General features: G+C 38.6%; 2 protein-coding genes across 9 annotated transcripts; one reads left to right on the forward strand and one right to left on the reverse strand.

Moving 5' to 3' along the window:
- Window positions 1–663: 663 nt before the first annotated feature.
- On the reverse strand, window positions 664–46,035 carry TOR1AIP2 (torsin 1A interacting protein 2). Of its 5 annotated transcripts, XM_049868418.1 has the most exons (8): window positions 45,871–46,019; window positions 44,398–44,458; window positions 35,989–36,165; window positions 25,337–25,516; window positions 22,888–23,397; window positions 9,678–10,187; window positions 7,262–7,360; window positions 664–6,651 (listed from the first exon to the last, which is right to left on the reverse strand). In XM_049868418.1, exons 4-8 carry the CDS (start codon window positions 25,368–25,370, stop codon window positions 5,879–5,881), a joined length of 1,926 nt encoding a protein of 641 aa, XP_049724375.1. In that variant the 5' UTR covers window positions 25,371–25,516; window positions 35,989–36,165; window positions 44,398–44,458; window positions 45,871–46,019; the 3' UTR covers window positions 664–5,878. The 5 variants fall into 5 exon arrangements, with proteins under 5 accessions (XP_049724375.1, XP_049724372.1, XP_049724373.1 ...); XM_049868415.1 differs by lacking the exon at window positions 44,398–44,458; XM_049868416.1 differs by lacking the exon at window positions 44,398–44,458 and having other exon boundaries at window positions 35,751–36,165.
- A 3,875-nt stretch (window positions 46,036–49,910) lies between these two features.
- On the forward strand, window positions 49,911–92,629 carry TOR1AIP1 (torsin 1A interacting protein 1). 4 transcript variants are annotated; one of them, XM_049868421.1, is made up of 12 exons: window positions 49,911–50,389; window positions 55,745–55,819; window positions 58,369–58,428; window positions 59,334–59,378; window positions 66,477–66,518; window positions 67,352–67,438; window positions 76,841–76,897; window positions 81,025–81,069; window positions 81,560–81,628; window positions 84,077–84,121; window positions 84,489–84,551; window positions 90,335–92,628. In XM_049868421.1, the coding sequence occupies exons 1-12, from the start codon at window positions 49,912–49,914 to the stop codon at window positions 91,114–91,116; spliced, it is 1,848 nt and encodes a 615-aa protein (XP_049724378.1). In that variant the 5' UTR covers window position 49,911; the 3' UTR covers window positions 91,117–92,628. The 4 variants fall into 4 exon arrangements, with proteins under 4 accessions (XP_049724378.1, XP_049724380.1, XP_049724379.1 ...); XM_049868423.1 differs by lacking the exon at window positions 84,077–84,121 and having other exon boundaries at window positions 90,335–92,629; XM_049868422.1 differs by lacking the exon at window positions 59,334–59,378 and having other exon boundaries at window positions 90,335–92,629.
- The last annotated feature ends 35,324 nt before the right edge of the window (window positions 92,630–127,953 follow it).

Here is a 127,953-nt window from a genome sequence, read left to right on the forward strand (position 1 = left end):
CAGGGTATATATAGTAGGAACAGAAAGCTGGAAGAAGGGTGGACGAGGGGTTGAAATGGGTGTTCAGGGGCTTCTGCTCTAATTCTGTAAATTCTTACCCTCTCCCCTCCCAACACACAGATGGACAATGTCTACACTTAGAGACACATTCCCAATCAGCACACTCTGAGTTAGGAGCAATTCCCAGAGCTCTACTTACTACCCTCAAGGAATGCTGGTGGTGCAGTTTTTAAAGTGATTGACTGCTAAGCCAAAGCCTGATGGTCAAACCCACCAGCCGCTCCACAGGTGAAAGATGTAGCCGCTTGCTTCCATAAAGATTACAGTCGTTCTACTCAGACCTGTCCTATAGGGTTGCTAAGAGTCAAAATCAACTGGACGGCAACAGGTACCTACTACCACATTCTTTCTCCCCTACTCAAGAAAGCCTCTTTAAATACATGCAGTGCATGAAAGAGGTTAAAAGAGAACTGCAGTAATTCTAGATCCAGTGTCCTCACACACCACTTCACTGATGGCCATGAGTGCCACCTGACCCTCACAGGGTTCTTTGGCTATACAGCTTATTGCCACAAGATGGCCATTTCCTTTCCCACCATTAATAATCAAGTGCCCATTCTATAAACTTGCTATGTTGGGAACTTTAATCAAGAATCAGTCAACTGAGAAAAATTAAGATTTATTTTTGGTAATAACCAGACAACTAATTTGAGTAAGGCACATTCTTCAACATACTTAAGGAACAAATGCAAAAGGAAATCACGGTTACATAAAGGGGAATTCCAAGGACTCTGACATTCACACTGACAAAGCCCATTTCCTTTTTAAGTACAAAAAAGCAAAGTGCAGTTGAATTTGAAACTCAACGTGCTGTCTATTTCTTTTATTACAGGGTTAGCAAATAGCTTTAAATCTCACGCAATCTCTGATCAACTGGGAGCAGTTGCTGGAGCTTTGTAAAGAGAGTGTTGAGGCCAAGTCTGGGCACAGAGAGAAGGCAGGCTGCAACTGCTGTGGGCCAGTGGTGGCATGCACACCACCTTCTTGCCAACTCTGCTCTATGGCGATGTTACTCGGTCTGCTGCTTCCCAAGTCCAAAATGTTCTTTTGGTTCATATAAGTGCTCTTAGGCAAGGGCAAAGTTAGTTTATAAGCCTCAGTGAGGAAGAGTAAGAGGACATTTCCCAATACAGGAGTCAATGTATGGATTTATAAGACATTAAAACAAACTGAAATAGGCACTGCAGGTAATACTGGAAGGAAAGGTACTGAAGAGGAAAGGATTCACGTCTGTACAGAATATAGATTAGGGAATACTGGTTGTGTTCTCAGAATCCCTGGGTGGTGCACACGGTTAATGGGCTTGGCTACTAACAAAAGATTAGAGATTCAAGTCCACCCAGAGGCACCTGGGAAGAAAGGTCTTGTGATCTACTTCTGAAAAGTTGGCCATTTGAAAATCCTATGGAGCACAGTTCTACTCTGACTCACTTCTGAGTCAGCGTCAACTCAACAGCAATTGGGTCGGTGCTTGTGTTCTCAGGCCATTTGGCTCAGGCTAGTGCTCATCACTCATTTGCATATACATATAATTTTTCTTTTTTTCAAGAGGTTGAAAAGAAATGCTGTATAGATACATAAGTTATAGGGCCATATATTAGTTGGAAATGAGTTTAACAGCCCAGCCTCAATCTGAATCAGGCAAATTTACGCCCACATCAGTTACTTCACAACCTAACACATAAAACTTAAATAAATACGAATAAAAAATATTTTAAAGTCATCCAGAGAAATGATTTTACATGGGTATTTTAACTTTATTTAGTTCTCTCTAGGATTGGTAATGTCTTTTTTGCAAATATATTATTATTCACAACAAACATCTCCTAATCTTTGTGACTCACAAACCTCAGTATTATATAACCTCATAGATGCCTCTAGAAACATCTAAAAATAATTATTTCATCACATGGGTTATGATAATGAAGTGATTCATAATAATTAATAATATTCGTAATACATAAGAACATCAACTTTCCCAAGAACAAGCAATACAGTGTTCAAGGTATTTTAATTTTGCAAAAAAGCAAAACCAACCGTGACTTTTCAACATACAAATTTTAAAATACATTATGCTCAGATTGGTGAACAAAGCATGAAATGAAGATTGAAATTTAACTATATGTTCAACTTGAAAAACAGATAAATTATAGAATGATTATAAAATTATAAGACATTATAAAATGATATGTTGAGCGAGGGCTTTACGAAGATAAACTGGCTTATTTTTACAATTGTTATGTTTTATTTTCAAATAGCAAATATTCTGTGTTGCTATTAGAAAGTACTTCTCCACAAATAAACTGTGTATGGACAGAGGCTTTATTCCCACTCAGTGAAAATCCTAACTGGATATAATAATTGTATTTTTTATTTACCATTAGTTTTGGAAGTGCTAGAGACCTTTATAGGCTACATAAGAATTGTGGTCAGATACATGCAATTTAAAAGTACTGGTGAAGATCATCTTGCTGAATTAGCATCACTTTCATATGTTGTATTTGTTACATTTCAACATCAATGCTCATTATGCTTCTGTCTTTAACAGATAAAAATATATCTCAAACAATGTGAAACTGTGTAAAAGGTCAAGATCAGCTCAGTGGCTAGCGCTGTTCAACTGAGTGATTAACAGAGAATAATGACTCATAGGCATGTTGAGCCTCCTAACCACCCTGCATAAGTTTGGAGGCTCTCAAATTATTTATTTGTTCAAAAAACAGAAATAAAAACAAATAGCATTACTACTGGTAGTGATATGAACCCCCTGGAATACCTCTGCCAACCCCTGGAAAATAAATGAGAAACTTAAAATTTACCCTTAGGGAATAAAAATCTCCAGTCTAGAGGCTGTTTTTTATTCTACCAGTTGTTTCTACAACTCTGATATTATTCAAGAAGTGATTTATATTAATATATTATGTAAAGAAAGTTGTTCCGTAATAATTAAAATTTTTATTTTTTAATTAAAAGGTAATGTTTAGGTATCATGTGGGTATCATATGCCCACGAACTACTTTTCTAAGGCAAGTAAGCAAATTGTCTATTGTAGTAATGAAAGATATACACAAGGAAATTTGAAAACTTGAAAATGTAGAAAGTATAAATAAGCAAACAGAAAATAACCTAAGGAAGTACACCAGATAATAGATTTTAATTATTTGTACATTTAAAAAATATATTGTTTTGTGCTTTAAAAGTAATCATTTTATTCATGAGAAGACCCAGAGTGCTCTAATATATTGCTTCTTCTAAAAATGATTTTTGAAACAGTGGACAACTAGTTGATCGCACTTATACATGGAAGGAAAAATGTTATTAACAAACGGTACATAAAAAAAGTGACTTTTGGGGGTTTCTTTTTCTAAATTACATTGAAAGGAAATAATGAAAGCTATATTCAACTGAGTGAAGAAACAAGAACCTTTATATCAACTGTAATCTGAGTTGCTGACAGAGGTTAGATATGTACCCTTCACACTCGTTCCTTTGTAGATCTGAGGTAGCACAGGTCAGTAGGCCATCTTTTCAGTCCTATAAGGCACCACTGGTTTTGTGTGACATAATTCTAGTACCTATGATCTAGAAATACAGGAAAAATAATTTTTGAATATGGTATATAGATTTTTCTTCCATTTTCTCCGATCTTGTTTTGAATTGACATTAATATTATATTTGCTACCTTTTAACCTTTGTTTAGGGCTTTTCTCAACTCTATCTGAAGATCCCTTTACAAAATTCCAAATGCAAATTGTTCCTTTAGATATGCCCTCATGCTCAAATGAGCACAACTTAAGGCGTTGGTTAGATTTATGTGTTCTTCCTGTGGCAGGTATTTCCAGTAAGATTCTTCCCCCACGTCTTTGTGATCTCTTTTTTAGGTATCAATAAAGATCCCTGCGTCTTCTTAGTGTTTCCTAAAACCCTTCCATACTTTAATGACTTTGCATGGGTTCTTAAATATATATCTATTTTTTGTTATTGTTGCGTGCTGTCCAGTCGATTTTGACTCATAGCAACTCTAGGTCTGGTGATCTACTCCTGAAAAGTCAGCCATTTGAAAACCTTACGGGGCACAGTTCTACTCTGACTTACACAGGAGTCAGAGTCGACTTGATAGCAACTGTTTCCGAGTAGAGCTGCCCCATAGAGTTTCCTAGGCTGTAATCTTTAAGGAAGCAGACCGCCACATCTTTTTCCCATGGAGCAGCTGGTGGGTTAGCATACATATATATACATACACACACATTCTCTCATATAAGCAGAAGAGGCCAAAGCCCAGTGGAAACATTCCAGGATCTAGGAAAGTTCCTTAAAATGCTACATAACGGAATAGAACATTAGGTGAGGATCAGTCACTATGCTAGACTCCTGCTTTCAGAGCTCAAATGCAAATCAACTGCTGTCTCTATAAATCCTGTTTTCAATCTTTCTTACAATCACAGGATATGGCCCAACCATTAATATTGGCCACTAATACCTCAGAGAATCTACCTACCATTCTGTTTCCTCTCAGTGCATATAACATCTCTTGTATTTCTTTAATTCTTAACCTAGTAGTAGTACTGGCCAAGAAATGAGCCGCATTATACAATGTTCCATCACTGCAGAGCAAATAAGGTTTTGTAAAGTTATGCCAATGTGCCCATATAAAATAGAAGACCTAGTATTAGATTGGTTATTAAAATACATTCTGCTTAAAGGGCACTCAAACTCTCATCCTAGACAACTATAAAATTCCATTCAGGGAGACAGAGACGGTGATTAAGAGAAATTAACGATAGCGTCAGAGACCTGCTAGTAAACACGAGTCTGCGCATTCTGCCGTTCATTTGTAGTGCTTTCAGAAGCAGTGCTTCTACATAACAAATCTACTCCACCCTCACTGTTCCTACTCTAAGTCTAAATGCATTCGTTTCTACCTGTTTCCTAATCTTCTAAGATGCTTTTTGCACTTAATCAGTGGTTTTCAAACCTCAATATCAGTGGAACTCTTTGTTACAATTAAATCTTATGGAGGACCCAATATATAAAATAATCAAAAGCTGAACTGTTCTCATTCAAAGGGGAGCGGGTGCAGGTGGTCTGAAATCACAGGTCTGAATCACTCAAGAAAGCTGAGGTAAAGATAGAGCCAATTGGAATTTCCTCATTTCCAATGATCATAAACAGTTTCCCCATTTAAAAAAACACTTCTTGAGTATAGCTGCTTTTACTTCAGCTCGTTAACGGATTAAAGGCATAGTGTCTGACAGGAAGTATTTAGGTAAGTAATAGATGGTTTGATTCATATATTCTTTTTTCATACTACTCAAAAGTGCTAGTCTACAATGTAATCCCATAACGAGGTTATTAAAGTGAGTTTTTTAAAAATATTCAACATGTGATAATTTTTTTTCTAAATATTATCATTGCTTAAGAACTGTAATTGCTTTATTCACGGTCCAAACACTATCAAAAAGGTTCATTACAGTCTCATTCAAGAAAATAAAAATCACTCTGTAGTTACTCTGGGAAGCAAGAATATCTTCCTGTGCAAATACTTGGTTGCTGTATTTCGGGATTAAAAAAAAAAAACCCTCAATTATGTATGCCATGCTGAAAGGGAGGGAAAAAATCAGGTCAATTTTTAGCTTTGACACACTTTGATTACAAAAATCTTATGAAAAGTTAAAAAATGAAGTTTTTTTTTCTAAAATAAGCTCACTTGTGTTTTTCTGGCTATTTCCTAGCATTTATCAACCACTGTCCACATAAATGGGAAGGACTTGAAACTGACTTTTTCAAAAATCTATGCCTTCTATAATCAACTCTGTGCTTAGCTTTCTAAAAGGCACCCCTGTTCTTCTATGCTCCTCACTGGCTGGACAGGCAGTACCAGGTGTGAAATACGGCTCCACAGCCCACTCAATTTGTCTGAGTCCATGTGGTTGAAGGAGTTGGGAGCGTCAGAGTTGGTAAACCTGGCCCAGAGCAAATCTCTCACTTTTTCTTCAGTTTCCCTTGGGCCCACACTTGCTTCCAATGTTTCTTCCTCTAGTAGGACGGTCAGGACCAGGGCCACATCTTTAAAGGCTGCATTCTCATGGTCACAATACTTGTAGAAGATCAAGGTAGAGCCAGCAGGAAGGGATTCAAAGCGGTGCACCACAGCAGCCTTCCGGCCATTCTCAAATCCAGAGCTCAGCTCCACGTCGACCCACAGCTTGACCGTGTCACTGTCCTGTGAGGATCTTGTAGCCCCATCGATCTGAATGGCAGAGACTTTCCGGGAAGAGGTGTAGGCATCTGCAATGTGGTAGCTCAGGCACTTCAGGGTCTCTCTTCCCTCTCGAGCGGCTGTAAACATGATGGTGGCTGGCTCTGTGGGGTTAGAAACATTGAGGTGCTTTTGCAGAAACTTACGTCCTCTCTGCCACAGGAAGGGACTCTGGCCTGGAAATTTATCCTTCAACTGGGTGAACTCAGCCAGGAAGGCCTCCAAAGCTGGATTTTTGGGCACTTGCTGGGCTTGAGAAAAATAGTCGCGAGTAATAGGACGTAGCAAAAAAATACACAGACCTATGGCCAGGAGGGCAAAAATGATGTATCCTGTCAGAGAATGGGAAAATTAGAGCAAATATGAGTAGAAACAAAGCCTGTGGTGAACTGAAATGAACATTTTACTGGTAGTGGTGGGTTTCTTTTTCCTAACTCCTTTAAACTTTCTGCTATTAAAGTCTATCAGAAATATCTTTTCATTAATTTCTTCACAGATTAAATTACTGAAGACACAATATCTTTGTTAAAAGGTAAAAGCTGAGTTTATGTATTTGTTGCAGTAATTCATAATGTGATTCAAAATGAGCTATTAGGATAGTCTTCCATCTTCCTCAAAATGCCTACTGCCTGTAACTATTCTTTTTCTAAGGGCCAGAACTTAAAAATGCCACTTGAGAAGCTAACAGTCTCAAATTGAAAAGGTGGTTTTAGTTTTTTTATATGAAAAGCCCTTCCTATTGGGATAATTTGTATTTTATTAAGCACAGAAAGATTCCTAAAACTTTATTGCTCTATTTTATTATTAATATCAAACACCTCTAAAAAAAAAAAAAGGCTAGTTCAAAGTTAAAACTGTTTAAATCGGCCAGTTTTCTAGGCATCATTCACTGGGATGTCTGAATGTCAATCAACACTGCAGTGAAACCAGGTTTGTTCTCACCGTGGAGCCCCAAATAGCTTAGTATCTTTCTTCTGCTGTCCTGTGCCTTCTCTTTGTTTCCTTTCAATTTTTGTGCTTCTTGCAGATGACTTCCAGCCTCTGGGGGGGGGGGGGGGGGGGAAGGACAATATTATTTTTAAACACTGCACTGGAGAGCATATATATACCTTTCTATCATTCTCTCTCATCAAACCAAAGAATTGACTGATAAGATTTCTATACTTTGTAAAATTTTCTTTTTTACAAAGCTAACTTTTTCCCTTGAGGCTCTAAGTTGTTTTTATTCTACTTAGAAGAATAAAAGGAAGTGCTGTGAAATTCATCTAAGGTCACTTTTGCTACATTCACAATTCCCCACTGGCCCTTATAACAAGGTCAAAGAAACAAGCATTCCAACATTGCAGCCAAACCCATCTAAAACGTGATTCACCAAAATGTACAAAATTAAGAAGGGACTTGAAAATGTTAGTTGTTTTCAAGATTCAACATCAGAACGTAATGATGCTCTAATTCCAGTGTTCAGGTCTCACATAGCTCCTCAAGACTCTCAAGTATACAAACAACAGAGGCATTAAAGTCAGAGGCAGGAGAGATTACCCTAGAGTTACAAAGTAGCTTACAAACAAAGTCTGAAACTCATAGTGAAGGAAGTGTACAAAGCAAGGAATACAAGGTTAATAAAATTTATGAACTATGTAAAAACCAAGGTTGATTAAAAAATGTCCGGGAGAAAACAAAAGCATTATTTTGTAGCACTCTAAACTAAACACCCAGTGTCTACACCTGTGCTTCACTCCAGCCAGGAATCTCAAAACGTTGAAAGCTGAGCACGCCTCATAACTCTTACTGGAAAAACAACTCAACGAACATACCCTAATGACATAGAGAAGGAGACACATCTCTACCTATAAAGGATAGTTCATTTAATCATACTGCACCAAAAATGTTTTTAAAATATCATTTCACAGAATTTAAGGATGAAAAGACCTTTAAACAGGAAAAGACAAAGAAAAGAAAAGATCTTTAATAATCACCTGCTCCAACCCCCCTACACTTTTCCTATCAGATAAAATATCCAGGAATGTTAAGGGCCTTGCCCAAGGTCACATAAAGAGATGTGGCTGAGTGAGGTTAGAATGAGGTTTCTTAGCTCCTTGTTTTTGTTGTTAGGTGCTGTCTAGTCAGTTCTGACTCATAAGGACCCTATGTACAACAGAACAAAACACTGCCCGGTCCTGCTCTGTCCTCACAATCCTTATGCTGAGCCCACTGTGTCCCCAGTCATATTTTGAGTGCCTTCTAACCTGAAGGGTTCCACTGCTATTCATAAGGTTTTCGCTAGCTAATTATTTTCAGAAGTAGACCGCTGGATCCTTCCTGCTATTTTGCCTTAGTCTGGAAAGACTTTTTTTTTTAATTGACTTTAGTTTTAGAGCAGTTTGAGGTTTGCTAAAAAAAATGTGCAGGACGCAGAGTTCCCATATACACCGTCCCCACCATACACAGTTCCTCCTATTATTAACATTGTGCATTAACATGGTATATTTGTTACAACTGATGAACCAATACGGATACATTATCATCGACCAAAGTCTATGGTTTACAACAGGGTTCACTGTGTTGTACAGTCCTATGGGTTTTGATAAACAAATAATATCATGAGGCCATCATTGCTAACCTGAATTTTTAAAACAATCTTTTATTTTCCTACTCACAGTGAATACATAATGGAGACCTTTTGATGACAGATTATGGTTTATAAAAGTCACATGCATTCACTGAGACATGAAAGGAATGGGTGGAAGGAGGAAGGAGAGATATTTGGGGGATAGGGCAGGGTAGAATAAAAAAGGTGGGTCATTGTGGAGAGCCTTCCAGACAGCAAGAGGGCAGGAGGCAGGGAGCACAGGGGGCAAAGAGAAAAGGAGCAGGGGCAGTACTTATGCCGGCACGGCATTCACAGAGCATTCCCTTCAGCATTCTCTCTAGGGCTCAACCCTCCACAGACCAAGAGTCCCCAGCTGGAGCAGTAAGGGAACCCAAAACCCTGAAGACCACACTTCCTTACAGCAGGCAGATACCAGCAAATGCATGGTGAAAAAATCTACGGCAGGTTTCTAGGGTTGGGCTTAAGACTACCTGTGTGCAGGAACAAAGACTGCTTTTAGCTACATTTTCCAGCGCATGCAAGCATCCTACATATTAGCAGGAACCATGCAGGGCCAAAGAATGCTAAGGTTCCCCGCATCTCTATAGAAAAAAAAAAAAAGACAACTCTTTTTTAAGTTCTATTTTTCCTTAGTCCCTTGAAAGAAAGGCAAAAGTTCTCTGAAAAGAAAGAAGGGCCTTGACTGATGCTGTGTGCTCAATAGCACAGCAATACAAAGCAAGACAGTCATTCAATGGGTTCTCTCACCTCGAGTCCCCAGCCGCCTCCTCAGTGTGTCCTGACTCTCCAGCCCCGTGATGAAATGACCCGGACTCTGGGCATTCTGGAAGTCTGGGGCAGGTGGCTCCTGGGAAGCTGTGGTTCTGACTCTCAGTTCCTCAGGGCAGGCTGCAGAGTGGCTCCTGAAGTGTGCATCTGCCCTTTCTCCCCTGTCACTTGGAGAACGGTCAGGATCTGGATCCGAGGCTTCTGCACTCACACTTCCTGGATGGAAGTGATGCCCTTCTTCTCCATCCTGAGAACCCCGGCTGCTCTTATGTTCTGTTTCTTCCTTTGGATATTTCTGACCAGTTGTTTCATCTGGACTTTCTGGTTCATCGCCCGTATCTGCACTTCCTGGACCTATTACCTCTACCCTTTGGTTAAGACCAGACGCAGAGTTCGGGGTCTGAGCTTCTCTGGTGCCCCTTGCTGTGACTGTGGTCTCCTGTGCCTGAGAACTCACTGATGGGACATTTTCCAAATCCTCTTGAGAATCTGTTGAGATAAAAAGTTATAATTTTTATTGAAAAAAATTCTCTGTATTTTTATGTTTTAACAAGGCTCCTAATTAATAGCACTATTTATACAGATTTTTATATACTCTTCCTAAGGATCTTCCTCTTGACTCTCACTAATGGTGATTAAACAAACAAATTTCATTATCATCTTAACAAATCTAACAAATAACATTAATGCAAAACAATTTTGAATGCCAGAACTAACTTTTGGTTATATTAAATATATCCTCTTCCCTAATGAAATAACGGATTGAGACAATGACCATCAATGGCAGCTAAAATCATTAGGCTGAGGGGGAATTTTATAATGGATGAAGCAGACTGGCAACATGTGAACTCACTGGTAAATCTTAATATCACAAAAAAAAGAGGGAAAGCCAGATACCTCTTTATATGATGTCATAGGAAATACACTACTCCAGAAGTATTCGTGCCAAAAACTGAGCCTAAATCTGATCAAGCATCTAGATCTAACTACCAGTTTCCAAGAAATACAAGGATAACGGAATATATTAAATTATGCCTCAGAAATGGAATCAGCAAAACGCAGAGTGTGGGAAATTCAAAAGGACAAAGAATTTGTTTTTTAAATAATAGTGAGAAAGAAAAATAAATAGAAATAAAAGAGAAAAACAAAGAGGTTTAACCTATAGATTAAAAGAGACTTAAGAGGCTTATCAATCAAATGCAATGCGTGGAACTTATTTAGATCCAGTTTCAAATGAATCAATCGTTAAAAACATATTTATGAGATAATTACAAAAATTTGAATACTGGATATTTGATGATACCAAGGAATCATTGTTCATCTTCTCAAGTGTGATTAATGTATTGTGATTATTTTTTTTTTATCTTTATCTTCTAGAGATACATATTCAAGTTTTTATGACGTCCAGAATTTGCTTCAATTTTATGACATGGGGGGAGGGAGAAATAAGGGGTTATAAATGAAACAATATTAGCCATATCTTGACAGTAGTTGAAGTTGGTCAATGGGTATATGGGAGAGTTCATTTTACATTTCTCTATACTTTCATATGTCTACACAAAAATTAAAAAAAAAAAAAAAAGAATAACCCAAGAGATCTATCAACCAAATACTAAGGGGCCCTTGTTTAGATCCTGATTTAAACAAACTCAATTATAAAAAAAAAAAAAAAATAGAAAATTAGAGAAATCTCAGTATTCACTGGCTATGTGATAATATCAAGGAATAGCTGTCAACTGATTTTTTAGATGTGATAATATTTTGGTTATTTTTAAAAAGGAGTATCTTTAAGAGATATAAACTAAAGTATTTAACAGATAATATAATGTCCGGGATTTGTGTTAAATAATTGAGGGCAGGCAATAAGATGGGCCTTATGTTGATAACAGTAGAAGGTGCATGTTGAATAATGGTGAAATTTTGATGGCAGATCATGGTTCATACAAGTCACTTTCATTCATTCATTTGATAATATTCATAAAGTTTCTACTATGTTCCTGGTGCCAAAGATACACAACAAAGGAGACACAGTCCTAGCCTTTGCTAAAGTTACAGGCTATTCTAGGATGAAAGAACAAAACATACATTTGAAATCTGTCATTGATTTGCAGCTCCTGGTGAACATAATGACTTATATTTCATATTCCTTTGCACTGACAAATGGGCATTTCAGACAGCTCTTCAAAGTACTCACAAAAAACAAATCCACACAGTCACAGAAGGTGATAGCTGAAAAAGACCTTGGTGCTCGTCTTGTCCAACTTCATTTCACAAATAGGAAACTGAAGTACCAGAAGTTTAGGAGACTTGCTCAAGGTCACCCAACTTAGCCAGTGGGGGGGCCACGACCAGAATCCAAGCTTCTTAATGCCAGTTAACGATTCATCACATGGCAGCTCTACCTTCCTAAGGGAAGATATGGTGCTTGTTCTCCTTAATACACAAGTGGAGGAAATCAGGGATAAGGAAATTAACTGATCCAGTCAAGGCCCTATACAACTGAAATATAATTTAAGGATAATCTACTTTAAATATAACGATACACTTCAAATATACTCATCTCTTTATTTGTATAACATTTAGGTTTCAGAGAAGTAAAAGATTTAAAAATTTTTTAATCAAAATATGCGTGTAAGGAATAAAGAAAAAGCCAGAGATGAATTTTTAAAAAGTCATATTCTTTTTTTTACTATACCGCATTAACATAAACAGGAAATAAAGTTTATAGGAAAAAAGACTAGGTACAAATGCTTGTTCATGAAACAAAAAAAAAGTCACCACAAAAGTATTAGTCTCCACTGGCAAAAATCATATACACATATACAGTGTTTGTCAAGGCTGGTGATGTTCCAAATTTAGCCCTGCAGCTTGAAGACACTGCCACCCATAGGTCTGACTGCACTTTTACGAAGTGATGAATGCTTCATATGCCACAGGAAGATGAGCTCTGTGAGCGAATCTACTTTTTCTGGTATGTTCACTGCTCCATCTCTAGTACTCAGAACAAATACCTGGCATATACCAAATAATAAGCACTGAATTATTGGACTAATTAGTTAATAGGAATGGTTGAAAACAGATGTCTTTTAGTTTTCATTATGACTTCAATAGTGATAAGCTTTCTCTGCTTCCTCATGTAAGAGTCTTCCCTGAAATATTAACTGGCATCTTCTATTTTGTGATTTTACCTGGCAGTTATTGAAAAAGAAAGACACTCAAACCAGAAGAACTACATTGTGCCTGTCTATAATTGATGACTGCCCTGACCAGGAACACAATAGAAAACCCCTGTGGGAGCAGGAGAGCAGTGTGATGCAGACCCCAAGTTCTTGTAAAAAGACTAGACTTAATGGCCTGACTGAGACTAGAAGGACCCCAGAGGTCCTGGTCCCCAGACCTTCTGTTAGCCCAAGACAGGAATCATTCCCAAAGCCAACTCTCCAGACAGGGATTGGACTGGACTATGGGATAGAAAATGATACTGGTAAAGAGTAAGCTCCTTAGATCAAGTAGACACATGAGACTATGTGGGCAGCTCCTGTCTGGAGAATAGATGAGAGGGAAGGGGGGGCAGAAGCTGGCCAAATGGATACAAAAATAGAGAATGGAGGGAAGGAGTATGCTGTCTCATCAGAGGGAGAGCAACTAGGAGCATATAGCAAGGTGTATATAAGTTTTTGTATGAGAGACTGACTTGGTTTAAACTTTCACTTAAAGCACAATTAAAAAAAAAAAAAAAAAAGGAAGGGAAAGACACTCAAGAGACATTCTAGATCCCAGGCCGGACACCACCCTGTGGTGAATCTTCCTTGGCCACCCAGCAACATTCCTGCAAAGTACAGTCAGCCTGAGACCTAAAATGCTTTAGAAAGAAGTTGAAACTATGCTTTTCTGAAAACAAATAATTTTTAAAAGTGGGTCGTTTTTCACTGTGTTAATTCACTGTATATGAATTAACTACATGTAAATAGAGAGATGATAAAATTGTTTAAATACTTAATCTTGGCTTTCTAAATAGGCTGTGAACTTAAGGATACAGACTGGATTTTAACACTTTTTAAAGGCATGCAGTTGGTATCTATTTAAATATTTATTACATGGACCCACTGAATACAAGTTTCCTTGGAAAGGTAAAGCTAACTTCAGTCTTACATTCCTTAAAAGGGCTGATGAAAAGGTATTTTCTGAATCATAGTCTCAAGGTAATTACAAAGTTTTTCACAGTCTGAAGGGCTATTTTCAGCAGAAAAAGGGATAGAATATGGTAGTCAAAGAGCTGAGATTTTGACTAGGAACAATTAACTCAAACAGAAAAGCAACACAATAGTCTATTTTTTTAAGTTAAGAATGAGCACCCTGCTACATGAGCAGCAAATGCTGAAGCCTGACCATATGTGAACAGGATTCATAGTGAAAACTAAAGGAAATTTCAATAAGTTAATACGACACATATTACTAGCATATAAATTTCTTGAAAAAGGGACTATGTGTTATTCACATCTGTGTCCCTAGAATCTATACTTGGCATAAAGCAAGCATTCAACAAATGAATGTTTAACGATATATAAAATTGTATTGTGTGACAAAGAAATCAGGCATAAGAAGGAAGCAGAATTTTCATAGATGACAGTAGTTCATCTTACTTTCAAAGATCTAAACTAAGTGTCCAGGGGTCCCTTGGCCTGATCTTAGGGAGGCAGAGTAAGAAGGGTCTGCGGTCTCCACTCCAATCCACTGTCCTCTCTTCTGGTAGAGGAAACAGCTGAGTTGGCGTGGTATTTAGGCTCTCCTGGCAGGAATTGAAAAGAAAGATGCCCAGGTGGTTCCTTAACAGAGCTCTTAAGGGTTTACTCCTTGGGTCATTAAAGAAATTCAGAACGTAGCATAGCTAGTCTAATAACATCGATAACAAAGAGCTTCCAGAGTTAGTTACAAAGCAGTAAGCTGTGTTCTGCCATGACAGTAAAAAGAATTCACTTCTACTCTCTGATGATTTCAGGTAACAAGTTGAGGCTTCAGGAAAAAGCATTCAGCCCTTCAAGAAGGAGAAAGAAAGGATAGGTACCCCCAGAAACTAGCTGTAGAGGTCATACAGAAACAAAGGGGACTGAGGAGGTCATCTTCTGATTAGTCAAGCAGCCAAAGAAAAGCCCACCAGCCTGTGGACCCAATGCAACCGGCGAAGAGAGGGAGAGGGGTGGTATGGAGGATGGGTAACAAAAATGATATTTTCATTTCAGCAATTTTTTTTTTTTTTTTTTGGTGAAAACACACACAGCAAAACATACACCAATTGAACAGTTTCTACATATACGATTCAGTGACATTGGTTACATTCTTCAAGTTGTGCCACCATTCTCACTATACTTTTCCAAATTATTTCCCCACCATTAACTTAAACTCAAAGAGCTTTGGTGGCACAGTGGTTAAGGGCTCAGTTGCAAACTGAAAGGTCAGCAATTTGAACCCACCAGCCACTCCAGGGGAGAAAGGTCTGGCAATTTGCTTCAGTAGAAGTTCTAATCTGTCCTTCAGAGTCACCATGAGTCAGAATCAGGTTTGGTTTATCTTAAACTCACTGCCTCCTAAGCCCTTTATCTAACTTTTCCAGTAGCTGTTGTCAATGTGATCATCTACAGATAATTCTTTAGAAGAGCACAATGCTCAAGGGAAATGTTCTTTATTAATTAAGCTAAACTACTGTTTGGTTTAAAAATGACTTCAGAGGAGAGTTTAAGCTAGGTTTAAAGATTACCTCAGGGCAATAGTTGGGTGGGGTGGGGGGATGAGTGGGGACTATCTAGCCACAAAGGCTCCAGAAAGTCTACATTCCATGAGAATTTAAAATTCTATTCTACACTTCCCATTTTTTATCAGCACTCTTACAGAATCTTGATCAAAATGTTCAGTAATGGTAGCCAGCACTATCCACTTCTTCTGGTCTCATGGAAAAGGAGGCACTTGTTCATGAAACAAAGTCACTACAATGTTCAATACAGTAACAGCATTAGTCTCCACTGGCAAAAATCATATACACATAAACAATGTTTGTCAAGGCTGGTGATGCTCCAAATTCAGCCCTGGAACTTGAAGACACTGCCACCCACAGGTCTGCCTGCAATTTCACAAGGTGATAAATGCTTCATAAGCCACAGGAAGCTGAGCCCTATGAGGGCAGCTACTTCTTCTCGTACGTTCATTGTTCCAACTCCAGCACCCAGAACAATACCTGGCACATACCAGATAATAAATAAGCACCGAACTGAATTATTGGATTAATGGAGTAATTAGTTAATAGGAATGGTTGAAAACAGATGCCTTTTCATTTCCATTATGACTTCAATGGTGATAAGCTTTCTCTGCTTCCTCACCTAAGAGTCTTCCCTGAAATATTAAGTGGCTTCTTCTATTTTGTGACTTTACTTGGCAGTCACTAAAAAAAGAAAGAAAGGCACTCAAGAAGCACTTTAGATCCCAGGCTGGGCGCTACCCTGTGGTGGATCTTGCCTGGCCACCCAGCAGCATCCTGCAAAGTACAGTCAGCCGGAGACCTACAATACTTTAGAAAGAAGTTGAAACTGTGCTTTTTTCTGAAAACAAATCATTTATAAAAGGGGGTTGTTTCTTCACTGCTTTAAATTCCAAAGTGTATAAATTAACTACATGTAAATCGAGAGATGATATAATTGTTAAAATAATCCTGTCTTCCTAAATAGGTTGTGAACTTGAGGATATGGGCTGGATTTTAACACTTTTTAAAGGCACATAGTTGGTGTTTTTTAAATATTTAGTGTATGAACGCACTGAATACAAGTTTCCTTGGAAAGGTAAAGCCAACTCGAGTCTTCCACTCTTTAAAAGGGCTGATTAAAAGGTATTTTCTGAATCACAGTCTCCAAGTATTACTGAGGCAGGCAGCCTCAGAGCCCAGCCCTTCTAAGAGACCCCCACTCTGACCTATCCTCCTAAACACGGAGCAAAATAAACTGCCCTTTCTTCTGAAATTGTCGTTGACGAGATAACCACAAAACAGGCTGTAGATGGCCTCAACCCACCTCTGGGTGGAGACTTAACATCCTGATGGAGAAAAATTCATCCCTTCCTACATCCTGGGGGATCAAACCCTTGTCTAATGAAAATGCATAGTCATCCCCAAGCTCTGAGCGCCTTCATAAAGGTCAATCCTGAATATTCATGATGAATTTGCATTTCCTTGTCTGCTCTCTGTAAAAGCCCACCTCCCCAAGCAGGCTATGTGCAGTCTTGGAGGCAGCAGCCCTGACTGCCCCTTTCCTTGTACAGCGAAATAAAGGTGACTGTCTGATCTCCCACCCTGGGCCCTTGTTTATTGGCTGTAACAAGTCACGCTGAGCAAAACCTCAGGTTTTCACCCGGCAACATTACAAAGTTTTTCACAGTCTGAAGGACTGTTTTCGGCAGAAAAAGGGAGAGGAGTGCCTGCCAGCACAGCTGGGAAGAGGGTATCCTGATGGAAGAACAGTATCCTGAGTGTTCCTGAGCCTGAATTTTAACCGTTACTTCCCTAATAAACCCCATAATTGTGAGTGTGGTCTGTGAGTTCTGTGTGGCCATTGCAATGAATAACTGAACCCAGCAAAAGAAGCAGAGAGTGCTGTGGGAGGGATGGTTGGTGTTAGAATTCGTAAAGATGGTGGAGAGAGGAGGCATGCCAAGTGACGGGAATCAGCCTCGGGTGGTTCATCTTGATTCTCCTTCCCCTTTGTGGGGTTGGAGGACTTCAGACAATGCCCCCATGCCATTTCTACAGTTGTCCTCAGAGGCAAGATTCTTTGCAAGGCTCCAGAGTCCTGAGAGCATGCAACCTTGTAAGAGAAAGAACAAAGGGGCTTAGGAAGTGAAACTTTTGCTTCTTAGATGGTTACTTTGTTACTTGTAATGGCTTAAAATCCTCACCTGGAGTGAAAAAAACTGGGGCAAAAGCCAGGCCAGACAAGCAAGATGATTGATAGAGGGCCAAGGTTTACGGGTTCCACCCAGTCAGAGGCCCAAGGCCATATGCATATGAATGGGAAGATAGTTAAGGTGTAGAGAAGACTAAAGCGGAATGTTTTAAAAGGGTTGTTTATCTGTACCGATACTAAATGTTCCTGCTACCCAGTGTTGTAAAGCAGACCTAAGTGTATGCGAGAAATGAATATTGGGTATTACAGAGTGTGGCTACTTCACTGGATACCGGATTGAATATGCTAAAGGAGGAACTAGGATTTGCCCAGGAGAAAGAAAGGGTTTTTGTTTCAAGCCAGTAGCCCTGTGTATAGTATGGTGGTTTAGGTGGAAAACCTGACCCTCGCCCAGATTTCCATTTGAAAAGTCATGCAGAACCACCCAGATCTGCTGAGAGAATGCAAGATTTGCATTTGAAAGAATTTACAGAAAAAAAGTGGCTGTTTTGGTTTTTGAATTTCACAAGTGGTTTGCCGTTGGATGCATGAAGGCAGGAAATATCAATGCCCACTGGAAGGAACCCTCTTCCAGGATAGGAAATTAAAGGGAGCTGACTTTTGAGTGGAAACCCAGGTGGCGCAATGGTTAACTGCAACAATGGCTGCCAACCTGAAGGTCAGCAGTTCGAATCCACCAGGCGCTCCTTGGAAACTCTATGGGGCGGTCCTACTCAGGGTCGCTATGAGTTGCAATCAGCTTGACAGCACTGGGTTTGGTTTGGTTTTGGCTGGAATTCTGAGTAGACAGCTTGCTGTGCTTGCTTGTGGTGACCACCTGGGCCCACCATGAGTGGAGGTGGGGGAAGTGCAGCAATGAAGAGACGGGCTGAATTTAGACACGTTCCACTGGCACTCGTTGACCTAGCCCCCAGCTGCTAGGGATGAGAGTGAGAAGAAAGGCTGGCTGATCAGAAGTAAAGGAAGTTGTGTGTGGACTGACCTAGCCCAAGGGGCTAGGGATGACAATGTATGAAGGGGCCTTCTGAAGTGTCAGGAGGCATGTGTGAAATCTCGAGCCTGAGGCCGCGAACCATTGTGACCTAGCTTGGGTGGCAAGGGATGAGCTGACCAGAACCTGACTGAATGAAGAGAAAGATGTTTGATACTGTGAGCTGGTGCAGAATGCTGCAATTTGATGGCTTGCTCTGGGCTGGACTTTGCTTATGGATGCAGATGCTCAAAGTCCCAACCGGGAAAGAAGATTCTTCAAGATCAAGGAACGTGCTAGTCTCCTCAGTGTGCTGGTCTGATCCGCCACTAATGATAATAGCGGTGGACAATTTAAACACTGGCTATCTAAAACAGTGGGAGATAAAGGCATGAAGTGCCTGGCTTACATGCTTTCCTGGGTGTGTTTACATTCAATATGAGGGGGACAAAGGAGGATCTCCCCTGAATAGATTGCTGGTTTCCTGATGTGTCTGAGGAAGAGAGGGTGGGGGAAGATGCTGATAGAATTATATGATTCAACTGTGAGTGCTAACTGTTAAAAAGGTCAATTGTGATCATAAAAACTGTAATTGCAGGAGCTGTAAGTATAAAAGAGTGGACTAAGGGGGAGCCACTACTGGACTGGAGTACAGTGGCCGAAAACACATTCCCTTAAAGGCTTTGCTGTGCTGAAACCTTGTGAGTAAAGGAGTAATCTTCTCTCAGCTGAATTCTGTCAGAGGCCAGAAAGGGTGAAGATGACTTTTGGAGAACCTGACCAGATCAGATGGAAACCTGCAGCAGACCTGAATGGCTGGTACCTGAGTAAAATCACCCTTTGGACTCTTTGCCCTATTGAAGGGCTAATTGTTAATGACAATTTTGGACTGGTAAAAGGATGGGAAGGGGGAAGTTATCTGCTAAATATGAAAGAACCATGGCTAGACAAGCCAGGGGGTGGCCTGAGGTGCCATTAATTACTTTTGTGTGTAGCCCTTCTAGCCATGGTCTTGTAACTTCCACCCAGGTGACTGGGCAGGACTGCATGATAGGGTAATTGTGGCCTACCAAGGGGATTGTTCAGCTTTGCCTTAAAAGAGAGCCAATTCCAGAGCAGAGTGGTGGAGCCCACCACCACCAAGGAAGGAGAGACCAGTATGGGAGACCTGGCAGCAGAAGACGGCACAGTGGGCTTCCAGTCCATGGACAGAGAAAGCTGATTGCCTTTGAACAGAGACGGATGGCCAGGGAAAGGTGTGCCTTTGAGCACACCTGGGAAAAGGCTATTTTGATAGAAGAACTGTATCCTGAGTGTTCCTGAGCCTGAATTTTAATTGTTACTTCCCTAATAAACCCCATAATTGTGAGTGTGGTCTGTGAGTTCTGTGTGGCCATTGCAATGAATAATCGAACCCAGCAAAGAATTAGAGAGTGTTGTGTGAAGGGTGGTTGGTGTCAGAATTGGTAAAGATGGTGGAGAGAAAAGGCATGTCTGACCTCCAACTGATGGGAATCAGCCTTGGGCTGTTCATCTTGATTCTCCTTCCCCTTGTGGGGCTGGAGGATGTCACATATTGTCCCCATACCATTTTTACAGATGCCCAAGTGCTTCCCTGACTGAACCTCTTGTCATGTATTGAATTGTGTCCCCCCAAAATATCTGCCAACTTGGCTGGGCCATGATTCCCAATATTGTGTGACTGTCCACCATTTTGTCATTTGATTTTCCTATGTGTTGTAAATCCTATCTCTGTGACATTGATGAGACGGGATTAGCGGCAGTTATGTTAATGAGGCATGACTCAATCTAGAAGATTGGATTGTGTCTTGAGCCAATCTCTCTTGAGATGTAAAAGAGAGAAGGGAGCAGAGAGATGGGTGGACCTCATACCAACGAGGGGGAGTAGTCCCAGGAGAAGAGCACATCCTTTGGACCCAGAGTCCCTGTACTGAGAAGCTCCTAGTCCAGGGAAAGATTGATGACAAGAATATCCTCCAGGACCAACAGCGAAAGAAAGCCTACCCCTGAAGCTGGTGCCCTGAATTTGGACTTCTAGCCTACTAGACTGTGAGAGAATAAACTTGTTTGTTAAAGCCATCCACTTGTGGTATTTCTGTTATAGCAGCACTAGATAACTAAGATAGCTCCTAACGGCTTACTCCTAGAGTCATTAAGGAAATTCAGAATGTAGCATAACTAGTCTAATAACATCATGAATAACAAAGAGCTTCCAGAGTTAGTTCCAAAGCAGTAAGCTGTGTTCTACCACAACAGTAAAAAGAAGAATTCACTTCTACTCTGAAGATTTCAGGTAACAAGTTGAGGCTTCAGGAAAAAGCATTCGGCCCTCCAAGAAGAAGAAAGAAAGGATAGGTACCCCCAGAAACTAGCTGTAGAGGTCATTGAGAAACAAAGGGGACTGAGGAGGTCGTCTTCTGATTAGTCAAGGAGCCAAAGAAATGCCCACCAGCCTATGGACCAAAAGCAACTGGTGGAGAGGGGGAAAAAGGGTGGCATGGAGGATGGGTAACAAAAATGATACATTTTCAGTTCAGCATTTTTTTTTTTTTTGGTGACAATATACACAGCAAAACATATACCAATTCAACAATTTCTACACGTACAATTCAGTGACATTGGTTACATTCTTCAAGTTGTGCCACCATTCTAACTAGTTTTCCAAATTATTTCCCCACCATTAACTGAAACTCAAAGAGCCTTGGTGGTACAGTGTTACATGCTCAGTAGCTAACTGAAAGGTCAGTATTTGAATCTACCAGCTACTCCACAGGAGAAAGATGTGGCAATCTGCTCCCATAAAGATTATAGCCTTGGAAACCCTATGGGGCAGTTCTAATCTGTCCTTCAGGGTCACTATGGGTCAGAATCAGGTTTGGTTTATCTTAAATGCACTGTCCCCTAAGCTTCTCAACTTTTTGAGTAGCTGCTGTCAATCTGATCACCTACAGAAAATTTGCAGATCACAATGCTCAAGGCAAACATTCTTTATTAATTAAGCTAAACTACTGTTTGGTTTAAAAATGACTTCAGAGGAGAGTTTAGGTTAGGTTTAAAGATTACCTCAGGGCAATAGTTGGGGGACGGGGTGAGGGGGCAAGTGGGGACTATCTAGCCACAATGGCTCCAGAAAGTCTGCATTCCAGGAGAATTTAAAATTCTGTTCTATACTTTCCATTTTTTGACCAGGACTCTTACAGAATCTAAATCAAAATGTCCAGTAATGGCAGCCAGCACCATCCACTTCTTCTGGTCTCATGGAAAAGGATGCATTTGTTCATGGAGGCAATCAGACATGTATTCTAGTACCTCCTCAGATTCCTGACTCTTCTTCCTCTGCTTCTCCAGGCAAAGAGAGACCAATTGTACTTGTATGGCATCTAGCAAGTTTTTTAGGACCCCAGGTACTACACAGCAATCAGTTCAGCACGTTTAAAAAAGTAATTACATAATGTGTTTATATATTTAAGATACAAATATAAAAGTTAACCAATAAAACCTCACCTTGATTTTAACTCACTTTACTCAACTTGCATGTTATCACAATTTCTGTTAAAGGAACTGAGACTTGAGAGGAGTGGGTGGGACGTAGGAAGAAGAGATAATTTGTAGGATAGGGCGATGTAGAAGAAAAAAGGTGGGTCCTTCTGGAGAGCCTTCCAGACAGCAAGAGGGCAGGAGGCAGGAAGCACAGGAGGCAAAGACAAAAGGAGCAGGGGCAGTACTTATGCTGGGACTTACAGAGCACCCCCTTCAGCAATTCTCTCTGGGGATCACCCCTCCACAGATCAAGAGTCCCCAGCCCTCCCTGCTCCTTGTCCTGCTGGAAAGGAGGTGGGGGGCTGGCACCCGCTGGCACAGTTAGGGAACCATAAACCCTAAACACCACATTTCCTTACAGCAGGTAGATGCCAGTGAATGCATGGTGAAAAAAATCTATAGCAGGTTTCTAGGATTGGGTTTAAGACTACCTGTGTGCAGCAACAAAGACTGCTTTCAGCTACATTTTCCAGCGCATGCAAGCATCCTACATATTAGCAGGAACCATGCAGGGCCAAAGAATGCTAAGGCTCCCTGCATCTCTATAGAAAAAAAAAAAACAACTCTTTTTTAAGATTTTTTTTTTTTTTTTTTTCCTTAGTCCCTTGAAAGAAAGGCAAAAGTTCTCTGAAAAGAAAGAAGGGCCTTGACTGATGCTGTGTGCTCAGTAGCACAGCAATATAAAACAGGACAGTCATTCAATGGGTTCTCTCACCTGGTGCCCCCAGCCGCCTCCTCAGTGTGTCCTGACTCTCCAGCCCCGTGATGAAATGACCCGGACTCTGGGCATTCTGGAAGTCTGGGGCAGGTGGCTCCTGGGAAGCTGTGGTTCTGACTCTCGGTTCCTCAGGGGGGCCTGCAGAGTGGCTCCTGAAGTGTGCATCTACCCTTTCCCCCCTGTCACTTGGAGAACAGTCAGGATCTGGATCCGAGGCTTCTGCACTCACATTTCCTGGATGGAAGTGATGCCCTTCTTCTCCATCCTGAGAACTCCGGTTGCTCTCATGTTCTGTTTCATCCTTTGGATATTTCTGACCAGTTGTTTCATCTGGACTTTCTGGTTCATCGCCCGTATCTGCACTTCCTGGACCTATTACCTCTACCCTTTGGTTAAGACCAGAGGCAGAGTGTGGGGTCTGAGCTTCTCTGGTGCCCCTTGCTGTGACTGTGGTCTCCTGTGCCTGAGAACTCACTGATGGGACATTTTCCAAATCCTTTTGAGAATCTATTGAGATAAAAAGTTATAATTTTTTTTTGAAAAAAAATCCCTGCATTTTTATATTTTAACAAGGCTCTTAATTAATAGCAATATTTATAGATTTTTATATATTCTTCCTGTGTCTTTCTCTTGACTCTCACTAATGGTGATTAAAGCAAAATTATCATCTTAACAAATCTAACAAATAACATTAATGCAAAACAATTTTGAATGCCAGAACTAACTTTTGGTTATATTAAATATATCCTCTTCCCTAATGAAGTAACGGATTGAGACAATGACCATTAATGGCAGCTGAAAAGGTTTCATAATGGATGAAGCCGACTGACAACATGTGAGCCCACTGATCAATCTCAACATCACAAAAACGAGGGAAAGCCAGATGCCTCCCTATGGGGCATCATAGGGAGTACACTACACCATCTGTGAAGTATTCATGCCAAAAACTGAACCTAAATCTGATCAAGCCTCTAAATCTAACTACCAGTTTCCAAGAAACATAGGGAGTATATTTCAGAACGTGGGAAACTCCAAGCAACAAAGACTTTGTTTCTTTCATAATAACAAGAAACAAAAAAAATAGCAGGAAAGAGAGAGAAAGAAAAAAAAAAAAGAGGTTTAACCTGTAGATTAAAATGATTTAAGAGACCTATCAACCAAATGCGGTATGTGGACCTTGTTTAGATCCAGTTTCAAACAAATCAATTGTTAAAAAAAATTTGTGAGATAATTAGAAATATCTGAATAACGGATATTTGATGATACTAAGAAATTATTTTACATCTTTTTAGGTTTTTTTTTTAGGTGTGATTAAGGTATTGTGATTAATTAAAAAAAAAAACAATCTCTTTTAGAGATACATAGCCAAGTTTCTACGATTTTCAGAATTTGCTTCAATTTAGTGATATGGGGAAAGGAGAAATGAGGGGGTATAGATGAAACAATATTAGCCATATCTTGACTATACTTGAAGCTGGTTGATGGATACATAGGAGAGTTCATCTCACATTTCTCTCTGCTTTTATATATATGTTCGAAATTTCCTACAGTAAAATTAAAAAAAAAGAGCAACCCAAAACATATATCAACCAAATGCAGAGGGGGCCCTTGTTTAGATCCTGATTCAAACAAACCCAACTGTTAAAAAAAAAAAAAAAAAAAGAGACAATTGGGGAAATCTGAATACTGACTAGATATGTGGTAATATTAAGGAATAACTGTCAATTTATTTTTTAGGTGTGATGATATTTGGTTATATTTTTTAAAAAGGATCTTTAAGAGATGTAAATTATTTACAGATAATATAATGTCTGGGCTTTACATTAAAGTAATTCAGGGCAAGCAACAAGATAGGTCTTATGTTTATAACGGTTGAAGTGGGATGCTGGGTACATTGGGGGTTCATTATACTGTTCTAAACCCATTGCCTTTAAGTCTATTTGGACTCACAGCAAAGTACACTGTTCTACTTTTGTATACTTAAAAACTTCTATAATAAAAGATTTAAAGTAAATATATCCTCTTTCTCTTCTGAAAAACCTATTTCACATAAGTACAGAATAGTTTAAAATTTATCCCCTATAATCTAAAGATCCCCTCTAAATATAGCACACCATACTTTTCTTAATATCATAAATACAGTTCTAAAGATCTGTCTACCATCTTTTTTAAAGACGCACTGTATTTTTCAAAACTATAGGCCCCTGCTATTGGAGTTTCTAAAACATTTACATTCATTATATTATGATTAGGGTCTGATATTATGGTAAAATTCAATAAAAATAAAAACAAAAGAATAGTCATAACAAATTAATCCAAATTATATTAATCGAATTAGTTTCTTTTTTACTTCAAAACTTCTAAGTTTCAGTCATTGGAGCTGTTCTCTCATCATAGCCCTGGTTTCCTACAGCACACATCTCAGTGCTGTATAAACTAGTCTTACCCTCTTGAGGATCACTAAGTCCAATGTCGGTCATGTTTGTGTTCTAGCTCCTTCAAAGCTTGGGACACTTTTCGTTAGTATCTGGTGTTCCTTGTGAAGATGTCTTGCTTCCTTCTTGTCCCAGGTACCAGTAGGTTCATGCTTCCAGTGGACCCAGGAAATAAGTCATGTATACAGTGACTAAAATAAAAAGCAAAAAATTAAATGACTTTTTATACATTTAAGGTAAAAATGTCAATTTCAGCTTTATTAGATGTTTAGTTTTGAGTAATATTTTCCTCTCTGTAATTTTTCTAGCGAAGAAACAATGCTATCATGAGATCATGTTCCAAATCCCAGACTACAAACAGAAGAAACCTCCAGGCTATTAGCCTTACATAGATGCCATAACCTAATATATTCTAGAGTGGTTGAAAAGTGTAAAATAAGACCAAGTGACCAAAATCTTAAGGAGAACACCTCTGAAATTGAAATGAAAAATAATTCTAAGAGTAGAAATGTAAGTCATTGCTGAAGTAATACCTGTGTAGATTTCCCTTGTCTTCAATTTCTGTCCCATGTTATTTTCTCATAGTCTGCCTATCAGAAACTTTCATTTATCATTAACCACTAACAACACAGAGCTGCTACCTATAAACTAAGATGGCTGCCTTGAAGTATTAGGAAAAGAATGAGTTTTAAATACACATCTAGAGTTATGTCACTGCCTTCTTAGTGTTTTTCTCACAGCATTCTTTTTAAAATACAGAGACAATTATCTCTTATGCAATGCTTTTTTATGCAATACCCAAAGAAGACTGATGTAAAAATTATCATTAACTAAACAAATGGAATAAAAATCAGAGACAACATATAAACCATAAAAAAATTAATCATACCCGCACTGACAACAGCAACTTGAAAGGATAGATAAGCTTAGGGGCAGTGAGTTTATGTTAATGAAGGAGGAACAATTTGGAAAAGGAGGGTGAGAATGGTTGCACAACTTAAAGAATGTAACCAGTGTCACTGAATTGTACATGTAGAAACTGCTGAATTGAGGTATGTTCTACCATGTATATTTTCAACAAAAAAAATAAATTTGAAAAATCAAATTATTGTATGGTCAAATCTTATTGTCGAAAGCAATACTACCCAAATTTATCAGTAAATTATATAACCTTCGTTATTTGTAAAAATGAGATTAAGGATTGTTGTGAGGATGAAATACTAAAATATATGTGAAAGAACTTTGTAAAAGTTTATTACATTTTTTGATAGTCTAGTGAGAGGCTATCTACTAACTTTCTCAGTGCTTTTTTCACAGCATTATTTTGTAAAATTTAACTTTACAAGTTAAAAATTTTAATTCCAAATGCCTAGCACAGTGCCCAGTGTACAGTAAAAGTTCTATATTTTAACTTAAAAAGTATATGAATAAATGAATGCATATATGAATGAAGAGTGACGCCACACATAAACTAGGATGGAGGAGAAGAGTTAGGGCCAGGCTGTCCTCCTGCTAGGAACATGTCCCAGACTTGGAGGATTCCTTGTTGCCCCTTTTATCTTCTTCAAGCTCCTGGGATCGGGATTCCAGCTTTTGATTTCATTGTGATCATATCCTATCTTGGCTCATCACAAAAAACAGTCTCCAACTCATTTCAGGCTTCTTAAATTTTTTGCCTGCCAGTCAAAAACAACGGGTAAAATGTTTCCTAAGCACCAGTGACAACAATTTTAGAAAGCAAAGAGGCTAGTCACACTAGCAATAAAGTACTTGGTAATAAAAACTATAAGGTACCTAAGAGATAAGCAAGAGAGGTGAATTTTATGTTATATAAATACCCCAATAAAGCTGTTTAAAAAAGAACTTTAGAGAGATAAGTATAAAACTTTATGGAAGGACATAAAAAGAGACCTAAATACACCTAATTCTCACTTATTGACTATCTCGTTATCTGGTATTTTACATTTATGACAATAGTAAAAAATCTATTATCCAACTATCTTGTGCATTAACGGTGTACATCTGGCAGCAACCAGTGCTGAGGTGCGAGGCAAAAGTAACGCTGGCTGTGAAGATTAAGGCTATGTATCAACTTGGCTGGGCCATGATTCTCAGTGGTTTGGCAGTTAAGTAATGATGTAATTTGGCAGATATGTAATAATTTGGCAGTTATGTAATGATGCAGTCATCTTCATTTTGTGATCTGATGTGGTTATCCTCCATTTTCAGATAATACTGATTTTTGCCTAACGACCTGGTCTTTGGAACCTAACCATATTGATAGACGAGGGCTTGGTGTAGAGCTATATCATGGTCACACAAAGTAAGATGCAAAACCATTAAAGGGCAATACTTTGCAAATAAACCTATAAATTCAATGCAGTTTGAAAGAAAATTCAAGACAGTTTTATTGTTGTTTGTTTTTTATGGAATGGACAAGTTGATCCTAAATTCACAATAAAGAACAAAGGGCCAAGCACAGTCAAGATACTTCTGAAGAGGGAGGAGATCTAACTTTACCAGATATTAAGACTTAACACAAACTTATAGTAATAAAAACAATGGGGTATTAGTATAGGAATAAACACATATACAGAATAGGGAACCAAAAAATATAGCCATACATACGTAAAGGAAATTGTTAAGTGACAAAAGGAAAAGAATGGACTACTAAATATACAGTTCTGGGACAACTGACAATCCAAATTGGGGAAAAAATAGATTTCTAACTCCCACCTCACACAAGTCAATTTGATTAAAGACCTAAATGTAAAGGCAAAACATTAAAACTTTCAATAGAAAATATATATTTATAACCTTCAGGGTTTCTTACAAAAGATATGAAATGCACAAAACATAAAGGAAAATTTGATGGCACTGAAATTTAAAAATTTCTACACAAGTTATCAAAATCAAAGTTAAAAGAGAAGTCACTGACTAAAAAATATCTGCAGTACATATAACCAGCAAGGAATTAGTATCAAGAATATCCAGAATACATAAAGAACCCCCATAAATTAGTAAAAGACAAAGGATCCTATGAAAAAGTAGGCAAAAGAGATGAACAAGTAGTTCAACAAAGTCTAACGAATATGTGAGACGAGTTGGCAGAGAAATGCAAATTAAAATAATGATAAGATACTTCTTCTCTACCATCAGTTTGGCAAAAATTTAAAAGTCAGGGATTACCAAATGTTGGTGAGGATTTGGAGAAAGACTCGCAAACTCTACTGGCAATGAGGTAAACTGCTGCTACAGTTTTGGACAGCAATATCTAGTAAAGTTGACGATACACATATTGTACAAATCAGCAATTCCATTTTTAGATCTATATCCTAGAGAAACTTTTGCTCATGTGCCTAAGGAGACATGTGTAAGGATGTCTGCTGCATTGTTTAAAATGAGAATAAATTAGAAAATAGTTAAACGTCCATCAATAAGGAAGTACATTTTTAAAAAAGGGGGGGGGCATATTCTTAGAAAATGAAGTATTATATGTAGCAATTAAAATGAACAAATTAGATATGTATGTACCAATATTGCTAAATCTCAACAAGAATTCGTAAAAGTACACTATTATAGCATTTATATGAAAATTTAAGAATAATACATATGGAGTAATTCAAAAAGAATTGAAGAATGTAATAAAAATGAACCAACTACTGATATAGGCCACAACATGAATGAATCTAAAATGAGTGAAAGAAGCCAGACACAAGAGTATATGCCAAATTATTTCATTTATAAGAAGTCCTAGAACCAGCAAAACTAACTTCTGGTGATAGAACACAGATCAGAGGCTACTGGGGGAAATGGGTACTGACTGCAAAAGGGCATGAGGAAACCCTTTTGGGTTAAGGAAAATGTTTTGTCTACGTATCTTCATTGAGGTAGTGATTTACTCGTGTCATCAAACTGAAAATCTGTACATTTCATTTCCTCATTTATTTTTATTTATTCAATAAAATTTATTTCAAAAATAACTGAACATTTTCAAAAATGTATTATGTTGCAGGTTGCAGCCAAAAAATAATCACCAAAAAACCATCACAGATATTTCTATAATCTTACAAATGTTCAATTTGTACTTTTCCTGTTCATATGGCACACGTTAATCCTGTAGCTCATTTCATTCAGATCTTTGTAATATGTGTAACTGTTCATAGTTGAAATGGCATTTCTTCAAGAAGTCACATGGTAGGGTGTCTGGGAGATCTGGAGGCCACTGTTCCAGAAGCAGGACAATCTTTTGAACAGTGTGTGTCCAACCCACATTAGGAAATGTATTTATCAGGAACCTCTGGACTGTGTGACAGAAGTGAAAACAGAGCCTCATCTTGATTGAAAATGGGGTTGTTGGGAGGCTTTTTATAGCTGTAAGAAAAATCATTCATTAGCATGTCCAAGAAATGGTACCACCTATGGTATTTTTTGCAAGAAGGAACTAATGAAGACATCTGTGCTTCATTTAACACAAAAGGCAATTACTTTTAGTGAATTCCTTGCAAGTTCAATTGTGAAATATTGGTTTTCGGTGCCATCCTATGTGGATGTTATGGTGGTTCATTTTTCTGCTTAAATAAAATGTGGTCTCACGACTGGCAGTCACTTCTTCTCTGTGACCCTGAAAACAGCAGCAAAATGTATATTGCTTTAACTGTCTTCATCAGAGCTTGAAACAAGTTAATATTGTAAGGTTTTATTCTCCATTTATGGAACATGTACCAGATGGTAGGTGGAGTGATGTCTTGCTCAATTTCAACTTCCTGAGACTTCTCTAAAGAGGACGATAAATTTGCCCTTGCTGCCTCCTCTGCACAGGTAGCTATCCTGTGCTCTGTCTTTCAAGATGTACCCTTTCTGCTCCATCTCACTGTACTGATGGTGAACTCTTCTACAACCTAGTTGATGTTCATTCAGGACACCAAATGGTCTTTGACTGCAAGTCACACAATCTGACTCCAATACACAAACTTGAGAAATGTACAGGCAACTCTACAAATCGATGTATGTTACATGTTTATGCATGTTTGTGTGTGTTACTGAGTAAGACATTTTTCAAAGTGTTCACTTTATCACCTAGTACATTGTTTACATATATATATACACAATAGAAAATACATTTATGGAAAGGATACACATCAATTTCCATTTAGCGCTTACCTCTGGGGAGGGAGAGAAAAGAATAGGATGAGAAGGAGCAAGAATGGGCTTCAACTGTATCTATAAAGTTTCTTTAAAAAAAAAAAAAGAACTGAGATAAACATGGCCAAATGTTAATGTATTTTAGATCTGAGTATATATGTATTTGTTATACTATTCTCTGCAATTTTCTGAATGTTTGATGTCGTTCAACATACTACATCTTTAGGAAAGATGTAGCTTCCTCAGGAAAAAAAGTATCAAAAGGAAAAGACCTACAATGGTGGCTCTTTCAGCTTACACACAATGGACTTATATAACAGAGGCATACTTCGGCCAACGGGGAGGAGTTAGGACAAGGAAAAGCTGACTGTGAGAACAAAATTGGGGCTGGGAGAGCAATAGGAGTCCATCCACCCTCCACATCATCCCGAAAACCTCTAGTCTTGCTCTGGGGATCAAGGAGAACAAAGTGGGTGGGGGAAGAGAGAAGGCGCAGGTGTCAGGAAGCACTAGGGTCTATAACACTAAGAATTAAAAAAAAAAGGAAGAGACGAAATTAGAAGTTTAGCACCTAAGAAGGACAAGAGAATCAATCGTTCCAGGATGGTAGTTTAGATATAAAATAGCCAACATGATAAATGTATGGTAGTCAGGGTTCAACAAGCCAAGTTTGTCTTTTTTTTAAACAATCTTTTATTTTAGTAAATGATGCCATTTTAGGCTCTAGGGATAAGAAGAAGAAATCGTAGGCCTTAAATGATTTGCAAGAATGCTTTGGAGACAAAAAACACATAAAACATACATACACAACAATAAAAAATTTATTGAGTGCCTTCTCTGGGCCAAGCAGCATTCAAAGCACTTTATGTATTAACTCATTGAATTCTCACAACAAACTTATGAAGTATGGACTATTAATAGTCCTACTGTTTTATAGATGAAGAAACAGATATAGAGATTTTATACCTGCAATATTTGAAAACCAAGAACACAAAACTAGTAAGTGGCAGAGTCAGGATCTGAACACAGGCAGCCTAGCCTGGCTATTTAACTGTGATGCTTTTAGTTTACAATAAACATACTATAAAGCCCCTAAATCTGGAGTGCTTGAATCTAGGCTTGAATTGTGACCCTAACACCTATGACCTGGGTGTATGCACAGATCCTTCAACTTGTCTGAACGTGTCAACTTGTCTGAATCTGCCTATTTCAGTTTTGTGGAAATTCTCAGGTGATGTAATAGATATAATTGTTTTATGATTATAAATGAGCACAAAAATGTGACAAGGATCTGCCTTGCATCATCCATCCCTCCAGATCTCTCAATTTTTATATCTAAGACCACCTGACTAGCAACTACAGGCTCAACCCCAGTCCCCAAACCACTCCTGGCCTTCATCGGAAGGATTTAAGAAGTTTTCGGTAATTCAGCAATTGGCTTTAATCCTTGTTCTAAAACTTATTCCCTAGTTCTAGTTCTGCTTTGTTCCCCTGTACTGTTCCCAGTCCTAAAGAGTATGAGGTAGGTATTATTATACTACCTATTTCACAAATGAAGAAACTGATACAGAGAGGTTAAAATGCCTAAGGTCATTTAATAGTGTCAGAACTAGGATACAAACCTACATCAGCTGACTCTAAGGCCATTATTTTCCCTCTATAACAAGCAGTTTTCGAGCTGCGTTCCCAAGATTCCATGCAGACTAAAGGGCTGCCAAGGAGACAGGAGAGACGGAAGGGTTATGGCTCACCTCACTTTTACAGATAGTTATAACGTAATGATTGGCACACACTCTTTGGATGTCCTGTACTTCTTTTTTTGTCTGCCTGCCTGCTTTCCTGGGCTTCCTTCTCCTATAACTGAATCTGAATCCAGTCACATCCCATGACAGCCACCTCTTTGGTGTATATATTTTCTTCCCAGTTTGCCCCAGCATGGTTCCACTAATCCTTTCACTCCCAGCCCTCCCCAAAAATAACAGGTATTAGTCATAGGTCATTTTAGAAATGGCCACACTATGGAAGTAGAGACTAATATGGCTCAGACAATCTAAAGTGCTAGATAATCCCCCAAATCATTTGCCATTAAATTTAACTTTAGCAAAATACTCATATTTCAATAAAATTCATTATTCATACCAACTATGAAGTACACTATTCTAGAATAATCTGCAATATTTTAAACCAAGTGAAGTCATACTAAAAAGGCCTAAGCTGAAAAGCTACAAAGCTCCCTAAATTTTCTTCCTTGCTGAGTTTTATGAGTTCTACCACATGATGCTGATTTCTGAAAGGTGACAGTATAATAGGTATGTGATAATGTAATCCCGTCTGAAAGCGAAGTACCCTTGTAAATATTAAAACTAGTATTTTTTAATTTATTTATCACACCCATATACTCACATAGCTTATGATGACACCAAACAGAATGGTTTGTGAGGATGGCTATAAAACAGTCCTGTTTATTTCAATTAATGAAAAAAAAAAAAAAAAAAGTTACTGAGTCATAACCTGAAATATCAACAGTGCCCTTCAGTATGATACTCTGAATCTTCTTCATGTCATTAGCAAGGTAAAGTACAATAAATATTACTACCTTGCAGTACTATGAATACTCAGCACACATCCTTTTTGAAGCTAGATAATTAAACACCCTGGATGTGCTGCTATTGTGTTTCTCAAAATACAGTCCATAGACCACTTCCCAGAAAACTCTTCAGGGGTGTTATTTACACAATGATTTCTGGGCCCCATGAGCAGCCTGAGGAATCAAAACTTCTATGGTAGACCAAGAAATTTACATTTTTAACAAGCTCTCCCAGGTATTTCTTAGGTATGTTAAAATTGGTGTAGATCCTTCCTAATTTGTCTTTATAATTTAAAAGAGAGAATAGTTAAAACAAAAAACCTTTCATTAATTTTGCTGATATTTAAAATTTCACACACATAAAGTATTTCTTAGTATAATGTGTCCCTGTAGGACAAGCATTCTTTAATAACTGAGAATTCTAAGGGGACAATATTGTTTATAATACCACCCTCAAAAGCATTATGTGAAAGTAAATTTTCACCTTTTAGGAAGAGTTTTAGGATGCTGAAGGAGTTCTTAACCAAGGGTCAATGATAAACTAACTAGTCTTCACTCAATTTAGCAGTCCACACAGTTTATTCAGCAATATAACAAGAAAGAACCTCCACCATCATAGACAAAGTAGATATAGGAAGGACCTATGGGGTACATTCTTCATACAGACTAACAGATAATTTAGGTTTCACAACATGTACCAGGCATGATTTGTCACATAACAAAAGCCATTCATTCCCCACTTCTATCTTCCTGGTTTTATTACCAGAGGCAATATGCCCTGCGCAGGCAATGTCAACCCTGTCCCCTTCTGCCAGGCTTTCCCAGGCTCCCTTGTAAACCAGTACTGACTAATGAGATGTAAGAAGAAATCTTCTGGGGATTTTGAGATTTTCTTCCCAAATAAAGGGACAAAAGGCTTAAAAGAAGAAAGTCTTTTGCCCCCTAATCCCAGCCTTTCATTGGGATTGAAATGTCTGAAGCAGCAACAAGCCATATTATTATACTCATGAGAAAAACAAACATGAGGACAAAACGCCAACATAAGGATCCCAGAGAGGAAGAATAGAAAGAACCTGGGTCCTTGATAACATTGTTGAGCTGTTACCTAACCATTTACTTTTTAAATCATTCAGTGACCTCAGAGATGTTTTCAATAGCCTTTTCTAATTTGCTTAACCCCAATTCTAGTTCCACGATTCTTATGAACAAGTGAAGGCCAGAAAGTGGCCAAAGTCCAGCAAGACCCTCTGAATTCTAAGACAGATGGTTCCCCGAGACTGTTCATGACATATATGTAGATAGGGCTGATGACTCTTCCTGTGACATACCTTAGAGTACAGGGACTTTCCCCCTTCCATGGTTAGGACAATGTAAGTCTACTCACCACCAAGACAGGACAGTCCTTGCTTATGAAGAGTCTTGCTGCATGTTTTTGTGTAAACTGTGTAGGTGTTGCCTGATAGAATATGACTTCTCTTACAATGACCAATAATGTCACAGCCACACTGAAGATGGGTCAAACAGAGCCAATGATGAATTCATGGAATATATGAATATATGGTTGTGTGTGTGTGTACATATATCATCATCATTACTGATCAATATATAAGATGTCGAATTTATAACAACATAGCTTCTTATTAAAGTGTAAAATGTCTAGTTGTTTTAAATAATCTAGGATCCAGCTACAGTGAGGATGCTCTTCCATAAACGTTATCACTAGAAGTATCATTATGGAGTCTCCTCTCTAGGACTAACTTGTCATATGTCAATAATTAGGCTGTGGAACCTTTAGGAGGGGGTATGCTAGTCCCAAAACATCATTTATAGGGAGCAGGATTAGTTTGGTTCTAGATGAACAGTCTGGGTGGAATACTGACTTAATTCATGCTGAACAAAATATGCCCAGGCCACGGAAGCAGATCCAAAGTAGTGACAGCGTGGGTCATATCCAGAAATGACTTATTTTTCATCTCTCTTGCGGTACTAACATAAAAGCTTCTAGAGTCTCCATGACTTTGACTGTTTATAAACAGTTACTTACTTTGGCCAAGTTTTTTGTTTAAGGTTTTGTCTGTGCTGGTCAAGACTAATTGTAATGCAGGGTTAAAACCAGCTACTCTGGATTCATGTATCCTTCTTCTAACCAGGGGTGGACCCAGAAGAAATGGGTGGCAAGCTTTTTCAAAGGTCCACCTGGTGAGATTTTGGGGTGCCCACTCAAGTGGGAAAGACCAAGGAAGAACAACGCTTCTACTTGTAGGATTATCTGGGTAACACTCAGGGCAATAATCAGCTCTGTTAATACGGTCTAAGAAGACTTGGTAACATTCATTTGCAACAAGTTCGGTTTGGTACAACCAATGGCCTAGTTCTAAACTAGGGAACCACTGCTGTCCACAGTCAGGGCAATGTGAATTATCTGAGAACATTTGGGCCTCGAAAGACAACACGGAGGAAGCAATGTAACAGCAAGAGGCAACAATGGCAAAGAGAGACACCCAAATAACCAGTCCTATTACAGGTTTGGTTTAGCAATTTCTCAGTCCAATCTACATTAACTTGGGAGAGAATTAAATTTGGCTTGCACCTCCGTGCAACTCTTCAATTTCGTCGTCTATTTTTCACTCAATTGTAACTCAGTCTCTGAACTCAGGGACCCGATGCAGTCTATAATGTTGTGAGTCACTTACTAGCAGCACAGATCTCAGAGTATCTCCTTCAAATCTCAGCTTCTCAAGAAAAGACAGGGCTCTAGTATGAATTAGTTTTTGTTGCACGTTATCAGTTGGTGGTGGTGTCACACAGAGGCACTTGGCTTACTCTGCTTTGTCGGTAAGGTTAATATATCTACTTGGTGAAACAGAGGAACTGACAGGTCCAATGGGTCTTTTGTTGGTGCTGGCACTCCTGCCGTTGTAATACACGTACCCAAATCTCAAGGTGCTGGCACTTTAGCAATGTAGGCAGGTCAGGAAAACCTGGTAGAGAGAGTCCTCTTGAGCGTGGATCCAATGACGTTTTTCTTGAGAGGACCTTAATCAGGACCCAGTCACAGGAAGTAGCTGATGGTGAGTTGGCTGGAGAGTCTGGGTATGCTTCACACACCTGTAAATGATAAAACTTCAGAGGACTCATATGGGCTTTGTAGTTGCTCACAGTATTATTATTAGAAACATGCATTTGGCATTTATTTGGATAAGTCAAGGTGGATGAGAATTGTCTTAAGGGTTCCCTCATGACAATTTAATATGGGTTCAAATCAATATATCTGTTGGGAGTTATGCTTATTTGGCACTAATAAGAGTTTTCGTTTATTTAAGATTTGTACTAGCACTAGCTTAATTTTCTTTAGGACAATATTCCTTTTTTTTTTTTTTTACTGCTTTTTACACTTTGGGAATAGTAAAAAAAAAAAGGTCTGTGTAAATCAAGTTTAATCTGGTAAAACTTTGGTATTTCTTATATACCTCTTCTGTGAAATGGGTACCATATGTAGCATTCCCAGTGTGGGACAATAGCATATGTTTATCTTAATGATGGTGACAGTTAGGCTTTCAAAAATAAGCTCAATCTGCCCAGGTAAAAAAGCTTACAAAATTATTAGATAATATTCTTAATAGCTAACCAAAGGAAGTCCTTTTGAAGGATGAAGAAGAAACCAAGTAGGGCAGGTCTCATTGCCTCATGATTGAAAGTTTGAGAAGGCAAGTAGAACAAACAGTCCTGAGCTACTCTAGTAAATCAGTTGGAATTTGTAGATGCTATCATCATCTCTGTACTCCTCCATGACACTGAATGTAACATGTAAGTAAGGTGGGATAATACGCTGTATGGAATACTAGATGGCTGCCTAGGGAGCGCCACAGATAATCAGAATGCACCGTATACCCTTTCTCCAGTATTCTTTTTGTGAATTCAGGGCTTGATCCTACGAGAGTACTAAGGAACATCGGAGAGGGCATGGGTGTTATCAAAACAACAACAACAGAGATTTAGCCTGAAAAGCAGAGAGAGTTATAGCCTTAGTTGTGGTCAGCCAAAGCACTTTCTATATAGGCTAGTTCTATGATTCCAAGATTTTAAAATGAAAAGTTTAAGAGGCAACTAAGAGCCTCTGACAGTGCTGAATATGCGGCCCATAATTTGATGGGAGCCTCAGATGAGGTAAAATAGAGTGTCACTGTAGATACTGATGGTAATAATGCATGGATGAAGGCCACCAATTCAGCTCCTTAAGCAGAGCGGACAGAAGGTAGAGTTCCTGGCTCGATGATTTCATACTTGGTGATGGCATAGGCTATAACAGATTCCCCTGAGGCTCTTGTTGTCAACAACCATCAGGGTAAAGGTTTCAGTTGTTGAATTGGGAAACCTTTAGTGTCTAGTCATGGTACAGACAGGCAGTGAATAAAACCCATACAATCTTGGAGCTCGTAAAACAAAGAAATTAGGGGTAAAATTGTGAGACTAAGTCTGACATTAAAAATATAAAGAATTTTGGAATTTGAAGGTGATACCCAGGAAATGCAATTAAAAGCACAACTAGATTAACATTTTACATCCACCAGACTCGCAAAAATGAACAAATCTGACAAATGGGTGCTGCTGCACATGCTCTAGGCAAACACACCCCTCCCAGGTCTCATCTCCATTGACAGAAGTCAAGAGGAAGCCCCAAAGCTCCAAGAACTCAGAATAAGTTCACACTTTCCCCAACCTTCACTCCTTCAACATCAAGAGTCAAGCAAGCACCAGAGCTCCAAGTGTTCCTGAAATCAAGAGATTTGTTCCATACATTCCAGACAAGACCATCCCTCCTCTACTCCTCCACACCACCACGGGCAGGAGTCAAGAAGAGGTCTCAGAGACTAAGTGCTCATAATACTACCAATCATTACCATCTTCCTCCCTCATTCCTTAGCCTCAATGCTACTGAGGGGGCCCCAGAAATGCTCCTGAGAAAATTCCCAATCCTGCTCCTTCCAAAATTCACAGCTTCACTACTATTCTCTGCTTGACAGCACGGGGACTAGTATCATCATACTGTGTATTTATGTCAATCACCACACGAAGCATAGGACTTCCTGGTCATCCCTTACTCCTCCATTCCCTCAGGTCTAATCCCCATATGGCTTTAAGAGCAGTGAGATAACACCCCCTCCCCTTGTTTTATTTTTCTATAAAACATGTACCACCATTTGATACATATATTTAGCTAATTGTCTAAAATCACTCCCTAAAACAGCAGGGATTTAGTTACTGCTGTTAAGTGCTCAACAAATATTTGTTCAATGACTAGATGGCAAAAATAAAGAGCAACTTGAATCTTTACATTGTCATGATAGGAGTGGAAATTAGTACAACCACTTTTGAATTAATGTGGCATTATCTTGAAAAGCTGAAAATGTGTAACTCCTAAAACTCAACAGTTCTTCTCTTCTCTAGACAAGCTTGCACAAGTGCATCTAAAAATATGAATAAAAATATTTGTGGTAGCACTGTATATAATAATAACAAGAAAAAAAAAGTCAAAATGTGTGAACATAATGGATATATAAACTGTAGTATAGAGATACAATGCGGTACTATACATAAAAACACAGATGAAACTCAAGAATATGACGTTGAGCCCCCAACCCCCCAAAAAAGTAGAAGAATATAGACATATGCTCTTACATAAGGTTTCAAAAGCTTGTAAAGTTAAATAATATAGTCTTTAGGGATAAATATGAAACAAAACTAAAAGGAAAAGGACAAGCACAAAAAACAGGAAAATTATTACCTTTGATGGGAGAGGGAAAGGGATGGGATCAGGAAGGACATACAGGATACGTCAATGATCATCTTAATTATTTTCTCTTTAACTGGACGGAGGTAAAAGAATGTTCACTGCATCATATATCCTAATAGGTTACATAACCTCTAGTCAATACTTTATAATTTAAAAAAACATTGAAGACTGTTGACACGGCAAATGTTTTGTTACCTATATACTTACCACAATAGAAATAACTAAATAATGAGAAAAAAAAAAAGAAGTAGAGCGGAAACAGTCCTGGGGATACAGAAAGAGATTAAGGCAAAACCAAATTTTAACAATGCAGCCCAGAAGAGCAGCAGCAGTTACTTTGCTCAGAGGCAAAGATGACGACTGATGTAATGGGATAAAAAAGAGCCCTATAAAAGGATACGGAACTTGGCTTTTCTCATGAAATTGTAAGCAGCCACCTGTTCCATAAAAATAAGAGAGGCCTACCTAATGCTGGTATGGAAAAGAAAGTTTATCTTGGAAAAGAGAAGGCAGCCTCCCATTCCTCTTACTCAGAGAAGTGAGAATAGGATGATTAGTTAAATTTAGTAGGTGCTTTTCTAATGAAGTAGAACCAACAATTCACTGGGAGTAATAACCAGCCACGGTTAGGAAGGAATGCATCTGTGTGCAGGAACGTTGCTGTTTCATACGGTAACTCTGCGGAAATTAGAAAAAGGCACCCTTCTCCCAGGCAAATTGCAGCCCAGAGAACCTCACTTCATCAAGTCTTCAACAGCACACAGCGACCCTTTGTCTCTAACAGCATTGTAATGACAATAGTTAACATTTACTGAGTGCCACTTTCTAAGTACTTCACATGTATTAACTCATTTAAATCTTAAAAAAAAAGTCAAGAGGCATTATTGTCCCCATTTTATGGTTAAGGAAACAGGTTACGCAATTTGCCTGAGGCCACACAGGTAGCTGTAGGGGAGCCAGGATTTGAATCCAGACAGACTGGTTCCACAGCCTGAACTCTTGTAAGATACTGCCTTTCTGAAGCAGTAATTGTTAGTTAAGCTTTAGAAAATGCATTGCACAAGGTGTTTGACAAGCTCCAAGAGGCTCTACAACTGTGTGTACGTATATATTGGGGTAGGAAAAATCACCCCTTATAATTTTCCACTTCTACACAAAAAGATCTAGGATAGGTTTCAGGGAGTCCTGAATCATCTTAAATATTAAAAAAAATTTTTTCTTTCAACCTGTAAATATCTATTTTACATTTTGGGTTGTGCTCTAATACTATGTTGTTTATTTTATTGCTCAAATTATTCCATGACCATTGGGAAGTCTTTCAGGTTGGCTCCTGTATCCCTGTACTATGCTCCCATCATTTTGTTTTTCTGAGCACTTGCTTTCTGACACTACTATGTGCTCTAGACTCATCATGTATTTTCTCTGCTCCAGCCCTAGAATCAGCCTTTTCCCCAAAGGGCTCTGGTTTCTTTTATTGGAGAATGATATTTAGAAACCAAGATCTAGGTGCTAGTTGTGCTTGTTGAGGGGGTGGGGGGCGAGGGAGACCATAAAGGAGGACAACTGGCTCAGAAATTTATTGGTACAGTTTGATCTACCTTGCCCTAATGGATCAAACGTCCATGGTTCAAATTCTGTCTACAGTTTCAATTTAAAACATGAGCAGCCGAACCTTCAAGGTTAATATGCAGCTTTCAACAGTGCCGCCTGGTGCTAAGCTTAGGTATTTCTATACTTGTAATAGCTATTTTTTGTGTATTTAAATCCAAATTTTGCCATTCCTGTACCCCATATCCATTGGCATAATATCCCAGTATTATTATTTTAACAATCTTTTCATCCATTTCTCAGTATTTTCACTAACTAGTAATTTATTCCAGATTTCAGAATGGGAGGAAGTTCGAAAAAAGACGAAACTAGAAACAAAAATCACTCCAATCAATTCCTTATGAAACTTTTTTTTACCTAGGAACTGAACGCCTAGAGTAGTTCACATACTGTACATATTTTCTGAGTACAGAAAGTCTTCCTTTTCCTACCTACCCTTCTCCTTACCCCTTCCAACAGTGCCCCTGGTTTAGACTGACCACGTAAAGGCAAAAGCAATGCACAAAGAATCTGAGTCTTGATAAGATTTCTGATAAGTGGGTGGGATAACTGACTTTTAGCTACTCCCCTAACTACTTCTGGCATCTACATCAAACGAACACATTTTCATCAAGCTTTTTATTTTAAGCTAATTTTAGACTTAGAAAAAAGCTGCAGAATCAGTGCAGCGTCCCCTTATATCCTTTGTCCAGCTTCCTCTAAAGTCAACATCTTATATAACTAACGCACAATGATCAAAACCAGGAAATTAACATTTGTACAATTCAATAACTAAACTACAGACATACTGACATTTAACCAGTTTTTCCACTAATGTCTTTTTTCTGTTCCAGGATCCAATCCAGGATCTCATATTTCATTTAGTTAATATTGCTCCTGAATCTCCTCCAATCGGTGACAGTACCTTAGTCTCTCCTTGTCTTTTGTGACCTTGACGCTTTCAAACAATACCCCTGAATTTGGGTGTGTCTAATACTTTCTCATGATTAAAAGAGGTTATGCATTTTTTATGAGGATAATATCACAAAAATGGTGTTGTATCTTCATTGCCTCATATCCTGGGGTTTGCGATACCCCTCTATCTTATTACTGGTAATATCAACCTTAATCACTGGTTAACGTGGTTATCTCCACGGCCAAGTTACTATTTTGCCTTGTAGTTAATAATTACCTTGGCACAGATACTTTGAGACTATGCAAATACCCTGTTTTTCCTCAAAGTTTTACCCACTGGCACCATTGGTGAATTTTATCTGTAATGATTACTACTGTGCTGTTTGCCTAACGGTGATTTTCTATTTTCCTCTTGGTTTATTAACTGCACTTCTATAAGGAAGAGTTGTTCCTTCTACCCCATTTGTTTATTTATTCAATTACATCAGTATGGGCTTATGGATATTTATTTTACCCTACAAGTTAAAATTCAATACTATCACTAGTCATTTTGTTTCTCAAAGGTTCATCTTGTATTTTCCCTGCCCCAGCCCTGGAATCAACTACCTCCCTAAGAATTCCTGGTTCTCTTATCAGAGGATAATGTTTAAAAACCAAGATCTGGGTGCTCACTGCTACTGGGGTATCATTAATAAGCCAACAATCTGGACAATAACTGCTAATATTTGTTTCCTTACTAAATTCATTAGCCAGGAATCATACCCATGACCTGGGAGGCTGGTGGAAATTAAAATTCTTGGGCACCACCCCAGACTTACTACACCAGAAGTTCTGAGGGTCTGGCACGGAATTTGTGTTTCGACAGGTTCACCGGTGGTTCTGACACTCACTATAAAGTTTGAGAAACACTGCATTAAAAAAGGAAAACTATTTTTCCTTCACTATAAACCCTATGTTCAATTTACTTTTCAAATGATGAACCTCTAATTAAAAAAAGGAAAGTTTAGTCATAATAACTTACCTTGTGCATAAATTGTATTTTTATTGCCACAACTAATAAAACTATAGGCAAATGCCTCATCTATTAAGGCACTAAACACTTTGCTATTCTACATTATTTTCTTGTAAAAATATTGTTCAAAGGTGGTGGTCAAACAAGTTATAAAGTAAAAATACTGCTACTTTTATACAAAGAAGTTGTAAGTCAGCCCTCAGGACCAACTACTGCTTACATATATGACCTAACATCAATATAGTGAATCTGAAAATATAGAACTCAGTACAGCACTGTCCTCTAAAGTCCCACCGCCTAGGTTTGAGTGATCGCTCTGGCACCTGACTTGGTGAATTCTCTCTGTATGCTTTGGGTTTCTTAACTACAAAACGGAAAGGTTAACACTACCTAGATGAAAGAAGTGTTGTGAGGGATAAGTGAGATAATGCACAACACTTAGCACTACGGGGCAGAGAGGAAGCCCTCGAAAACTGTTAATGATTATTATTTGAATTATTAAATAAAAGCACTAAAGGTTTTGCTTTTTGGAATGGGGAAAGCCAAGTGGGAACTGTACGAAAGGGAAGTTCTACAGCTTCTTCCCTAGATCAGAATAAAGGCAGAACCAGAAAGTTCTGTTTACGTGGGTGAAACAAAACCCTCAGAAGTTAACAAACCAATGTTTTAAATTTGACTTTTTGCACAAAGGTAACTACATTTTTACATTATGTATACCTACGGTGAAAGTCTGAAGGAGAATATATAAAAATGAAAACAATTTGATTTGTTGCGGTAGCAGAGTTATAGGTGAATTCTCTTCCTTTCTGTTTCAACCACCAAAATCATGTGCCAACTCCTTTTATAGTAATGAAGAGAAAAGTAGCCCAAAGAGCAATAACTATTTCCGTTTACTGAGTCCTTAAACTATCCCATTTAATATTCCAAATTACCCTATGAATCTTCACTTTGTAAGTGAAGAAATGAGCTTGAAGTCACACTGACACAACAGGAATTCAAACCCAACCCTGACTCCAAAGTTTATGCTCATAACCAACGCTGGGGACATCCTTCCTTATTCCCAAATGCTTGATTTTCTGTTTAAAGTTTATGATAAAATATAATCACCGTATTGAATTCTCTCTTGTAGCAAGCAGTTTAATGAGTAGTTTGAAAGGTACAGAAATATTAATAAGATTTTAATACAACTAAAATCTTAAGTTCAAAAACAAAAAGAGGCCATTTTTAGTTGTTATTTTTTTTGGAGCTTGTAGAATCCCTTTATGTGCTTTTACATTTGGAATCCTTCCCTTTAAAAGAGGTTTGTTTAGTGTAGCTATTCTGAGCAAACCTTCCTTCAGCAAACTCAGGTGGCACTTTACAGAAACATACATTTTTGTAGAATATAATTTGAAATGATTTTTTAGGCAAAATAAATTATATATGAGACAAAATAAATTATTAAAATATCCAATAATTCTCAAACAATTAGCTAAATTCTGAAGTCGGTTTATTTGTGAATTATAGAAGCTCTTTAGGCTAATACTGTCACCTCTACATTAGATAGGAAACTAGGAAAAATAGAGCTTAAATGAGTCACCCAAGGTTATGTGATAAACCAGCAGCAAAACCGGTAATCAAGTTGTGGAGTCTATACTCAACATAATAAACATTCCTGAGGGCTGTCACTTTTTCACAGCGAATATCAGTTTTTCAAACTCTTCTGATCCACACAAAGGCTTCCAAGGACATTTTTAGTTCCTCTACCATGAAATTCCTTTTCCTATTTAATGATTTTCCACTGGCCATTTATATACTGGAGTCCCAGGATGGCATAAACAGTTAAACACGTGACCATAAATCCTCACCTACTAACCAAAAAGTTGGCAGTTCGACCCGCACCCAGAGGTGCCATGGGAGACAGGCCTGGCAACGTGCTTCCAAAAGGTCACAACCTTGAAAACCCTATGGAGCAAAGTTCTACTCTGCCATACTTGGGGTCGCCGTGGGTCAGGGTGGGCTCTATAGCAACTGGTTTGGTTTTGTGGCTTACCATGAAGTTCCTTTTTCTATTAAATTGATTTTCCACTGGCCGTTTATATACTAATCACGTGCTATAAAATAAAATAAAACAGATAAATATGGATAATTGCCATGTTTCTAATTCTTAAAAAACAGACAAGGAAAACATCTCTCATATAGACCCAAAATAACTGCTCTTAAACCTAAGGATAGATAAAAGTGAAACAAAGCCAGTATGTTCAATCAGAGTGAACTCATATCCATGTGAGTGTAACAGTATAAAGTCTAACAAGTACTGCTGACAAAGTAGATAGTGCCAAAGTATGGAGGACTACAGGCTTGGTTGAAAGAAGAAAAAGGTGTAAACTTTTTCATTGGGTATGAAATACAATAGAAAGTAGGGTTCATATATAAAAAATGGGAGCCCTGGTGGCACAGTAGTTAAGTGCTCCGCTGCTAACCGAAAGGTCAGCGGTTGGAATCCGGGAGTGGATCCGAGGGAGAAAGGCGTGGCAGTCTGCTCCAGTAAAGATTACAGCCTTGGAAACGCTATGTGGCAGTTCTAGTCTAACCCACTGGATCGCTATTGAGTCAGAATTGATTCCATAACAATTTTTTTTTTTTTAAATATGTAGTACGTAAGTAAATGAGCCCTGGTGGAGCAGCGGTGAAGAGCTACAGGTCGACAGTTCAAAACTACCAGCTGCTTCTTGGAAACCCTATGGGGCAGTTCTACTCTGTCCTATAGGGTGGCTATTGGTCAGAATGGGCTCGCCGGCAATGCATTTGGTTTTTTGGTTTTAAGGAAAAAGTCAGTTGTAGGGTCTTCCAAAAACTTCAAACTTTGTGCTTCTTAGCACCATTAAGGCTTTAAAAGGAGTCCCTGGATGGTAAAAAGAGGTAAGCCGTCAACTACTAATAGAAAGCATAGCGGTTTGAACCCACCCAGAGGCCTCAGAAGACAGGCCTGTTATCTACTTCTGAAAGGTCATAACCTTGAAAGCCATATGGAGTACAACTCTACACATACAGGGTTGCCATGAGTTAGAATCAACTCAATGTCAACCAGTTTGCTTCTTTTGGTTTTTTTCTTTAAAGGCTTTAAAAACAAAAAAAAGTTAACTATTTTAAAAGGATTAAGATGAACGATGGGATCTTGTGAGGTACATGTCACTTTTTTCAAGGAGGTAAAGATTACTCACTACCTGCACTAGTATTCGTATTTCCCATTTACTCTTTGAACCTTATAAGAATTCTGCTCCTCATTTTACTCTCCAAAAAAAAGAAAAATACACTCACCTTATCCTATTTAGTACTTTTAAAATTCTGTTTATCCTTTTTTACTATAAAACAAAAATATACCCCCATCCTACCCCGTTTAATGTTTTTGCGGTAGGGTGGTGGGGGTGGGGAGGGATCGTTTCTCAAAGAGCGTTTGAAAGGAGAAGGTATCCGTTCAAATATTAAAACATAGAAAAGTTGAATATGCATTTTGTTTACTTACAAATTCCAGGTGTTTTAAACCGTCGACTGTCAAATGTGCGGGGAGCCTTCGAGTGTTCTTCCTGCTCCACAACACTGGGCTACACCCCACGGCCGCAGCCGCTAAATACCGTTCCTGTCCCCTGTCCCCTGCTCACGTGACGGCGACCTCCGCCGGGAGGCGCCCACGGCATGCTGGGACTAGTAGTCTCCCGGTCTCTCCCCTCCCTTCTCTTTCCCCCTCTCTTCCCCTCCACACCCTAAACCCCAGCAGCCAGCGGGGCGCTGGAACTAAAGACTTGGTAAATGCGCACAACAGAACCGCAGACATCCCAAGATTCTTATGCTGATTGGTACCTGACCAGAAGCCAGGCATCTCTACAAGACGTCTGACGCCCCTGACCCCTTAAGGATCTGAAATTCATAGGCTGGAAAAACCCACAGAACCATGACAGTGAGAGGCGGTACCAAATGATAACGACAAGCACCAGTCAGACTTGGCTTAGAATCCGGCCTCTGCCATTACTAGGTGTGTCTTTTCAAGTTGCTTAACCTAAGCCTCAGTCTGCTCGTGCATCAAGTGGGGCCAATACTACCTGACTAATACGGTTGCTGTGAGTAAATGAGATGACGTAGAGAGCGATAGCTGCTAAATGATATTAGTGAATGATCAATAAAAAGGAGGTATTATTTTGACCTATTAATTTTATAAATGTGAAAACTGGAGGAAGGGAAGTGATTTGCCCAAGAACATATGATTGGTTAGGGGCAAAGTAAATTAAGTCTAAAATTCAGGTTTTCCAGTTTCTGAACATCAGTGCAAGACAAAACAGAAGATATCTACTCACTTCTCCAAGTAAATAGCCTCCTTTGCCATGACACTTATGACCAACACACTATTTTTGATTTTTGTCTGACTCCTCCCTTAGAGGAAACCCTGGTGGCGTAGTGGTTAAGTGCTAAGGCTGTAACCAAAAGGTCGGCAGTTCAAATCCACCAGGCGCTTCTTGGAAACTCTAGGGGGCAGTTCTACTCTGTCCTATAGGGTCACTATGAGTCGGAATCGACTCGACAGCAGTGGGTTTGTTTTTTTTGTTTTGGTTTCCTCCCTTAGAATATAAACTTCAAGAAGTCAGAAAGGGATTTTTGTTAGTCTTTTGGTCTATTTTGTTTACTGCTGTATCCACAGGACCTAGAAAGGCAGGGACTGGCCAGTACATAGCAGAAGTGCAAATATTCACTGAATAACCCCTATAGTATTTGATTTTTAGTGCCTTCACCTCTCTGATATCTTCTTTTAGCAGAAGTCACAGGATTGGGAACACCCTTAGATTCTATTCATTGACTAATTTCTAACTGAACAAAGAATATGGAGAATATGTATTATATTCCATTCACCTCATTAAGTTTTCTTAATTTCAGCATAACATTTCCAGCAGATGTTTTCACTTATCTTAAGAGTCCTTAAAATGTTTTTCTAACACTTGTGAGAATGGGGGGGGTGGAGCCAGTTACTATATCCTTAAAATTTACTTCCTCTTATTTAATATTTTATTCACCTTTCCTTATTAAAATTAACATTATCCTTTTCTAAGATAGAACCCCAAAGGTATTTCCCTGTACGACCAGAAACGTTGCGAATATTATAGATGTTTACTTGGTAAATAACTGGATTCCTACTTTTTGTTAGGTGCCATCAAGTTGATTTTAGCTCTTAGCGACCCCGTGTGACAGAATTGTTCCATAATGCTTTCTAGGCTGTAATCTTTACAGGAACAGATCCCCAGGTGTTTCTCCTGCTAAGTAGCTGGGCGGGTTCAAAACCGCCAAGCTTTAAGTTAGCCACTAAGTGCTTAACCACTGCACCACCAGGGCTCCTTAGAATTTGTTTACCCTAAACAAAAAACTCATGTACAAAAACAATTTTATCTGTAAAGTTACTAGGTGTGGGAGGCAGTTACAGAAAAGCTGGGATTATGTATCCTTATTACGTAAACAGAGGGAAAATCCTAAGTGAATGTGACTCCACTTTTAAGATTCTCATGATTCATTTATTCTGAAAGCTGTTTTTAAGCATTTAAAAGCATTTTAAGTTACAAATTAATATATGTGATTATTCAATAATATATAAAAGCTCTCATCATTCTCTCTTGTAATATCTCCTCCAAACCTAAGTTTTATAAACCTGTATCCACATTTCTATATAGTCACCTTCCTGGTAAATGTTTCAAAGAGGCTCTTAATGTTTTAATAATCATAATATGAACTTTGTGTATTAATAAAGTTTTATATCTTTTAATAATACCTATTAACAAACATTTACTGTTATGTGTTAATAATGAGTAATATACTAACCATGCTATAGAGAAGGCATTACTTAAATAAAATGTAACCAATGTGGCTGAATAGTACTATACAAATTGTTAAATGGGAACCTAATTTGCAGTGTAAATTTTCACCAAAGATACAATACGTATTTTTTAATTAAAAGAACCATAAATAAAAGCCAATTGTTACCAAGTATTATTACTTTTCTGCATTGTGTCCTGCAAATTTTCCACATGTACCACCTAACCCAGGCTAACAAGGGACAATACCTGTTTCAATTTCCCTTAAAAGATTAAAAAAGGAGGAGGAAAACTCCCTCTCTTTACTTTTCCTCCAGCTTATAATAAACGAAGCTAAAATAAGCTAAGCTCTTAACGGGCTAAGAGACTCTCTAAAGCATGTAATTCCTTGTATCTGTAACCAAATTTAGACTATTAGTGAAAGCATAATACACCTAAAAAAAAAAAGACTTAATTAAATTGAAATTTGGCCCAATTTTGAGCAAATGAGTATAATAAACATTCTAAGGTGATTAAGTAAAATACTTGAAAGAAACCTGTTAGCACCTTCAATTTTTTCATAATTATTCATTGTAATTGGTATCCAAATTACGAATTTTTTTCATCTGCTTACTACAATCAACCATAAAGCCCTCCAAGCAGACAAGAGTGTATATAATACAGCTTTCTTTCAATAATTATTCAGACTTAATCGATTTTCCCTCAGCTTACTAAATTTGGTTAATTTGCTGATTATCCAAATCTCTAAGCGTGGTGGGGAAACAAATGGCTTTTATCGTGTTTTTTTTACTCAGTAAACACAGGAACTCTAAACCAAATGCACTATATCAAGCCACGCCCAGGATCAAAATGAAAATAATGGGTCACAACTTAAAATACAGCACTGCCTTTAATAAAAAGTATTTATTTCTCACTGTGCATAACGCAGTACTACGAACCTGCTGTTGGAATAGAGCTTATATTCGAACGTATGCTATGCACGCATCTCTAAAACGGAGATCCACCGAGTTCGACAGTAGATACGACTTTGTACACTCTTAACGGGTGACTTAAAACTGGGTGACAGCCTTCATAAGAAACTTGAAATTTTAAGTTTCGCCGTGAAAAGAAGACATGTGCCAAAGACGTAAGCGTCACTCTTGCCAGGGACACTTGAAAGGGTATGGCCACGGTAGCGGTCGATCAAAAGACATCCCAGGAAAACTGCGCAACAGCCTGAAGTCGAGGACTGAAACAAGTCTTCACCCTCGTCCCACTGGCTTTTCCCAGACGCTCGGTCCAGGGGGCCATGACAGGCGTCTCCTGCGCGCAGCCAACACCTGCCGGCAGCGCCGGGCTTAGGACAGGCAATTTGCGCAGCCACTTGTCCCTTTTTGTTGCCCCTTCCCCTCCCTCCCTCAAGGCCGAGGACAGCAACGTCCTCCTCCTCCTTCTCCTCCTCTTTGGTGCCTCCAGCCAGGAGGCGGGAGTGACCCACAGCAGCTGACCCAAACCAGGCACTGCCTCTCCCACAGCCCACAGGAGCCACCATGGGCCCAGAGGCGGGTTTGCAGCACTGCAGCGACGACGCAGGTGGCGGCCCCGGCGACTCTCAGCTACCTCCCTGACCACCGCAACCACTGCCCAACACCCCGAGAAGCCATCGCCACCACCGGCAGGAGGATCTAAGCGCCCCAAAGGCACCTTCGCAATCGGCTGAAGATACGTCAACAACTATGGCGGGCGACGGGCGGTGGGTGGAGCCGGTGCGGGAAGGATGGGGGGTGTACGTCACGCCCAGGGCCCCCCTTAGGGAGGGAAGGCGCCGGCTTGCTCCTCAAAATGGCAGCGGCAGTGACGCGTCGGCGTACGGAAGTTCTTTTCCATCGCGCCACGGCCGGCGGGAAGTGAGGTTCTCAGAGGAACCGCCAGAAGTGTACGGCGACTTCGAGCCCCGGGTGCCCAAAGGAAGGCCTCCGCTAGGAAGACGAACCTCGCCAGAAAAGTTCCGGCCTGACTCCGCGAAAGAGGAACTAAAAGAAAGCTCCTACTACCTTCGGTCTCGGCAGCGGAGGCAGCCGCAACCCCAGGAAGCCACGGAAATGAAGGCACGAAGGGCTATCCGCTTACAGCAACAGCTCTCGGAGCAGTCTCTGCCACAGCCGTCTCCGGTTATGACCAGGAGAGGGTTACGGAATTCTTATTCCTCCGAAGGTGAGAACGATGGAGGTAACGTTTTAGCCGCTAGCCGGGGAGCGGGAGAACTCGCTGTGCGCGCTCGCGGCGGCTGTGCGCCTCCGCGGGGCTCGTCCTGGCGAGGAGACTCGTAGCTCCTCGGGCCCGGCTAGATGTGCGCCCCCGCCCAGGGTCCGCCCCAATCCGCGGGCGGAAGGGGAAGCGAGCTGGGGGAGAGGGGCGCTGGCAAGAGGGCGGGAAACGAGGTCACAGGGGACTACTGAGGCAGAACCGAGGAGCTGCTGTCCACCCCTGGGCATCACCTCAGGGGAGTCAGGGTTGCCCCTGTCTGCACGTCTCCACAAGGGGGTGGCGAGTTAGGCGGCAGTCGGGACCCCGAATCATTCCGGTGGTCTCAGTTTTCATTTCCATCCCCTTTGCCCTGAGTATGTTTCTACCAAAGTCACTACTATTTTTTTCTTTAACTCTCAAAGGCCACAAGTCCCCAGCCCAGGATCATGGTTGTAATCAAACTTTACAGTCTTTTTCCATCCTCATCCTGGTGAGGGGGGAGAGGGGAAATTTTGAGAGCGTGGGTGTTGCTAGGGATAACGGAGTTGGTGAATTAACTTGAGACCCCACCCAAATCCATACACCTAGATGAGGTCAGTTATCCTGAACTGAAACTCTCCAATGCCTGATAAACTTGTGCGCAAGTATCCTGGTGTCTGCCAAAATTTGCCACCTTAAGAGGCCCTCCGTCTAGCCTCAGTGGTAGCAAGAGTGTTAATTAGGAAGTTTTCTTCTAAATGGGCCAACAGGATGCTGGCAGTGTGAGTATATTGCCGTCGAGTCAATTCTGACTCATAGCGACCGTATAGGACAGAGTAGAAATGTCCCCATAGAGTTTCCAAGGAGCAGCTGGTGGAATTGAACTGCCTACCTTTTGCTTAGCACCCGAGGTCCTTCTAAATGGGCCAAAAGGATGCTGGCAGTGTGTGTAGTTTAGGTAAGTCACAGGTGAATCAACTCCTTAACCCATCCTCTCCCATCCTGACTGTGGGGATTTAACAGAGTCACAGGTGAAGTTTCATCTTAGCCCTTTGTAAGGCACCCGTGAAACAAATCGCGGCGGTGGGGGGCGGGGGAGTGAGGTTTCAGTCACAATGGGATGACATAGTGTAGACCATTGTTGGCTATGAAGAGGCAGTGATTTTCAGCATAGAGCTGTTATAGGCTATAGACACGTGAAGTGTTTACACATTTGAAGGCTTGTCGATTTTGGAAGGTTCGTGTTAAAGATATGTAAGTTAGTAGAGCCTGTATGTATCTATATATATGGAAACCCTGGTAGCATAATGGTTAAGAGCTATGGGTGCTAACCAAAAGGTCGGCAGTTTGAATTCACCAGGCGCTCCTTGGAAAGCCTACGGGCCATTCTCCTCTGTCCTTGCAGGTCACTAAGAGCCAGAATTGACTCGATGCAATGGGTTCGGTTTTTATATGTGTGTGTATATATATATCTGTTTTAAGATTATAAACTTACTTAAGACAAAGATCCTAACACATGTATTTGAAGGATCATGTTATACTTCAGTCTTTATGCTAATTCTGTATCTCCTTCAGTACCCTGATGGCACAGTGGGTAAGCCTTTGGCTGCTAACTAAAAGGTCAGCAGTTGGAATCCGCAGTTGCTCCTTGAAACCCTATGGGGCAGTTCTCCTGTGTCCCATGGGGTTGCTGTGAGTTGAAATGTCTTGAAGGTACAGTACAGTACTTAGGAGAATGCTTTGTGCATGGTAAACAATAAATACATGTTACAGTGTACTGACTCGTAACCCAAGTGCTTAGGCTAAATTTTTTTTCCCTTTTTTTGACTAGTAAGGAATTTACTTCAGTAAATCTATAAGAATCTAAACATTTTTCACTCTTCCGCTTTCTGCCGTGTAATTTTTGATGATTCTAGCCTATGGTTTTAAATTTTCTGAATATATTTTTGTTATAAAGCGCCAGTGGTGAATAGTTTATTTTTATATTCTGATGAATTCATTTTTTTTTTTAATATTGTGATTTTGGAGAAAGTTTACATAGCAAATTAGGCTCTCATTTAACAATTTCTATACATATTTATTCGGAGCCCTGGCAGCATAGTGGTTAAGAGCTCAGCTGCTAACCAAAAGGCCGGCAGTTCAGATTCACCTTGGAAACCCTACAGAGCAGCTCTGCCCAGTCCTTTAGGGTTGCTATGAGTTGGAATCGACTCGATGGCATCGGGTTTGGTTTTTATACATATTATTCAGCGACATTGGTTATACTTTTCACAATGTATTGGCATTCTTATTATTTCCATTGTGATTGTTCTGTTTCCATTAATCTAGCATCCTTGTCCCCCTTACCTTCTCATCTTTGGTCTAGGGTAAATGTTGACCGTTAGGTCTCATTTAGATTGTTTAGAGGAGCACAGCACTTACGGGTTATATTATTTATCTTATGAGCCACTCTGTCTTTTGGCTGGTAAGTGTTCTCTGGGAGTGGTTTGAAGGGTATCCCAGGGCGATAGTCTCAGGAGTTCCTCTAGTCTCTACAGGTCAGTAAGTGGCCTTATTTTAGGAATTTGAGTTTTGTTTTACATTTTTTCCCCCATTCTGTCCAGGACCATCTTTTGAGCTCCTGATCAGATTAGTCGATAGTGGTAATTAGTGGCACTGTTTAGTTTTTCTGGTCTCAAGGTAGGTGTTACTGTGGTTGGTGTAGACTGTTAGTTCTGTAGACTAGTTTCTTCTTTGAGTCTTTGGTTTCCTTCTTTCTCTTTTGCTCTAGATGTGTAGAGACCAATAGTTGTATCATAGATGGCTGCTGGCAAGCTTTTAAGATTCCAGATGCCACTAAGAAAACTAGGATGTAGAACATTGTGAGCTATGTTATGCCAATTGACCAAGTTGTCCTCTGGGACTATGGCCCTGAGCCCTCAAGCTCAGTAACCCAATCCCATGAGGCGTTTGGTTATGTCTAGGAAGTATCCATAGCTGTGCCCCCGTGTGCTTTATTTTATGTATGAATATATATGCACCACACAGAAACATGTATATACATTTGCCTACAGAAACATCTGTACGTGTGTACCTGTATGTTCGTATATGCTTTAAAACCATAGGGTTTCCAAGGCTGTAAATCTTTACAGAAGCAGATTGCCACATCCTTTTCCTGGGGAGCAGCTAGTAAGTTCGAGCGGCCAAGCACTTTAACCACTGTGCCACCAGGGCTCCTTTATATGTGCTTTCCTATACATTTGTAAGTATACATATCTATCTCTGTAACCACACATATTTTCTGTTGTTATTACTGTTGTTGCAAAATTGTATATATTTTGGCTTTTGTGAAAATCATCCCTTAATCTTGTATACTTTTTAGTGTCATTTTTTACTTTGGTCGAGTTTACTGACTTCACCCTTATTTGACATTGCCTAACCCATCACCAAAACTAACAAGTGTCTGCTATCTACAAAATGATTTCCCCTTCAATCCCAATCCCAGGTAACCACCAAAGAATGTGCTTTCTCTATGTGTATGTATACCTATTCTTGTCTTTTTGTAGTAGTGAGGTCATACAGTATTTGTCCTTTCACGGTTTAGTTATTTCACTCAGCACAATGACCTCCAGATTCATCCACGTTACAGTGTATTTTGAGAACTCATCATTATTTTTTATGGCTTCATAGTTTTCCTTTGTGTATATGTACCACAGTTCATCCATTCTTCTGTTGATGAGCAGTTAGGTTGTTTCCATCTTTTTGATTTTGTGAATAATGCAGCAGTGAATATAGGTGTGCATTTATCTGTTCATGTCAATAGTTTTAATTCTCTATGGTCTATACCTATGAGTGGGATTGCTAAATCATAGGGTATTTCTATTTCCAGCTCTTTGAGGAAGTGCCATGCCACTTTCCATAGTGGTTGAATCAATTTACAATCCTGCCAGCAGTGGAGTGGGGTTCCAGTCCCCTTGGGCAACCTCACCAGCATTTGTTTTGTTTTGTTGATGGTTGCCATTGTAGTTTTGATTTGCATCTTTGGTGGCTAATGATGTGAGCATCTTTTCATGTTTGTTGGCTGCTTGAATGTCCTGTGAAGTGTTTCTTCATGTCCTTTGCCCATTTTTTAAATGGGTTGTCTTTTTGTTGTTGAGTTGTTGAAGTTTTCTACGTATTTTAGAGATTAGGCACTTATCAGATATATCATTTCCAAATGTATTTTCCCAGTCTGTAGGTTCTTTTTTCATTCTTTTGATGAATTTTTTTTTTTTATTGTAGTTTAGATGAAGGTTTACAAGGCAAACTAGTTTCTCACTGAATGATTAATACACATACTGCTTTGTGACATTGGTTGCCAACCCCTTGACATGTCAACAACCTCCCATTATTGACCTTGGGATCCCCGTTACCAGCTTTTCGGTCCCCTCCTGCCTTTTCGCCTTTGCCCCTAGGCCGGTGTGTCCATTTAGTCTCGTTTTATTTTATGGGCCTGTCTAATCTTTGGCTGAAGGATGAACCTCAGGAGTGACTTTATTACTGAACTGTAAGGGTTTCCGGGGGCCATATTCTTGGAGTTTTTCCAATCTCTGTCAGACCAGTAAGTCTTGTCTATCCAGGACCCTCTATGGTGATCCCTGTCAGAGCAGTCGGTGGTGGTAGCCAGGCACCATCTAGTTGTGCAGGACTCAGTTGTGCTGGACCAGAGTCTGGTGGAGGCTCTGGTAGTTGTGGCCTATTAGTCCTTTGGACTACACTTTCCCTTGTGTCTTGGTTTTCTTCATTCTCCCTTGTTCTCAATGGGATGAGACCAGTGGAGTATCTTAGATGGCCACTCGTAAACTTTTAAGACCCCAGGCACTACTCACCAAAGTAGAACTTTTTTTTTTTTATATAAATCATGTTATATCAGTTGAGCTAGATGTTCCCCAAGACCATGGTCCCCACAGCCCTCAGCCCAGTAATTTGGTCCCTCAGGGAGTTTGGATATGTCAGTGGAGCTTCCATGACCTTGCCTTGGACAGGTTGTGCTGGCTTCCCCAGTATTGTGATAAAGTTTTCTGATGAGCGTAAGTATTTAATTTTTAGGAGGTCCCCGTTATCTAACTTGTCTTCTGTTGCTTGTGTATTTGTAGTTGTGTTTGGTGATCTGTTATTGAAAAAAATTAAGTGAAATAGTTTATTTTTATGTTCTGTTTTAAGAGTGGCTCTAATTAGATCCCAGAGTTTTAGTAAACCTAATTACACATTTCTAAAGAAGTTAATTACTTGGCATTTCTCCTGATGTGCTGCTGTTAATATGCATAACCTGTACCAGGATCTCCTAGGTTATGCATTCTGAATTTTGTTATGTTTCTCCTTCAGAGGATGATCCATCTTCCCAAACTGTCTTAAGCCAACCAGTCTCAAAGAAAACTGTCAGAACACCAGAGGTTCCAGGTAAGAGTAGTTAATTTTTTGTTTTTCTCCTTAACTGTTTCTTTTTCTTATGTACAGAGTCCCAAAACATTCCGTATTCAGAGTTTCAGTGAATCTTCTTTATAAGTCCATAGAATTTAGCATTGAAGACATATGTCAAGAAAAGATGGTGGCTGACACTTGAGTAGCTACTAGATACTAGCCAGGTTGTATGTGTTAATTAGTCCACACAATCTTAAGGGATAGATGTTATACCCATTTTATAGATGAGAAAACTGAACCTCAGGGTAATTAAGACTCTTACTAAGGTCACATGATACATGAGCCAAATTCAGACCCAGGTTTTGTTCTCTAAAGCCCCTTCATTTTCCCCAGGTACCTCGCTGTTACCCTTCTGTGTAACAATTAGCAACTGAATCATGTTTGTTACGTTTCAATGATTGTCTGTGCCACACTGCTTTCCATTTAAAATGGATTAAGTGTTCTGCATGGTGAAATCATGATATATACTAGTATAGTCAATCTTGTCAGTTTCATACTATATTTCATTGAATCTAAGGTGCCATCGGTTGTAAGATACGCTATCATTGTTTTATTTACCACCTAGAAAGAAAAAATGCTGCCGATTAAATTGTAATATGCCATAGATTATAAGATGCATAAGAAGCCCTTGTGGCACAGTGGTTAAGCACTTGGCCATTGACAGAAAGTTAAGCAGTTCGAACCCATGGGGTGCTCTGTGGGAGAAAGATGTGACAGTCTGCTTCTGTAAAGATTTACAGCCTTGGAAACCCTATGGGGCAGTTCTAATCTGTCCTATAGGGTCACTATCATCTGAAAGTGTTTAAAAAAAAAAAAGCGTCTTAAAATCAATATAACTTGAAAGTAGGCTATATTTAATAGTCCACTTAAGTTATAAAAACTATTTAAAATACTTGGAAAACAAGGGGAAGGATTAAGTTCAGTTAAATTGTTAATGCTTGGTATACTTTGGGTTTTAGTTCCATTTTCTTTTATTTGTTAAGAAAGTCCCATAACAAATGATTGTAGCTAATGAAACTGATCATCCTGTTTTTTTGTTTGTTTGTTTGTTTGATTTTTACCTAAGTCCTGACTTTTTTTTTTAACTAGTTCTTCTAGTAAGATTATGTTTTATAATTTGAAATACTCTGTTTTCAATTTAGAATAAAATATATCTGGCTCAAGTTCAGTTCCAGATAAACACACCTTCATGCTTAATTCCTTGAACAGCCTATGTTACTGTGTTAAGTTTATAAACTATTTTAGAAAAAATGCTTTGAGTAATGGGTACTACAATTCAATTTTCCAGGACATTTGAAAAAACAGTAATCTTGAAATTTTATTTACAGTAGATTTCATTGTATGCCTTATACCTGGAGAAGTAAAATAACTCATGTTAAAAATTTAGAGTAAATTTGTAAAAATTATGGAGTTAAGTAAGCTGATGTGATGAAGACTAAGCACCAGCCTATAGACTATTATAAAACTGTGATATAGTAGAATGTCTTAAGCATTCTTTTGGAGTTCTAATTAGGCCTGTATTTCACTACTTACGAGGTACATGGTTGCATAATGTTGTGGAAAAAGCACTGGACTTTGGCAAGTCGTTCACCCACCTTGAGCCTCAGGTCCTTTATATTATCTGCCCTTCCCAGCTCACTACAGATATTAGATAGTGTGTTATGTAAAATCACTTTGTAAACAGTAAAATATACAAGATTTTTATTCTCATGGCACTTCATAAGAGAGTACATCTTCTACACCCTGTCCTTTAGGATGTGTAATAAGATGTTCAATAAATATTTTCTGTGCAAATGAATGGACTTCTCTCTTCTAAATACTGTAAAGGGAAATTGGTTAAGTCAATTTTGTAAAAACAGACATATGCAATCAACGTAATGGAAAGGGCCAACGATAGCCAGTCCAGAATGTGGTTTTTGCAGTTCTCATACAGGCCCAAAACATAATGCTTTTTCAGAGTGATGTATGAAACAAAACCTAAAATAATCTGAATTTAGATATATATTGGGTTTTGGAATACGTTGTGTAAGGCTTTTTGAGAAAACATACCTTTATAAGTGGTTTTCTAGGCAAACATTAACATTTTATTTAAAATTAAAGTCTGCATTTCCCGGTTACACACAAAGTTAAATAGTTGTAGGCAGGGAATATACTAACTCTCAAGAAGTTAGCCCTAAAATTAAGACATATACCATTAATAATCCATAATGTTAAGACAAAAATGAAATAGATAATTGAGTTGGTGCTGTGTTACAGATTTCAGTTCTTAATTGAGAAAGTAAGAAGAGTTTTATTTGGTATTTCTTTCCTTTAATACGAAATGGTATGTGGAGAAAAATTGTGAATTTCTCCTACCAGAACGTATTATATGGCAGGAAACGTGTGTGTCATTCATTATTGTATTCCCACAGCTAGCATAATAAAAAGCTCAGTAAACCTTTGTTGGATAAATGAAGGGATGATTGTATAATAAACTTAGTACTTTTGCTGTTTCATATTATTTTAAATGCTTTTTCTTCCTATATTAGTGGTGAGTGAAGACCGTGTACTCAGCCTGTGTAGACCCCCTCTAAGAAACTCAAGAACTGGTAAGAGATTGTTTTGTTTGTTGGCTTAACTATTTTATAAATATAATTTTGTTTTTAAATAAGAATAGTACATGTATTCATATCATTCAAAATTCAAAAGTTACTATAGATAAGCAATGAAAAGTCTCCTAGCCACATCTGTTCCTTAGCTACCCAGTCTCCTCATGAGAGGTAACCAGTGTTATCCAGTTCTTAGGTATTTTTCTAGAGATATTTTATGGAAATACAAGGAGATTCATGTGTAAATTATCTTTTCTTCTCAGTTTTAACACCAATTTCAGCATGATGAATACTTTTCTGCACCTTCTTTTTTTTTTTTATTTTTACTTAGCATGTGTTGAAATATCTTCCCATATCATAAAGGGCTTCCTCATTCTTTTTAAGAGGCTGTTTCTGACATGTTGCTACGGTTCTTTTCGTTAGCGTGATGATTTTAAACTAAGGTCAGGGACTTTGCATTCTTTTCAGTGCTAATAAAAAATTCAAGAATGAGGATTCAAGCTCAGGGCTATAAAATTTCTGAGCCTCAGTTACGTTTCTTTTTGACTAAAACCTTGGAAAGTATTGCCCTTAAATTGATTTTCATGACTATCAAAGAAAACTAGCAAGTTACCACACACTGCCTATGTCCACTTCATTTTCAGTATTTAATTGGCCCCTAAGGATGTTTATCCTGGGAACTAAAAAGGAATTTTATTTATTTTACATTAAGTCTCTGCTACTCCGAAATCACTCCCTTTAAGAATTGTGTTTTTTTTTTTTTTTTTAATAGTTGACTAGTCTTTTTTTAAAAAAAAGTGTACTAATGATAAAGATCTGTTAAGGTTCTGATGAATACCCTGTGGTAAAGAACCATATGTTGCATTTCCTTTTCAGCTCTAATTCTCTTGCTGTCTCTCTTGCAGATTCATCATACAGTACAAATGGAAATTCTAAAATGAGTGAATTAGGTTGGTTTATCTATAATTCTTATAGGTTCTCTTTGAGTGTTCTGATTATCAGAATACAAGAATATGCACATTTGGTCACTAACGAGAATATTACGTTGTTCATTATCTTGGCATATGGGACACTGTCCCTATAGCCATGACTTTTCTTTATAATCTTTGTTTTATGTCTGAAATTATGTCTTAGGTTATGTTATTGTTTAAATTCATATTTTAGAAAAAAATTGTTGTGAAGTCAATTCTGACTCATAGCTACCCTATAAAACAGAGAAGAACTGCCCCATGGGGTTTCCAAGGCTGTAATCTTTACAGAAGCAGATGGCCACATCTTTCTCCCGCGGAGTGGCTGGTGAGTTTGAACTGCCAGTCTTTTGGTTAGCAGCTGAGCACGTAACTACTGTACCACCACCACAAAACCTGTTGTCGAGTCGATTCTGACTCATAGCAACCCTATAGGACCTAGTAGAACTGCTGCTTAGGGTTTCCAAGGAGTGGCTGGTGGATTCTAACTGCTGACCTTTTGGTTAGCAGGTGAGCTCTTAACCACTGTGCCACCAGGGCCCCATTAAAATTCATATAATGACGTGATAACAAATGCATTTAAGTTTTTATTAGCCTTTGCGAAATTCACACCGTTGAGAGAAAGAAAATAGTAACTTACCAATTAGAGTTTTTTTTTCTTTACTTACAAAGTGAATTTGAGATTTTTTTCATAGTGTGTTCTGTGTCCATTGCCATGTTTGTTGACATGGGTTAAATACTTTTCAGTATCTGCATTGGTGTAGGACATGAGCTACCAAGATCTGTGGCTTTAAGTGAATCTACATTGATTGTGGTTGGGACTTAGCTGTTAAGTTTCTTTTCTTTTCTAAATTTGGAATGAGTCAAAAAGAGGGAAGTACCATTTTCCTGTATAAAGAGTTGCAACTTCCTCAATGAAATTCTCTTTCGCTCAAACTCAGGCCAGCTTCTTTGGAGACCTCAGCATTTAGAGTGTTTGAGTGCTGAAAATGAACTTTGCTGTGTGCAGCTTGTCATGCGCTCTTATCTACCAGAGTGTCTAAAGTGCTCTATTTAAAAACTTTAAAAAATTTTTAAGTCATAGACTTTTAATTAGAAGAAAACTTAGAACTGAAATAATCAAACAATTGCTTTGTGTGCTAGACTTAGAAATCATTTTTTGTGTGTATTTTATAACAAAAGCTGTTTTTTATAAGTGCCTCCCATTTAAAAAAGTTTTCTATGAAATTCAGGGAATTTCTTTTACAGTGATGTTAGTGCATCTTGAATATATGAAATGGCCATGCATGGAGCTTGAATAGTGGTTATATCCCTAAGGTATTCTTAACCCTCTCCTGCCTGCTGCCCCACACTTACTTTTCTCAAAAGCATGATAGGCATTGAACAGTCATGAAGGTAACATTCTTAAAGCTACACCAGAGGTTGGCCAGCTACAGCCTCCTAGTAAAACCTGGCCCACAACCTGTTTTTATGCAGGTTTTAAGGGTTGTAAAAAAATGTATATATGCAACAGAGAACTTATGTGATCCGCAAAGCATGAAATGCTTACTATTTGGCCCATTACGAAAAAAGTTTGCCAGTCTCTGATCTACCAGTTGTAGGAATAAAAACATCAAATCCTCTAAACAGTCTATAAAGTTTTTTTCATTCGATAGTTCTAAGAGTAAATTCAAAGAGTTACATACTTGCCCGAACACATATTTATTACAACACTCCATACTAGGTCATACTGACAGCATAAAAAGAGAGGAGAAAATTAAAAAAAAAGAAAATGAAATCTCACACTTAATGACTCCTTATTCTATCCAGTCTTCTGTTTGAGAAACATGATAGTCTCATTTATATCTTCATATTTTTGTCCCCAGACAAAACATGAAGAAAGCAAAGTTATACTTTCTTGAGCACCCTTCACTCCTCACACCTAGTGCATCACGAAAGTCTCTAGGAATGGGAAAAGTGTATAGTGGAAATGTGTATGCTTTGGCACCTGGGCTTTCAGCATATCTGTGGAATTTTATGAGTCTAACAGCCTGAGATGTGCATGGAACTTTGTCTTTCCCTTTGAAACTGTGGCCAAGCAACAGAAAGTAGTGATACAGTTAGTGGTTGATCTCCACTAATGGTTATAAGTGATCTATTCTTATAATAAACAAAAACCTAGAACTTCTGAAAGTACCTTTTCTTAATCAGTTGAAGGAGTTGGAAAAGTAACACTTCAACAGCCAATTTATTACCATTTGTCTATGTATTTGTTAAAGCCACAGCTTTTATAATTTCTGAAAATAATTTTTTCTTATTAAGGATATTTTTGCTCCAAATAGTTTTTTAATTTCTCAGAGCCTTAGCATGAGCATAAGGAAGAGTAATACTTTTTATTTTTTAATGTTTGACCTACATGTAGCAGCCAAGAAATTTTTAAAAAGCTGAATAACAAAGGGAGGAATGAAATTAAAACTTGCGTAGTCGTTGTTGATTTGTCTTCAGATTGTACTTACATATTTATCTGTAGATTCTTTGCAGCTTGGGTTAAAAAGATAAAGACAAATGGAATGTTTAAAACCTTCCATGAAATGTAATGACTGAGCTATAATTTCAGAGTATTTTTCTTAAATTACTGAGTAACTCTATCATAGTGTGAGAAATATTAGCAAAAATCTTAATTTAAAAGTTTATATTCTGTGATCATAAAATCTCATTTTTTGGACAAACATTTGTTTTTAACCACCTTCTATGTGTCAGTGAAGGTGCCCTGGTGGCGCAGTGGTTAAGTGCTTGGCTCCTAACCAAAAGATCAGCAATTCGAACCCACCAGCTGCTCTGCGGGAGAAAAGACCTGCTTTCATAAAGATTACAGCCTAGGAAACTCTATGGGACAGTTCTATTCTGTCATATAGGATCACTATGAATCAGAATCAACTCAGTGGCAATGAGTTTATGGGTCAGAGTTGACTCAATGGTACACAACAACAGTATATGTCAGTGCCTACCCTAAATACTAGGGCTATATAGAGCCAAGAGATTTTTCTTTCTGTACCTTTTAGGAGTACCTGATCAAATAGAAAAGAAAAATGAATTTTAAAAAATCATTATAATAACTTAAGATATTGATATATGGAAGCTTGTGCCTTACTCTGCAGAAGAGGCAGGGGAGATTTTGTGAAGGGAGATGACATTTGAATTGAATTTTAAAGGAGGAATAGCAGGCAAAGTGGGGAAGGAGACTATAGTTTGTATTATAATAAGCGTTATTCTTACCTTTCCAAAAACCAAAACCAAATGCAATGCTGTCAACTGAATTCTGACTCATAGCAACCCTATAGGACAGAGTAGAATTGTCACGCGGGGTTTTCAAGGAGTGGCTGGTGGATTTGAACTGCTGACCTTTTGTTTAGCAGCCAAGCTCTTAACCACTGCGCCACCAGGACTCCATTCTTACCTTTTTTAAAAAATGAAAAACAAACCTGTTGCCATCAAGTGGATTCTGACTCATGGCGACTGGATGAGACAGAGTAGAACTGCCCCATAGGGTTTCCATGGAGCGGCTGGTAGGTTCGAACTGCTGACCTTTTGGTTAGCAGCCTGAGCTCTTAACCACTCTGCCACCAGGACTCCATTATTACCTTTAAAACAAACAAAAAAATTTTTTTTTTTTTTTTTTACCATTATTACTTTTAGGGTCCATGTAATATGGGAAATTAAACTCTTACATTAGAGACAGCACTCTCACCTTAGCTGTGACTCTTTATCTGAGGCAGCTTATGTTAAATAATTTTTAAAATGACATTATAAATCAGAGCAGATTTGGTTTCTTGTCTTTACTTACCAGAATGAAAACTATGTTTAAAATGTACATATTGCCAAGATAGATAACCTGACTCAGTGATGATTATTTGTCAAATCTATAAGATTTAGTGTTTTAGACGTCTAATTCATTAGACATATCAGTCCAGGGATCAGTCCCTGGAGAAGGACATCATGCTTGGTAAAGTATAGAGAAAACCAAAAAAACCAAACCCAGTGCCGTCAAGTCGATTCCAACTCATAGCGACCCTATAGGACAGAGTAGAACTGCCCCGTAGAGTTTCCAAGGAGCGCCTGGCGGATTCGAACTGTCGACCCTTTGGTTAGCAGCTGTGGCACTTAACCACTACGCCACCAGGGTTTCCAAAGTATAGAGGGTCAACGAAAAAGAGGAAGACGTTCAATGAGATGAGTTGACACAGTGGCTGCAACAATGGGTCCAAGCATAGCAACAATTGTGAGGATGGCGCAGGACCAGGCAGTGTTTTGTTCTGTTGTGCATAGGGTCACTATGAGTCGGAACTGACTTGACGGCACCTAACAACAACAACAATTCATTAGATACTATTGGATTATGAAATACAAAATAATACTGTGATTGTTTTGAGTTTTTGTTTAGTGGTGGAATCAAGACAGTGTTGTATAACAAGTTACTGGGCATGCCTTCCTTGAGTACTGTTGATAAATATTTACTGTTAGGAACATAGACTTCTGAAGAAAAGACCTTTAGATATTAGATTAAAAAAAGTGTTCAAATATAGATAAAATCTGTGACTTTTAAAATACTTTAAAAATGGTAATAACATATTAGAAATAAATTAGGAGCTCCTTATATAGGCTGGTTAAAAAATAATTCTTAAGTACTCCTCCTCCAGCATGTCCTTGGTTTAGACAACAAAAAAGGAGACTGAATTTTAGGCAGCCTGGTATATGGGAGATTGATTATTAGGTGAGTTGGCTTTAGGAAAATTGACCTGGAGTCTCAAAAGTGTAAGATAAGTTTTCAAAAGAAATTGTATAAAAATGAAAAAGTTTACTGTACTATTCATTTTTTTCTAATAAGCTCAATGCATGAATGTAAATCTCAGCACACCTTTGTAACAATTAATACGGATGCTAAAATCAATTTAGCCTTAAGAAGTTTTACTTTTCCAAATAATTTTTAAAGAGTAAACCCTATAAAGTATAATGCCCTAATATAAATGTAACCTTAGTAAAGCTACTGTATTTCATGACTTAGACTTAGGAGGTGTTAGAACCTCTCATATTAGGACAAGTTGAGCTCTCAGTCTTTTCTTCATCATTCATTTATTTATTTAAAAAATCATGGAATTCTTAGACTACGTACTGTCATGAACAAGACTGATGCAGTGGTAGGAGTGTGGTAGATGGGAAACAGAAGAACTTGTGTCTAAGGCCTTTTTTTATTGCTTGTTAGTCCTGACAGCCTTAGACAAGTCACTTAACATCTATGAGCCTCACCTGTGAAAGTGTTTTCTTATGGGAATCGACCCTTAGACAAGTCACTTAATGTCTGTGGGCCTCACCTGTGGAAGTGTTTCCTATCCTATTATGGTAATCAGATAACAGACATGAAGATTTTTTTGAAAACCAAATAGCAGTATGGAAATAGTAAGGACTTATTAAGATAATAACTGAAACATGATAATTGACTCTTAAGCATCTTCTGTTTGCATGTTATGTGAATAGTTTTATAAATGAATGAAGTAAAACTAAACCGAAAACCAAACCCATTGCTATCAAGTCACTTCCAACTCTTAGCAACCCTGTAGGACAGAGTGGAACTACCCCATAGTGTTTCCAAGGAGTGACGGGTATATTTGAACTGCTGACCTTTTGGTTAGCAGCCAAGCACTTAACCACTGTGCCAGCAGGGCTCCTTCATTAGCCATTAGGAAGATGCAAGTCAAAATCACAATGATATATCACCTAACCCCCATTAGAATAGCAGTATTAAACAAACAAACAAATGAAAAAATTGAAAATAGTGTTAGTGAGGTTGTGGAGAAACTGGAAGTCTCATCCAGTGTGGGTGGGAATGTAAAATGGTGCGACCACTGTGGAAAACAGTTTCTCAAAAAGTTTAACATAGAATTACCGTATGACTCAGCAATCCCAGTCCTAGCGAAGGCAAGAACAGAAACAGAAACCTGTACACTAGTGTTCATTGAAGCATTTTTCACAATTGTCAGAGGTGGAAACAACCAAAATGTCCATCAACAAATAAATGGGATAAGCAAAATGTACATACAATGGAATATTATGCAGCTAAAAAAATTTTTTTTTTAAAAAAGAGAAGTGAAGTTCTGATGCATGCCACAGTGTGGACGAATCTGGAAAACATTATGCTGAGCAGAATAAGTCACAAAAGGACAAATACAGTATGATCTCATTTATATGAAATAAATATATAGAAACCAAAGATTATTAATGGTTACCGGGGATGGGAGGAAGGGGGAAAGAGGGAGCTTTTGTTTGGAAGTCATTGAGTTAATGGTGGTAGAATGTTCTGGATGAAGGTATCCATAATGGTGGCACAACATGAAAAATATAATCAATGTCATTGAGTTGTAAATGTGGAAGTTATGTTGGTGAATGCTTCAATAATTTTTTGAATAAATGAAGAAAAGGTCGAGAGCTCAACCTGTTCTCATGTGAGTGGTTCTAACAATATTCTGCACTAGATTTTGATAGTACGGAATCAAAATAATCTTCAACCTATTAACCACAATAAAAAAAAAAAGGAAAAAATTCATGAAAAAGTTTGTTTTGCTCATTTATCTTTGTTCAGATTGTCTGTTGCTATAATAAACAGTGATACGTAGGGACCTACTGGAACTAGAAAGAGGCTTTCTTTTCCTTTGCTCACTTTTTTGGATACATGAACGCACTGAAAGAACTGGTTCGTCAGTTCTGCTGGTGTGTTTGGGCTCTCAAGGGAGTATAGGGAGTCCGGTGACTAGGAGGATGAGAATAGAGTAAGCCTATAGGGACTACAGTTTTTAATTTTTTCTCTACACACCGGTTACATTTGAGAGTACAAACAGGCCTGTGGCTGAAGGAAAATAGATAACTTTATTTCTAATTCTAGTTCATATTAGACTTATTTCTGAAATAGCCCAAGTGTAAATAATTGTTTATGACTTAATATATAAGAATTTTATTTAATACGCCTTTACGTTCACTTTCCCAAATTAGATTGTTGATTCCTAACCTTTAGCTTTTGATGTTATAAACGTTTATGCTTCTCTCTTCTAGAAGCCACCAGTGTCCAACAGAAGGGCAGTTTCTCTGAAGAAGGTATTTTCTTCATCATGCGATTAAATCCTAAATATTTTTCTTATTATATTAGAAGCAATTTTGATAGATACTTAGATCAGAGCAGAAAATAGTATCTTTTTCCTTAGAAAAAAGATATGCTTATATGGACTACTAAATGGGCAGGTAAGAAAATAGGATAGAATGAGTGATGATGGCTTTCATGTACATTTTAAGCATCTTTTGTCTATTTGAGTTAATAATTTTAAACAAAGATAGTATTTTCAGTTTCTCATGTTTGTGCCTTTGATCTCATTATTAAAATAATTACTTTTGTAAATTTTCATAGCCAATCTGTTGACTAGCACAGGAGTAAAATTTAGTCCATTTTTAAGTCCTTTGTAATTTGAGATTATTCACCTAAATAATGGAATTTTTTGTGTGTATAGGGGGTGTACACACACACACACACACAAGTACATGCATGAACTGATTTGCTGATTTTAATTACACACTAGCTAGAGTTACTGTTTCCTCCCATAAGGCAGAAATTTCCCACTATTTGATACTTATTTGTTCATCTGTGACTCTACATTAAAGTTTCTGAGTGTAGTGTTTTAGATCTTATTCTTGACTATTTGTTCAGGATGAAGTCATGTGCCTCAAAGAACACAAAATAAATGAGCTCACTTTTAGCTCATTTAAAACCTTGATTCAAAATAGTAAGCATGGTAAACAGCAATTCCATATCCGATTATCAAATGGTCTTCATTTTAATGTTGAATTACTTTAATTACTTGGATTTGTTGTTTTTTAGCATTATAATAAAGACTATAGTAATATATTCTTCACTTTTTTTTTTTTTTTTTAATAAGGAGAAACTGAGGAAGACGATTCAGACAGTTCTGAGAGTGATGTTACTGTTGGTAAAGTCAGATCCGGGGATTCTGTTGATTCTGGAGGTAACATTGCTTTAAGATATGACTCTTACCTTAGGAACTATCTTTTTAGTTAAAATACAAAAGTATTCTGAGAATTTGCTTTTTTAAAAAATACTTTTTAAAAAGTCTACTTTTAATATTTTTAAGAAGTTATTAAATTACTGATTGTACTTGTATATCTGATTACTAATGTAATGTGTCATATAATATCAGAACAAATAAATCACTTTTAAGTCTGCTTTGGTGTTATAGAAAACAAGATGTTTTAGGGCTCAAAAGAAGAGTTATTTTTCAGTTTGCTTTTGAGTTTTATGAGAAACTGATCCCATTGCCATTGGGACTCACTACACTATCAAGGATGTAGGTTAGCTTTTAGGAAGTTTTTTTTTTTTTTTTTTAATTAACTTTTATTGAGCTTCAAGTGAACGTTTACAAATCAAGTCAGTCTGTCACATATAAGTTTACATACATCTTACTCCGTACTCCCACTTGCTCTCCCCCTAATGAGTCAGCCCTTCCGGTCTCTCCTTTCGTGACAATGTTGCCAGCTTCCCTCTCTCTCTATCCTTCCATCCCCCCTCCAGACAGGAGATGCCAACACAATCTCAAGTGTCCACCTGATATAATTAGCTCACTCTTCATCAGCATCTCTCTCTCACCCACTGTCCAGTCCCTTTCATGTCTGATGAGTTGTCTTCGGGGATGGTTCCTGTCCTGTGCCAACAGAAGGTCTGGGGAGCATGGCCGCCGGGATTCCTCTAGTCTCAGTCAGACCATTAAGTTTGGTCTTTTTATGAGAATTTGGGGTCTGCATCCCGCTGATCTCCTGCTCCCTCAGGGGTTCTCTGTTGTGCTCCCTGTCAGGGCAGTCATCTATTGTGGCCGGGCACCAACTAGTTCTTCTGGTCTCAGGATGATGTAGGTCTCTGGTTCACATGGCCCTTTCTGTCTCTTGGGCTCTTAGTTGTCGTGTGACCTTGGTGTTCTTCATTCTCCTTTGCTCCAGGTGGGTTGAGACCAATTGATGCATCTTAGATGGCCGCTTGTTAGCATTTAAGACCCCAGACGCCCCATTTCAAAGTGGGATGCAGAATGTTTTCATAATAGAATTATTTTGCCAATTGACATAGAAGTCCCCTTAAACCATGGTCCCCAAACCCCTGCCCTTGCTCCGCTGACCTTTGAAGCATTCATTTTATCCCGGAAACTTCTTTGCTTTTGGTCCAGTCCAATTGAGCTGACCTTCCATGTATTGAGTGTTGTCCTTCCCTTCACCTAAAGCAGTTCTTATCTACTAATTAATCAATAAGAAACCCTCTCGTAACCACAAAAGTATGTGTTCTTCTCAGTTTTTACTATTTCTCAAGATCTTATAATAGTGGTCTTATAGAATATTTGTCCTTTTGCCTCTGACTAATTTCGCTCAGCATAATGCCCTCCAGGTTCCTCCATGTTATGAAATGTTTCACAGATTCGTCACTGTTCTTTATCGATGCGTAGTATTCCATTGTGTGAATATACCACAATTTATTTACCCATTCATCCGTTGATGGACACCTTGGTTGCTTCCAGCTTTTTGCTATTGTAAACAGAGCTGCAATAAACATGGGTGTGCATATATCTGTTTGTGTGAAGGCTCTTGTTTCTCTAGGGTATATTCCGAGGAGTGGGATTTCTGGGTTGTCTGGTAGTTCTATTTCTAACTGTTTAAAATAACGCCAGATAGATTTCCAAAGTGGTTGTACCATTTTGCATTCCCACCAGCAGTGTATAAGAGTTCCAATCTCTCCGCAGCCTCTCCAACATTTATTATTTTGTGTTTTTTGGATTAATGCCAGCCTTGTTGGTGTGAGATGGAATCTCATCGTAGTTTTAATTTGCATTTCTCTAATGGCTAATGATCGAGAGCATTTTCTCATGTATCTGTTAGCTGCCTGAATATCTTCTTTAGTGAAGTGTGTGTTCATATCCTTTGCCCACTTCTTGATTGGGTTGTTTGTCTTTTTGTGGTTGAGTTTTGACAGAATCATGTAGATTTTAGAGATCAGGCGCTGGTCAGAGATGTCATAGCTGAAAATTCTTTCCCAGTCTGTAGGTGGTCTTTTTACTCTTTTGGTGAAGTCTTTAAATGAGCATAGGTGTTGATTTTTAGGGTTTCTCTTCGTCATTTTTGGTAATGTTTTGTATTCTGTTTATGCCTTGTATTAGGGCTCCTAGGGTTGTCCCTATTTTTTTTTCCATGATCTTTATCGTTTTAGTCTTTATGTTTAGGTCTTTGATCCACTTGGAGTTAGTTTTTGTGCATGGTGTGAGGTATGGGTCCTGTTTCATTTCTTTGCAAGTGGATATCCAGTTATGCCAGCACCATTTGTTAAAAAGACTATCTTTTCCCCAATTGACTGACACTGGTCCTTTGTCAAATATCAGCTGCTCATACGTGGATGGATTTACATCTGGGTTCTCAATTGTGTTCCATTGGTCTATGTGCCTGTTGTTGTACCAGTACCAGGCTGTTTTGACTACTGTAGCTGTATAATAGGTTCTGAAATCAGGTAGAGTGAGGCCTCCCACTTTCTTCTTCTTTTTCAGTAATGCTTTGCTTATCCGAGGCTTCTTTCCCTTCCATATGAAATTGGTGATTTGTTTCTGTATCACCTTAAAAAATGACATTGGAATTTGGATTGGAAGTGCGTTATATGTATAGATGGCTTTTGGTAGAATAGACATTTTTACTATGTTAAGTCTTCCTATCCATGAGCAGGGTATGTTTTTCCACTTCTTATCCTTTTGAATTTCTTGTAGTAGAGCTTTGTAGTTTTCTTTGTATAGGTCTTTTACATCCTTGGTAAGATTTATTCCTAAGTATTTTATCTTCTTGGGGGCTACTGTGAATGGTATTGATTTGGTTATTTCCTCTTCGATGTTCTTTTTGTTGATGTAGAGGAATCCAAGTGATTTTTGTATGTTTATTTTATAACCTGAGACTCTGCCAAACTCTTCTATTAGTTTCAGTAGTTTTCTGGAGGATTCCTTAGGGTTTTCTGTGTATAAGATCATGTCATCTGCAAATAGAGATACTTTTACTTCTTCCTTGCCAATCCGGATGCCTTTTATTTCTTTGTCTAGCCTAATTGCCCTGGCTAGGACTTCTAGCACGATGTTGAATAAGAGCGGTGATAAAGGGCATCCTTGTCTGTTTCCCGTTCTCAAGGGAAATGCTTTCAGGTTCTCTCCATTTAGAGTGATATTGGCTGTTGGCTTTGCATAGATGCCCTTTATTATGTTGAGGAATTTTCCTTCAATTCCTATTTTGGTGAGAGTTTTTATCATAAATGGGTGTTGGACTTTGTCAAATGCCTTTTCTGCATCAATTGATAAGATCATGTGGTTTTTGTCTTTTGTTTTATTTATGTGATGGATTACATTAATGGTTTTTCTGATATTAAACCAGCCTTGCATAAAAAAAGAAAAAAAAATTTTTTTTTTTTCTTTCATACGTGGTGTAAATCCCACTTGATCGGGGCGAATTATTTTTTGATGTTGAATTCTATTGGCTAGAATTTTGTTGAAGATTTTTGCATCTATGTTCATGAGGAATATAGGTCTGTAATTTTCCTTTTTTGTAATGTCTTTACCTGGTTTTGGTATCAGGGATATGGTGGCTTCATAGAATGAGTTGGGTAGTATTCCGTCATTTTCTATGCTTTGAAATACCTTCAGTAGTAGGAGGGTTAACTCTTCTCTGAAAGTTTGGTAGAACTCTGCAGTGAAGCCGTCCAGGCCAGGGCTTTTTTTTGTTGGGAGTTTCTTGATTACCATTTCAATCTCTTTTTTTGTTATGGATCTATTTAGTTGTTCTACTTCTGAATGTGTTAGTTTAGGTAGGTGGTGTTTTTCCAGGAATTCATCCATTTCTTCTAGGTTTGCAAATTTGTTAGAGCAGAATTTTTCGTAATAATCTGATATGATTCTTTTAATTTCAGTTGGTTCTGTTGTGATGTGGTCCTTCTCGTTTCTTATTCGGGTTATTTGTTTCCTTTCCTGTATTTCTTTAGTCAGTCTAGCCAATGGTTTATCAATTTTGTTAATTTTTTTAAAGAACCAGCTTTTGGCTTTGTTAATTCTTTCAGTTGTTTTTCTGTTCTCTAATTCATTTAGTTTAGCTCTAATTTTTATTATTTTCTTCTGGTGCCTGATGGATTCTTTTGTTGCTTACTTTCTATTTGTTCAAGTTGTAGGGACAGTTCTCTGATTTGGGCTCTTTCTTCTTTTTGTATGTGTGCATTTATCGATATAAATTGGCCTCTGAGCACTGCTTTTGCTGTGTCCCAGAGGTTTTGATAGGAAGTATTTTCATTCTCGTTGCATTCTATGAATTTCCTTATTCCCTCCTTGATGTCTTCTATAACCCAGTCTTTTTTCAGGAGGGTATTGTTCATTTTCCAAGTATTTGATTTCTTTTCCCTAGTTTTTCTGTTATTGATTTCTAGTTTTATTGCCTTGTGGTCTGAGAAGATGCTTTGTAATATTTCGATGTTTTGGACTCTGCAAAGGCTTGTTTTATGACCTAATATGTGGTCTATTCTAGAGAATGTTTCATGTGCGCTAGAAAAAAAAGTATACTTTGCAGCAGTTAGGTGGAGAGTTCTGTATAAGTCAATGAGGTCAAGTTGGTTGATTGTTGTAATTAGGTCTTCCGTGTCTCTATTGAGCTTCTTACTGGATGTCCTGTCCTTCTCCGAAAGTGGTGTGTTGAAGTCTCCTACTATAATTCTGGAGGTGTTTATCTCACTTTTCAATTATGTTAAAATTTGATTTATGTATCTTGCAGCCCTGTCATTGGGTGCATAAATATTTAATATGGTTATGTCTTCCTGGTCAATTTTCCCTTTTATCATTATGTAGTGTCCTTCTTTATCCTTTGTGGTGGATTTAAGTCTAAAGTCTATTTTGTCAGAAATTAATATTGCTACTCCTCTTCTTTTTTGCTCATTGTTTGCTTGATATATTTTTTCCCATCCTTTGAGTTTTAGTTTGTTTGTGTCTCAAAGTCTAAGGTGTGTCTCTTGTAGGCAGCATATTGATGGATCGTGTTTCTTTATCCAGTCCGAAACTTTCTGTCTCTTTATTGGTGCATTTAATCCATTTACATTCAACGTAATTATAGATAAATAAGTGTTTAGTGTTGTCATTTTGATGCCTTTTTATGTGTGTTGTTGACAATTTCTTTTTTCCACGTACTTTTTTGTGTTGAGACGTTTTTCTTAGTAAATTGTGAGATCCTCATTTTCGTAGTGTTTGACTTTATGTTTGTTGAGTCGTTACGTTTTTCTTGGCTTTTATCTTGAGTTATGGAGTTGTTATACCTCTTTGTGGTTACCTTATTATTAACCCTTGTTTTTCTAAGTAAAAACCTAACTTGTATTGTTCTATATTGCCTTGTATCACTCTCCATATGGCAGTTCTATGCCTCCTGTATTTAGTCCCTCTTTTTGATTATTGTGATCTTTTACATATTGACTTCTGTGATTCCCTGTTATGAGTTTTGTTTTTTTTTTTTTAATTAATCTTAATTTGTTTCTGTGATTTCCCTATTTGAGTTGATATCAGGATGTTCTGTTTTGTGACCTTGTGTTGTGCTGGTATCTGATATTATTGGTTTTCTGACCAAACAATTTCCTTTAGCATTTCTTGTAGCTTTGGTTTGGTTTTTGCAAATTCTCTAAGCTTGTGTTTATCTGTAAATATCTTAATTTCGCCTTCATATTTCAGAGAGAGTTTTGCTGGATATATGATCCTTGGCTGGCAGTTTTTCTCCTTCAGTGCTCTGTACATGTCATCCCATTCCCTTCTTGCCTGCATGGTTTCTGCTGAGTAGTCTGAACTTATTCTTATTGATTCTCCCTTGAAGGAAACCTTTCTTTTCTCCCTGGCTGCTTTTAAAATTTTCTCTTTATCTTTGGTTTTGGCGAGTTTGATGATAATATGTCTTGGTGTTTTTCTTTTTGGATCAATCTTAAATGGGGTTCGATGAGCATCTTGGATAGATATCCTTTCGTCTTTCATGATGTCAGGGAAGTTTTCTGTCAGGAGTTCTTCAGCTATTTTCTCTGTGTTTTCTGTCCTCCCTCCCTGTTCTGGGACTCCAATCACACGCAAGTTATCCTTCTTGATAGAGTCCCACGTGATTCTTAGGGTTTCTTCATTTTTTTAAATTCTTTTATCTGATTTTTTTTCAGCTATGTTGGTGTTAATTCCCTGGTCCTCCAGATGTCCCAGTCTGCATTCTAATTGCTCGAGTCTGCTCCTCTGACTTCCTATTGCGTTGTCTAATTCTGTAATTTTATTGTTAATCTTTTGGATTTCTGAATGCTGTCTCTCTATGGATTCTTGCAACTTATTAATTTTTCCACTATGTTCTTGAATAATCTTTTTGAGTTCTTCAAGAGTTTTATCAGTGTGTTCCTTGGCTTTTTCTGCAGTTTGCCTTATTTCGTTTGTGATGTCTTGAAGCATTCTGCAAATTAGTTTTTTATATTCTGTATCTGATAATTCCAGGATTGTATCTTCATTTGGGAAAGATTTTGATTCTTTTGTTTGGGGGGTTGTAGAAGCTGTCATGGTCTGCTTCTTTATGTGGTTTGATATGGACTGCTGTCTCCGAGCCATCACTGGGAAACTAGTTTTTCCAGAAAATCCGCTAAAAACAAATGCAGTCAGATCCCTATCAGAATTGCCTTTGGATTATAACTGCCACCTTGTTCCCTGTAAGGGTGAAAGTCTGAGATTTGGATCATATATGCTTGGCTGTAGCTGGTTCTGTGTTTTTAGTCCAATTAGGGGTGGATTTTTAGTCCCTGGGTTTTTTGTTTTTTTTTTTTCCTTCTCTCAGGCCGAAAGAGTGGGTTAGGAAAAGACCAAAAGAAAAAAAAGGGGGGGGAAGCAAAGCCGCAGCGGAGCCGGAGCCGTTCTCCTTCTGGCTCAGGCAATTCCAATGTTAATGAAGCCGTCTGGGGAGGGTGGGGGAGGGATCAGAGAGATAGGAGAGTAGCACCTCAGAATATAGCCAGAGTTGCTTGTCTTGCTTGGAATGACTATTATATCTGAGATTCACGCAGGGCGTGTCGCCTATGTGTGCTGGCTGTGTGGAGATTGCCCCCGGGGGTCTGGCCCTCTGAAGCCACCCGCTAGTCCAAATCCTAGCGTCAAGGTTCCCCTGCTGGGATGCTTTACTCCCGGCTCCAAAATCAGTCCCTGCCTCCCAGGGAGTTCTTGTTGTGCCAGCCGTGTCGCTGCGCCGCCCCCGCGGACCGGCTGGGCCCCCTCCCGGGTTTAGTTCAGGGGAGTGGAGCAGCTCTCCTTGCTTGTGCTGTGCCAGCGCCCAGTCAAAATCCCGGCGGCAGGATTCCCCGGCTGAGACGCTGCTCTCCCAGCTCCAAGACCAGTCACTGTCTCCCAGGGATTTCTTCCACCGGTTGCGTCGCTGTGCCGCCTCCGCGAACTGGTTGGGGCCCCTCCCGGGGTGAGTTCAGGGGGCTAGTGCTGGGCCCCTTGTTTGCGCCGTCAGCTCCCCTGGGCTCTGCCCTAAATCGGGCCCCAAAGGTTACCTGACTGGGACTCTGGCTCCAGGCTCCGAAAACAATCGCTGCTTCCCCGTATTTGTTCGTTTTCTGTCTCTAAATCTGTGTTTGTTGTTCAGGGTTCGTAGATTGTTATGTACTTGATCGATTCACTTGTTTTTCCGAGTCTTTGTTGCAAGAGGGATCTGAGGTAGCGTCTACCTCATCCGCCATCTTGGTCCCGCCCCCTTTTAGGAAATTTTAGTAGACTTAGATTATTACTTTTATCTCTGGACTGTTCAGATTCTTACCAGGTGAGTACTATAATGTCTGATTGTTCATGTGAATTTATCTTTTAAGTTTATTCAAGTCAAGAATTGTCTGAAGAGAGAAAAATGCCAATTAAAGGCTTAAGAGGGTGCTAAATGAATTTGTAAACTCCATAAGTAATAAGTAACTTTTAATTTCAGTCCCTGTGGAGGAGTAATTCATTTTCCCCTCCCTGCCTCTTGAGAATTTCTATAATTCTATGTTTTATTTCATCGTTCCATTAGTAAAATAAGCCAATAAATTGGTTTATGGGCATTCGGTGTTCAGTATTCCCTCATTTTCCCCCATTCTTTCTTGATACAGAAATCCTGAAAGGAGCTATGTAACACTCTAGCATAGTGGTTAAGAACATGGGCTCTGGAGCCAGAATCCCTGGGATTCAGTCCTCCACTTATTAGGTGTGTGCTGTTAAGCAATTATTTAACTTCTCTGTCTCTCAGTTTCCTCATCTGCGTGTTGTGAGAATTAATATGTAAGTGGGATGTGAAGCATTTAGAAAGTACCTGGCACATAGTAAATACTCAAATTAAACGCTATTATTAGCTTTCATACATGTATGCGTAAAGCTCTAAAAATTAGAGACTAATTAAACTATTTATTTAGTTAATAGTGTACTGCCATTGCCACCAGCATAGAGCTGTTTGGAAGTGCACAAACCCCAGTATCTGATTCCTTTAGAATGCGAATAGATTCTGTGACCTTATTGGAGCATACATGCCCACATGCAGAAGAAGATACTTGCTAAAGAACAAAGAGTTGAAAATAATACTGACCTTCCTAGGTGACACTTTGGGCCAGTCATCTTCAAAGAGGGATGAGAACATCTATTTGAATATAGGAAGAAAATATTAGAATTTTATTATTTTTTTTTTATTTCATCCTTCTAAAATGTCTGCTTTTTGTGTTTTGTAATATACACAACACGTAAGTTAATGTTTTATTTCAAAAGTGCGTATATCTGATGTTAGAAATATCTATCAGGTTAATGCTCAAAATTTCTGTAGTAACTAGGAGTACGCTATCAAAAATATTTAGCCACCATACCTCTGTGTCAAAATTCCATGTCCAAAAGAGCAATCTGATCTCTTTTAAAACAAAAAAATTTAGTTACAAATTCTGCTTTTTATGTGGGGGAAAAAAGTTTTTAAGAAGAGTAGACTAGAATACACAGTGTGTTGCCCACTGGCTAGAAAATTTTAAGACTTCAAGAAGATCCATCATTGCAAACTTCCAAAATTTTTTCCAACTTAAAGATTTTGTTATCTCCCTTATCTCATGCTGTGTTCCATTTCTTACCATTTTTTTCTTTAAAAAGTGGTTAGGGAAAAGATAGATAATTAATTTTTAGGTACAGCATGACTCTTTAGAATCTTTTTTTTTTTTTAAATAAATTATGCATCCGAGTGTTAAGTTCCCTAGGGTTTATCTGAATATTTTTGCTCTTTAGATTAAGTACTTATTGTTGTTTTGTAAAATGTATGTTTAAAAAGTTAAATGTTTTTAGAGTATACTATAGTTCTTTTTTCTTGTTTAGATCAGACCATCAGATCAGCTAGTCGTTATCCAGAATCATTTTGGCAGTCATCGCAAAGTAAGTCAAGCCATGTTTTACACTCTTACAGGGCTGTCTGTGGGCATGGTCACATTCTGCTTTTATTTTTGAAGATCCTCTTTTCCAGTTTAATGAAAGTTTTGAAAAAGAGGTATAGTGAATTCTAAAGTCTTGTTGGATATCTCTCTTAGAATTAACTTCTTGAGTTATTCACGTTTGTGCCTAAGCTGAATTTGAATTAAAAACAAAACAAAAACCACTATTTTCTGTGATTTGTAGAATGTTCTCACTTGTAATATAAAAATTTGTTGATCGCTGTTAGTTAGCCCATTTGTATGGACATATTCTAATAAGGATATAAAATGTATATGCAGTATGATCTCAACTTTGTAAAAGTTTGGAAAGATAAGTAAGTGATAAAGCAAGTATAGTAAAAAGTTAATGGTAAGCTAGGTGACAGGTATACAAGTATTCACTATAAAAGTCTTACATTTTTGCCTGCAACTGCAAATTTTTTAAATTAGATGTTGAGAAAACAACACAAAAATGGAGAAGTAATATACTAACAGTGGTTGGTTCAGGATGGTAGAATCTTTGGTGACATTTTTCTTTCATACTTTTTTGTATTTTGCAGATTTTCTACAATGAATATTATTATAGTATTATAAGCAGAAATACTTTTTGTTCTTTTCCTGTTTTTGGATAAAATCCCATAATTTGTATTAACTAATCAACCAAAATATCTTTACATGTAAAACCTTCAAGGATTTTTTTTTTTCCTTCTACTTCATCTTTTTAAAAACATGAGACAATTTCTAGAGAAAAAGCCTTTGGCGTTTTGTTTTATAATCATTGTTTTCATAGAAATGCATTATATACGCACGTGTGTGTACATGTATATATGGAGATCTGGTGGCGTAATGGTTAAGCATTTGCGTGCTAACCAAAAGGTTGGCAGTTTGAATCCACCAGCCAGCCGCTCCTTGAAAACCCTGTGAGGCAGTTCTACTCTGTCTTATAGGGTCACTTATGAGTCAGAACCAACTCGATGGCACCTTATAACATATATATATATATATATATATATATATATATATTTTTTTAGTTTTTAGTAGGATCCTGGGTTAATTTAACCTGAGATATAGCAAAATGAATAAGCTACTAAAACACAAAAAATCATTTGTGGAAAATTACTCTTTGAATCCCTTTATATCTGTTTGCCCTTTGTTACCTTAAATCTTTGATCTTTGGAAGCTCCTAATTGTGTCTTCCTACATAAATAATGCTGTGCCCATACAATGAAATACTATTCAACAATGAAAAACAAATTAGTTCTTTGTATACTCATAAATAGGTGAGCAAGATTCAGTGAATCTAAGATGTTACTGATTTTATGTAACCCTGAGAGAGAATAACCCTCTGGTTAAACTATGACATACCCCTGATTATAACATGCAGCCCTAACTCAGAGGCATTTGAAAAAAAACTACTTCTTAGAAGCAATTAAAACCAAAATCCTAAAACCGAACCCACTGCCATCGAGTTGATTCCGACTCATAGCAACCCTATAGGACAAGAGTAGAACTACCATAGAGTTGCCAAGGAGCACCTGGTGGATTCAAACTGCTGACCTCTTGGTTAGCAGCTGTAGCCCTTAACCACTATGCCACCAGGAGCTCCCGGAAGAACCAATTAAGGACAAAATAAAAAAATATATATATGTCTGCTTTTTTAGAAAAGAACTTTGTTAGAATGAGCCTGAGAGCGAATGTGGAAGAATATACATCTGTGCTATTCACCACTACGTTCTGACACACGATGTTTGCACATAGTAGACAAATAGACATTTGTGAATTTCTAAGTTATACATTTCTAGGATTTTTTTTTTACAGCTAGCTTATATTGCATTCATATCCAGAAAAAAAGTTTAAAATAAATTTACATGATTTTATATTACATTATTTGTATATTTCAGAGTATTAGCAATGGGTAGAAGTAACTCCTTTCTTCAGAACTGATTTGAAAATTTGCTTTGTTATAATTGTTTGACTTTGTAACATCCTTTCCTAATTATGCCATTGTATCTTTTTATAACTGTCCTTAAATACCACCCCAAAACTTGAAATAGTACCTTTCACTTTGTAGCTACTGCACGTGTCACGGATTTGCTTACGTAGTAAAATCCACTTGCCGTCACATTGACCCCATGTGTGTGAGAGTAGAATTGTGCTCCACAGGATTTTCGGTGGCTGATTTTTTGGAAGTAGATCACCAGACCTTTCTTCCGAGGTACCTCTGTGTTGTCTTCAACTTCCAAATTTTTGGTTAAAAGCCAAGCATATTAACCATTTGCACCACTCAGGGACTCCACATACCACATAGGATATGAGAATTAAGTAAAATTATATATGACATCTGATGAACATTGAATACGTTTTAGCTATTATTTTTTTTTTGTTAATTTTTATTGTGCTTTAAGTGAAAGTTTACAAATCAAGTCAGTCTGTCACATGTAAGCTTATATACACCTTACTGCATACTCCCATTTACTCTCCCCCTAATGAGTCAGCCCACTCCCTTCTTCCAGTCTCTCCTTTCATGATCCTTTTGCCAGTTTCTAACCCTCTCTATCCTCCCATCTCCCCTCCAGACAGGAGATGCCAATACAGCCTCAAGTGTCCACCTGATACAAGTAGCTCACTCTTCATCAGCATCTCTCTCCAGCCCATTGTCCAGTCCCTTCCATGTCTGATGAGTAGTCTTCGGGAATGGTTCCTGTCCTGGGCCAACAGAAGGTTTGGGGACCATGACCACCGGGATTCTTCTAGTCTCAGTCAGACCATTAAGTCTGGTCCTTTTATGAGAATTTGAGGTCTGCATCCCACTGTTCTCCTGCTCCCTCAGGGGTTCTCTGTTGTGTTCCCTGTCAGGGCAGCCATCAGTTGTGGCCGGGCACCATGTCGTTCATCTGGTCTCAGGATGCTTTAAGTCTCTAGTTCATGTGGCCCTTTCTGTCTCAGGTTTAGCTATTATTTTGATGGTATTGATTCTAAAGCTGACTTCTTATTACCTAGTTCCTGAACATTTTGAAGTTTGGAAAAGGAAAAATTATATGTATGTTTTGAACTGGTGAAAGATAAAAAGGTTTGAGTTCAAAGCAAAGAAGTCTCCTGAATAAACTGAATGCTTCGAAGGGCAGTATAGTAGTGGCGGGGGTTTGGGGACCATGGTTTCAGGGGACATCTAAGTCAGTTTAATAAAATCTATTAAGAAAACATTCGGCATCCCACTTTGGAGAGTGGTGTCTGGCGTCTTAAATGCTAGCAAGCGGCCATCTAAGATGCATCAATTGGTCTCACCCCACTTGGAGCAAAGGAAAATAAAGAACACCAAAGACACAACATAATTATGAGCCCAAGAGACAGAAAGGGCCACGTAAACCAGAGACTACGTTAGCCTGAGACCAGAAGAACTAGATGGTGCCCAGCTACAACCAATGACTCCCCTGACGGGGAACACAACAGAGAACCCCTGAGGGAGCAGGAGAGCAGTGGAATGCAGACTTCAAATTCTTGTAAAAAGACGAGACTTAATGGTCTAACTGAGACTAGAAGGACCCTGGAGGACATGGTCCCCAGATCTTCTGTTAGCCCAATACAGGAACCATTCCCAAAGCCTTCCCAAAGCCAACTCTTCAGACAGGAATTGGACTGGACTATGGGATAGAAAGTGATGCTGGTGAAGAATGAGTTTCTTGGATCAAGCAGACACATGAGACTATGTGGGCAGCTCCTGTCTGGAGGAGAGATGAGAGGGCAGAGGGGGTCAGAAACTGGCCGAATGGACACAAGAAGAGAGAGTGGGGGGAAGGAGTGTACTGTCTAATTAGAGGGAGAGCAACTAGGAGTATATAAACCAAAACCCAGTGCCCTCGAGTCAATTTCGACTCAGCGACCCTATGAGTATACAGCATGATGTATATATAAGTTTTTGTATAAGAGACTGACTTGGTTTGTAAACTGTCACTTAAAGCACAATAAAAATTTAAAAGAAAAAGTTTGAGTTCTTTGGTTTAGAGTACTTATGAATAAACATGCAAAATGTTTATACCTTTTTTGTTTTTAATTCCAGTTATTCTGTGGCTTCATCCCTGTTGTCTATTTCAGGTCGAGACTTCACAACAGCTCATGATAAGCAATCTTCAGTGCTGAGTAAGTGGTTGGTTGCCTGCTCTTTTCTCAGGCAGTCAATTCAAATCCTGCCTTATTCTGCCAACAAAATGTTCTAGTAAGATTTTTAGTCATATTACCCTCTTAGCCTCTTAATCCACCACACACTGATACCATATATGCTGTGATGTAAATTACTGGTAGTAATTTATTTTAAAGAGTAAATGGTTAACTTTTTAAATCACATTGAAACCTGATGAAGTGTTCTTGGACTCAGTCATTCTCATAGACCAAAGCAAAGGACTGCTACATAATATTATCTTGCAGGCAGTATTTAGATGCTGCCTGCTTTGCTCTAGGAAGTAGTTCATCCTCACAGGTTTGGTCCTTTGAAATTAACTTTTCCTTCTGAACCTGTTGCTTTTGTTGTTTTACTTCCCTGCATTATTCTGCCTCTCTGTTAAATTTATAGAGTATGGTATAAAGTTTTGAAGTGTGTGAAGTGATATTTTGACATATGTATTTGCTTCAGGTTCAGGATATCAAAAAAACCTTCAGGAATGGGTCGAACAAACCCCAAGAATTAGGAGTAGGATGCAAAGTAAGTAGATAAATCTCTTCCTTTTATTGAAATAATTTCTAAGTTTATTTGCTGTGTTTTTCTTGATTATCTAACATATCAAAGTATTTGGTTCGTCATGGTAAGCATTTAGGTTGTGATTTCATTAATAAAGGATAGCAGTGATTACTAATTTAGTAATTTTTATTTGCTTGGACTGTTAGGAGATGGATTGTTTATGAAATGTAGGTAGTGGTATGAGAAAACCAGTGGTTGATGGGTCTAGATTTGATATGCTGTCAATTCTAGCAGCAATACAATCATATAGGATAATGAAATTCTTTTCTTTTGGCAATACCTACTTTTTGTTTTTAACAGACTTTGTTTATATAAAACCCCAAACCCACAGGCACTGAATTCAAATTATGATTGTTTCATCACATCAGTTTATAGTATTTCTTAAATTCTGTGACGTTTAATCCACCCTAAACCTCAACATGATATAATTTGTGGCTGTCAGCTTTTAATACTTAAAATATGGGTATGCAAAGCTACTCCAAGTAATAGGAGCTATTTATATAAATAGCTCATTATGACTCATTAGTACACATGCATTAGAACGTGTCTCAAAGGTGGGATAGAGAAAAGAGGACAGAGTTTGGAGTTAGAGCTCTTGGGTTTCAGTCCTAGTTCTTCCACTTATTAGTTGGATGATCTCGGGAAAGTCACTTAACCTTTGTGAACCTCAATTTGTAGAAAAAATAGTGCCTATAAACCAAACAATAGTGTAGCTTAGCTAGTAAAAACAGTCTGCCTTGAGCATTATGCTCTTTTAAGAACTGTCTATATGGGATCATATTGACAACAGCCACTCCAAAAATCAGATAGGAACCTTAGGGGGCAATGAATTTATGTTAGCAGGAGGGAACAACTCAGAAAAGGAGGGTGATAAAGGTTGTACAACTTGAAGAATGTGATCAGTGTCACTAAATTGTACATGTAGAAACTGTTGAATTGGTGTATGTTTTGCTGTATATGTTCTCAACAACAAAATAGATAAAATTTAGGGGAAAAAATGAAAGAAAAAAATTTCTATGTACACCCGAAACACAATAAAATATTATTAAAAAAAATAGTGCCTGTGACTAGGTTGTTTTGAGACTGAAGTGATTTTATGTATGCCCATTGCTGTTGAGTCAATTCTGATTCATAGCAACCTTATAGGACAGCATAGAACTGCCCCCTAGGGTTTCCAGGGAGCAGCTGGTGGATTCAAACTGCTGACCTTTTGGTTAGCAGCCAAGCTCTTAACCACTGTGCCACCAGGGCTCTGATTTTATGTATATGTGACTGCAATTTTTTAAAGTCTAAGTACCACATAATTATTAAGGCTCACTTACAGTTACCACTATATGGTATAATAATTACCAGTAATTATAACTGTGAACGTTCTGTGCTCTCTACTCCTGGCTTTTATAATTACTGCTGTACCCTCCAGACTGTGAAAACTTAAGCTTTACCTTATAAAAAGATTTTTTTTTTAGGAATTTATGTTACCATCTGTAATAATATTTTTAATAAGAGGGATAGATATTACCTTTTAGACAGTGTCCTGCCTCAGCAGTGTATATACGCTACTATGTTTTTGTGCTCTATGACTTACATAAATACTGCATATGTCACATAATAAGTATTACTTAGCTGTTATCATTAACATCATCATAAAATAACACTTCACAGCATATATATATATATTTTTTTTTTTTTGTCATTTGATGTTTGTAACCACGGAGTGAGGTAGGATAAACAATTTTTTTTTTTTTTTAAGTAATTTAGCCGTAACTTTGGTGACCTAACTTAGAAGACTTCTAAATGATGTTTCCTAGTCTAAACTAGTAATTAAAAAATATGCCTCTCAGTGTTAGGGTTGATGTCATTTTTGAGGTTTTTTGGTCATATGACCAAAATGAAGCTATTTCTGTATCTTAGCAGTGCTAATTTGATTCCCCCAGTTTAGCCCAGTATTTCTGAAATGAAGCTGTTGATAAACTCCAGAAAGGTCATTTAAATACACAGAAGTTAATCATACTTCAGGCAGCTGATAGCCCCTCTCTTTCCTCTCTCTTAAATGTTACAACCTGCTGCCATGCCAGGAAGGATGGGGCAGGGAGGGACGGGTTAAGATGGTTTTAATTTTATTTTCTAAGGTAATGATGGAAGTAGAGAGTTGATGGAGTCATGAGAAGATTATTTTTGAGATCTGTCATTTTAGCTTCAAACCTAAAACAGAAATTCTTGTCTATTTACAGAAATGGTAAAAGGTTTTTTAATATAATTTAAAAAATACTAATATTTGAAATGGTCAGAAGCCTCAGAAGATATACTTGAATCATTTGGGGTAGAAAATAGTGAGGGTTAAGATTGGGCTTCATATTAAACACGTCATCTATATAGTTTAGTAATCCATAATCCTTTTCCCCTCCTTTACAGCATCTTCACCAGGCAAGAGCTCAATATATGGCAGTTTTTCAGATGGTATAATATGTTTCCTTTTGTAATAGTTGTGCTTATTTGCTTTGTCCTCTTGACTTTGTCCCAGCAGTTTCACCAATCCTGTTAAATGATTATGACCAGTGCTTCAAGGCTTTCTCACAAATTAATGTATTAAGTTTATGTTTGTACCACACTACCACATGCTGTGAGTTATTATTAAAAAAAAAGGTCTTGTGTCTCAGGGAGCTTTCAGTCAAATGAGTAATTGGATATTCTGCTTTTTCTTGTTTCCGGCTGATCTCTGCTTTCTTTTCTCTTGGTAGAATTTGTATTTTCTTTATTAGAAGTAAATACTCAAATCATGAAACATAAATTGATAAGTCTTTTTTTTTTTAACTCCTGTCATTAGATGACAACACTAATGTTCAGAAATCAGCACTTGGAAACCAGTCTCCGTCAATCTCCAGCCGTCGTAAGTTTGTCTTTTCAGTTTGTATTAAGTGAAGTCTCTAAAATCGGTGGTCCATATTTGTTTTTAATATTTTTTGATGGCAAAATACTTTTTAAATTAAGCACTTCAGAAGAAAAAAGTATATTTTACTAACAGTTTTACTTCTTTGAGGACAAACTATATGAAACAACATCTGGTTTTCCCCTTCACTTTATTTTCTATAGGACCAAAAGTAGTGGTTAATGAGTAAGTAAAGCTAGTAATACTGTTAACCTATGGAACCCTGCTGAATCAGGAAAGGCAGCACATAGCATAATATAATGGAATTATCAGAGGTTTGGAGTCTACAAACCTGCGTTTGAATTACATAGAGCCTTCTACCTGCTGTATAGTCTTGGGGTAAGTTTCTTTAATTCTCTAGGCCTCTTCATCACCTTGAATTACTACTAAAGGGGAAATAAACTAACAGTGAGTCTCAAACTTTTTGATCCCAATACCCCTTTACAGTAGTAAAATTATTAAGGACCCCAAAGAGCTTTTTTTTTTTTAATGGATTATACCTATCTATATTCATCTTTTTTTTTTTAATCTAGAAATTGAAGTTGAGAAAATTTTTAACTATTTATTAATTTATTTTAAAATAATTTGGTAAGAAGAGCCACGAGTTGCTTTGCTTTTTTTCTAATCTCTTTAATGCCTAGCTTAATAACATGGAGCTGGATTCTCATATGTGTTTTGCATTCAATCTATTATAATATTGTTTTGGTCGAAGTAGCTACAGAAAATCTAGCTTCACAAGATATATAGAATTTTAATAGCCTTTTCAAATATTTGTGGCTATTCCTTTGATATTACCCAAACTCAACAAGTGATAGTTTCTTAAATGTTATTTCAAATGTGAAATCTGAAACCATATTAATGACCTTTTTGTACTCTATTACATTAAAATCCATTGGTCTCTCTTGTACTTTGAGTAAAACATCAATGCATTGTATCATTTGAAAATATTCATTCTATAAGTTATGCAGATCTTCTAAATTCGTAATAAATTATCAAAAGATGACATTTGTCAATGTTACCACCAATCTCAAGAGAAAAAAAATCTTTAAGTAGTGGGAGCTGTCAAGTGCATAATGACAGATTAAATATTTCCCACATTCTAATTTTCATTTGAAAGCTTGAATTTATAATTGGTAATAAATATTGTTAGTTGTTTTCCTAGAAGTAAGGAGAATACCTGCCAAATATGTAAGTCTGAATAACCATAGCTTGTCACTTGTTTTTCTAAGTAAAAACGATGTTCCATGAAAAAAAGCTACTTTAGCGCTCAGCTCAGTTGCGTAAAGTTCTTTTCCTGAGACAAACATTGTAGTGGGGTATGTAGCAGAAGTACTTTATATGTTCTTTCCATTTCTTCACATAGAATGTTAAAAAGATATTGTTTTAGTCTCCTGGGGCTGCTATAACAAAATACCATATAATGGGTGGCTTTAAAGAACAGCGAACAGAAATTTCTTTTTTTTTTAGTCTGGAGGCTGGACGTTTGAAGTTGGGGCTTCAGGACGGCTATGCTCTGTCTCTACCACTTTCCGCTGGCTCTAGGGGAAGGTCCTTCCTTGTCACTTGTAGCCCTAGCATTTCTTGGCTTTTAGACTGACCCTCACATGCTCTCTCCTGCCTTGAATGTGTTCCTCTCTTTCCATCTCTGCCCTCCTCTTTTATAAAATGCTACTCAGAAGGGATTAGGATTAGGACCCACCCAACCCCTATATTACCTCATTAACTGTAATATTTACAAAGAAAAACCCCACTTCCCCAAACAAGGACACATTCATCTGTACAGGGGTTAGATGTTCAGCATATCTTTTATGGGGGACACAGTTCAATCCACAACAGATTTATACTTAAGGGCTGAGATTTCATAAAATGAATAATTTATTTTAACTGCCTCATGAAGGGCAGTCCTAAGTGAAACTGGCCTTTTTTTCCACCTTAAATGCGTGAAGGTGAAGTATACACTGACTATACTAGTACCATTTGGCTAAAACCAAAAAACCAAACCCACTGCCATGGAGTCAATTCCGACTCATAGGGACCCTATAGGACAGAGTAGAACTGCCTCACAGAGTTTCTAAGGAGCACCTGGTGGATTCGAACTTTTGGTTAGCAGCCATAGCACTTAATGACTGTGCCACCAGGGTTTCCAATTCGTGCTAAGGTATCATCAGTTTTTCCCACTGTTGTTTTTGCATTTCAGTGCAAATGTCAACACAGTGAAAAAAATCAGAAATATCTTGTATTATGAGGATAGTTTTCTCATGGACCCTCCTGAAATGGTCTTTTTATTATTATTATTATTATAAATATATATGTAACAAAAATTTGCCATTTCAACATTGTTTACATGTACAGTTCAGTGACATTATGTTCATCATGTTGTTCAGCCATTACCACTATCCGTTTCCAAATTTCTCCGTCACTTAACAGAAGCTGAGTGTCTCCTAAGCAATGACTTCCCCTTCCCTCCTCCCTCCTGCCCACCCCTGGTAACCACTAATAAACTTTGGTCTCTAAACATTTGCCTACTCTAGGTACTTCATGTAAGTGGGTACATACAGTATTTGTCCTTTGGTGATTGACCTGTTGTACTCAGCAGAATGCTTTTAAGGTTCATCTATGTTGCAGCATGTATAAGGCTTTCATTTCTCTTGTGACTGAGTAATACTCCATTGTAAGCATGTACCACATTTTATTTATTCATTCTTCTGTTGATGGACATTTAGGCTGTTTCTACTTTTTGGCTATTGTGAATACTGCTGTAGTGAACATTGTTGTATAAGTACCTGTTTGCATTCCAGCTTTCAGTTCTTTTGAGCATATACCTAAGAGTGGGATTGCTGGATCATATGGTAAATCTTTGTTTAGCTTTTTGAGGAACTGCCAAACTGTTTTCTATAGCAGCTGTACCATTTTAAGTTCCCACCAGCAATGGGTGAGGATTCCAGTTTTTCCACATTCTTGCTAACACTCGTTTTCTGCTTTTGTTTTTGTTATCATAACCATCTTAGTGGGTATGAAGTGATATTTCATTGTGGTTTTGATTCGCATTTCTTAATAACTGATGACATTGAACATCTTTTCATGTTTTGACCATTTGTATTTCTTTGGTGAAATGTCTATTCAAGTCCCTCATCCATTTTTTGATTGGTTTGTCTCTTTGTTAAATGATAGTTATATATTCTGAATATTAAATCCTTATCAGATACATGGTTCCCAAAATTTTTTTTCCCATTCTGTTGACTGTATCTTCACTTTGTTGATAAAGTCCTCTGATGAACAGAAGTTTTTAATTTTGATGAAGTGTGATTTATCTATTTTGTCTTTTGTTACTCATGCTTTCAATATATCTAAGAACCCGTTGTTAAAAACTAGGTCCTGAAGCATTACTCTTATGTTTTTCTTGTAAAAGCTTTATGGTTTCGGTCTTACATTTAGGTCTTTAACCTATTTTGAGTTGGTTTTCATATATGGTATGAGGTATGAGTTCAAGTTCATTCTTTTGCTTGTGGAAATCCAGTTGTCCTAGCACTGTTTATTAGATTATTCTTTCCCCATTGGATGGACTTAGTACCCTTGTTGAAAATCGATTGATTGTATATGTACAGGTTTATTTCTGAACTCTCAATTCAGTTCCGTTGATCTACAAGATAGACATACAAAAATCAGTTGAGTGTTTCTATACATCAGCAACAAGCAATCTGGAAAGGAAATTAAGGAAACAAAACTGTAAAAATGGCGTGGGGATGGGATCCTCCTGTAACTTCACAAGGGGGAAGGATCATTGTCAATATCAGTAGCCCAAGGCTGACTCCTGTGAGGCAGAGGTCAAATATACCTCCTCTCTCCAACCTTTTTATCAATTCTGACACCAACTGTCCCTCTCACAGGCATCTAAAATAACATCTAAAAGAATAAAATACCTAGGAATAAATTTAACCAAGAAGGTGAAAGACTTGTGCCCTGAGAGGGTCTTGAGGCACCCCATGGAGTCCACAGACCATACTTTGAGAACTGTCACTCTACAAGGTCTCTAGTATAATTACTAGCCCAAAGCAGTCAATAAATAGAAGGTATAAAAGTGTTACTGTTCCTATAATACTGTTGACTGGTTAAATGAACTGGTTTATGAAAAAGTGCTTTATAAGCTGAAAAGCACCAGATAAGTATAAACTGATATTATCATTATTGCCAGTAATAATTAGACATGCATTGCAAAAAAAAGTTAATAGTGTTAACCTGGCATGTTGCAGAAAGATAGTCATCAGTGCAAGTAATTTAAAGGGGCGGCTAGCTGTTAGAGTATATGGAAGATATCACTTTTATTACATCCCTTTCTTTATGCCTTTATATACTTCAGAAACATTCCACCTTGGATAATTAGTCATGTAAACTGCTGATATTCTATACTGAAAAAAATTTTTTTAAGTTGTGCTTTAAGTGAAAGTTTACAAATCAAGTCAGTCTCTCACACAAAAATTTATATATACCTTGCTACATACTCCCAATTCCTCTCCCCCTAATGAGACAGCCCGCTCCCTTCCTCCACTCTCTCTTTTCATGTTCATTTCATCAGCTTCTAACCCCCTCTACCCTCTCATCTCCCCTCCAGACAGGAGATGCCAACATAGTCTCATGTGTCCACCCGACCCAAGAAACTCACTCGTCACCAGCATCCCTCGCCATCCCATTGTGTAGTCCAATCCCTGTGTGAAGAGTTGGCTTTGGAAATGGTTCCTGTTCTGGGCCAACAGAAGGCCTGGGGGCCATGACCACCGGGGTCCTTCTAGGCTCAGTCAGACCATTAAGTCTGGTCTTTTTACGAGAATTTGGGGTCTGCATCCCGCTGCTCTCCTGCTCCCTCAGGGGTTTTCTGTTGTGTTCCCTGTCAGGGCAGTTATCGGTTGTAGCCAGGCATCATAGCTCTTCTGGTCTCAGGCTGATGTAGTCTCTGGTTTATGTGGCCCTTTCTGTCTCTTGGGCTCATAATTACCTTGTGTCATTGGTGTTCTTCATTCTCCTTTGGTCCACGTGGGTTGAGACCAATTGATGGTCTCTTAGATGGCCTCTTGCTAGCATTTAAGACCTCAGACGCCACTCTCCAAAGTGGGATGCAGAATGTTTTCTTCATAGATTTTATGATGCCAGTTGACTTAGATGTCCACTGAAACCATGGTCCCCTGCTACGCTGGCCTTTGAAGCATTCGGTTTATTCCGGAAACTCCTTTGCTTTTGGTTTAGTCCAGTTGTGCTAACCTCTCTTGTATTGTGTGCTGTCTTTCCCTTCACCTAAAGTAGTTCTTATCTACTATCTAATTAGTGAATACCCCTCTCCCATCTGCCCACCCTTCCCCCTCTCATAACAATCAAAGAGTATATTGAAAAATATTTTATAAAATGTCTTTTAATACTGTTTATTTCCCAACTCTGTAGTAGTAGCGGTAATAGTTATGTTTTATAAACTGTATTATTTTGGACTTGCTTATACCATTTAATGTGTTTAAAATTATTTTTATCTAAGACTTACAATTTTTGCATTGAAGAATGCACTTTTATTTCTAAATAGACATATGCATAGTTATACACATAACTTAAAGCCTATGGTGTGAGATTTTCTTGAAGCTCTCTTCTTTAAATTCCTTCTCTTTTACCTGATACTTATAAAGATTAATATTGGTTTAAAGGTGACTCTCACTTGAATCTAAGAAAATGGTATTCATATCTGTCCTTTCTTTCCTCCTGAACAGAAGTGACTGGACAACCCAAAACTACAGGTTTTATGCCGTGGCGTTGGCTGTTTCTACTGATAGCTGTTATTGCCATTGGGATTTTTTGGTCCAGTCGTAATCCTGAGGTAGAAACCACTGCCGTTCAAGAGTTCCAGAACCAGATGAAACAACTTATGAATAAGTACCGAGGTCAAGATGAGAAGCTGTGGAAAAGGAGCCTCACATTCCTGGAAAAACATCTTAATAGCTCCATTCCTCGGCCTCAGCCTGCCATCTTGCTGCTTACTGCTGCCCGAGATGCTGAAGAAGTACTGAAGTGTCTGAGTGAACAAATTGCCGATGCCTATTCTTCCTTCCGTAGTGTCCGTGCCATCCGGATTGATGGGACAGGCAAAGCTGCTCAAGACAGTGATACTGTCAAACTAGAGGTGGACCAGGAACTGAGCAATGGGTTCAGAAATGGCCAGAATGCAGCTGTGGTGCACCGTTTCGAGTCACTGCCTGCCGGCTCTACTTTGATCTTCTACAAGTATTGTGACCATGAGAATGCAGCCTTCAAAGATGTAGCCTTAGTCCTGACTGTCCTGTTGGAAGATGAGACGCTTGAAACCACTCTAGGCCTAAAGGAAATTGAAGAAAAAGTGAGGGATTTCCTCAGAGTCAAGTTCACCAGCTCTGACACACCTGACTCCTATAATCATATGGACTCAGACAAGTTGAGTGGGCTCTGGAGCCGAATTTCTCACTTAGTCCTGCCTGTGCAGCCTGAAAATGCCTTGAAAGGGGGCTTCTGTTTATAAGGGGTGAGAGAAGAGAAAATCATGTCCCAAGTTCTGAGAATATTTCAGACTTTCTAACCAGAGACAGGATTCAGAGCTCTTTTTTGAAAGAGCTAGTTTCTTTTTAAAGGAAGTTAAGTTCTTATATAAACATGGAACATCTAAATCATTTATTCAATCTAATTATCTGTTACTGGAGAGAATCGTTTCTCTATTTCAGCCAAGAGCTGTGTTAAGGATAGCCTCCCGTAGAGGCCGTTTTTAGATTCTGGGCTGAAACATTATGGATAGGGCATGGCCAGTGGGAGGGATTAAGCTCCTTTCCTATGAATCTTCCAGATTCTTTAACTGGGATTTTTCATAAAGTTTCTTGAGTTATTAGTAAGGCAGCTTCCTAAACGCAACTGTGGGTGGTTTCCCATCTTGTTCCTTTTTACAACATTTAGGTATGAGTTCTTTAGTAAGCCGCTGCTTATAGGAACAGAAGTCATGAGCAGTCATCTGGCTGTTTAGATTTTTTTTCTTTGTTTTTGGCTGGTGAGGGAGAAGGAGGGCAAGGGAAGAGAGAGAAATTGTGGGAAGATAAGAAAAAGGTCTTTTAAGATGTTACAGTAAGCCACTGAGACTTAGACACAGGTATATGAACTCTGTTATCTCAGTGAATTGTGTTGGGACTTGTTTTTTTTACATGTCCTTTAAGAAACTCTTGGTTTTCCCAAGGATTTTTGAAGCATGTGTATCATGAGGCTTAGTGTACTTGCTCATTTGACTCATAAGGGTGGGCAAATTCAGTTTATTTGGACATACCCTGAAGCTTTTGAATAAGGAAAGATAATTTCAGGAATTAGTAAGCCATTTGTTAAATTAGCTTTCCTGAGTTATTGGAGAAGGATTTAGTTTTCTTCATGTCTACTCGTTGTAGTTAAGTCCTTTAATGATGCTCTATAGCAGATAAAAAGATTTACTATGCACGTGATAAATTTAATTGAGTGCCTCCAGTCAAAAGGAAAATGAACTTTACCACATATGAAGAATGTTAAAATACATTTCTGTACTACTATAATATTTCAGTTGTAACTTTGCATCTATAACTGAGCTTTCTCATCAGTCAACTCCTTTGGCTTTCTTAGAATCTTAGAATTTGGATACACCTCTTTTTTTTCCCCCACAAACCTTTAAATGAAAATATTGTTTTTAGAGTATAGAGCCAGTCATTGGCTTCATCGTTTACCTCTTAAGGGTCCCACCACCTGTAAGTAGAGAGTGGTCCAGTTTCTTTCCCCTAGGACTATTAGCATTCATATGTTTTTACCCCTTATTATAATTTGTTCCTGTCAAAAGTCAGAGCATCTGATTTATTTTATAGAGGATTCTAAAACAGGAGTTTTAAAACTTATTTTTTACAAACATGGGAAAACTAAGTTTTTATTACATGTTTCATTGACCAAAATAATTTTAAAGTAACATATTAATTATATCTTTCAGGAAAAATAAATCTAGCCACCAATCTGTAAATGACTTTAAAAGCTATTTTAGTAATTTAAATAAATTTGGCTTCTTGGTTTGTACTCTCTGTATGTGTTGTAAATTTAATATTCATAAGCTGCCTTTTTTTTTTTTTAATTCAAGTGTTTACACATGAGCAATTTTCATGACTTCTGCTAGGAGTAACAAAGGCCGAAGAATTGGAACCATTCACAAGGATACTGGCTAAAAATGGAATAGCCATGATTTTCTGTTTCATCCAGGGATTTTGAATTATTACTAAAATAGTTTATTTAGATATTTCCATGCTTACTTAATAGTGAATTTTATACACTTCAGACATGAGAGACTTGGCAGAAAAATCTCTAGAGCAGTGTTTCTCAAACTTTATTTCATTATCACCTCCTAGAGAGCCATTGTGGAAACCCTGGTGGCGTAGTGGTTAAGTGCCACGACTGCTAACCAAAGGGTTGGCAGTTCAAATCTGCCGGGCACTCCTTGGAATCTCTACGGGGCAGTTCTAATCTGTCCTGTAGGGTCGCTATGAGTCAGAATTGACTGGACAGCACTGGATTTGATTTTTTTTTTTTAGAGAGCCATTTTAGATATATTCTTCTAATAACTCCCCCATGAAATTTTACTACTACACATATACTGTATATCTGTCTGTGAACCGTATATGTATTTGTGCCGTAAATATACAGTTAAGTGTTTCTGTCCCTCCCCGACCAATTTTTGCCCCACCTGAGAATGCATACTCAGGAGCATCTGTATTTTAGATGGTTGCTGGCCAAAACATCATTCTATTTTCTATTCACAGTATCGTAATCCTTTCAGAAGGAAAATTTTAGTAAATTGCCAGCTTGAAAGTAGAAACTAGGGCCTCTAGAATCTTGGCATATTGTGACTCTGGGGAGCAACTGTGGCCCAGGAAAAACCCCATAGTACAATACTGATCTTACAAATTTTTAGAAATGTAATTTGCTTCCCTTCTTTTAATGACTTTCTTATCTTTAAGGAAGTTTTCTAAACCTCATACCCTCAAAGATGGGAAGTAAACTTGGTTTTCATTTTATGAACAGAACTGTGGAGATGAAAGGGTTTGCATAATTCATGTCATTTAGTTAATACCTAAAGTTATGAAGTCCAGTTTCCCTGTGATCTTGGACCTTCAGAAAGTAGCCTTTATGATGTCAGTGTAAGGGAACAGTTCTCATTGAATGTATAAAAATTACGGACTATTCTGCTATACTGTCATTATCAAGATTATAGAGTAAACTCTTGTGGTAGGAGGAGGTGGGATCTTTCCATAAGGAAAAGACTTTACTGGCATTAGCCACCTGGGACGAATATGTGCGTACTGAACCCAGAAAGCCAAACTGGGAAGGTTGCCACTGACTGGAAGAAGAGGCAACTCCTGCCTTGAATGCCTCTCTCTCTCGGATTCAGAGAAGTTCCCATGTGCTTGAGGGCCCTTCTGGACCGGGGTGGGCAGGGGGGGAATAATATAGGCTATCACCTGAGCATAAACAGGGAAAAAATCCCTCATGCTCTATACTTCAAGCATAATGAATCATAAAAATTACTTAAATGCCTTGTGTTCTTGTCTTTTGCATATTTTTAGGCACTTCTGGAAGACTTCATTTTTGCCCTTCCGTTTACCCCAATCTCATGTTCTGCTAACTCTTACTTGTTCTTAAAAAACACACCCACTGCTATTGAGTCGATTCCGACTCATAGCGACCCTATAGGACAGCACAGAACTGCCCCATAGAGTTTCCAAGGAGAGCCTGGTGGATTTGAACTGCTGACCTCTTGATTAGCAGCTATAGGCACTTAACCACTACGCCACCAGGGTTTCCTTACTTGTTCTTAAGGCCTTAGTTTTTAAGCAGAGCATTCTTGAAATCTTCCCTAATACCCTTCTTCCAAATACTGGTTTAGGTGCTCCACCCTTATGCTCTCATTTACTCTATATTATCCCTGTCACAGCATTTAGCACACTCCATTACCATATGCCTCTTGAGAGCTGGGGAGTATCTTTTTAATGTACACGTGGTGCAGTGGTTAAGCACTCAGTTGCTAATGAAAAAAGCTGGTGGTTTGAACCCACCAGCAGCTCCACGGGAGAAACAACTTGGCAATCTGCTCCCATAAAGATTATAGCCTAGGAAACCCTTATGGGGCAGTTCTGCTCTTTACTATAAGGTCACTATGAGTTGGACATCTACTCAACAGCACACAACAACATGAATAAAGAAAAAGAAAGGGACTATGTGTGCCTATGGCCCAAGTGGTAGAAGGGAAAACTGGTCGTTGTCTGGTGGAGGCAAAGATTTTTAGTGAGAGGTTCCCAAGGGGAAGGTTAATTCTGACAGGACTGGGAGGTGGTGAGTCTTCACAGTGAGGTTTGCAATTTGAGTTTTCTTAAAAGAGCTAGCAAGTTTCCGTACACCTTTTTATACTGCCTAAGAGGGTAGTGTGTAGTTCAGATAATGCTAAAGGTGTGGAAAGAAAATGGATAAGAAAAACAATTGAGAAGTAGGGTTGACGGTTTGGTAATTAAATGTAATGTTGCAAAGAAAATACCTCATAGAGAACTCTGCAAAGTGCTGTACAAGTAAAAATATCTCTGCATTCTTTTAGCTCATGCATCCTCTCCCCAAATAGTAAGCACAAAGTGGCAGACTAAATTCTTAGAGTTGCATGTCTATATGTTGATTGTTAGCAGTTTACAGTGGAGATAGCCACACATAGTTAGTTAGGAACTGTTTTAGTGTAACACATAAAAACCCTGTCTAACCAGCAAAAGAGAAAAGGAGAGTGGGGTGGTGATAGGAAAATATGGCAGCCAAATGGGAACTGTGAAGACAGGCTTTGATGGAGACCTCAGCAGCCATTCCATCTGCCTCTCCACTTTGAGCTTTCTGCCCGTTAGCATCTTCCCCATTGTGACTTACGTGCCAAGGCAGAGAATCTGATTGGCTCAATCTAATGTATGACTGCTCCCTGAGAAGAATCCCACCAGAACAAAAACAGAAACACATGATATAAGTACAGTTGCCAGGTCACCTTAACCTTGGTGGTGCAGTGGTTAAGTGCTGTGGCTGCTAACCAAAGGGTCGGCCGTTCGAATCCATCAGGTGCTCCTTGGAAGCTCTATTGGGCAGTTGTATTCTGTCCTATAGGGTTGCTATGAGTCGGAACTGACTCTGTGGCATTAGGTTCGGTTTTCTGGTTTTAGGTCACCCGTTTAATAGGAGCCATGGAGTGGGGCAGTTTCCTGAGGTCAGGACAAGGAGTGAGTAAATAAGCTCAAGGGACAACTGAATACATCTTCAAATATATAAAAAGCTTTTTTAAAAAAATGTAACATGATATTACACTGGTTAATTTCATTTTGCCTGCTTTTTTCTTTTAGTTTTTTTTTTTTTTTTAAATAAAAGCGAGTGAAAAATAATGGAAAGAATGGTGAAATTTTAAAACCTGGACTCCAGTCATGGCTCTATAGATAAATTTGGCCTAAACAATTCCTTCTCCACTATGAACCTCAGTTTCTTGTCCATGAAATAATTAGGTTGTCTATTTTGATTCTGTACTATTTCCACTTAAACACTTATTTTAGCCTTCTGATAGTGCTACCAAAAAAAAACCTAGAGCTTTATAATGTATTGTGTCATATACAGAAACCCTGGTGGCTTAGTGGTTAAGAAGTTCGAATCTACCAGGCACCCCTTGGAAACCGTATGGGGCAGTTCTACTCTGTCCTGTAGGGTTGCTATGAGTCAGAATCAACTCAACAGCAATGGGTTTACGGGTACTATATACAATAATGTGATTTTTACTCTCAAGACATCAATTAAGAGCTCAAGTGAGGTGAGACCACAGGCTTTGCTACGAATGTTATTTCTTCCCACTGCTTGTGTTTTCTATGCTGATAAAAACAATGATCAAAACTTCAAGATACTATTGTAGTATAACCAGAAAATTAGTATACATAGCTATTATTAATTTGTTGTAAGTTCCTCAATAGAACACTGAGTTTTCTTTAGTTTTCCATCTGTTTTTTTGGGCAAGTGAGGTAAGAGGTAACCGTGTGCACTTAGAAATTCTGGGAGATATTTTTTTTTTTTTGTAACACCCGTGCCAGGAAACTGCCCCTGATGCAACTTGATTTTTAGGGCTTTTTTCCTACTTTTAGAGAGCACCATTCTTAGGCTAAATGTAATAAGAGAATCTACTGCATGTTATACAGCCCGCTATAAAGGACATTGCCCATGCTAGTTATTTACATTCCTTGATGGGCAATTCTTTTATCCACTCTCACTCGCTCATATTGTAGTTTAAATTGATCTCTTATTTTGTCTACAACGAAGATGTAAGAGATCTATATAAAGGTGTTCATAGATTTGAATATTAAGTTATCCTTCAGGCTTTTCTGTTTATTATTAACTATTGAATGTTTATTAATGCTCCAAACACTGTTCCAAAAAGTGCATTACATATATTTACTGGTTTAACTCTCGTAATAACCCTGTGAGTTGGTACTATTATCACAATAGGAAACAGGTACAGAGGGGTAAAGTGATGCTCAAAAATACCCAAATAGAAAGTGGTGGACCAGAGATTTGAAGCCAGGTCTTCTGGCTTTAGAATGTCTGTTCTTACCACTATGTATATTGTCTGTAGAACCCCATACACGATGTTTTTTCCCTGATCTATTCAGACTTGATAATCCTTGTAAAAATCCACTACCATCAAGTTGATTTCGACTCAGAGCAACCCTGTCGGATAGAGTAGAACAGCCCATAGGGTTTCCGAGGCTGTAATCTTTAGGGAAGCAGACTGCCACATCTTTCTCCTGCGGAGCAGCTGGTGAATTCGAACTGCAGAGCTTTCAGTTAGCAGCCAAGTGCTTAACCACTGCACCACTAGGATACCTTCAACCTTTATATTCTTATGTATGGCTCTCCTTTAAACCCTTTTCTCGTTGCTCAGCATTGTGGAATCCAATATTGCACACACCAAGAATCTTAGTAATTTTGAGTAGAAAGAAACAGTCATCACACAGCCCTACCTATTGACTCATTTTTGCGTATACTGGCGACATGCTTCCTTTTGTAACTAAAGGCCCTCAGTGTTGACTCATTGTTCATCCTTTTCAAAATGCCTGCATGTAACCCTGGTGTTCCCACATTCCGCTTAATCTCTGTTTTTGCCCTCAGCCTTGATTCAAAACTGAGCACCTCTGTGAATTCCTTAGAAGGAATCCGTCTGCGTCAGAGGCATTGGCAATTTCACTGGACAGACAGAAAGGGAATTGACCATAGCACATATATAACATACCCTACAGAAAACTAAGCAATTCTCATCCCTATTGTAATAAGAGACAGTATTGTTGTATCGTGCTTAAGAGCATGGGCCCTACAGTCTGGAGTCTCACTGCTTGGGTCCAAATGCAAGATGTTGGCAAATTATGTAAACTCTCTATGCCTCAGTTTTCTCTTCTCTAAAATGGAGGGAATAATGTGACTGCTATCTTATAGTGTTGTAAGGATTAAATAAGTTAATACACACAAAGCACTCAAAAAGTACCATACACATCAAAAGGGCACAGTATGTTAGCTGTCTTTGTTCACCAAAATTCTCACCACCAACAGTTCTCCTCTTTCCTCCTGGGTGGCATCAACTGTGGCTGGCTCCTACTTCCTAGGTGACCCTTATAATGCAGACTTGGCTTTACTCCAGCTCACACCTCCATTACAAATCCCAACCCTTCACAATGTTCATTCAACAAAGGGTCTTGTAGTTATCAATCCATGCTCCCAAGAAATTGAGATTATAAAGAACAAGAAAGCTTTTCTATTATACACATGTATCTTTTTCACTCACGTTTTTAATGGCTTGTTCTTACCCAACTTCCCTGTCCTATTATTATCCTTAGTAAACCTCACTTTCTTTTACTCAAGCAACCAGCCTGTTGAGATTGTTTTCCAAGTGCTGCACAGAACCGCCCTGTGTTGAACACAGAGATGCGCCACCCAGATCCCCTTTCAAGGAAGAATTTGTTGCGCCAGCTGTTGGGAGTGCGGTCAGTGGACAGCCTTCACCTGTCATCTACTTAATGATTGCCTCAACCTCAAAAGGCCACCAAGGTCATGCTTTGGGAGGGGAGCATGGCACAGATCCATGACTGACTGAGAGGGGTATAAAGGATCGACCTTCTCAACCCAATGCAATACAACTCTGTTGGGCAATTTGAACTCCAGAGCTTTCCTGTGGGGCTGGCTGAGGATATAAGGCCTGAATCATAGCTTGACTTCTCCCTCTCCCCCATCCTGATTCCTTTTCTTCCCTTTCCCAGGTGTTCATACCAAGGACACTCGTTAGTAACCATCCTGCGCACTAAATTTTGCCTCAAAGCCTGCTTCTCGGGAGCACAATCCAAGCTTAGTGCAACCTATAAATGAAATAAATAAAAATAATGTTTATTGGAGGACAGTGGTTCCATGTTAGAGTCTCACCTTCCATGCAGGAGGTCCTGGTTTGATTCCTGGCCAACACACCTCATGCATAGCTACCACCCATCTGTCAGTGAAGGTTTGCATGTTGCTAGATAGATAGGTGGGTGGATGGATGGATGATAGGTAGATAGATGATTGATAGATGATAGAGATAGCTGATAGATAGACTGACAGACAGATAGAAAGCCTAGTGATCTACTTCCAAAAATCAGCCAGTGAGAACCTTACGGGTCACAATGGTTTGATCCTGTTGTACATGGGATCATCATGAGTTGGGCACTGACGAGACAGCAAATAAGAACAATAATGTTTATCAAGCACTTAATATGTGTCCTAGGCACCATGCTAAGCACTATACACATAGTATCTTGTTTAAATTTTCACAACAACCCTTTAAAGTAGATAATATTATTATCTGTTTTACAGATGAGGAAACCAAGACACAGAGCTATACTGTTATTAACTGGTGGAGCTAAGATATGAACTCAGTCTGACTCGAACCTTTATTTTTAACCATCATGCTACATTCTATCCCATCATAATATCTACTTCTGAAGGAGTAAAAATGATATTAAACTACATCTTATAAACCATAAACATAAAATAGGTATAACTGGAGGAAAACATAGTTCCTGGCCCATAAGATCACTTGATTATCTGATGAAGTTTATACCTCTCAATACAGATAAAACCTGGCAATAATGTTTGGAACTCTGTTAGGAAAAATACCTTTCTAATAAAAAAAGACTTCGTGTAGTTCTGATTTCCTAACTTGAATGTAGGTTGGACTGATGATATTTTAAGTCCCTGTCAATGCTGATTCTAGAAAATTGGCAAAGGTTATAATAGCTGAAAACATGGTAGCGTCCAAAGTATTTTGTTTGTTGTTTTCTTTGAAAGAGTTCTTATCTCTAGTGCATAATCTGTCCATAGTTCAACAGATGACTCAAGCCGTGTGTGAGTGGTGTAATGCTTGCTGCTTGAAATCTTTTCCTTAGGAAATAGTTCCAAGAATTAGGTTTTCTGTTGTTCGTACATTCCAAAGATCAAAAGTATGCACATCTAAGATATTTTTATTAGCTTTGGATAAGCAGGTTGACAGAACCAACCTGCTTAAGGCCACAAAGGGAATGAGGTACATTCCCGTTAGGAAATGCAGCCAACATTCTATTTCTGACTTTGTCTCTAAGTTTTAATTGTTATCAAATCAGCAGTTCTGCTTTTTGAAGCTTCTAGTTATCCCCAAAGTGCAAAAATAATTTTCCCAAGGAGATCAACATATACTAGCTGGCTGGACTCAGGTTTAGCCCTAAGCAACTAATCTTTTGCCCTTATATCATCTATTACCTTGTTCTTCTACAAAAGGGACAGAGAAACATAATTTACAGCATTCCTCACATCTGCCTTAGATCATTCACAATAGACACATACACGTGTGCTAAGCGTTAACTTTCAAGATGAAATTAATAAAATATAAATAATTCAAATAAGAGACGGATGGCTCAGGTTAATATAACTCTCAGAGCTATAGCTGTCTGCTATAATTAGAAAGTTGTTTAAATGCTCTTTTGTTTCAAATTTTAAACATAAGCATATGAATTTAAACAAAATACAGGGAACCAAAAAAAATTCAAGCACAGTTTCATGTTTTCTTAAAAGCATCAGCATTCCTCAAAACAGCACAATGATGTTAAAATACAAAAAGAATATAAATAGAAATTAACCAAGTCAAAATGGAAGTTGAACAGAAGTTTGGAGGTAAGGTGCTGGAATAATCAGCAAGCCTGGTAAAGTCCATTTCTCAGACAGTATGAGGTCATGCTTCAGATAACAAAATACTTCTGGCGCCTTTCATCTGAGGTCCTCCAAGTGCTTCACTGGCATTATCTAATAACAAATATTACTACCCCCATCTTATAGGTGGAGAAGCTAAGATACTAAGAGATTAAGTAGTTTGCCTAAGCATGCAGGATGAGTCAGTGATGGAACTAGACATTTCTTTCAGGAGCCTACTTTTCTGTTTAGACCACGAGGTCAGCTTTTCAGATACCAAAAGACATACAGTGCTGTAAATTTCTATAAATATATTTTTTAATCTGATACAATCCTCTAGAAACAAGTCAATGAAAATACTTTTGTTGTAAACCATGGTTGCTTTTTGTGGGAGAAATTTACGGGGAGGTTTAAAAATAAATTCTCCCAAATTCAAAAAGGTATCTGCATTAGATTTAGTCTATTTAGTAAAACCCATTTTAGGTATCTAATATAGTTGTTTTTTTTTTTAATAGAGAACCATAGTGAAATTATATCAGTTAGTGTCCAGTGTTCAAACGGTTACTTAGTATATGTGTTTTAGAGTATTTTGGGGAGGATGGGGGCATGAGTAGGGGAGGGCTAGGAATTATTCTATAATTTTGACTTTCTATCCCTACCCAACTCAGATTGACTTTGAAAATGCTGTAATCTGTAGACTTTATGGGAACAGATTATGGGGTGAGGGGGAGATTTCTTGGTTATTGTCCTTTTAAGAATGTTACTCTCTCTTACTTTTGTCCTCATCTCCAAATTCTTATAAATCTTTTATAGTCCACTTCATGAACACAAACTAAGTTTCAGTGAGCAGTAGATATTGCTACTTCGGACAAAAATCACACATAAATATAAATTGTTGCTAGTCTACTAATACCAAATACTTGTGCTAAAAGTAAATAGTAATCACAAGATAAAAATAAAAGTTTATAATATAAACTGTATGTAAACTAACCACATTTCGAAATGGAGAGCTAATAAATTTCTCCTTCATCTTGGCTTGAGCTCTAGATTAAAGTTACTGACAAGAGGTTAAGTTAATTTAAGGTAGAGAGTTGCATATCAACATTAGTAAATAAACACATCCTTTCTTTATCATCTTGATGGCTAGATAGTTGGAGGAAAGAAAGGGACCATGAACTCAGCAAACAAAACAATTTCTTACTTAGTCACTCCTGTCTTTTTGTGTAGCAAAGCATGGAAATATTCAAGGGTCCTTTCTAATGAGCATCTAACTGCTTTGGGCAGCCAGGGAACATAGTGGACTAGGCACACATTCTGGAGTCAGAAGACGAAAGTTCAAGTTCTAGCTCTACCACTCTCCAATCTTGTGACTGAGCAAGTCACTTCATCTTGCCAAACTTCGGCTTCGTCATCTGTGAAAGAGTGATGATGGTGATAAATCACAGGGTATATTGATAATTACACAACAGAATGTGTGAGAAAGTATTTGGCAAACGTTTCGAGTTCACACAAGTGTTAGCTTTATATATATATATATATACACATAAGTTATATCAAAATACTTAGTTACAATTAACCATTTGCATATGTAAAATAACTAAAGTTAGAAACTGTACACTTGTTTAATAAATTATAGGCATATGTTGTTGCTGTGTACCATCCATACCAACTTATAGTGACCCTGAAGGACAGAGCAGAACCGTCCCATAGGGTTTCCAACGCTGTAATCTTTACGAAAGTGGGCCTTTTTTATTCCCAAGGAGCCACTGGTGGATTCCAACTGTTGACCTTTTGGTTAGCAGCCCAGCACTTAACCGTTGTGTCACCGGGGCTCCTTGGAATAAGTTCCAAAACCATTGCCGTCGAGTCAATTTTGACTCATAGTGACCCTATAGAACAGAGCAGAACTTCCCTATAGGGTTTCCAAGACTGTAATCTTTACTGAAGCAGCCTGCCACATCTTTCTCCCAGAGTGTGGCTGGTGGGTTCCAATCGCTGACCTTTAGGTTAGCCAAGTGCTTTTGACCACTGGACCACCATGCTTTGCACACATTTTTAATCTATGATCTAGTATATGCATATGCAATCAGTTACATTTCCAAAACTAGCTGCCTCTGCACCATCAATCTTATTTCTGCCTGTCAGTTTTTCAGCTGCCTTTGCCTCCTTATAATATTTTGCAGGCCTTCTGCTAATGCAACAGGATTTGTAACCAAATGCTCAAATGTTCTCATTTCTTGTTCAACAGGTGGGGAATATCCAGTCCCGGGATTCCGGGGGTGTTTTTCGTGGCTGATAAGCCTCATTAAAACCTGTGGGTCTTCTTCCATTTTGAGTACTCAGCTGCCTTTTTCTATTTTTGGAAGGATCACAGAAAATCTCCTGTCAAGAGTTTAAAACTTTCCACCGCCTGTAACTAGGGTGCTTCACCCCTTGCAAAATAAAGCCTGGCGTGATTACATATAACCTCATTCTGACTTATATTCTTCAGCCTTTTTTTTTTTTTGCAGCTCTCCTGCTATAAGATGTTCCATTGCGTATTTCATTTGTATTATTAGTCTGTTAATCAGCATTAAAACAAAGAAGAGTGTTCTAAGAAAAAGAGGTTGCTTGTGTATAGATAAAGGGATTACCGTGTCTGTCAGTCAAGCTATTTAAAGGGAATCCCAATAGGGAAAATACAGAAGAAAACACATTTGTCTTAGTCACTAGTGAACATTAAAAGAAAGTAATCTTTGAAGGCTCATTAAGATTAAATGTAGGAAAACATAATTTTTTTTTCTTGTAATAATCTTTATTGTGCTTTAAGTGAAAGTTTACAAATCAAGTCAGTGTGTCACATATAAACTTACATACACCTTACTACATACTCCAATTTACTCTCCCGCTAATGAGTCAGCCTGCTCCCTCCTTTCAGTCTCTCCTTTCATGACCATTTTGCCAGTTTCTAACCCTCTCTACCCTCCCATCTCCCCTCCAGACAGGAGATGCCAACACAGTCTCAAGCGTCCACCTAATACAAGTAGCTCACTCTTCATCAGCATCTCTCTCCAACCCATTGTCCAGTCCCTTCCATGTCTGATGAGCTGTCTTTGGGAATGGTTCCTGTCCTGGGCCAACAGAAGGTTTGGGGACCATGACCACCGGGATTCTTCTTGTCTCAGTCAGACCATTAAGTCTGGTCTTTTTTTTTTTTTTTAATTAATTTTTATTAAGCTTCAAGTGAACATTTACCATTCCAATCAGTCTGTCACATGTAAGTTTACATACATCTTACTCCCTTCTCCCACTTGCTCTCCCCCTATTGAGTCAGCCCTTTCAGTCTCTTGTTTTGTGCCAATTTTGCCGTCTTCCCTCTCTCTCTATCTTCCCATCCCCCCTCCAGTCAAGAGTTGCCAACACAGTCTCCAGTGTCCACCTGATTTAATTAGCTCACTCTTCACCAGCATCTCTCTCCCACCCGCTGACCAGTCCCTTTCATGTCTGATGAGTTGTCTGCGGGGATGGTTCCTGTCCTGTGCCATCAGAAGGTCTGGGGAGCATTGCCTCCGGGATTCCTCTAGTCGCAGTCATACCATTAAGTATGGTCTTTTTATGAGAATTTGGGGTCTGTGTCCCATTGGTCTCCTGCTCCCTCAGGAGTTGTCTGTTGTGCTCCCTGACAGGGCAGACATCGATTGTGGCCGGGCACCAACTAGTTCTTCTGGTCTCAGGATAATGTAGGTCTCTGGTTCATGTGGCCCTTTCTGTCTCTTGGGTTCTTAGTTGTCGTGTGACCTTGGTGTTCTTCCTTTGCCTTTGCTCCAGGTGGGTTGAGATCAATTGATGTATCTTAGATGGCCGCTTGTTGGCATTTAGGACCCCAGACACCACATTTCAGAGTGGGATGCAGAATGTTTTCATAATAGAATTATTTTGCCCATGGACTTAGAAGTCCCCTCAAACCATGTTCCCCAGACCCCAGCCCCTGCTCCGCTGACCTTTGAAGCATTCCTTTTATCCCGGAAACCTCTTTGCTTTTAGTCCAGTCCAATTAGGCTGACCTTCCTTGTATTGAGTGTTGTCTTTCCCTTCACCCAAAGCAGTTCTTATCTACTGATTGATCAATAAAAAACCCTCTCTCTCCCTCCCTCCCTCCCCCCTTTGTAACCACAAAAGTATGTGTTCTTCTCCGTTTTTTCTATTTCTCAAGATCTTATAATAGTGGTCTTATACAGTATTTGTCCTTTTGCCTTTGACTAATTTCACTCAGCATAATGCCTTCCAGATTCCTCCATGTTATGAAATGTTTCAGAGATTCGTCACTGTTCTTTATCGATGCGTAGTATTCCATTGTGTGACGATACCACAATTTATTTACCCATTCATCCGTTGACGGACATCTTGGTTGCTTCCAGCTTTTTGCTATTGTAAACAGAGCTGCAATAAACATGGGTGTGCATATATCTGTTTGTGTGAAGGCTCTTGTATCTCTAGGGTATATTCCGAGGAGTGGGATTTCTGGGTTGTATGGTAGTTCTATTTCTAACTAGGAAAACATAATTTTTAAACTTAAACATTTCAAACTCCCATTTCAAAAGTACCCTTGTTCTTAACAAGTATAAAACTTAGTTTGGAAAGATAGTAAATAATGAGATTTAAATATACTGATTGTCTCATTCACAAATCTTGTTCAGGAAAGTTAAACAAAATTCAAGCAAATTATAGCAATTAAATAATCAAAAGTTGACCTCGGGTTTGTGCTAAATCCCCATTTGCTTTTGACCCTACCTGAAGCCCTACCAGAAAAAAAAAGAAGGAAGAAACTCACTAACTCCACTGCCAAGTTCAATTCCAAGGGCGCTTCAGTACTTATGTTAAGAGATGAATTAGCCACCAAAAGTGAAGTATACATTTGAAGCAATTTTCTAGATAATTCAATCCCCCAAATCTACTTTGATATGAACAACCAGATATTTAAGAAGTGAATTTTGTTCTGCCTTGGATTTCCAGCTAGTTTCTCCTATTCTGTTTCATTGATGGGATGAGTTAATTCATCCATCCATTCAATGAGCTTTTCTTAGCTGTCTGCTAAATGCACATCATTTCCAATGTCAGATGGCTCCTGGCTGAAAGCAGGGAATGCCAGAAACATGTTTGCTTGTGCTTTATTGACTGTGCAAAGGCATTTGACTGTGTGGATCATAACAAATTATGGATAATAATTCAAAGAACGGGCATTCCAGAACATTTAGTTGTGCTCATGATGAACCTGTACGTAGATCAAGAGGCAGTCATTTGAACAGAATAGGGGGATACGGTGTGGTTTAAAGTCAGGAAAGGTGTGCATCAGGGTCGCATGACTTCACCATATTTATTCAATCTGTATGAGCAAATAATCCAAGAAGCTGGACTGTATGAAGAAAAACGGGGCATCAGGATTGGAGGAAGACCTATTAACACTCCGCGTTATGCAGGTGACACAACCTTGCTTGCTGAAAGTGAAGAGAACTTGAAGTACTTATTGATGAAGATCAAAGACTACAGTTTTCAGTATGGATTACACCACAATACAAAGAAAACAAAAACCTTCACAACTGGACCAATAAGCAACATCATGATAGAAGGAGAAAACATTGAAGTTATCAAGGATTTCCTTTTACTTGGATCCACAATCAACACCCATGGAAGCAGCAATCAGGAAATCAAACGACACATTGCATTGGGCAAACCTGCTGCAAAAGACCTGTTTAAAGTGTTAAAAAGCAAAGATGTCACTTTAAGGACTAAGGTGCGCCTGACTCAAGCCACAGTGTTTTCAATTGCTGCATATGCATGTGAAAGCTGGGCGATGAATAAGGAAGACCAAAGAAGAATTGATGCCTTCGAGTTATGTTGTTGGGGAAGAATATTGAATATACCATGGACTTCAAAAAGAACAAACAAATCTGTCTTGGAAGAAGTACAGCCAAAATGCTCCTTAGAAGGGAGGATGGTGAGACTCACATACTTTGGACACGTTATCAGGAGGGACCAGTGCCTGGAGAAGGACACGATGGTTGGTAAAGTAGAGGGTCAGCGAAAAAGAGGAAGACCCTTAACGAGATGGATTGACACAGTGGCTGTAACATGGGCTCATGCATAACAACTATTGTGAGGATGGCATAGGACTGGGCAGTGTTTCATTCTTTTGTACAGGGCGTCACTGTGAATGGGAGCCAACTCAATGGCACCTAGCAGCAACAACAACAAATGCACAGACGAGTTGCCCCTGAGTAGACTCAGACTCATGGCAACCCCAAGTATATCAAAGTAGGACTGTGTTCTGGGGTTTTCAATGATTTTTTTCTGAAGTAGATCACCAGGCCTTTCTTCCTAGGTGCATCAGGGTGGACTTGAACTTAAAACCTTTCGGTTAGCAGCCGAGCATGTTAACTGTTTGTACTGCTCAGGGACTCGCTAAAGGCACAGAGCTGTGTTAAACAAACCAAAAAAAAAAAAAAAAAAGCCGTTGCTTTGGAGTTGATTCCAACTTATGGTGATCCTGTGTGTTACAGAGTAGAACTGAGCTCCATAGGGTTTTCTTGGCTGTAGAATTACGGAAGCAGGTCTGTCTTGGTCATCTAGTGCTGCTATAACAGAAATACCACAAGTGGGTGGCTTTAACAAAGAGAAATTTATTTTCTCATAGTCTAGTAGGTTACAAGTCCATATTCAGGGTATCAGCCCCAAGGGAAGGCTTTCTTTCTCTGTCAGCTCTGGAGGAAGGTCCTTGTCCTCAATCTTCCCACGATCGAGGAGTTTCTCAGACGCAGGGACCCCGGGCCCAAAGGATGCGCTCTGTTCCTGGTGCTGCTTTCTTGTTGGTGTGAGGTCCCCAGCTCTCTGCTTGCTTCCCTTCCCTTTTATCTCTTGAGAGAGAAAAGGTGGTGCAGGCCACACCCCAGGGAAAATCCTTTTACATTGGATCAGGAATGTGGCCTGAACAAGGGTGTTACATCCCACCCTAATCCTCTTTAACCACAGGCAGAGATTATGATTTATAATATATAGGAAAATCACAAAATGGAGGACAATCACACATGGCCTAACCAAGTTGATATGTTTCTGGGGGGACACAATTCAATCCATGACAAGATCGAACCGCCAACCTTTTGGTTAGTAGTTGAACACAGACCGTTTGTGCCACTGAGGGACTTTGTGTTCAACAGGTTTGTATTTTATTTCTGAAAGTGAAGAATTAACTTTGTGAAGGGCATATGCATACTTTTCATGTCAACTTTCACATTACAGGATGTACTTCCTAAATCCTAGTTACCTTTACCAACCAGTGGTGGTTAAGAGCTACAGGTGCTAACCAAAAAGACAGCAGTTCGAATCTACCAGCTGCTCCTTGGAAACCCTATGGGGCAGTTTTCTCTGTCCTATAGACTTACTGTGAGTCGGAACTGACTTGACAGCAGTAAGTTTGGTTTTGGTTTTGGCTATGGTAAATATTTCTGACCAACAATGGGCCCCATCATGTGCCTTCCCATGGAATCTCAAAATCTCAGGGTAATTCCTCTGAGTTGAGTCACAGTCTCAAGGATGAGTAGCATCTATCATAAAAAGAGTGCAATGTTGTTGAGCATAGAGTTTTACCCGGAGGCTTGTCCACTGAAAAAAAAAGCCTCTGCTTAGGTGGTCCAGTTCATTCTTACCAAAGGCAAACTCTTGCCGTGTTTTTCTCCTAGGGTTGTTAGGATGACTAAGTACCACAATAAGGCATCATACCTAATTCTTAGCTGACATCCAACTAGTATGCACTGGGTTGGTTGTAAATATGTGAATAGTTCCACACTGGTTGGTAAATAGCTGTTGTCTGTCAGCTCCTGGATTCCCAAAATATAACAACTAAAAAGCTCACATCTGGCCCAGCAGGAGGGCTCTGACCCTTCTTCATTCTGATTGGTTCCCAACCTTATTGGTTGTTACGTGTTTTTAATATCATGCCTGCCTGAAATAAATATGAAAATAAAAGCAAATGGCATAACAAATGCATCTACAAAAAGACTACCTAATGTTTACAAATATGACTTCCGGTTACTAATGCTGAACAAGAAATTATCCTGAAACTTACTGGCTTCAAACAAGAATATTTATTTTGCTCACAAGTCTACAATTTGGGCAGGACTCAGAGGGGCAGCTTGTCTCTACTCCATTTGAGGTTAGCTGGGGTGGCTTGAAGGCTAGGGACTGGAATCATCACTCACTCATGGGTTTGGTGGTTAATCATGGAAAGACTTAAACAATTGGGAGCAGGAATACCTGGTGATCCTTGGGTATCTCTCTCTGTCTGTGGTCTTCTAGCATGGCAGCTTCAACTGGACTTCTTTTATGACAGAGTAGGATTCCCAAGGCATGTGTCCGGAGATAGAGAACACCAGCAGAATCTATACTGCCTTTTACGACCTAACCTCTGAAGTCACCTACATGACTTCTGCTGTAGTCTGTTGGTTGAGGCAGTTGCAAATGTCCACCCCAGTTCAAGAGGAGGCAACACAGACCCCATCACTCAGTGGATGAATGTCAACATCACATTGTAAGAAGACTGTGTGGGATGAGATATATGAGTGTGGCAGTCTTTGGAAAATGCCGTCTGCCACAATAGCTTTTTCAAATTCTGTAATATATTTTCTAATTATTTAAAATTACTAATATTTGATGCTCTACTTTTAGAATGGATCCACTTATTGACCATTCTTTCGTTTCTTGACTTGAAATAACTGTTTTATCATTAGAGAAGTGTACACTTGAAAACCTAATTTCCAGTTTTCAATCCCTGAATTTTAGTATTTTGATTTTTTTTTTAAGTCACAAAGTAAGTCCAAAGTAAAACTAAGAATTTTTCATGTGATCCTTAGGCCTAGAAAGTTTTGACAAAAGAATATGTAATGGGAATGCAATTAATAAAATTGCCATAGAACACAATTTAGTTATTTGGCTTGAGTTAATGCAAATTTAGACAATTTCGCACTTTCATGTGTTTCTTTATATTTAGAACGAGCTGTACTGCTTTTTTCAACAACAGATCTTGTTTTGCTAGGAATTTAGGTAGATGAGGAGCTGGGCTGAGGCAACAAGGTGATCCCTCTTTGCTGGTGTGGGGCAGTAGCTTGGAGCCAGGAGGGGGAAGAGGTGATTCTACCCCACCGCGCTTTAGACGGTAATTGCTCCTTACTTGAAATACAGCTAATTTCTCCCCAAGGAAGTTGCTGCTGCTTTTGTTGGATACACAGTTTGGCTTAAACTCTGACAAAGAGAATGACTATGGTCTTCTGTCCAGCGTTAGAAAGTTGAGAAGTTTCTGGAGCCCCAAATGAGTAGGGTACCATTTTGACTGAACAAAGTTAGATTCTCGTGTCACTTTACTCTTCCACCTTGGCTGGTCTTTTTCCTACCCCACCCCTACATGTATTTTTAAATTCTTATTATTTATTTTTCTTTTTAAAATGTACTATTTAACATTCTGGAAATAAAAAGCTATAAAGGATGGTAGTACAAACACCCGTTTTTCCACACCTAGCTTAAGAAATAAAACATTACCAAAATAGTTGAAACTTCCTATGTTCACCACCAAAACATTAATTGTACCCTGCTTCCACTCCCTCAGAGCCCTAGTGGTACGGTGGTTAAGAGCTGGGCTGCTAACCAAACGGTCAGAAGCTCAAATCCACCAGCGGCTCCTTGGAAACCCTATAGGGCAGCTCTACTCTGTCCTAGAGGGCCGCTCTTCTGCGATGGGTGTGGGTACTTGATCTGCTCCCTCAGAGGTAATCTTTTTCATTCCTTAACTTTTAAAATCTTTTACTACATTTGTATGTATCCCTAAATAATCTATTCCAATATACTGTGCATGCTTTTAAGCTTTAAGTGGTATCATATTGTAGGTATCCTTTTAAAATTATGCTTGTGAGATTAAGCTTTAACTCATTTTCGCTGCTGCGTAGTATTTCATTGTATGACTATTCCTTGGCCTGTCTACCTATTCTCCTATGGATAAAAAAAAAATGCTATTTTCTATTTTTGCTATTATAAACAATGCTTCCATAAAAAATATGGTACTTGTCTCCTTGTACCTCTTGTGAGTTTCTTGTGACAGTGAAATGTTTAGTACAAGTCTGCGATGAGATAAGGAGCTTGTGTCAAAATATAAATCATCATACCATTTCCCCCATCAAGAAAGACGTACCTCAAAATAAATAAATAAAATTAAATAAGTCAGCTTACCTAAACAATGTGCTTAGTGACGTAGTTGATTTACATCTCTGAACAAGATTTTTCGTTTGTTTGTTTTTAATTATATTGTGATCCAGTACAAAGAGTTTTTATTTATTTATTGTACTTTAGATGAAGGTTTACGGGACAAACTAGTTTCTCATTAAACAGTACGCATACTGTTTTGCGACATTGGTTAACAACCCCACAACATGTTGATACTCTCCCTTCTCAACCTTGGGTTCCCTATTACCAGCTTTGCTGTTCCCTCCTGCCTTCTAGTTCTTGCTCCTAGGCTGGTGTGCTCCTTTAGTCTTGTTTTGTTTTATGGGCCTGGCCAATCTTTGGCTGAAGGGTGAACCTCAGGAGTGACTTCATTACTGAGCTGAAAGGGTGTCCGGGGGCCATACTCTCAGGGTTTCTCCAGTCTCTGTCAGACCAGCAAGTCTGGTCTTTCTTTTTGAGTTAGAATTTTTGTTCTGCATTTTCCTTCAGCTCTGTCTGAGACCCTTGATTGTGATCCTTGCCAGAGCAGTCAGTGGTGGTAGCCGAGCACCATCTAGTCGTACTGGACTCAGTCTGATGGAGGCCGTGGTAGATGCAGTCCATTAGTCCTTTGGACTAATCTTTCTCTTGTATCTTTAGTTTTCTTCATTATTCCTTGCTCTTGAAGGGGTGAGACCAGTGGAGTATCCTAGATGGCCGCTCACAGGCTTTTAAGACCCAAGAAGCTACTCACTAAAGTGGAATGTAGAACATTTTCTTTATAAACTATTATGCCAATTGAGCTAGATGTTCCCCTAGACCATGGTCCCCACAGCCCTCAGCCTAGCAATTCAGTCCCTCAGGGAGTTCGAACGTGTCTATGGAGCTTCCATGACTGCGTCTTTTACAAGTTGTGCTAGCTTCCCCAGTACTGTGTACTGTCTTACCCTTCACCAAAGTTACCGCTTATCTATTGTCTATCAAGTCTTTTTTCATCCCCACCCGTCCACTCCCTTACAACTGTCAGATTGTTCCTTTTTGTATGTAAACCTTTTCATGAATTTTTACAGCAATGGTCTTATACAATATTTGTCCTTTTGTGATTGAATTATTTCATTCAGCATAATGCCCTCCAGATTCATCCATGTTATGAGATGCTTCACAGATTCATCATTGTTCTTTATGGCTGGGTAGTACTCCATTGTGTGTATGTACCCAGTTTGATTATCCATTATCTGTTGATGGGCATCTAGGTTGTTTCCATCTTGTTGCTATTGTGAACGATGCTGCAATGAACATGGGTGTGCATATGTCTATTCATGTGATGACTCTTATTTCTCTAGGATATATTCCTAGGAGTGGGATTACTGGATCATATGGTATTTCTATTTCTAGCTTTCTAAGGAAGTGCCATATCGTTTTCAAATTGGTTGTATCATTTTGCATTCCCACCAGCAGTGCCTAAGAGTTCTGATCTGCCCGTAGCCTCACCAACATTTGTTATTTCCTGTTTATTTGATTCGTGCCGTTAATGCTGGGGTGAGATGCTATCTCGTTGTGGTTTTGATTTCCATTTCTCTAATGGCTAGTGATCACGAGCATTTCCTCACGTGTCTGTTGGCCATTTGAATGTCTTGCGAAGCCTCTGTTCATTTCCTTTGCCCATTTTTTAGTTGGATTATTTGTCTTTTAGTTGTGGAACCAAAACAAATTAAACCAAACCCAGTGCCGTCGAGTCAATTCTGACTCATAGCAATGCCATAGGACAGAGTAGAACTGCCCCATAGAGTCTCCAAGGAGGGCCTGGTGGATTTGAACTGCCGACTCTTTGGTTAGCAGCCATAGCGCTTAACCACTAGCCACCAGGGTTTCCTTTAGTTGTAGAGGTATTGGATTATCTTGTAAATTTTAGAGATTAGTACTTTGTCTGATTTGTAATAGCCAAAATTTTTTTTTCCCAGTCTGTAGGTTCTCTTTTTACTCTTGGTGAAGTCTTTTGATGAGCATAAGTGTTTAATTTTTAGAAGATCCCAGCTATCTAGTTTGTCTTCTGGAGTTTGTGTGCTGTTGGTTGTGGTTTGTATCTTGTTAATGCCACGTATTAGGGCCTCTAGAATTGATCCTGTTTTTTATTCTATGAACTTCATTGTTTTTGGCTTTATATTTAGGTCTTTGATTCATTTTGACTTAGTTTTTGTATATGATGTGAGGTCTGAGTCCTGTTTCATTTTTTTGCAGGTGGACATCCAGTTTTGCCAGCACCATTTGTTAAAAAGACTGTCTTTTCCCCATTTGATGGACTTTGGGCCCTTGTCAAAGATCAGGTGACCATAGGTGGACAGATTTACATCTGGGTTCTCAATTCTGTTCTACCATTACCAGGCTGTTTTGACTAATGTAACTGTATAGTTGGTTCTGATGTCAGGTAGTGCAAGTCCTCCTACTTTATTCTTCTTCTTCAATAGTGCTTTACTTATCTGGGTCTTCTTCCCTTTCCATATAAAGTTAATGATAAGTTTTGGTATGGAATGTTGTTGGTATTTGGATCAGGATTGCATTGTATTTATAAATTGCTTTGGGTAGAATGGTCATTTTCACAATGTTGAGTCTACCTACCCATGAGCATGGTATGTTTTTCCACTCATGTAGATCTCTTTTGGTTTCTTGCTGTGGTCGAGTACAAGGAGTTTGAGGATGTGGACCACTTTGAGTGAAATTGTTGGGTCATAGGCACAGCTTCACCTTTATTGAATATTTCCAAACTGTTCTTCAAAATCCTTATACCAATTACATTGCCATCAGAAGTGAACTAAAATTCCCATTTTGGTCTTTTCTTTCTTTCCTGTCTTTTTAATGACCTTTTGCTTTCTTCAGGTACGATGTCCTTGATGTCATCGCACAACTTGTTTGGCTTTGGCCATTACTGTTCAATGTGTCAAATCTATTCTTGATATGGTTTCCAAATTCAGGTGGGATATACTCAAGATTATATTTTGGTTCCTGTGGAATTGTTTTAATTTCTTCAGCTTCAACTTGACCTTGCATGTGAGCAAATGATAGTCTGTTTCTTGGTCAGCCCCTGCACTTATTCTGACTAATGGTATTGACCTTTCCAATTGTCTTTTCCACAGGTGCAGTTGATTTGATTCCTGTGTTTTTCCATCTGATGAGGTCCATGTGTATAGTTGCCATTTATGTTGTTGAAAGAAAGTATTTGTAATGAATAAGTTGTTGATGTTGCAAAATTCTATCATGTGATCTCCAGCATCGTTTCTATCACCAAAGCCATATTTTCCAACTACCAATCCTTCTTCTTCGTTTCCAACTTTCCCATTCCAATCACCGGTAATTATCAATGCATCTTGATTGCATGTTTGATCAATTTCAGACTGCAGAAGTTGGTAAAAATCTTCAATTTCCTCATCTTTGGCATTAGTGGTTGGTGTGTAAATTTGAATAATAGTCATATTAACTGGTCCTCCTTGAATGCATATGGGTATTATCCTATCACAGCATTTTAAAAGAATAGATCTTGAAATGTTCTCTTTGATGATGAATGCAATGCCATTCCTCTTCAATTTGTCATTCTTGGCGTAGTAGCCCTATGATTGTCTGATTCAAAATGGCCGATACCAGTCCATTTCACTAATGCCTAGGATATTGATGTTTATGCATTCCATTTCATTTTTGACTACTTCCGATTTTCCTAGGTTCATACTTTGTACATTCCATGTTCTGATTATTAATGGATATTTGCAGCCATTTCTTCTCATTTTGAGTTGTGCCACACCAACAAATGAAGGTACTAAAAGGTTGACATGTGGTGTTGGGAACTCTACTTTTGCTAAAAGCCATGTAATTACATGTTGAACAAGTAGGATTCCTGGGTGTAATCATAAAAGGAACTTAATTTTGTTCTCCCACCGTCATCCTACATCTGTTCTGTGGGGGTAAATCCTTCTCTTACACCTGGTCCCCTGACTTTTCTGATCGATTTTATTTAAGAGAAAGCCCTGGTGGTTCCTGGTAGAATTCTCACCTTCCACGAGAGAGACCCAGGTTCCACTCCTGGCCAGTACACCTCATGCACAGTGACCACTCGTCTGTCAGTGGAGATTTGCATGTTCCTCTGATGCTGAACAGTTGTCAGCAGAGCTTCCAAACTTAAGACAGGCTAGGAGGAAAGGCCTGGTGATCTACTTCTGAAAATCCATCAATAAGAACCCTATGAATCACAATGATCCAGTCTTCAACTGATCATGGGATGGGTCAGGACCTAGCAACCTTCCATTCCATTGTGCCTGGTGTTGCCATGAATTGGGGCCCACTCCAAAGCAGATAACAACAACAACAAAAAAAAAACAACAATATGGCATTAAGTTACAAACACAGTGGTAATTCAGTAATTAAATACCCAGGCCAATACATGAATCAACATTTCAATCTTTATTCAAAGGTATGATTTCTCCCATTCTTTTTCTATGTTGGGTTTCCTACATTTGGTCTGTCTGCTTCCAGGAAGGGGACGTGGCCATTGTTTCCTCTTTTTCTGTCTGGACTATGCCCCTTTCCTCAAGTTTGCTTACTGCCCTGCCAACAGTGTGAGGCAAAGGATTTGGGAGGCAGGGAGGAGATGTAAGGGATACAGAAACCTTTTCCTTTGACTTGTAGTGTCATAAGGTTCTTTGGTTCTGTAGTAGGTCTTTTAAGTCAATTCTTTCTTTTGGGAGTATTTCCATGGTTACTTCAATGATTTCTCTGTCAGGCCTCTGCAGCTGCAACACCCCGGATGCATGTATTGCCTCTCTTTCAGCTGGCTACTCCCAATGTCTCCTCATCTTCTGCCCCCATCAAAATACCCCACAGCCTCTTTCTCTGAGTTCCAGTCACCTTGGCAGGCCACCCTATTGGAAGGATCCCTTTAATTTCTTCTTCTTTTCTTTTTTTAGGCAAATACCTAGTCTTTTAAAAAAACTGTTTTTTGAGTAGTTAATACATTCACAGAGGTCAAAATTTTGACGATCCCCCCCACCCCCCCCAAAAAAACTGTTTCTGTTGAGTCGATTCTAACTCAGCAACCCTATAGGACAGAGTACAACTGTCCCACAGGGCTTCCAAGGAGCAGATTTGAACTGCCAACCTTTTGGTTAGCAGCCGTAGCTCTTAACCACTGCACCACCAGGTCTCCTTTGATAGTACAAAAGGGCATAAATGATAAGTCTCTCTCTTACTCCCAGTTATCTAGTTTACTTCCGCCTAGACAGCCAGTGTTAGCAGCTTCTTGTGTATCCCTACAGAGATATTTTATATACATACAAGCAAATATTATATATCCCTCCATACCTTTTTTTTTTTTTTTCCTTAACATGAATGGTGGTGTATTATTCACATAGAATTCTTTGTACAATGACCCCAGGCGAACATTCCTACTTCAGGTCCCACATGTGGTCTCTGGGATTCACTAATTTCTAACCTTTCTTTTGGAGAAGGAGCCTTTAACTTCCCTGCACCATCCTTGATTTAGCTGCTAAGGCTGGTCTAGCTTTTCAGGCCTGAATCCAGCCTTAGGCTGTCCTGCCTCCTAGATTCTGACACACATCAAGCTCTCCTTGTCCCCTGGAAGCCCCTCTCACTAGCCTGAGGTAAGAGGAAGGTTACCTCTGCACCCCACTTCTAGTTCTCTCCAAAGGAATCTTCCTCCCAAATCCTCACAATCCCAAATTTCATAATCCTCTCATATCAGTGACCTGACTGAGGGGCCCTGAGTGAGAGGCCTCAGAATCAGGTAACCAGTCTCACGTTTTTCCTTTGAAAATTTGTATCTTGGAGGTCTGTCTCACAACTTACTCTGGTTGCTACTATCAGTTTATCATAGAAACTCACTCAAAAATTCCAGTTTAATATCATGGGACAGTCAAATATGGTTAAACAGACTTTGTAGATATTTCTGTTCTCCTTCTGCTCACCTGATTTGATGTCATAGAGGCTTCTCTGACCAAGAGTTCCTTGATTTGTGTGAGCATGCACGTACACTCACATACAAATATCTATATATTATGAAGATAGATGCTATATCTCTATTTCTTGTCACAGGAAATTCTTACTGAAAAATTTTAGTTTTTCGTAATCCTGTCCAGAATAGCAAATTTCCTAGAAAAGTTCAAGAATAAACCAGAAGACTGAATCTAAGGGCGAAAAAAAAGTAACCAGAATAAAAACTCATCCCTAAATTTGGTATTGGCATAGCTTGTTAGAATTGAAATTTGCAATCTGGATTGTTGACTTTATTACTGAAAAGAGAGTGGACAATGTTACAAGCCTGATGTTCTGCCTTGACACTTGAATACGAATTTCTTTAACCAATCCTGACACATAATTTTATCCAATTAACTACAAATAGTGAATGACACCATTAAACACCATAGCTGTATCTCTTACATTTCTCAATTGGCTATGTCTAGAAATCAAGGTCAAATTTCACATTCTCAGAAAACACATAACTATTCACCCTAAATTTAATTAAATTCAACGAACATTCAGTTTAATTTGATTGAGTGCCTAGTATACGCAAGACACTGATTTAGTTTATCAAAAACAGTAAAAATGTTTTTAAAATTACCTACTATGTACCCAGTACCATAGTTCCTTTGCATGCATTATTTCTTTTAATCCTCACACAACCCTACAAGGTAGGTATTATTATATTCTCCATTGTAAATGTCTGGAAACTGAGGCACAAAGAGGTTAAATACCTGAACCGAAGTTATACAGCTAGGAAGTAACCCATCTAGCTTCAACCCATTCCAGTTTGACTCCAGAGTTCATGCTTTTAATCAACTATGAAGGAGACCGTAAAAATGGTGGTGTGATGGGGTGTCTGACCTCTCCTAATTTCACAAGGGGGAAGGAGAATCAAGATCAACAGCCCAAGGCTGATTTCTGTGAGGTGGAGGTCAGACAAACCTCTCTCTCCAAACTTTTCACCAATTCTGAATCCAGCCGTTCCTCCCAAAGCACACTCTACTTCTCTGCCAGGTTCAATAATTCTTTACAACGACCACACAGAGCTCACAGACCATACTCACAGTTACGGTATTTATTAGGAAAGTAACAGGTTACTACTTAGGGTCAGGTATGACTCAGGACACAGTTCTTTGGTCAGGACAGCTTCTTGGCCATGCCCATAGGCAGACTTCTCCCTGGTCCTTGGCCCCTGGCCGCTCGGGCCTCCTGGGCTTCTTGGGCTGGTTTGGCCTCTGTCCTGCTTGGGCAAGTGTTACAAAGCTCTTTAGCTTCACTGATAAGTGCCCAGAGGCACCCCACTCTACTAGTAAGACTTGGCCTGAAAGCACTCAGCTCTCTAGCTGTATCAGTTGGGAAGCCTAGCTCCAACGACAAGTGCCCAGAGGCACCCCACTTCACCAGCAAGCCTCCTGCCTGAAGGTGCTCAGCTCTGTCACACCATGGGCCAGGAAGCCCACTGCACTGTCTCCTGCCGGTCTCCTAGTTCTTCTGCTGCTGGTTCTCTGTCGCTCTTGCACTGTCTCTGGCATTACAGTTTCTCTGTCTCTCGGGTCTAGGAGGTTCTTCTAGGAGGTTCTCAGCCCAGGGACCCCAGGTCCAAAGAACACGCTCTGCTTTCAGCTCTTCTTTCTTGGCAGTAGTAAGGTCCCCCCTTTCCGTCTCTGGGATGGCTCATTTTAAGCCTAGCAGGATGGCAAAACTGACCAAGTCCCTTGTTAGGGTTCCATATACTTTATTTGTATGGTCCCACTCCCACAAGGGTGCCATGCATCTTATTTGTATTACTAACAAGCTATTCAATCCCCTTGGTGGGCCACAAGCACTTTATGTGCTTAGTCCCACCCAATCATTTTGTAGGAGTCACAAGACCATGACAAGAAAGGCCACATAAAAGCAATTCATTGCACTTCAGAGGCAAAGGACCTTTCAGTCTAATTATAATGATAAGTAAGACAAATACAGAACTATTGATAGCAGATACTTCCCTAAAGGAGATTCATAGCATCATGGAATTCAGGGGTAAAAGAGGACCTCAAAGTATGAACAATGATAGAATGTTTCCTTTAGTAGATAGCTTTTTTGAAAAAAAAATTTTTTGTGTGGTAAAATATATAAAATATATACAACATATAATTTGCAATTTTAGCCTTTTTTATTATTTTTTTAATTTTTATTATGCTTTAAGTGAAAGTTTACAAATCAAGTCAGTCTCTCATACAAAAACTTACATACACCTTGCTATATACTCTTAGTTGCTCTCCCCCTAATGAGACATCACACTCTTCGTTTCCACTATTTTTGTGTCTATTCGGCCGGCCAGCTTCTGACCCACTCTGCCTTGTCATCTCCCATCCAGACAGGAGCTGCCCGCATAGTCTTATGTGTCTACTTGATCCAAGAAGCTCACTCCTCACCAGTATCATTTTCTAACCCACAGTCCAGTCCAATCCCTGTCTGAAGAGTTGGCTTTGGGAATGGTTCCTGTATTGGCCTAACAGAAGGTCTGGGGACCTTCTACTCTCAGTCAGACCATTAAGTCTGATCTTTTTACAAGAATTTGAAGTCTGCATCCCACTGCTCTCCTGCTCCCTCAGAGGTTCTCTGTTGTGTTCCCTGGCAGGGCAGTCATCGATTATAGCCAGGCACCATCTAGTTCTGCTGGTCTCAGGCTGATATTGTCTCTGATTAATGCGGCCCTTTGTGTCTCTTGGGCTCATAATTACCTTGTATCTTTCTTTGGTGTTCTTCATTCTCCTTTGCTCCAGGTGGGTTGAGACCAATTGATGTAGCTTAGATGGCTGCTTGCTAGCGTTTAAGACCCTAGACGTCACTTTCCAAAGTGGGATACAGAATGTTTTCTTAATAGATTTTATTATGCCAATTGACCTAGATGTCCCCTGAAACCATGGTCCCCAAACCCCTGCCACTGCTATGCTGGTCTTCAAAGTGTTCAGTTTATTCAGGAAACTTTTTTGCTTTTGGTTTAGTCCAGTTGTGCAACCTCTCCTGTATTGTGTGTTACCTTTCCCTTGACCTAAAATAATTCTTGTCTACTATCTAAATTAGTGAATACCCTTCTCCCTCCCTCCCTTCCCACTCTCATAATCATCAAAGAATATTTTCTTCTCTATTTAAACTATTTCTCAAGTTCTTTAATAGTGGTCTTATACAGTATTTGTCCTTTTGCAACTGACTAACTTCACTCAGCGTGATGCCTTCCAGACTCCTCCATGTTATGAAATGTTTTACAGATTCATCGTTCTTTTTCGCTGCATAGCGTGAATATATCATTATTTATTTATTTATTTATTTATCCATTCATCTGTTGATGGGCACCTTGGTTGCGTCCATCTTTTTGCTTGTAAACAGGGCTTCGATGAGCATGGGTGTGCATATATCTGTTTGTGTAAAGAATTTTAGCCATTTTTAACTGTACAACTCAGTGACATTAATTACATTCACAATATTGTGCAGCCATCACCACTGTCTATTTGTAAAACTTTTTCATCACCCCAATAGAAACTCTGTCCCTACTAAGCATTAACCCCTTCTTAACCCCAAGGCCTAGTAACATCTTACCTACTTTTTGTCTCTATGAATTTGCCTATTCTATATATTTCATGTAGGTAGAATCATACAATATTTGCCCCTTTGTGTCTGGCTTATTTCACTTAGCATAATGTTTTCAAGGTTCATCTGTGTTGTAGCATGTATCAGAACTTCACTCCATTTTATGGCTGAATAATATTCCATTGTATGTACACACCACATTGCATTTATCCATTCATCTGTAGGTGGATATTTATTGTTTCTGTCTTTTCGCCATTGTGAATAATGCTGCTGTAAGTGGTGTCACTTTCGGGGTGTGCTGGGTGCAGGCTGCACCAGTTGACACTGTCAGAGGGGATGACACCAAAATGAGTGCGTATAAAGTTTTTGTGCAGTGTTTCATCAGAAATTTATTACTTTTTATAAAAACATCGCTGTAGTTAGTTAACAACAAAAAGATTTTTCGTAAGCCCAGCCTACATGTATCGATATATCTACAAGGCTAAAACTCTACACTAATCTACTTTTTGAACCTTCTGATGAGCTTAAGTCAGAGACGCTTTTATAACCCAAATACAAAGACGCTTTGAATCACGTGGTTTCATCTGCACGCACTACACGCATGCGCTGTTCCAGTGTCGCTGATTTTGTCAAATTTTCTGGTGTTTTAGCTACAGTATTGTGTTAATTAGTATTTGTAACCCATACCAACAACTTTTTTTGAGAATGAAGTAGTAATTAAAGGAAAAGAAGGAGAAAAATAAAAAAAGGCTTCCGCTCAGTTACTAGTAATGTTGTAACTAACAATGTATTTCAATGTAGAAAGATTTTACGAAACAATTTTGTTGTTAATACTCATATAATCTAAGAAAGATCACATTTAAGCAATTTACGACTACATATGTCACATACTAATATATGATTAAAATTAATAATAAGCATTACTAAGGATTCTCTATGGTCTAGTATGGGAGGAGATCCGTGAGGGAGGTGATACCCTGAGTTCCTTCACTGAGTGACACCAACCCTAGTGGCGCCACTGATGATATGATCATTGGTGTACAGGTATTTGTTTGAGCCTCTGCTTTCAATTCTTTTAGATATATACATAGGAGTGGTATTGCTGGGTCATATGGTAGTTCTGGAAACCCTGGTGGCATAGGGGCTAAGTAACTATGGCTGCTAACCAAAGTGTCACCAGTTCGAATCTACCAGGCACTCCTTGGAAACTCTATGGGGGAGTTCTACCCTGCCCTATAGGGTTGCCATGAGTCAGAATTGACTCGACGGCAATGGGTTTGGTTTTGGTTTTATGCTAGTTCTACATTTAACTTGCTGAGGGACTGTCAAAGTGTTTTCCACAGTGGCTGCATCATTTCACATTGCCTTAAGCAACAGATGAGGATTTCAATTTCTTCACATCCTCACAAGCATTTCTTATTTTCTGATTTTTTAATAATAGCTATTTTTTTATTCTAGTGGGGATGGTTTTAACTTGCATTTACCTGATGATTAATAATGCTGAGCATTCTCATGTCATATACAAGTAGAAATAGTTTTACTTCTTTCCAATTTGGATGTCTTTTAAAACTTTTTTGATTTTGTTTATTCTTTCTATTGTTTTTGTTGTTCTCTATTTCATTTTGTCGCTGTTCTAATATTATTTTCTTCCTTCTGCTAGCCTAGGGTTTACTTTGCTCGTTTTTTTCTTGTTTCTCAGGGTGCAATATTAGGGTATTGATTTTAGATCTGTCTTCTTTTTTTAATGTAGGTGTTTACAACTATAAATCTCCCTTTGAGCCTTGCCTTCATGGCATCCCATAAGTTTTGGTATGATGTGTTTTTATTTTAATTTATGTCTAAATACTTTCTAATTTCCCTCATGATTTCTTCTTTGATCCATTGGTGTTTAATAGTATCTTTACTTCCACATATTTTTGAATTTTCCACTTTTTCTTCTGTTGCAGATTTCAAGTTTCGTTCCATTATGGTCAGAGAAGATACTTTGTATGGTTTTGATCTTTTAAAATCTGAGACTTGATTTTTGACCTAACATATAGTCTATCCTAGAGAATGATTTTTCTGTGTACTTGAAAGAAAGTGTATTCTGCTGTTGTTGAGGGGTGTGTTCTGTATATGTCTAACAGTGTATAGTTTGTTGAATAGTGTTTTTTGCATCTGTTATTTTCTTATCGATTTTATAGATGTTCTGTTCATTTTTGAAAGTGGCGTATTGAAGTCTCCAACAATTACTGTGGGAGTATCTATTTCTGCCTTCGATTCAGTCAATGTTTTCTTCATATATTTTGGGGCGCTGCTGTTATAAGCATATTTGTTTATAATTGGTATATCTTCTTGATGAATTGACCTTTTTATCAATACGTCTTTCTTTGTCCTTGTAACAATTTTTTTATTGTTTAAGTGAAATTTATAGTTCAAGTCAGTTTCTCATGCAAAAATTTATACGCACATTATTACGTGACCCTAGTTGCTCTCCCTAAATATGACAGCATACCCCTCCTTCTCACCCTGTATTTTTCTTGTCCATTCAACCAGCTCCTATCCCTCTCTGCCTTCTCATATTTCCTCTGGACAGGAGCTTCCTGTTTAGTCTCATGTATCTACTTGAGCTAAGAAGCACACTCTTCACGAGTATTATTTTATGTCTTATAGTCCAGTCTAATCTTTGTCTGAAGAGTTGGCTTTGGGAATGGTTGTAGTTTTGGACTAACACTCTGGGGGCCATGTCTTCTGGGGTCCCTCCAGTCTCAGACAGACCATTAAGGTTGGTATTTTTACTAGAATTCGAGATTTGAGTTCTGCACCCCACTTTTCTCCTGCTCCATCAGGGACTCTCTGTTGTGTTCCCAACAGGGCGGTCATTGGTGGTAGCTGGGTACCATCTAGTTCTTCTGGTCTCAGGATGATGGAGTCTCTGGTTTATGTAGCCCTTTCTGTCTCTTGGGCTCATATTTTCCTTGTGTCTTTGGTGTTCTTCATTCTCTTTGCTCCAGGTGGGTTGGGATCAACTGATGCATCTTAGACGGCTACTTGCTAGCTTTTACGACCCCAGATGCCACTCACCAAAGTGGGATGCTCTTGTAACAATTTTTGACTTAAAATTCTATTTTGTCCAATACTAATATTGCCATACCAGCTCTTTTTTGTTTCCAATTAGCACGGACTATTTTTCAATCCTTTTACTTTCAACCTACTTGTGTTTTTGGATCTAAAGTGGGTTTCCTGCAGACAACATATAATTAAATCATGTTCCTTATCCATTCTACTATTCTCTGCCTCTTGATTGGATAATTTAATCCATTTACTTTTAATTTAATTACTGATAAGGATTTATTTCTGCCACTCTGCTATTTGTTTTATGTGTCTTATGCATGCTTTTTTGCCCTTTATTTCCTCCATTACTGCCTTCATTGTGTTTAGTTCATTTTTTGCAGTGAATCATTTTGATTCCCTTCTCATTTTCTTTTGTGTATATTTTTAAAATGCTTTCCTTGTGGTTACCAGAGGGATTACATTTAACATTCTAAATTTATCACAATATAGTTTGACTTGAACCCAGCTCAACTGCTAACTGAAAAGTTGGAGGTTCAAGTCCACCCAGAGGCACCTCAGAAGAAGGGCTGACAATCTACTTTAGAAAAATCAACAATTGAAAACCCTGTGGAGCATAATTCTACTCTGACACACATGGTATCACCATGAGTCAGGGTCAACTAGAAAGCAACTGGTAACTGGTAATCTTACTGAGGAACCCTTGCTGCTTTCATGCTTCTCTGTGGGTTTTGACAGTTTGATTAGAATGTGTTTTGGTGTGGATGTCTTAGAGTGTATCCTACTCGGAGTTCATTAAGTTTAATGGATTTGTAGGTTCATATCTTTTATCAAATTTTGCAAAAAAAAAATTTTTAATTTTTATTGTGCTTTAAGTGAAAGTTTACAAATCAAGTCAGTCTCTCATACAAAAACTTATATACGCCTTGCTATATACTCCTGGTTGCTCTCCTCCTAGTGAGACAGCACACTCCTTCTCGCCACCCTGTATTCCCGTGTCCATTCAGCCAGCTTCTGTCCCTGTCTGCCTTCTCATCTCCCCTCCAGGCAGGAGCTGCCCACATAGTCTCATATGTCTACTTGAGCCAAGAAGCTCACTCCTCACCAGTATCATTTTCTATCTTATAGTCCAGTCCAATCCCTGTCTGAAGAGTTGGCTTTGGAAATGGTCCCAGTCTTGGGCTAACAGAAGGTCTGGGGACCATGACCTCTGGGGTCCTTCTAGTCTCAGTCAGACCATTAAGTCTGGTTGGGAAAAGTTTTCAGATATTCTTTCTTCCTCTTTCTGTCTTCTCCTTCTGGGACTTTCATAATGTGTATGTTAGTCCACTTGATGGTGCCCACAGGTCCCTTAGGCTCTGTTCACTTTTCTTCATTCTTTTTTTCTTTTTGCTCCTCAGACTGCATTTCAATTGTCCTGTACTTTACGTTTGCAAATTCTTTCTTTTGTCTGCTCAAATCTGCTGTTGAACTCCTCTAGCAAATTGTCCATCTCAATTATTGTATTGTTCAGCTCCAGAATTTCTCTTTGGTTCCTTTTGAAAATTTCCATCCCTTTATTGATATTCTCATTTTGTTCATATGCTGTTTTCCTGATTTTCTTTATTTCTTTATGTTTTCTCTAGCTCTTTGAGAATATTTAAGACAGTTGTTTTATAATCTTTTTCTAGTAAGTCCAAGGTCTAGGCTTCCTCAGACATGATTTCTATTGCTTTATTTTGTTTCTTTGAATGGGCCATCATTTTTCTGTTTCTTTGTAAGCCTTGCAATTTTTTTCTGTCAAAAATTGGATATTTAAATATTATAATGTGATAACTCTGGACATTAGATTCTCCCCTCCCCCCAGGAGTTACCTACTTTATTATTATTTTGATGTTGTTCTTTGTTTGTTTTTGATTGTTGAAGGCTTTAGTAGTCCATTGAATTAGTGACTTTTCAAAACTGTTTTGGCAAAGGTTGTATTCCTTGTTATGTGAAGCCATTAAAATCTCTGTTTCTTTAGCTTTTGTTCAGCTAGTGTTTTGACAGAGATTTCCTTGAATGCCAGGAGCTCACAACAAAAATAAAAGCAAACTAACATATGCAATAAATGTTTCTCCTAGTCTTACAGATTGGCTCTGTGCTGGTACACTCCTTCAAACTTATTTAGGCTTATATTTAGGCTAGAGATCTGTCCCAGGTGAAAGGTTAGGGTTTTATTAGGTATTTTCTGAGCACGCACATTTCTCTGAACCCACCAGGGCTCCAGATTCCCCCTTATACATGGGTGCTTTTGAATATCCTAATTTCCCAAAGAAACTCGCTTTCAAGCTGGTTTTGAAGGATATGGCAAAAAATTGTCAAGTAGGGTGATATGTATTCCAGGTTAGGAAACAAAGGCCTAGGTGTAAACCATGTCTGAGATCCAGTTTGGCCTGATCACATCCTCCAATTAGGGCAGTAATAATAGCCGCTGTTTATTTTTATCTTTTACATGTCAGGCTCTTGACATATGTTATTTCTAATCCTTAAGACAATCCTATGGGGTAGATATTATTAGCCCTGGTTTATAGACAATAAAATGGACTTTCTGGAGGGGTAATAGGCCAAGTAAGCGACAGAGCCAAAATTTGAATCAGTCTTCCTACCTTTTCTGTTTCATCATACTGCCTTCCTTCAGGGAGACAAAAAGCTAGTCTGGTGGCATAATGAGAAAGGTCTTCATGGCTGATGTGAGAAATTTATACTTATCTTGGAAGGCAGAGGCTGGGTAATGACAAAACTGAAGCTGGGCTCCACAAAGACTACTGAGATCATTTGGGCAGTAGGAATGAGAGGCTGAATTAGAACGGTGGTGGTATAACTAGATAAAAGGGGAGTAGATACAAGAAATATGAGTCAGTGGTATTTAAATTCTTAATAACTGACTGGGTAGGAGCAAGGCAGAGAGAAGAGTATATATATATCTGAACTTTTGACCTTCTCAGTTCTCCAAATGATGGTGCCATTAACAGAAATACTGAGGATAGGAAGAGGAGCTGCTTTGCAGGACTGAGGAGAGGGAAAACGATAAATTAATTTGGGAGCTGGAGATGCGGGTAACTTGTATCTACGTGGAGATGGATAACAGACAATGGGAGCTTTATGCCTGAAGTTTGAGTCCAAGATCCAGTTATCCAAAGAGAAGTGAGAGTCAAAGCCATAGTAATCAATGAAGAACATATAGAGAAAAGAAAAGTGCAAAACACAGCCAATATTAGTGTCTACTTATGAAGTTTTTTTTTTTTTTTTTTTATGAAGTAGGAGGAAAAAGGGAGTTACGTTCAACACTGACTATGTATAGATAGAGACTACTGGGAAGGGTGACAGATCTGTCCTCATTAAATTTCCAGTCTTGATCCTGAGATTAATTAATTTCACAAAACTATGAGCAAATAATACAAAACAATATATTCAAGAGTTAATCTGTAAGTTAGAATTAGAAACAGCAAGAATTATGGATGTCGAGTAGGAGAGAGGTTAATGTGTTTTGAGTTACGTCGGATGTAGGGGAGAGGGAGGAGAGCAGCATAACACAAGAAGTGAAAACTGTGTATAGGGTAATACAAGTGTAACATTGCTCCGGACACAGTGACAACAACTTTTGGTGTTTTCTCTGTTGCTCAGAAGGTAGCATAGGGGGTACCAAAAAAAAAAAAAATCCCCAAACCCGTTGCGGTCAATTCTGACTCATATCGACCCTATAGGACAGAGTAGAACTGTCCCATGGAGTTTCCAAGGAGCGCCTGGTGGATTTGAACTGCTGGCCTTTTGGTTAGCAGCCATAGCACTTAACAACTATGCCACCAGGGTTTCTGCATAGGGGATGGAAGAGTATAAATAGACTTTGGAATAAGGGAGACTGTATATCTTATATCTCTGTCTTTTACCGTTGTTGTTATTAGGTGCCATTGAGTCAGTTCCCACTCAGAGATACCCTATGTACAACAGAGCTAAACACTGCCCTGTCCTGTGCCGTCCTCACAATCCTTGTTATGCTTAAGCCCATTGTTACAGCCAATTTGTCAATCCAACTTGTTGAGGGTCTTCCTCTTTTTCGCTGGTCCTCTACTTTATCAAGCAGGTCCATTACTAGTGGTTCAATATTGGGCAAATTACTTAACTGTTCAGAATCAGTTTCTTCTTCTTCTTCTTCTTTTTTTAAATGAGTATAGTAATAGGGTTGTTGTAT

Source organism: Elephas maximus, chromosome 24 (assembly GCF_024166365.1).
Source record: "Elephas maximus indicus isolate mEleMax1 chromosome 24, mEleMax1 primary haplotype, whole genome shotgun sequence".
NCBI classification, from domain to species: Eukaryota; Metazoa; Chordata; class Mammalia; order Proboscidea; family Elephantidae; genus Elephas; species Elephas maximus.

Bases quoted from the DNA above. Each gene is read 5' to 3' on its own strand.
- TOR1AIP2 (XM_049868419.1), bottom strand. From the start codon at position 25,370: ATGACCGACATTGGACTTAGTGATCCTCAAGAGG. The intron at 10,188-22,887 runs GTGAGAGAACCC...TTATCTCAACAG, and splicing joins GAGGCGGCTGGGGGCACCAG to ATTCTCAAGAGGATTTGGAA. The intron at 7,361-9,677 runs GTGAGAGAACCC...CCCCCCCCCCAG, and splicing joins GAGGCGGCTGGGGACTCGAG to AGGCTGGAAGTCATCTGCAA.
- TOR1AIP1 (XM_049868421.1), top strand. From the start codon at position 49,912: ATGGCGGGCGACGGGCGGTGGGTGGAGCCGGTGCGGGAAGGATGGGGG. The intron at 58,429-59,333 runs GTAAGAGATTGT...TCTCTCTTGCAG, and splicing joins TCTAAGAAACTCAAGAACTG to ATTCATCATACAGTACAAAT. The intron at 84,122-84,488 runs GTATAATATGTT...TCCTGTCATTAG, and splicing joins ATATGGCAGTTTTTCAGATG to ATGACAACACTAATGTTCAG.